We start from the raw sequence: 144179 nt of genomic DNA, 5'->3' as shown, positions 1-144179 counted from the left end.
AACAAAATTACAATTGATCACAATTTTTATAAAATAATTTTTGTAAATATAAACATTTACTTTCTAAATACGTAATTCTTTAGTTTTCACCAAAGACCTTACGTACAGCAGGACGATTAATCTTAATCCAGCAAGAGAAGACACGATGAGCGAAAGTGCATACATCAGATTCAGCTTCATTATGATCGATACACTTTTCCAAACCATGACGTACATTTGCCAAATAATTAGGATGTTCATGGGTAAATTGATAGACAATACTCTTTTCATCGAAGCCCTTCTTTTCATTGAATAATTCCATTTTTTCAACCCAACATTTAATATAACACTTTGTGCGCTTATGATCGGGAAATTCGTAATTCAAGAATTTTTCGTAAATCTCATCGGGTACATAATTGTCCTCGCGACATTCTTCGTGAGCCCTTAAGGCATCATCTCTATTGCGTAATTCGAATTTGGCCGAGACCTATAAAAAGAAAAGAAATTTTTAAATTTTACTTATCAATTTAAAATCAATATAAACTTACCAAAGCCAAAGTTACTAAAAGTATAACCACTTGTAATTTCATTTCGTTTTTTTTTATCACGGGACCAATTTGCTCTTAAGACCGTTGTAGTTTTCTCGAAGGTTTATTCAAGACTGTTTAGTGGTGATGCTAAAATATTACGATATAAAAGAGATTTCTTGTTTTTCCTAAAGTCATTAAACTGGTTTTTTGTATTTTGTGGCTCCAATGCAAATATAGTCATAAATAAAACCAAGTTGATGGTATTAACTGGTTAAGAAAAAAAAAAAACTTGCATAATATTTTATTTCATATCAAATTAAACAAATATGTTTGTACAATTTGTTTTTGTTTTCGTTTTTTGTACCCTACACCACTTTAGTGGGGAGGGTATATTGGATTTGTGCTGATGTTTGTAACATACAAAAATATTCGTCCTAGACCCACCTTAAAGTATACCAATCGGCTTAGAATCGTTTTCTGAGTCGATTGGATGAAAAGGGCTTCTGAGCTCATAATTATGTTAAATATACAGATATATCGATAAAATACGGCGCAACTAAGTTTTATAGAAGTCTTGATGACCCTGCCAATTTCATAAAGATCGGGCCCCATCTGACCCTAGCTCCCATACAAAGTCCCCTTCAGAAAATTACTTGAATGTCCCAAATTAACTTATAAACACAAACATCGCGATGAAATTCAGTACAATAAAATATTATGTAAATATAAATATATCCACAAAATTTTATCGGGCTTGGTCCATATTTGCCCCTAGCCCCCATATAAAGCCTCTTTCAGAAAATTAGTTTTTCATCCATAAATTGCTTAAATGTATCGGAACAAGGGAATATTGAAGATAAATGCTTTATTATGAAAAATAAATCACATTTAATATTCATAACTGGTGTAGGGTATCATATGGTCGGCCACGCCCGACTATACTTTCTTACTTGTTTTTTTTTTAATTTTTTATAAACGGTAGCATTATACGAGGGTTGTATAATAGTATAGTGTATTTTTGGAATTAGAAATTAAAATTACTTCCAACTTTAGAACTTAATTTATTTTGAAACCACTTCGAAATTTCATATCAATCTGTTCGAGAAATTTATTCAAAATGTTACCAATATATTCTCAAATACCTTAATAGATTCCGGTACTTTAAATTTCTTAAAACATCTCTCGTATACCAGGTGTTTGCATATACATAAGTTCACTTGACGCCACATTGTTATTATAAACATGTGATTCTTAATTGATTTAAGTTATTTCATTTTAAATGTCAGTAGATCAACATGCTGCAAGAAATCATATTATTAGAAACTACCAGACGTTTAATAAAAAAAAAAAAATTATCTTAAAAAAGTTTATGCATGAAAGCTTACATACTTAGCTATCATTGCATTGTGTAAGGATTCGATAATAACTTGTTTAAATACCCTAGTAGAAATGAATTAAAGTGAAAAGATTTATTTTAAAAAACTTCTAATTTAGGATCATCGCCTGAATATCAATTTTGTGATAAAAGTGTTTCGTTAAAATCAGCATTGGAACGAGAGAATCGCTAATGTTTTATGCTTTGGATTGTGAATGCTTTGGATTTTTACTATTACCTTGAAGACGAAACATTGTCCAAAAATGTTGCACTTTAATTTTGCAAAATTAAAATTTTCATTATTTATGACTGAAAAGAAGCTGAGATATTTTCTATTAAGAATTTTATTTAGTGTGATCTGTATCAAAATAGATGATGACTCAGACAAATTTTTAGCACTTGCACTATTTTGTATTTTTGGAAATTTGGCATAAGGAGTATTTCAGATTAAATTTAACAAGTGAGGTTGTTATATTCGGCTGTGCCGAATCTCATATATCCACCATCAAACCGTATGCCGTAAAAGGAATGCTTTCATTTAAACATATATATATATATGGAATACGGCTTAAGTCAATTATGGACCGAGCTCTTTTGAACTAACAAAATATTAATTTAAAAAAAAAAAAATATTTTTTCAATATTTAAACCATTGGCTTAAGACCTTATATGCGTCAATTATGAACCGAACTTGTTTATGTCAAATTTCGTCACAATACTCGTGATTTAAATAAGGAAAACTCGTATTTTAATAACCAAAACTCTTTCCATTATAGGTGCTAGGGGCAGTTATAGATGTTTCTAAGTTTAACATTTTTTATGTCGCTTTTCATCGCTGAACTAATAATTTTCTGAATACTCCTCAAGATTAACTTTCGTATAAAAGATTCTTATTATTATTATTATACCGAATTTCTTAGCTATACTCGAATTTTTAATAATGTAATGAGTGTTAAAGTCATTTGCTGAAGGGGACCAATTATGGACCGATCCTCAGGTCTAGATCGTCTTAGAAATTAATAAGGACCCAGAGTATATATACTTTTATGGGTCTATGACCAATATTTCGATGTGTTACAAAGAGAATGATATCTTTTTTGATGGTGGTTATAAAAATAGACTCCATAACGGATCCATGAGAAAGTTCTTAATTGATTTCGTTGAAAATTGTGCCAATGCTTATATCTTAAAGGACTTACATTGGTTCAAATTTAATCCTGAAAGATATCGGTTTCAAAAGTTATGTTAAGTCAAAGTTAGAGGAGGTCAAAGTTGGACATTTTGGCCATACAGGGTTTTTTCAAATGAGTGTAAATTTTCACCTATTGGTCCTATCATAAATTGTCTCAAGGAATTTGAAACCCAGTAAAAACTTTCATTACTGAGGACCTTTTCAAAAAAAATATATATTTTTTCGTATTAAGTATTCCTAGTAAAAGTGTTGAACGGGATACCTTTCCAGTAAAAACTTTCATTACCACGTAAGGGCTAAAATGCTAAACTTTACTTACACAATTATTATTTTAACACGTTGATATCATTGGAGGTAAGTACTTAACACAGACGATTACAAGTAAATAAAAAAATTATTCATTGTTTATCGCATGAAAAACGTATACAGCTTCTATATCTTTACTGCCAAGTTGACTAATGATTTTAAAAGTATTTATATAACGCATTATTAGTAAGCCCTTATTAGACTACTTCTATTTAATCCAGACGATATGTAGTAGTCATTGAAAAGTATGTTGTTAGGTAAGTAATTACAATTGAAAGCCATTACCCAGTTTTTGCAGGATAGATATTTCTTCACTGTTTCCACTTTTTTGCTCAGAAGCAAGGTTTAACTCAAGAATAAGGACCACAAAGCTCTTAAAGGAATGGTCTAACGTCTATTTTGAAAAATAGGAGAAAATTAAATGCCAAATCTTGAAAAAAATCTTATTCTTGAGTTAAAAAATAATTTTTTTCATAGATATCCTACTCGCATCTCATTGAACGACTACAAAGCCATTAAAAGAAGCTTTCTTTTGAGAAAAATGGTGAAAAGTTACACTCATTTGAAAGAAACCCTGAATGACAAAAATGTCCAACTTTGACCCCCTTTAACCCCAGCAGTTCTTGACCGATAGATCTAAACATTTGTGTCTGCCCTACTATCCAATAGTACTAACCTTGGTCAAAATTTCATCCCTTCCTTTTGTAATTATCAAAAATTCATCTGTACTATAATATATAAATATTACTTAAAACTTTTGATCAATTACTTAACAACATAATTGCGTTTTAATAAAGTATTTAGTTTGTAATTTTTTTTGGTAAACTTTATAATTAAATGATGCATGTTTGGAATTTTTTCGCAAGTGAAATTTTTCTATGCGTATCTGAATGTTTAAAAAATGCTCATAAATCTTTATTTAATCAAAATATTTAAACAAACAAATTTATTTTCAGAAGAAGCCAAAACAAAATTATGAAATAATATAAAGGCAGCAAAAACGAAATAAATGTGCGGTATATGAGATTTGCTAAATAAATTTTGTATAAAAATTAAAAATAACAAAATTGGTAATTTCTTAATATTGTTTTAGCAGGAACAAGATTTTTTAGTTTAATTAGGATCAAACAGTAAAAGTGATTGAGTGATGACTTAAAAATAGTCATTACCGAACTGCACATACATTTATCCAAGTATTTAGTAGTCTATGTCTACACCAAGTAGTATTATCTGCTGGAGGGTGTGCACAAAATAACAACGAAACATCAAAAGAAAAGCACAAAGAAAAAAACCAATGACGAGATGATGCATTAAAAATTCTCTAGGCAAATACTGTGAATTTAAAGCAAAAATTAATTCGAGTGGAAAATGAAAGTAAAATTTTGTTCAAAATTAGTTAACATGCAACACTTTAGATGAAATAAAACTAAAAACACAACAAATTTCATTAACATAAAAGAAAAAGAGAAACATGAAAACAAATTCAGATAAATGGATAATAAAGTTAATGTACATTAAAAATTATAACCACTTATTGAACTGTTTAAGATACATAACAGAGAAGACAGACAAAAAAACTGTTCCAAACATCTATCTAATCATCAAAAAGCCAATAAACTAAATAAATTCAGAAAATTGTTTAAATAATAAAATAAATACAAAATTAAACATTAAAGACACTTATACAATAGTGTCCCGAGGAACGGAGTTTTTAAAAATATCATGTATCAATACACAGAAAAAATTATCAGTAGTTTATTTTCTTTAGTTTTAATTTAAGCAATTTTTTATTTGTCTTAATTATCTCGTTGTTTAAAACCTAAGTTTACAAATTTGATTAAATTTTTAATTGATTCAATTAGTTTTTTAATTGATTGAAAAAAATTTTCTGGCCAACTTTTCTATTTTAGTTTTTTTTTTAATATTTTATTTTGATTTCTTATGCTAACAATGTTTATAATTCTTAAATAGTCAATACGATTTTAGGCATATAATATTCAAGTTGCCTGACAATTTATAAAACACTTTATATGTTCAAATTTGATAATAAAGTAATATTTTTTGTAAATGCTCAACGCATTGTTAAAGGTCAAGCATTCCTTTAACATTGTGAGTAATCAGTTAACAATTTGATTGTTTTAATCATCAACTTAATTGCTTTTTAATACATTTTCCTCCAAACAAACTTAATTCATTTGATTAATAAATTAATAAAAATTAGATTTTATTTTTATTAAATATTTAATTCATACAATTAATGAATTAATCAATTTTAAATTTTGTCTCAATTATTGATATTAATTGTTCTGATTAATGCGTTATTTGGAAAAAAAAGTATTTTTTTAATTTTTTTTTACAAATTTGATAATTGATATCATCATTTTGGTGATAGGTGCAAAACTTGCTTGATACAATTATTTTGATAATTGAAACATATTTTTAGTTTTTTCTGTGTACTTATCAACCGATGCGTATTCATTTGCTGAACAAGAGAAAAATAACAAATATTTTTTAATAGTTCCAGTTCCCTATAGGCGATTTAAAATCCTACTTTTCAATGACTACTACATACCGTCTGGATTACATAGAAGTAATAAGGTCTAATTAGGTCTTATTAATGATGTGTTATATAAATACCTTCTTATTCATTAGTCATATTGTCAGTGAATATATAGAAGCTGTATACGTTTCTTCATGCGATTTACATTGACTACCTTTTCTATATCTTCACTGGCAAGATGACTAATGAATTAGAAAGCATTTATATAACACATTATTAGTATGGCCTTATTAGACTACTTCTATATAATTGAAAAGTGTGTTGTTCGGTAAGTAATTACAATTGAAAGCCATTACATATTTATACCCTACACCACTTTAGTGGGAACATTGTATTCAAACTACAGGTCGCAATTTTGAAGATAATTAAATAAAATTTGGCACATGATCTCTTATGGTACCGAAGACGAAGCCTATTGAAAATGGTTAATATTGGTCCATTATTTCGCCTAGCCCCCATACAACTGAATCCCTGAATAGGGCTTGTAAAGCTTGTAATCAAACTACAGGTCGCACTTTTGAAGATAATTCAATGAAATTTTGTAAATGATCTTATATGGTAATGGAGACGAAGCCTATTGAAAATGCTTAACATCGGTCATTTATTTCACATAGCCCCCATATAACTGAACCCGACGAGTAGGGCTTTTAAGTTCATAATTATATTTAATATACTCGTATCTCGACAAAAAGCTACAAAAGCAAGTTCTATACTAGCCTTGACCACTCTCATGAATTTTATATTTATATGGTCTCATTTGACCCCCTTCAAAATTTGACTTAAATATCCACAATTTTATTCAACAATAAATGGCTTAAGTATATCTGAGGCAAGGTATAATTCAATTTAAATGAAAACTAAATAAGATTTTATTTTTGTAACAGGTGTAGGGTTTTATATGGTGGGCCACGCCCGATCTTGTTTTTGCTGGGTTTGATTACTTCTCATTTCAAAACAATATTTTTCCCTTAACTAAAAATTGATTTATTAGAAAAGTATAAACTTAAAAAAGCAACTTAACCATTTTGACATCAAAGTTGAAAAAAAATCCGTCATTTAAAAATCCTTGTCGATATAAAAACCTTGTAACTGCTTTATGACTCATCAATCAACTTAAAAATGTTTTATTTAAATTTCTTTCTTTTAAACAACAATAAGCTGACCAAAAAAATTAAATATCCAAATAAATTTCGTTAAGGTTTTAAAATCACAACAATCTCTTAACTTCCGTTTTTAGCATGCAGATTTTTTTCGTCTTTGTTTTTGGCCATTTACATTCATTTAATGTTATCGACGAAATAACAGAATAATTTGACTCTCTTTAAATTGCAAAAAATAAAAAAAAATACTCACAACCATAAAACCAACAAAAATATATAGTACAAAAGATTTTTAAAATCGTCAATACTTCGAAACACATACATAGAAGAGGAATAACCTAGCAAAAAATGTATTTTATAAAGAAAATTTTAAATAAACTGCATTATTAAGAGATAATTCCTTTTAAGACTTTATATTGTTTTTAAAATGCTTAACCGAAAGTTGTTATTATTCTCTTACAATCCCCAAAGATAGTGAAATTTTTATAAAATATTTTCACAATTTTGTTTCTTATAACCATATTTTCTTGCTGGGTTATTTATATACATATGTATGTATGTAGATGTATATGGATACGTGCATACATGTAAAAAATCATTTGCCATGTGATAGGGTTTTTATACTCACGTGTGTCGAATTGGTAAACAAATTAAATAAATTATTCAATTGAATTTATTTATTACCAACCACTCAGTCGCATCAGACTTTTGCATTTGTGTAATTATCGTGCAAATACAGCCGTTATTCATTTGATTGTATGTGTGTGCAGATGTGCAAGTCTTAAAACTATAATATAAACAAATAACGAACCAAATTAGACAGATCCTTAAAAATCATATGAAATATTTGAGGAAAAAAACACATTTTCCACAAACTTAAAAATTTCTTGCCTCTAATATATAAATATATATTTTAGAAATAAATATAATATTTAATAAAATTTAAACATTTGTTATGTAGCACCTTAATATTACATACTTGTGTTTGTGCTATGTAACGGCAGAAGTTTCTGCAACATTACCCAGTAAACATGTTTTAAGAATTTATTTTACATTTTACTTACTTTACGGAACTAGTAGGAAAGGTTCCAATAACAATAAATATTTTATTGGTATTTCTATAAAAGTATTATGACAATTTCAGTTACTTTGGGAGATAAGCAAATAAAATCTGGAGGCTAAATTTAATGTCGATGCCATTAATAACACCATATAGACCAACAAAAGTGTTTATATTCTGCATCATGGATCTGTATCCGTCTGTCTTTCTGTTTGTTGAGAGCACAAATGGAACTAGAAGACAAAAACTTTACACAATATTGATTGGTTTGAAATATTTATAATTTATACATAAATATTTATACCCTACACCACCATAGTGGGGAGGGTATTATACGTTTGTGCTGATGTTTGTAACGCACAAAAATATTGGTCTTACACCCACCTTAAAGTATACCGATCGACTCAGAATCACTTTCTGAGTCGATTAAGCCATATCCGTCCGTCCGTCTGTCCGGCTGGCTGTCCATGTAAACCTTGTGCGCAAGGTACAGGTCGCTATTTTCAAGATATTTTGCTGAAATTTGGACCATACGTGTTGAATCGGTCCATTATTTCACCTAGCCCCCATACAACCCTACCCCTCGGAAAGGGCTTTTAAGTTCATAATTATGTTAAATATTGTAGTATCTCTACAAAATTAGTTTACAATACCAAGAAATAGTATTGAGACCTATATCAGGCCACATAAGACCATAATTTATCCCTTTTTATACCCACCATCAAAAAAGAAGATTTTGTCATTACGCTTGTAACAGATAGAATTATTGGTCATAGACCCACAAAAGTATGTATATTCTGGATCCTTAAGTTTTATACGAGACAAAATCTCTCTACCAAATTTTATGAAGATCGGTTCATAAATGGCCATATAAGGTCCCCTTCAGAAAACTACTTTAACGCTCATTACTCGCTAAAAAAATACGAGTATAGCGCCGAAATTTGACATAAGGAAGTTTCTTACGAGCCAACAACTCTCTACTCACTTTTATGAGAATCGTCCCCTAATTGACCCTACAAACTAACAAAAAATCTCTCTACCTAAATTTATGTGCATCGATTTATAATTGACCCTATCGCCCATATAAGGTCCCCTTCAGAAAATGATTTTAACTCTCATTACTGACACAAAATAGCGAGTACGGCGATGAAATACGACATGAACAATATATGTATGAACAAAAATCGTTCTACAAAATTTTATGTGGATTGGTTCATAATTGACCCTACCCCCCTTCAGAAAATCACTTTAACGCTCCTTACTAGCATAAAAATACCAGTAGATCTATGAAATTCTACATAAACAAGTTTTATGGGAACTGAAATCTTCCTACCGACTTTCATGAAGATGGATCGATAACTGATCCTTCTCCCCATTAAAGGAAAATTACTTTAACTCCCATTAGTTGACTTTAACGCTCAATAATGGTTCAAAAGTTACGGTAGTTTTATAGGAACCGAATTTTTTCAACTGAATTTGATGAGGATCGGTCGATAACTGATCCACTGAATTAAAGATACTCCGATGAAATTCGAAACAAATAATTATTGGATAAACCGATGAGGATAGGTCCATATTTAACTCTACAAAAAAGTTTATGATTATAATTTTTTTTTTAAATTAATATTTTTAATTCGGAAGAGCACGGACTATACTTAAGCCCTCATTAAAGGCCCTCTTCCAAATGTTACCCTAATGTTCATATTAATATCGACATATGATGATAAAATTCAACCTAAGATCTAATAAATAAGAAAATTTTTTCGATAATAACAAAAACATCGGTTGGTACCTAAATATCAAAGTTTATTTATAAGCATTCCTTTTCGGCAACACTGAAAACTATTTATAACGCCAGGCAATTAAAAACTTAAATATTTTAAGTTTTTTGAAACTATATAATTTATATATCATTTGCTTACTGGGTAATCTAGTAAATGGAAGTATTATATTATATGGCTAATACATTTTACTGATTGAAACTATAAACCACTACCACATTGTGTTTGTTTGTGAAAATATATCTATATACACCCAGCATAAACATGGTAATGACTTGTACTTTTTCAAAAACTTACTTTTCAGTGACCACTACATACCATCTACATTACTTAGAATGAGCCTAGTAATGAATTTCAAATAATAAACTATATAAGTACTTACTTTTTAACCTTGAAACTTTGTTTTTAACTTTGTTTTATTTTTTTCAGCAACAAATCTACTTACTTAACTCCCTATCCGCAGGCGATTGTAGTAAGTGCTTACCTAACTCCCTATATGTAAGAGAGCGTGGTAAGTACTTGCCTCCAATGTCATTCCCGTGTTAAAATAATGACTTAAAATGCTATTGTGTAAATAAATTTTAGCATTTAAACCCCTTACTTTTTAATAAAAGTTTTTGCCTGGCATATGTGTGTGTTAATATTGAACCATAAAAATCGCGTGCAATACTTATTTGATTTTCTCAACGTGAAAATAAAAACCTTTTTACCAAAAAAAATACAAATAAATAAAAAACCTGAAAAACAAGACTAAAAATAAATCAAATAAATTTGAAATTATTGAATTTCGTCCTTAACATTACAAATACTACAGTGAGTAACATACATTTAGAACAAAGTAATTTAAAAGATAAATAAATAAAACATTACTTGACTGGGACTTTAAAGTTTAAATTATTGTATAAATTCTTTAAAAATAAATTCTTAAATATTCGATTTATGTACATATACATCTCACGCAAACTGTTAACACCCTCCAGGTGTATTTCGTGAGTAGGTGTTTGTTATTTAAAGGATTTTTGCACATTCTCTTGCAATTTGTGCATGTGAAACGTGATATTGTTGATGGTTAAAAATCATTATTAAATTGTGGGTTTTTTAAGGATTTCAAGGGGTAAAATGTGTGGAACTGTTGAAATTATGGTATATTATGAGTGTATAAGTAATAAAGTTGAGGTAATGATGGTTTATTATGATCTATTCGTGTTCATTTCACTTATTTATTTTATGATATATGTTTGATTATTTTTTTGCAAGCAATTTTCTGCTTTATTTATGAATTTAACAATGTCTAAAGATGGATAAAAATTTATTAAAAAATTTAATAGTTTAAGAAAGAATTAATTAGAAATTTTACTAAAATCTATAGGTTTATGTATATAAATATTAACAAGTGAGAGTATTATATTCGGCTGTGACGAATCTCTTTATTTTTAACCCATTAATGAGCGTTAAAGTCATTTTCTGAAGGGGACCTTATATGGGGAGTAGGTTAATTATGGACCGATCCACATACAATTTTGTAGAGAGGTTTCAGATCATAAGAGACTTATTTATATCAAATTTCATTGCTACACTAGTATTTTTAAGCCAGTAATGAGCGTTAAAGTAATTTTTGAATCGGACCTTATATGGGGGTAGGGTCAACTATGGACCGATGCACATAAAACTTCTGGCTCCATTGAAACTTATGTGTGTCGAATTTCTTTTATTTTTAAGCCAGTAATGAGCATTAAATTCATTTTCCGAAGGGGACCTTATGTGGGGAATAGGGTCAACTATGAACCGATCCACAGAAAACTGGAAAAAGAGATTTTGGCTAGCATGAAACTTATGTGTGTCGAACTGCATCGCTATACTCGTACTTTTAAGCCAGTAATGAGCGTTATAATCATTTTTTGAAGGGGACCTTATATCGGGGGTAGGGTCAATTATTGACCGATCCACATAAAATTTGGTAGAGAGGTTTCAAATCATAAGAGACTTATTTATATCAAATTTCATTGTTATACTAGTATTTTTAAGCCAGCAATTAGCGTTAAAGTCATTTTTTGAAGCGGACCTTACATGGGGGGGTAAGACCGATCCATTTAAACTTGATAGAGATTTTGGCTCCATTGAAACTTATGTGTGTCGAATTTTATCACTATACTCGTATTTTTAAGCCAGTAATGAGCGTTAAAGTCATTTTCTGAAGGGGACCTTATATGATCCTCATAAAATTTGGTGGGGAGGTTTTGGATCATATTTATACTTTTAAAACAGTTATCCCCGTTAAAGCTGTTTCCGGGGGTCCACTTGTATGGGTGCTATCCGGAAACGTGGACCGATATTTTCCATTTTCAATACCAAACAAACCTTACCTATAGAGAATATTTGTGGAAAATTTCAATCCTCTAACTCGTTCCGTTCGGACTCTATCGTGGTTTCAACAGACTGACAGACGGACAGACATAGCCAGATCATCTTAGAATTTAATAAGGACCCTATAACCAATATTTCGAAGTGTTGCAAACGGATTGACAAAATCAATCCGTCTTTTTTGATGGTGGGTATAAAAAGATAGGAGTGTCAAGTGCTGCTGGTGCGAAGATTAGATTCCAAAATTATCAATTAGAATGAATAATTATAAATAAGGTATTTAAGAAGCAGTTCTTGTTTTCAAGCTTACTATGCCAATTAACAACATATTTACATAAATATCAAATACATATGTATGTTAAACATTTTTCTTTTATAAACTTATTTCGCCAGATTATACACTTACTACTCTAATTTTCTTACTAAAGTAATACAAAAATCCTCTAAAAACAAAGAGTTTTTATAATTACAATAACTTAACTTTTAACTAACATAATGTAAGTCCTTTGAAGAGTCTTATCAGAGGATTTATTATTATTATTATTTTTTTTTTTTTTTTCATTATGTAAACATGACAGAATATTTACTTTTTTACTGCTAATTAAAAGCAACCTTATCAGTTTAATCTTGTATAATAATTTTACATAAATATGTATTAGCATTTATTTTTTACATAATTACACTGAAAATAATCCATGACTTACTTGTATAAACGAAAACTTTCGTACATTATATGAAATATTTTACACATCTTTTCTTTCTAAAGTTAAACATGGATTATTTTTCAAGTGTATATAAATGTATAACATTATAATAAATAATACGTTTGTTTAAAATCAAAACAATAATGAAGAAAACATACTCACTGTTATATGTACATAGATATAAGTAAGATAATCCCAACAAGAGTTTAGTAAATATTTATGAAATCTGTAAATATTTGAATTTCATCAAGCACAGAGTTTAATCATCTATAAAATGTTCATTTATGTTTTCGATTGAAAAAACGGGGCTTACATTTATTTGGAGACAAATTACACGTATAAATCTATAATGCATGTAAATCGAAGTATAATAAATGTATCGGTATATTTAAATACATGTAAGTAAATATAAATAAAGTTTTACAGAATCACTAAAGAATAAATTGTAAAATACCTCATAGTAAATTCTTTGACTAAATTATGGTTCGATCCTCTTAATATTTGGTAGAGAGATTTTGGCTCATATGAAACTTATTTATGCCTACTTGTGTTTTTAAACCAGTTATGACTGTTAAAGCTGTTTTTCGGGAGGCCACTTGTATGGGGGCTATGCAAAAATGTGGAGCATTATTGCCCATTTCAATACCAAACAAACCTTACCTATCGATAATATTTGTGAAAAATGTAAACTCTCTCCATTCGGGCCCTATCGTGCTTTCAACACACAGACGGACGGACATGGCTAGGTCTTATAATTTAATATATATTTCCCTTTGTGAGTCTATGACCAATATTTTTGATGGTGGGTAAAAAACTTATTTTTTAATAATTTAACTTAAATATTTTTTTTAAATAATTATTTTGTTTAAGTTTTTTTGTTAATAAAAATTTTATGTTTTAACGAGACATTATAAAAAATAATCCTTTAAAAGCCTGTATAAGATTTATGTACTTCGACTTTCAAGATTACATCAACTATGCAAATAACAACAACGATCAAAAAATATTAAAAACAACAATGAAATCAACACATTCATACCTATACTTTTAAAACATCCTCAAATTTTATTATTTATATAGCATATCATAAGGGGTGCAACAAATACAAAGTCATAGACAGACACACGTTTAGCTAAAATGTCACACGCACGTAAATGTCTAAAATGGTTGTATATACATGTGTAAGCGTATGTACTTATGAATCAATGTACGAATAAATAAATAGATAAATCACTGTATGGATGAATTTTTGCCACAAATACCAATACATTCAAAAAGATTTACATTGAAAATATTCAACGTAAGTGTGTATGTATCCCTACAACCCTTCAAACATTTAGAAGACAAAACTATTGCGCATCACCCCAGACGCCACGTCAGAAACACTTCTGGACGGTTGTCAGACGAGAACGCACATTTTACAAAAACAAAATACATTGATTTCGAATTTTCGTCTTCTAGAAATACACTTTTAAGTTTCTTCCGGATGATAGTTAGAAGAGTCCATCCATTTGCTTAAACAAAAAACATTGACTGTTGAATTTTTTTCATCTGGAAGTATACGTTTTAGTGACTTCTCTATGAGAGTTGGGTGAGAACACACATTTTACAATAACAAAATACATTGTTTCCTAATTTGTATCTTCTTGATTTGTATGTTTATGTCACTTCTGGAAGACAGTTTGAAGAGTGTTCACATTAATGTTGTATTTTATTCATCTGGAAGTGTGGATTGTAGTCACTTCTGGACGATTGTCAGACGAGAGCACACATTTTACAAAAACAAAATACATTGATTTCTAGTTTTCGCCGTCTGGAAGTATACTTTTAGGTTACTTCCGGATGATAGTAAAAAGAGTACAAAAACAAAAAAATATAAATACTCCATTTTTTTAGCGTGAACGCGAAAAAAATAAAAATAAATAATGCAGAAATTTTGCTAAGTTCAGTGATGTTTTGCGTTTTGTCCAGTCATGTTCAGTTTTAATTATTCATTGTAAAACTTAAATGAGTTATTGAGTTTAATGTTCATAGAAAAATAGTGTAATTAATATATTGTAAATCTTAAGAAAAAAAAAACAATATGACAGTGTTGTGTTAAAAGTAAACTGTTAATAAACATTTAAGAAGGTTTTGTTAATTGGTGAAGTTTATTAAATTAAATAAATAAAATTGAAAAGTAAGTTGTAATATTTTACATTAAAATAGTACTATATTTTAGGAATAAGTTAACAACTCTAAACGGCTTCCATTTCCATTATTTTTAAACGAAGTCTAATATGTTTAATTAAAAATGTTTTTATATAAAATTTCGTCTCTCTCTTAATTGGTTTAGGAGTTATAAGCATTTAAAGACTTTTTCAAGTTGTAAGTTTCGGCTTTCATTTGATGAATATTGCATTTTTAAACTATTTAGTTTTATTTGAGTTAAATCTTAACTTTCAATATTTTTTAAACTATTAGCGCGTTTAGGTCCTTTTTCTAGATTACGTATGATCACTTTGAGCTAAAATTTTATTTGTATTTCATTATCGTAACCAAATACATTAAAATTTTTACTTAAAGTATTCAAACGCTATCTCGAATCATTATATTGAAATTAATACTACTGTTTTATACATAAATTATTTTTTGACTTGGGTCACTCGACACGAAATTGCCCATATAAGATATTTAATATTGAAAACAGATATTTTTAAACCCACCTTTTTTTAAATAAATACAATTTTATTAATTTTCATATAGCTTTGGATTTAATTATTCTAATTATAGGTACTTTTTTAGTTATTAACACCAGGTCTTTTTCAATGACCTATCATATGATACTAATATTCTTAATATTGAGCATGCCGTTCCCAAGATATTACCTAAGTAGATAGTTTTTGAACGTGTATAACTCCTTAATTAGAAGAGAGCAAAATAGTATTGCAGTATTAGTGTCAAAAGCAATATCCCGTTTAGGGTCGTTAAGGTGTTTCTATCGTTAGTGACTGTAAATAATTTTAAAAATAATCCATGGCTTAGTAATTTCAGATCTTTATAGATGGTTTAATTCCAAGTTATTTAAAAAATGTTTATGAAAGGTAATGTTTTTATTGATTAAAAACAATAAATAAATAAATTAATTTTTAATTATTTTATTTTTTTAGAAAGTAGTAGCTAATATTGTACCCCCTATTAAAATACTTCTAACCGAATTAAAATATAAAAAAGGGATCTGGTAAGTTATATATGTCTTATTTCATCACGCGGTTCCATTAAAAATGTCGATTATTTGCAGAAAATGTAAAAAATGGATCTGAACGTTTAAATTTCGGTGGGAAATGTATTGATCATAAGAGAATCCTATTTTTATTGCTTCCTAAAGTATAACAGGTAATTTCAATAAATACAAAAGTATGTATGTATATTAAATATTAATTATAACATTATTTTTGTTTACTTCGTTGAAGGATTAATGCGTTCCAAAATATAACTCTTACAATTTGATGGATTGATCATAAAATTTATGAAGAACTACAAAAAGAGTCCAACGTTTTACAATTTTTGGAAGTATACCAGTCAACAGTTGGAATATTAATACAGATTTCCTGAAAATTATCTTATTATAAGGTAATAATTCTAAATTGTGGATACATATGTACATTAAACCGACTCACTCTGTATGGAAAGCAAAAACGTGCTTTTGTTACCTCTCTCAAAATTTACCTTGCTTTGTTTTATGATGATTCCGAAAATATTTAAAGTCTAGCGATGACCGTTCGTGAGCTGGACCAAATTAAAAAAGGTATTTTGGAATTATTTTTTTTAATTTTTGTTTGTTTTGAAACAAAATATCCAATACGGGGTATCGTTTAAAAGGTATTTTAAAGCCGCGTCCAATGATGTATTAATCATAAATAACCGTCTTTTTATAATTGTCATATTCCAAAATATTTAAAATTGTTAGGTTTTTCACTAAAAAAAAATAAAATGTATGCACAATTTTGCGCACCACTAGACTTGGCTTCAAAAAACCTTTCAAATGATACTACATACTATAATGGACAACACTTAACAGAAAATATTTTGGGTAACATCATATTACATAACAGCGAATATTATGAGGCACCATTTTTTGTGAGTCGGTCTAATGTACATACATATATTACTTTTTTTAAATTAGTTGTTAAATCAATTATTTTTCTACTATTTTAATTTCAATTATTTCAATAAAAACTATAAAATTTCATTTTATTTAGATTTATTTTTATAGATTTTATTTTGGTGAGTATACAAATAGAAGAAGAGAATACTCTTCTTCTAGAAGAAGAGAAAACTCATCTTCTAGAAGAAGAGAAAACTTATCTTCTAGAAGATAAGATAGGAACACTTCTAGATGATACTAAGTAGTCACTTCAAGAAGTGACTTCCTATTTACATCTAGAAGAGAGAGAGAAGTTTCTTCTGGGGGTCTTCCAGAAGTATCTTCCACGTTACTCTTAGACGTTCCCCAGCTCGGCATCAGTTCTTCCCGACTGGTGACAAGAATTCGTATACTTCCGCAACATCGCTGGCGAGCTTTTAGCACGTTTGGAAGTTTCATACGGGTAACTTCCGCAATAGAAAATGTTTGTAGGGAAGAAATGAATGACCGAAACTAACACATACAAAATTATTTTACTAACACACTTGCAGATTTTTTTTAGAGAATTCTATAAAAAAAATTATAATTCCATCAACAATGACAGCCAAATGACTGGTAAAATGACCGACACTGTACCAAACGTGTGGTATAAGGTTGCATTTGCATACGCAAGAGTGAAACAACTACATTTTGAATAATATTTTATTAAATTTTATATTACCATCAACAATGACAGTCAAATGACTGATCAAATGACTGTCACTGTGTTTCAGAGTTGTATTGTTCGTCGTTATAAATTCATTATTTCTGCGAAAGCCAAAGATCAAGAAGCGAAAAATTACAAAAATTTACAAAGTCTATAAATTATTAAAAATAAAGAGAATTATTATAAACTGAATTTAAAAAAAGTGCAGGAAGTGGAGTTGAAGATAAACACTTTGGAGTTTAATCAATCTATGGTAACATGAATACTTACTTTTGATTTTTATATTTCGATATTTATATGTATTTCTTTGCAGACTTACTTATTTCCACAAATTAAAAAGAGCATCAGAGGATTTAAGATTCTGCGAGGTATGTAAAATGGTGAAATGATTGTTAATTTATGTATATGCTTACTATATTAATAAAATTAAAAAAATTTATATCTTAAAATATTAATAAATTGTGTTTTATTATAAATTGATATAGCCGTCAGTTTTGACGGATATATTCATCAAGTATGATTAGTCAACAATGACCGATTAATACATCATTTTTTATTTGTTAACTGTGATGGATATATCCATCAAGCATGATCAGTCAATCGTGACTAATATTTATATCATCCTTGATTACTAAACATCAAAAGAGTGAGCAGCTCAAATATATGTGTTACAGTCGATATAATTCATAAGTGCGAGGGTGATGCAAGATCACATGGACACGAAAGTTTCCATCAAGTTTTTCATATTGCCCTTAAGAACTTGATAGAAACTTTGTTCTACGCAATGATCGATATTTCCTTCAGTAGTGTCAGTCAAATGACCGGTCAAATGACTGTCACTGTTCTTGTAGGGTATGTAATCGTATGCGTGTATTTTTTGATTGATTGAAGCGTGAGATAGAATCAAAATTATACTACTTTATGCAGTTCGTTCCGTATGTGAATGTGTGTGCCACATTAAGCTAATTTTAACATTTCATCAACTTACGTCAGTCAGTCTACCCTCTAAGAACGAGACTGTATGTTTGTGCTGATATACATACATATAAAAGTGCGTTTTTCAAAAGGAAATTTAATTGAATATCTGAAAACGTGTTGTATATTTATGCTTGATTTTTGGTTACTCTACTCTATGCATCCATATATTGGTTATATGCAGCATCCATAAAAGTGGTATTTTAGTCATCTGTTATGTGAATAAATATATAAATGAAAGATTTAGTATAAAGTACCTACTTGTTGTTTTGTGTTGTGTAGGTGGGTGGGTGGTTGGCTTATAATATTGTAGTCACTGTCATAATCGTCGTCTTTATTAAACAGTTACACCAGGTGGAAAAACCTTGTAACATGTGTCAAATTTGAATTTGATTTTACTGATAAAAAAAGATGAGAAGAAAAAGGAATAAATTTTGAATACAAAAATAAATATTAAAACACAGTACTCCCTCATTAGATTATAAGATTTTTCACAAATATTTTAATATAAGCAACTAGTGCTGAAAACAGCATTAGTTGCTTAAATATGCGTTCTATAGGGAATAATTTTTTTTAGTCGAAACTAAATTATATTTTACATAATCTTTTCGATTTTGTTGGGAACGAATTTATCGAGTACACCAAAGGATAGGTGTACGTATACCATTTGTAATGTAATAAAATGTGTTATGCCTGCTTTATCTTCATGTCACAAAAACAACCACAATATGTATGTGTGACATAAAATCGTAATTTTTCTAAGACAACAATGTAAAATAAAAGTGTAACAGAATATTGAAACGAAAGTTTATTAATGGTAATTGAATTATATGTAAATTTTATGATTAAAATTCTCACTCCTGTATTCATAAACGATTGATAAAATTATTGTTGATTTATTTTATCAATTTTGTACAGAAAAAATGTGTAATAAACCTTATATAAACCATTTATAACTAGAAAGTACCCTTCAGAAAATTACTCTAACGCTCATTGCCGACTTAAAAATATCATTATATCAACGGAATTCGACTTATGGTAACAAAAATCGTTTCACAAAATTTTAGGATAATCTTCACATAATTGACGTTCCCTTCAGAATATGGCTAAACATTCATTATTGACTTAAAAATACTTAGACTGATGTCAGATAGGAAAACTCAAGGAAAGGCACTCTGACATCATCATTAAACTGAGACAAAATTCAACATAAACAAGTTTTATAAGAACAAAAATCTTCTTAGCTGACCCTATCCCGCCTTATAAGGGCCCCTTCAGAAAATGACTTTTACGCTCATTACTGCCTTAAAGGTGAACTGTACTAAGACGAAATTCAACACAAACAAGTTTTATATAATTTCCTAAGGATCGGTCTATAACTAGTCTTCATATAAGGTCCCCTTCAGAAATAGACATTAACGATCAAACCGATGAAATGTAACATAAGCAAGTTTCATATTAATCGAAAACTCTCTACTTTATAGCGATGTTTTTATACCCCCTTCCAAAAGGAGGTGTATTGATTTTGTCATTCCGTTTGTAACACATAAGTATAACCCAAACTACTAGTACAACAATGAGATTCAATATAATCCAGTTATATAGGAACTTAAATCTCTTTAGATAATTTTATAAGAATCGGTCCATAATTGACTCTACAAGTTATACATGTATTGCAATAAAATTCGACCTTAACTAGTTTACAGAATACCAAACCTATCTGATAAAGTTAATAAGAGTCCATATGAATTAAAGGCACTATATAAGGGCCACTTCAGAAAATTATTTGAAGCAATTTATGAGATCTTGCTCAAAAATCATGTATAGTGATGAAATTCGACATTATCAATTTTTATAGAATCAAAACATCATCTTCAAAATTTTATGTGAATCGGTTCATAATTATCCCTATCCTCAATATAACACCACATTCATTTTAATAGAATAATAAAATTCGAAAAAGAGGATTTGATTAAACATTAATCTTCCTTTTAAATATTTAAACAATCGGTTCATAATCCGAACCGCTATTAAAGACCGTATTCCGAAAATCAATATCATATTACTATTGATACATTGTTATTATAAAATCAGCATAAATCTAATTAAGCGTGTTAGCATATTATGAATTATTTATTATGTTCTGATGGTTAGTATATAACATTCTTACTTTTTAGTATTCCAAAGAGTTTATTTTGAATGAATTTAAAAGTAGTTCAAGTGCATCATTCAAACTCAATTTCTGCTTTATCATGTACAAAACCAAATTTCACATGGAAGTTTTTAAATTTTTAACAATATTTATCACTTTTGATATTTTAAATATCTCTTCTTGAACTATCTTTCAATTCTAACATACATACATCACTTTCAAAACAAATAGTTCATTTAAAGACGAAATAAACATACAGTTCTACCAGTTTAATACAATCAAAGCAAAAAACTATAGCAACCAAAAAAAAAAAACAACAAAATTTAAGAATATTAAATACTCTTCCAAACCGACCATTCAATCCTAGCGCTTTATACCCTCTTCTTAAAATACAACAACAAAAAAAAATGAATTAAACCAAAAAATCGACGCCAGCGAAATGAAAAGAAACTTAGAGAAATAGTAGGAAACTATAAAATTCACGAATGAATTTTAAACAACTTTTGGCCAAGAGTTTTTGGTTAAAAGCAAATCTTCTAGTATTTGTATTTTAGATTGTTCAAATGCTGACTTTTTTTTGGGGTTCAACACTTTTTTGCTTCAATAAAACTTTATTCAATGTTTGTTTTTTATTTATGCCCCACTCTCAAATGCATCACATTGTATACAAATTGCATGACAACTAAGCAAAAACATATTTCTAAAAACAACAACAAAAATGTATGGAACAAAAAAAGCAATTGGGAAGAAAAACTACTAGAGCTGGTTAAAAAAATGGCGATGACCATTATTTGTTTCAGTATTTTGTAGACTTAAATCAAAAACACAAAACAAAAGAACATCTTGCTTAACTCAACACAAAAAATAAAATCTGAAAAAAAGAATTAACAAAAACTCAACTTGATTTTTGTTAGTACAAGGGCTATTTGGTTGCATATTAAAGCATCAAAAATACATGCAGTCTGCGAAATTTAAATAGGGTAGTAATTTTAAAAAAGTTTTCTAAAAGCCCAAATATATTAAATATGCAAATCCTTTGAATTTGAGTGGATCATTATAAGGTCAGCTAAACAGAGATTAAAGCAAAAATGTTAATATTTCTGAATGAATAGTGCAATGTGAGGATAACAAAAAACTATTGAGCTACTGTTCCTACAACTATTTCTACTGCTGCTATTGCAACTTGTACATACATATGTAGTACAGTTTATTCGTAGTACAATTATCTTTATCAAGGCTGCAAAGAATTAAAATTTGCTTTTGTCTGAGTGTGGCAAGTGTATCTATAGAAGTAGATGTCGGTCTACTAAATGTAAATGTATGTGTATATTCTGTGTACTTGAACAATTGTTAAGGCCAGTATCTGATGTTGAAGCGTAAATAAACATGGCAAAATGAACAGTTCAACGTCAGAAAAACAAGACACAAGTATCGCAACAATAAGAAAAAACTTGAAGTTGTCAATACTGGCAGTATAAAGATGTGTTGAATAAAGAAGTCTCTTAAATATGCACGTCTTTTTTAAAGAGATTAACAATTTTGCATTTTAATGAGTTTGATTAAATAGGGAGTGGTGTAACTAACTAACTAACTAACTAACTAACTAACTAACTGAAGATATATTTTTTTGTTTTTCCATTTTATTATTAAAAAAATGTAATTTTTGGACTTCTGTATTAAATTGTATTCTATAATGCTACAATTTTACTTCCAAATAACTTCCAAAAAAAAAAACATAAAAATTACATCTTGAGGATAACTTCAGAATTTGGAATCAAATAAAAAGAATATGCCTCCTATGACAAGCCTGTGTTAAAATAATCACTTCCGCAGGTCTTTTTCGGTACTTCCATAGAGTAAAATCTACTTTTTTCGCTTCGTTGGGAGTTATTATTTTTTTTTTTTTTGGTAGTTCATATTGACCAAAATAATCATACGATAAGTATATATTTCTACAAAATGCATATCATTTTCTTAACACATAGATAGCTACATACACAGGTCATCAATAGTTAAACATTTCAATTGATTCCCAATTTTTGAAAGTTTTTAAAAAAATCGAATGTACAAACTTAATACAGAAAATTAGCTTTCTCAAATCTGCTACTAAGAAGCAGTTTTGTTTATAAATTGTTGATTAATATTTAAGTTAAACACAGGCAAATGTATAATTTGCACTGATTTAATTTTAGTTAAAGCGAAAATCAAAATTAATTTAAACGTGTACAGTTTTTTAATAAAGTAAAACATATTTTTGCATCTGGAAAATAATACAATTTCAGTACTTTCGAAAAAACCCAAAAATTTATATAAGTGATTTCTTAAGTATTTTATAAACGGAGTTTATTTTTAAACAAATATGTATGTGTGTAGGTATGTAAGTCAGTACTATACTGAAACTATTAATAGTACATGTTTATTAAAATAATAAAAATAGAGCTGAAGAATTTTTTTCACATATACATCCCAGCAATGCAAAAATTTACTTACACAATAGCATTTTAAGTCATTATTTTAACACGGTGATGTCATTGGAGGCAAGTACTTACCACAAACGATTACAAGTAATTAGAAAAAGTAGTCATTGAAAATCGCATGAAAAAACGTATTCAGCTTCTATATCTTTACTGGCAAGATAACTAATGAATTAGAAAATATTTATATGACACATTATTAGTAAGACCTTATTAGACTACTTCTATGTAATCCAGACGATATGTATTAGTCATTGAAAAGTATATTGTTAGGTAAGTAATTACAATTGAAAGCCATTATCCAGTTTTTGTTGGGATATAATAGGACTTTTTTCTTTAGAAAAACATAACGTTTTGTATACAGCAGTTATGAAACCTTAATTTGTGTATTGAAACTCCATGATCTAAGTGAACAATACCTTCTCCTTAGTAAACAAGGCATTCCTAAATTACCTTTAAACATAATATTGACAATTTTATTTACGATATAGTTTATAATTTACATTTTATGCTGTAAGTAAGCCATAAAAATAATTTTTTTCTACAAGTCAACTACAAAACAAAATGGTCTCATCTAATTTATTACAAATTTAATTTTAGATTTGAAATTTATATTCCAGTCTTATAAACTATTACAGCAACATACTATACAGCAAAGATATGAATACAAAATTTATTTAAAAGTTCACCAAAAAAAAAAATTCTTGGCAATTATATAAAAATCAAATTCTCATTGAAACTAAAGTACAGCGAAAACACACACTAGAATTTATGTATGAATTTTGAATTGTCAACAACTGTTGTACACATTTGCCATTAAAACACCGTTAATTTTGAAAACCGAAAAAATTTTAACTCTTATAAAATCATCAGTGAGTGAGTTGTAGTCATCAAATAAATTTGAAAATAAACATTTTTGTTCTAATTTCTTTTACAGCACGTACGAATCGCTAAATGTGTAACCAATAATAAAATTAGAAACAAAAACTAATATCCATACATACACACACACACACGCGCAGAACATTAATTCAAAACATAAATGAAAATGTAGTTATTCTAAAATAACAATAAGTACTTTTGATAGTTTTTCGTTTTTTTTTTTTTTTGTATTTTGTACTCACATGTGCACGCTCATGTGGGAGTCTAGTGTGAATAATTTTGTATGCGTATGAATAGTTTTAAAGAAGATAAAATAGAAATTATTTTTGCTTTTTAAAATCAAAACTATTTAACAAACAATGTCACGTAATTACCACAAATAAAATAGAAGAGAAAAAAAAAACACATACTCACATATGAATAATAAAACCCATTGAAAAACAGAATAATTTTTAAAATTCACATGCAGCAACAGCTTTACTATTGGCACCACTATCACCCATACAGCAGCAACAGTCAAAAACTATTACTACTAACAATACCCAGTTAACTATTGTTATTCGTATTTGTACCGTCAATACAATTTGATAACAAAAATATATCTGAAGCATTGGTATGATCATAGTTTTTGAACAAATATTAGATCACATGACTTTTATGTAAAATTAAAATTATTACAAATACTGCAAATCGGTCCATGATTTCATCTAATTTCTTTATTAATACGCTTTCTATTAATATACTAATTATGTGGCCAGCGTAATCAAATCCAAAATATTATACAGTAAAATTGGTTGAAAGGAAAAGACAAAAGATGTGTTAGTTAGGATCAAATATGGGTCTATCCTCATAAAATTTGGAGGAGCGATATAAGATTTTATACATCGCATACCTAAAACAGAACATATCGGGAACTGTTAAACACTGATTCCAGATAGAATGTCATGGTCAAGCAGAACAGAGAAAATACTCATTGGAATCCATTGCTACACGGATGACTCTAAATTGGAGGACAAAATGGGCCTATGGTCATACATTGAACACCCTAATCACAACACTTTCCGGCAGAAGTCCGAGCAATAACGGAAGGCGTAAATTGGATTAGAATAAATATGACCTCAACAGGGGTTAACATATTTACCAACAGCCCGAAGGCAATTAGGGCGAGATAGGGTAATTAAGTTAATACTAATACCATACATTACAGTACGTAAGAAAGCTTTAACCGAATACTCTCCCAGGTCTTAAGTTTACATCATATGGGTACCAGGCCTCACGTGAGTAGTCGGCAACGAAAGAGCGAATGTATTAGCTTTAAAAGGAAATGAACTGGAGGTAGTTAACCTGAAGAGGTGTATAGGTGTATAACCCTAAAGATCCTATGGGGTGACCTTAACGGAAGCAGGACTAGAAGTCTTCTCAAAATGAACAAGTCCGAGGTTAGTATGATGGTAAGTTTTCATAGAGGACACACTAGATTACGGACACAGTTATAGAAAATTGGACGTGCAGATTCAGATGAATGTAGATCATATAAAAGGGATAGTGAAACTTTGGAGCACTTTCTTTGCTACTTTCAGGCATCTGTAGAAATTCCATCCAAATATCTTGGGAGTGATATTATTCCCGATATAACATCCCTCACGAACACTGATTGGAAAATTGTTAGGAATTACGTTCAAGAAACTGAGTTTTTGAACGTCGTACGATAATATATTCAGTGAATACTATATAAGGATTTGAGCAGCATACATTTTCCATGAAAATGAGCGCACAACAAGCCCGATAGCGGCCTAGGTGGGCTACTTCAGATTTGGTCTAGTATATATACATCCTCCTATCAATCTAACCTATAAGATCTTATAAAAATTACTAAAGTTTATCAGTCAATTATGCACGCTTAAAGTTATTTTCTTAAGAAGAGTTCGTATGGGTCTAGGGTTCAATAAGACTCGATCATAACGAAAATCGGCGTACACATGTTGTCGGCTTCAATGAATGTTGTTGGTTAGCTAAAAATATATGTATGTATATATTGTTTTTGGATATATAAATATTTAATATTCTAAACGTATAACGTCAAAGCGACAGTTACGCCATTTCCATTCAATTTGACATGTAAGTATGTATGAGTATTGGAAAAAAAGAGAAAAAAACAATAAAACTGAACATAACAACTTCATGCTGATGCGATAGATGGATGACTGACTGATGGTTTTTTTAGGTAAATTGTATGTAAAGTACCATAAAAGAAATTTGTTTATAAATTTATATATTTTTAGTTGAATTTATTGTTTGTATGGAATTTGTAAATAGTTGCTGTGTTTAAATATAAATATAAAGTTTATTTGCAGTTAAGTTTTACATATTGGATAGTTTACATTGCGTGATGATAAAGAAAACAAAATCTCAACATTTTCATTATTTATACAATATTATTTTATTCAAAGCTAACGTTTGCTGATATATTTTAAAAAATTATTTATAATGTATGTAAATGAAAGGGCAGGAATCAGACTTTTTTCGATGCATGATTCCTGTATTTTCTAATAATTTTTTATACCAAACATTATTTTATTCTCATAAAATTTTTGCATTGATGGACTTGTGTCCTTTCCGATGAAAATGATTCAAATAATCTACTACTATATTCCTCTTCAAAATTATCTTATGAAATATTTGAATGCACATTTGCTCAACTTCAACTGTATTGTTCAGAAATCTAAATGGGTACTAAGTACTTTGTACCTACACATACAATATGTATTACCCGCCTAGACATCCCAACAAATAAATGAACACTGAACTTAAAGGTAATGTAAGACACAATAAACTATTGTTCCTGGCCATTATTCAGTAAATTCTATAATCATGAACATTATTATGTCCAGGGTTTATTTGTGATAAGTGTTTTCAGTTAAGTGCATCGTTGGTATGTATGTATTCACATTAGTGAAGTTATGATTTCTGATGGATGTCCCGAGGAAACCCTATTTAAGAATCTCTCGATGTGTATTTATGTATTGAACACGAGAAAAATAAAAATATCAGTGATTGGAAATTTTGATATCGGTACAAATTGTCCGCAATCTTTTCGAAATTGGTGTCAAAAATTCCATAATTTTGATTCAATTAAGGGAAAGATAATTGATTTAGAGTATTTTTGGTCCGCAAAATGATTTTTAGTGAGTTGGAGAGGAATATTATTTTCACATTTTACACATTCGGTTCGTTTGAGGGGTATTCCTACTAAGAAGTGGTCTACGCAACACCCTAATGTACACACAAACATATATGTATATTAAATATAGAATTTATGTATATTTTAGACTAAACAATAGTGTAGACTAGAAACTTAACTGTATTCAGACTGTTGATTATGGTCTAAACTTTACGCTATATTAAAACCTAGACTGTAGGCTAAATTACAGACCAAACCAAAAAGGTTAGTTATAGTCGAAACCAGTGAAGTCATTTCAACAGCTGATATAAAAACTTTAATGAATTCGCCGCAAAATGAAATGACTTCACCTTATAATGTATTCGCCTTGGTCGAAACTATAGAATAAGCTATAATCTAACCAAAGGATAAAATATAGTCTAAACTGTGAACTAATCAACAGCTTAAACAATTGACTAAATTAAGGCTAAACGATAGTCTAGGCTAGGCTATAGTAAAAACTAAACTAGACTACAAACTAAACTACAGTATTGACTATAGACTAAACTGCAGCCTTAACTACATAGACTTAAATATACAAAACTATAGACTAAGATAGATCTACTATGGTATATGTATGTTGTGTGTTTTATAATCCTTATATACTTATTTACATATGTATATAAATATAAATTTATAAATATAATACACATAAGTATGAAGTCTATTTGGGTTTGTACAATAAACACAAATATTCACATCATGAATGCCATACAAGGTAAAATTTTCATTAAGTCCAATACAATGTTCTTAAATAACATTTGACGCAATGCTGACAATGACAAGAATTTAAACTCACATCATGACATCAGAGGTCTCCTAATAGCAGCAACAATTGCCAAAGATATGCGTGCAACGATATGAAATAACGACATCACCTTTTATGAGCAATTCATACAAGTAAATAAATCAATATTAGATTCACATAAGTTCATTAATAAACTAAAATATTTGTTTGAAGCTCAGTTTCAATAGGAATATTAAAATTTTATGCAGAGAAACTTGACATTCGCTGAAATATAATTACACAACAAGATATAACAATACAGTACATAGTCCATAGTTTTTTTGTCCACTTTCTAATGATATTTGGGATCTTATTTTCAAACATCTGGTCAAATTTCTTTCCATTATAAACATGACAAATTTTGTGTTTTTTATAGAAAAAAACTTAATTAACATTTTAATAAAAAAACAATTCTTTGGATGTGATTAAAATACATACAGCAAATCAGTTTCTTCGTCAGTCAGTTCATGTAGAGATATGTCGGACTGCCTGTCAGTTATTCATACATGTGTCATTACCACCATTAATTTTGAACCAACTCTATTGCAAGGTGTCTAGACATAAAACCTATTAATCACATACATTCAACAAACAGTGGAACATGCACACACATTCTTAAACACAACAAAAAATGTACACTTAACAGTTTAATTTTACTTTTTTTTACAACTCATTCATACATTCGTTCATTCATGCATGTATACGATTTGTATACCCTACACCCCTTTAAAAAGGTATTTGTTTGTAATATCAAAAAGCAATAGGTTTACATCTAAGTACCTTTTACCATTATACTTAGAATTACTTTAAGTTTAACTATGTCTATGTTAACTCTTGACTTCCTCATTCCTTTTATAGCTATTAGGTAAGTTTTAATTCTATAGAATTCTTGCCTTATATATATATATATCGAACTTTGTATCGATATTTGATACTACAAATCAGGATAAATGTGTGAAAATTACAAAAGGATCCCTATCGACCTCCGTGTATATTTAGGGCCGCTTTGCGATACTAACTTTATATATACGACAATCTTACATATTTATACCCTACACCACTTTAGTGGGGAGGGTATATTGGGTTTGTGCTGATGTATGTAACGCACAATAATATTGGTCCTATACCCACCTTAAAGTATACCAATCGGCTTAGAATCATTTTCTGAGTCGATTTAGCTATGTCCGTCCGTCCATGTAAACCTTGTAATCAAACTACAGGTCGCAATTTTGAAGATAATTCAATGAAATTAGGTACATGATCTTATATTTTCCCAGGGACGAAGTCTATTGAAAATGGTTACGATCGGTTCATTATTTCACCTAGCCCCCATACAACTGAACCCCCGAATAGGGCTTGTAAACCTTGTAATCAAACTACAGGTCGCAATTTTGAAGATAATTCTATGAAATTTGGCACTCGATCTTCTATGGTACGGAGACGAAGCCTGTTGAAAATGGTTAACACCGGTCCATTATTTCACCTAGCCCCCATACAACTGAACCGGACTAATAGGGCTTTTAAGTTCATAATTATGTTTAATATACTCGTATCTTGACAAAAAGCTGCAAAACCAAGTTCTATACTAGCCATGATGACCCTCATGAATTTTTTAATTATAGGGTCTCATTTGGCCATAGCCCCTATTCAAAGCCCCCTTAAATGTCCACAATTTTATTCAACAATAAATGGCTTAAGTATATCTGAGGCAAGGTACAATTCAACTTAAATGCTTTATTATGAAAACTAAATCACATTTTTTTGTAACAGGTGTAGGGTATTATATGGTCGGCCTCGCCCGACTATAATTTCTTACTTGTTTTTATTTGATTTTATTTTTATATACAATGCAACAAAAAACTCTTTTTACCCATTGATGTTCAACATTTATCCCCTTATTCATAAATGTTTAATAAAGTTGTTGACGGTTGTAGGAATTTTCTATGCAATATGAGCGTAATAAACCTAAAATAAACGATTAATATCTTTATGCATACGAAGGTTAATGTTTTATTTTGTTATTAATGTATTACTGTTATTTTATGTGTTTATTTTTCTTGCAGTTTTAAACTTTTTCTAGCGCCTTTTGTGTATTTTTTTCTGCATATAAATGTCAACGTTATGGTAATCGGTTTGAAAGTATTATCAATTCACTAGCATCTGCTGTAAACATTATTGCCAAGAGCATTTAGACCAAGTTGCAATGAAGATGCCCAAAAAAAGAAAAATAAATATTTAAAACAATTTATAGTGTTGTACTCTGAAGAGTTGTATCTTTAATATCATTATTTGATTGAAGATTTGTAGAAATAAGTCCGCTAACCTACACCCCTATAATGGGGAGGGCATTATGGGTTTGAGCTTATATTCGTAACGTACTAAAATATTGCTCCTATACTTAAAATTCTGCCGAAGAATCGTTTTCTGAGTCGATTTTGCATTGCCCCTATTGACAACAGTTTAATAGGCTGTCCATGTACTCTAGGGTGTCCCATGGACCACTTTTTATAGCGTAAATCACTTTAGTGGGGAGGGTATATTGGTTTTGTGCTGATGTTTGTAACGCATTGATTTAATGGTCCTATACCTACCTTTAATCAGAATCATTTTCTGAGTCGATTAAGCTATGTCCGTCCGTTCAATGAAATTTGGCATAATTAACTTCCTACCAAATTTCACTAAGTTCTGCTTCAGAAAATGACTTTGACGCTTTGAATAAAATTGTCTAAAATCGAAAAACGAACCAAAAACAACCCAGGAAAAACTTACATTGAAAAGTAATTAGTTAAAAAGCCAATAAAACCTCTATTCACTACTTCTTCATTAGCATTTTAAGTCATTATTTTAACACGGTGGTGTCATTGAAGGCAAGTACTTCCACGCTCGCTTACAAGTAGGGAGTTAAAGAAGTACTTACAATTTCTCTTACAAAAAAGTTGTTTCGTAGGTTATTTTATTTTTTAATCATAAAAAGAGTCAGCTAGAATACAAACCAGGGACTTTGGTTTGTTAGTCAAATGTTCTACTCACTGCACTACTGCTTAGCTATTTGATTACGCATCAAATAATGGTTTTCAAACACAAATCTAATTTTGTTTTCTTTTTTGTAAAACACAATTCTTAATACGCAATTAAATAAAATGTGCAAACAAAATGACAATGCCGAAAAAAGTACTTCTATATCAGATTGTAAGAAAATCATTCCTAGGGTACTTTTAAGTAATGCAGACGGTAAGTAGTGGTCATTGAAAAGTAAGTGGTTATGGAAGTTCAATTATTACCATTACCTAGATTTTGCTAGAAAGAACCTAGTTTATCACAGAATACAGTCACAGTATAATTTAAAACCACCAGCATTTAAACATTTTTAAAATTTCAAATTCTAGTTATAATTAAAATAAATTAATTTCTTCGAATTAAATCTCATTATTAACCAAAAAAAATTTAATTTTTTCTCAACATAGTACAAAGGTTTTCACTTAATATTTCCAACAATTAAATAAATAGATCTTACAACCAAAATACATATATGTACATACCAAAATACTCAACAGATTCATATAAATATACTTGGGTTTTAAATTTAATAAGCACTCAAATGAAAAATGGCTATAATTAAATGAAAATACAAAAAAAAAAAGCAATAAAAACAATCAACATATTGAAAATTCTAACATTTTAAATTAAAGGATAACTGCAAATAAAATTGAATGAACAGTACCTATCGACAGCAACAACAACACTACACAACCTAATAAATTGAAAATCAAATATTAATTTAAAATCAAACAATAATTACGATGATTATTCAAAATTTGCAACAAAAAAATATACCACAACCACAAAAACATTTGGTAGAAGTCGTATAGAGTGAGAGCCTGTGTATCTACTTATGTATGTTTGTTTATATCTAGAACGAATGGATTGGAATTGAATTGAAAGTGAGTGAGTGAGAGTTATTATGTTTGAGAGGGTGGTGGATATTATATACATATAATACCAAAAATTTATCTAACAAATATTGGTAACGGTGGTAATGGTGGCATATTGCTGATGCTGCTATTGGTGGTACCAGTGGTTGTGAGTCAACATTAAAAAATCATAAATCAGCAATATATATATAAATATTTGCCAAATTTGTATATTTTTTGGTTTACAAACAAAATTCTAATATAAATGCTAGAGACAAGTATGGATTTTGTATACATGGTGTATTAAGTGGATATTTTCATTTAACATTTTTTTTATAAATTTTCAATATATTTTACATTTTCAAAATTTTTTGTTCAACAGTTGTGGTAGACATACTTAGAGTTCCCTATACTTAAGTACCCTTTATTGATGTTTCAGACCAGCCTTCCATGCAAACCATAATTCTCATAGTATGTACTTTCATTTGGCATATATTTGTTAAATATGTATATTCTTTGTTTTCGTTAGCCGAATAAATTATAACTAATATCTATTTATTTATCTATACAGGTATAGAAATGAAAGTCTAAATTCACTGGGTCAATATTGTTTGAATAATATGCTGGTTGTATGTACATTCATATGAATATGTTTAGTTTTATATCCAGCAGTTCAACAAGGAGTAATGCATCCGTAAATGACTATGTAATTTACACTAATGTGCAATTACCTGGTGAATATAATTCTTCTAAAAGTAATGCAGAGAGGAAATCAATCCCTCAACCCACATTTCCCTCTATTTGGGTACGGGCAAATAGAAGGAAAAGATAAAACGCAAAGCTGTTAGTATATAATAAAAGATAGTTCTTCGAAGTTATTAAATCCCATCCGTTCAAACAATAGTGACCCATTGAAGTACTCCAGCTTATTGTAAGTAACCACTAAGCTCTAAAAGAAAATGGTCTAATTTTGAAAAAATAGGGGAAAATGCAGTGCCAAATATTGAAAAAAACTTATTTTTGAGTTTAAAAGTTATTCTTTTTTGAAAGATATCCCCCTCGCATCCCATTATGGTACTATAAAGCCCTTAAAGGAAATTGTATAAGCTTTCTTCTAAGCAAAAAAAATTAAGAAATAGCTATCTGAACTCCTTTGGACAATTTTTGCTAGGACCAATAGGTGAAAAATTACACTCATTTGAATAAAACTCTGTATGACCAAAATGTCCAACTTTGACCCCTTCTAAGTCCGGCAGTTCGTGAACTAACCGTGGTGCAAATTTCATCCAAATCGACTTTAAAAGTTGGGCTACTGGACACGTTATTCTAAAACCTAAAAAATAAAACAAAGCCGTAAAAGGAATGCTTCCCTATAGACATCAGGGTAATATTTGGAATATGGCTTAAGTCGATTATGGACCGAGATCTTTTGAACTAACAAAATATTAATCTTTAAAAACAAAATACTTTTGGTAAATTTTTAAACCATGAGCGTATGAGTAATTTTCTGAAGAGGACCTTATATGCGTCAATTATCAACCGATACTCATAACATTTTGTACATACATTTTGTTTTGTAAAGAACTTATTTATGTCAAATTTCATCGCTATATTTATATTTTTAAATAAGGATAACTCGTATTTTAATAACCAAATCCCATTCCTGAGGTTCCCCTTTTATAGGGGCTAGGGTCAGTTATAGATCAGTCCTCATTAAATTCGGAATGAAGAATTATGTTCCTAAGTATAAATATTTTTATGACGATTTTCATTGCTGTACTAGTAGTTTTCTGAATCCCCTAATCAATTTTTCTAACGAGGACCTTATATGAGGGCTACGGTCAATTATTGACCTATCATAACATACCCGATTCGGTCTACAAAAATCTTGCTACCGCATGAAATTCGGTAGCAAGATTAACGTTCGTATAAAAGTTTGATACGTCGAATTTCATAATCGTATTTTTTAACTCGTATTTTTAATGATCGTTTAAGTAATTTTCTGAAGGGGACCTTATATCGGGGGTAGGATCAATTATGGACACAATTTGGTAGATTTTGGTGTGGAACTTACTTATGTCAAATTGTATCGCTATACTCGTATTTTGTAACCAGTAATGAGCGTTAAAATAATTATCTGAAGGGGACCTTGTATGGGCGCTACGGTCAATTATAGACCAATCCTCACTAAAATTGGTAGAGAGACTTTGGCTCGCATAAAACTTATGTGTGTCGAATTTCATCACTATATTCATATTTTTAAGCCAGTAATGAGCGTTATAGTTATTTTCAGAAGGGGGCCTTATATGGCGGGTAGGATCATTTATGGTCCGATCCTAAAAAGATTGGTAGAGAATTTGTAATTTATTTCATAAACCTTTAAGTCTATCCCACTGTGCATTTATCATATTCATAATACTATCACTCATTCATCGTTATGAGTAAAGCAATTATAAATTCAAAACAACCTATATTATTATGGTTAACAATAAATAAACAATTAAAAATTAATTGCCATCAATAAACATAAAAAATAAAAAAACAAATAAAAAAGGTCACCAGGCCAATAACCATAAATAGATATTACACTTTCTTTAAAATAATATATATTTTTTTTTTTTTTTGCAATAAGACTTTTTGTGTAAAGATGAACATCAATAGATAATGGTTTAGAAAATTATTTTAAGAAGTATGTAAGGAAAAAAATTTTGCAAAAAAAAAAGTGAAGAAATTTTGCATTAAATCATAAATTTAAATTTTGTAATAACATAGAAGTACTTTAGAATATACACATTGAGCAAAAACGGTTTGTTCTGTTATTATGTCTAAAACTTGTAACGGAATTTGATATGTAATAATAAACTGCATTAAGATATGCATGTACATATGTTTAGGAATGCGTTAAATTATTAAAATTAAAGCAGATTTTTTATTAAAATTATTTAAATTTTTCTTTCTTAACATAACATAAGAACATGTTTGCGATTTTTTATTCCAAATTGTTGTTTAATTTTTCATAACAATTATTTTTCTTTTAGTAAACAATTGTCATTTGAGTAGATGTGTATGTTCATATGTATGTATGTGCCAACCAAGAACATTAAACCAATCCAAGTCAAACAATAGGAAGTCTCGTACAAAAATGTTGCTTATTTTTTCAATTTGTTGTTATTAATATTATGAGGTACTGCTTGTTAAGGCGGCTTTTATATACATTTTTAAAACCGTGTTTTATTTGCTGTTCTTTAGCCAACATGAATGAGGCCAAAAGAGTTCATTGTTGTCACGTTGCAACGGTAGCTAAGTTGGTGGTAGTAGGAACATACACATATTCTAGCAAAAGTAACAACAATTCTTAACTGTATCTTAAGTGATTTGTTTCTGTGTGCTTTTAATACATTTTTTTTTTGCTCGTTGTCTTGTCTTTTATCTAGAAAAACAGATACAAAGTATTTTAGTTAGAAACGAAGAAAGGCAAACAAAAACTCGAGGGAAGCAAATTCAAATACAATTCTTTACCTTGCCGCGCTCTACATGCAAATCTGTTGAAATAATGTTTTTAATTCTTCTAAATTGACTAAATGTCTGTTTGTTTTCATACTTTTTTTTGTTTCTTTACATTTTTCAAGCCATTTTTATACTTACCATCCAAAAATTTCAGGGGTATATTGATTCTGTCGTTTTGTTTGTAACATATCGAAATATTGCCAATAGATCCACAATGTAATAATAATTTCCTGGAACCTTATTAGACTCTAAGATGATTTAGCTATGTCCGTCCTTCTATCTGCCTGGCTGTTACAATCTAAACCAAATTTTATGAGACAGGAAATGAGTCTTTTCGTAGTGAAAAAAATAGCAAAAAAGCGGATTGATAAAGACATATGTAAGACCATATATAGGACAGCATTCCGAAGTTTACTAATCTATGAAAAATACTTTAACGCTGGGTATACAAAATTCAGTATAGCCGAATACATTATTCTTACTTGTTATCAGATCTTTTGTTTCTTATATAAAAAAATTTACATAAGTGTAAGTAGTATTTTTGTGTATTCATAATTTTGTTTTAACTTGTCTGTATATTTATAAATTCTTCAGAGACTTGAAGAATTACTTTTCATTGTGAGTTTCTAAAAGTAGAAAGATATATTTTTTTATTTTACTCGCTATAAGTGTTGAGTTATGGGGCGTTGTTATTATGAAGTATCAGTGAAACCATCAATGATGTTTCGTGTTCGGAAGAATAACACTTGACATTGCCAACGTGCTGATTTATATTTAAAGAAATATGATGTTGTCTTATTCTTTTATCCTCTATATGATTTCTGTTATATGTTTTTATAGTAAACCGTAGGATTAAGTGTACACCATGGGAATAGTGTCGATGTAATAATATTTGATTAATTTAAAACTGTTTTCATATGAAATCAGTTAAAATATGTGAACATCTATAAAGTAAATTTTCGATAAATTTTCTTTTTATAGAAACTTTTTGATAAACTTATGAAAAAATTTTTGATAAATTAAAATAAAATATTTGATTTTCTTGAACATGAAAGTAAATTTTCGGTAAATTTTGTACAAAATATTTTATTTTTGATATGTTTTATTTTTATAGAAAAATTTTGAAAAACTTTCTTTCATAAAAAATTAAAAAACAAATAACTTTTGATAAATTTTCCTCTTGAAATTTTTGAAAAATTTCCATTTTGAAATTTTTGAAAAATTTTCCTTTTGAAATATTTGAAAATTTTCATAAAAAAATTTTGGTTAAACTTTTTTATACAAAATTTTTAATAAATTTAATTTTTATACAAAATCTTTGATAAATTTTTATACCAACCATCAAAAAAGATAGGGGTATATTGTCATTCCGTTTGTAACACAACGAAATATTCATCTAAGACCCATAAAAGTATATATATATATATATATATATATATATATATATATATATATAGATATATATATATATATATATATATAGATATATATATATATCTATATATATATATCTATATATATATATATATATATATATATATATATATATATCTATATATATATATCTATATATATATATATATATATATATATATATATATATATATATATATATTATATTCATGCAGTTTTTTTCGTATTGAAAATGGGCAATATCGGTCCACGATTTCGTCTAGCCCCCATATAAGGTCCCCTTCATCTATAGCGATGAAAATCGACATGAAGATATTTTAAAGGAACCTAAATCGCTTTGTAAAATTTTACAACGAACGGTCCATGATTGACCCTACCCCCCATATAAGGCCCCCTTCAGAAAATTACTTTAACGCTCATAACTGTCTAAAAGAAGCATCTATAGCGATGAAATTCGACATGAACATATTCAATAGGAATATTCTATATAGAATTGTAAAATTTAATAAGGATCGGTCCATAATTGACCCTATCCCCCATAGAAGGTCCCCTTCAGAAAATTACTTTAACGCTCATAACTGTCTAAAATAAGCATCTACATCGATGAAATTCGACATGAACCTATTTTATAGGGACCTAAATCGCTTTGTAAAATTTTATAAGGATCGGTCCATAGTTGACCCTATCCCCCATATAAGGTCCCCTCCACAAAATTACTTTTACGCTCATAACTGTCTAAAAGAAGCATCTATAGCGATAATTCGACATGAATATATTTTATAGGAACCTTAATATCATTGTTTAATTATGTAAGGATCGATCAATAATTTTATAGCTTATTTTAGAAAATGTTTACTAAAAACTGTATTTTTGTTTTATGAAAATTACTTCCCTTGACATAGTTAGAAGGTAAATTTTTCAAAATCACTGTACAATCCTTACAGATAGTTAAATATAAGTGTATCCAACCATATGCCAACAAAATAACAGAATGATTCATGGCAATTTGGTTGGAAGAAAACGTTTTTTGTTTCCCTCTCGCTTTGTCTTTTCGTATATAAATTATGAAATCGCTTGGAAGTACAAATACATTGTTATCCAGTTAAAAGTACTTAAATTTGTATGAGGCTTTCGTTACTGTAAACAATTTGTAGTTTTTTTTTTTATTTTTCTTGTAACGTTGGCTTATTATCTTTTCAAAAGTTTGTGTTGATTCAAATAGGCTCCTTTAGGCGAAAATCTTTGTCCAGTTTGTTTTTTTTTTTTCTTGTTGCTGCTTTTCAAAAAGTTCAAGGTTTTTGTGCAAGTAGTCATAATTATTTTAAAACTTATGAAAGAATAAAAAAATATATTAAAATAAATTTAAATAAAAATTTGTTAGCTAATTTTATGACTAATGAAATTAAAATTATTTCCTTAGAAAAATTTAATATTTACATAAAATAATAATAAAACAATTCAGTTTAGTTTTTGTTAAAAAATGTTGGAAATTTGTTGTTAAGATTTCTTGCAGGAAAAAATGTTTGTTTTAGCTAAGATTTGATTATTTTGGGAGAAGCTATCCATTCGTTATAAGCACATACTTACATTTACATACGTATATGTATATATATTTAATGACTTTATAGTTTTAATGTTGTTCAAAACAAACTAAACAGAAAATTATAATTACAAGACAGCATAATTTTAAAACTCTTTTTCAATAATTTTTCAACAAAATCTTATAATTATCTTAAACTATAAGCAATTACCTTATATTTATGTTAAATTTAAATTGAAAATTTCACCTTTACATACATGTTTAGTTATTGCACATTAGACTGGCTCACTCTGTCTATGATGAGTTGGACTAATTTCAAACAAAAGTATAAAATTTTAAAAATGATCTAAAAGAGCCTTTTTTGAAACCGTTCAAGCTTACGAACGTTCATCGATGGACAGGAATCATCATAAAACAAAACAAAAGTTTTTTGTTAAACTGAATACAATTTTTATTCAAACATGTAAATTCTTGGATATTTTCTTGAAAACGGTCTACGAACGGATACCACTAAAGCAAAAGGTTTATTTTTTAAAGCACCACTTTTTTTGAGAGTCGGTCTAATATACATATATATGTACGTATAAAGATCATTTATTTAAAATTTTGTGTTACAATTATTACATAAATCCAATACAAGTCAAAGCAAACCAAATTCATAAATAAACAAAGACATAACTTTATAAATAGATACATATACATATGTATGTACGTTTGTGAATTTGTGAATATAACCCTTCAAACTTTTGACAAACAAAACTATAATTAATTAAAAGTCACGTCTCAGGTACTACTGTATACAAGCTGGACATAAACATTTAAGATACATAAATAAAATACTCGGTAGAAAGTTTTAAATTTACCAAAAAAATTGTTATAAAAGAAAAATACAATGTTACGTATAAAAACTACAACAACTATACCTAGAAGTGTCTTCAAGAAGTCACTTCTGCGTGTCTCAAAGAGGACTATTGCATGAATGCAAAATTACTAGTGCGAAATAAATGTTTGCAGGGTTGTGTATGTATAACACTTTTGATAACCACAATCGTGTACGTAACATATGCAACGATACAATACAAATGACTAAACAAACCACACATCATAATGATTTCTTATGTTATTAAAGTTCATTTGTTATATGCACAAAGTCACAAACATATAGACGTAAGTCTGTATGTATTTAATTATATATAACTATGTATTTATGAATGTATATATGTATATGGGCATAGGCTCATAAATCTGATTCAATTTTTAACACACAAACATACACATACCTATATACATATGTATATACAAATACAGCTTGATCTATAAATATTTTGTCATGTAATCATTTATTTTTAAGGATAAATGCTGAACCTCGACGAAATAACGCTATTTATATAATTTTATACAAATCATTATATAGGATCAACCTTTTTTACTATAGATTCGAGTGACATTCAATTTTCTCTAAAATATTTTAACGGCTGTAGGAACAATATGGCTGTTATATCTATCAACTATTATTTCTGATCAACAAATAATGTTTTCAGAATTTCTCATTACTCTAGATCCTCTCCAAAAAGGATAGATCAACCTAACCATTTTCTATTTTTTGCCTAAATAGTTTTTTTTTATATTTTGTTTAATATGGAAAGGACCATATTTATACCCAATACCACTATATTGACTCTATTGGCTCAGCATAATTTTCTAAATGGAATTAAGGATGTTCGCTTGTACGTCCATCTAAATTTTTAAACAAACTACAGGTCACAATATTTAAGATAATTTGGTGAAATTTGCACATACGTTTCTTTTGACCAAAGGACAATGGTTAAAATCGGCCTCTATATTATAAAATGATTTATATATATATGTATATAGTCATAAATCTATCGTGCTTATTTTATGAGGATCGATCCATATGTGACTAGCCCCCATATAAAGCCAAAAAAATCATCAATGAATTGTTAAAATATGTCGTCATTTAGGTAAAATTCAAAATACGTATTTTATTATAAAAGAAAACAACAAAAGGAAAATGGTTAAAATCGGCCTCTATATTATAAAATGATTTATATATATGTATATAGACATAAATCTATCGTGCTTATTTTATGAGGATCGATCCATGTGTGACTAGCCCCCATATAAAGCCAAAAAAAATCATCAATAAATTGTTAAAATATGTCGTCATTTAGGTAAAATTCAAAATACATATTTTACTATAAAAGAAAACAACAAAAAACATTTTAAATATAATGACAACTGGTGTAGGGTATCATATGGTCGACTTAGCTCCACTATAATTTCCTACTTGTTTTTATATAATTTATAGTTTTTACAACCAATATTTTGAATATTTTAAGGAGAATTGTCATAATACTTCTTGGACATACTATCAATCTAATACTACATATACATGTATACCTAGCACAAACTTCGTAATGACTAGTATCTATCTATGACTTACATACTAACTTACTTTTCAATGACTACAACATACCGACTGCATTACTTTTTATTACTCTAATAATAACTTACAGTTTTTACTCTCTATTTGCAATGACTTATTTAAGTACTTAGTTATAAGCGATCGAGGTAAGCAATTGCCTTCAATATTATCACCGTATAAAGACATGAGTAAATACCAATTACTTTTCAATATATGTAGTATGTTTTTGCTGGGTATACATATGAAAGTGTGAGTGGTAAGAAAGCACGCGCCATTGCAAAGTGTCAAGTTAAACATTTAAGATCTATAGCATTTACATTTACAAATCCGTTAGACAAACAAACATTTATGAACGAACAAAACAACAAACAATACAAAACAATTAAATTTAATTATAAACAATCTGTATAAGCAACAATAATAACAACAAGAATGCCAACATAATTGTGAATCACTTAAATATTCAATATTACGTAGAGTTTTTAAGTTTTTATTTAAGTGTTTTTAACAATTTGATACCACTAAAGTGTTCATTGAATTTAATTAAATATTTGAAGTGTACATATTTTGGTTTAATAATCTTAAACCAATTATTGTAGCAATTTTATATACATACATACTTACGTAGTTAAATGCAGATGTTATAAGTAAGTAAAGAAACAAATAAAATTGTTAAATTATTTTTTATCTTTAGATTTTGTACATATCTCCTCAATTGGTTTTATAAGTTGCTCATGCAAGTGTAACATATGAAATAATGTTCTTCAATAATTTAAACTAATTTAAAATATATTTTGAATTTATTATTTTGAAAATTAGCAGATCATTTTTTGCTAGTTAAATTAAATACTGTTATCATAATTTGAGAGAAATATAGTGGGGAGGGTATTATGTGTTTGTGCTGATGTTTGTAACACACAAAAATGTTAGTTCAACATCTTAAAGTATATCACCTTAACTAAATTAAAGTATACTTTCCATGTAAACCTTGTGCCGAAATCTTCAAGATGATTTGACACATATAGGGTTTTTGAGCTTTTAACTATTTAAAAAACCGTCTGAATGATACAGCCGATTTTCGTAATGATCGGGCAACATTTAATCTAGTCCCCATTCAAGGTCTTGTTTAGAAAATTTGTTAAGGTCAAAAATTCACTATAAACGCTAGTATCACAATAAAATTCTGCATAAATAACTTCAATGTAAGCGCAAATCCCTCCACCAAAATATATAAGGATAGGCTCATATTTACCCCTGTTCCCATATAAAGCCTCTTTAAGAAAATCACTTTTTTTGTCAACAAATTGTTAAAATATATCGGAAGTAAGGTAAAAAACATCTCTAAAACTGGTGTAGGCCACTCCCGTCTATACATTCTTACTTATTTCTTTTAAGTTTCCTTAAAGACGCAGTTGTTAACTCAAAGTACGTCATTACTAGACAACTTACAAATGATGCAGATGGTGGAAAGTAGACATTGAAAAGTAAGTTGTTGTTGTAATTTTTCTAGACATATTCCGAAAGTATCAATTTCTCTTACCACCACTGTAAAGACATAAAATTAAGCGCCATCTATTGTAAATTAATGTACATTTTAATAAAATTTTAAAACTAAAAGATTCTTTGATAAAAATAATACCACCAACGAATTCCATTATAATTATACTGACAACATGCCTAAAAATATGCCACAATATTTAATAATTACTCAATGACACTGTGGAAAATGTTTATTTAATGATTTTTATACAACTATGTACATAATTTCTTCAGCTTCATTTAATTTTATTTTTAATATAAAGACTGAAAGGTTTAATTATTAAAAAAAAAAAAATCACAGACACACAGATATTTAATTATAAAACAAAAATTCAAATTACCATTTAACTAATTTCTTCACCACTTAATCTCATTTTCCTTATGCTGATTACAATTTTCAAGTATTTACTTTATATCATTGATGAAGAAGATTGAAAGAATCAACCTCATTTAAAGAACCATTGTTCACTTAACTGCTGCAAATTGTTCTGATGATGTTCTTTAAAATGTTCATTTTTTTTTTTTTTTTTGTTTGAATGTGTTTCAAACATTCTACATATTTTTGCTATTTACCAGCTATTATTCTCACCTGATGACACAACCAATTATTTAAACAATGCAATAGGAACTTCCTATTGCAGTTATTTTCAGATCTTACATTGGCTCATTCTACCTTAATTAGACTTAGTCGAAATGTTTCGATGAGGAAGCATGCCACATACAGCACAGCAGCGCCAGCAAAATGTTAAAATCCATCCGAGACTCATTTATGTCTGTTTTATACGTTCAACTTTACTTTATTCATTATTTCTATCAATTGTAATTATACCCTATACCACTATAGTGGGGAAGGTATTATGCGTTTGTGCTGATGTTAGTAACACCCAAAAATATTAGTCCTACACCCACCTAAAAGTATACCTACCAATCAGCTCAGAATCACTTTTTGAGTAGATTGAGCTATGTAGATTTATATTTACCCCTACCACAATATAAACCCTCTTGTAGAAAATATCTTCTATGGTCAACAAATTGCAAAAATTTTTCGGAATTAAGTTATGAAACAAATTAAATGCTTTATTATTTAAAAATAGTTCACATTTTTAACATACTCACAGGTGTAGAGTATCATATGGTCGGCCACGCCCGACTATCTATTTATTCTTGTTTTTGCATTTTTTTGTTCCTCTTTCATTTTGGCACTATTTTAGTTCGACGCTTTATGGAAATTATAAAATTCGTACTAGAGTAGAGTATAACGAAATTTATGTAGTTTTCTATACAGGTAATACTGTTTTTGTTTTTAGTACAACAGACATACATACATATACACACATAAATATTTTGTCGTTGTTATCATTCTTCAGCTGTTTCCATAATGATTATTATTTGGCTCTGTGGCCAAAGTACTTTAACTAATTAGTTATTGGTATGCTAAAATTTTACTCAACATCAAAATATAAAAATGTTTATTATTTTTTGGCATCAAGTATATCTATTCATTAAGTAGGCTTGAGATAATTTCAATTTTTTGAATTTTTAAAATCATAGCTATAAAATCATTAGAATTAAAGTTTGAAATTCACAGTTTAGTTTTATATATTTTGAAATGCAATTCTGCCATTATTTCTGTTAAGGTGTGGAATTAATAATTCAGTCTCATTTTTCATATATGTACTCAATAGTAAATACTTCTCATCCATATAGAAATGTACATATGTACATGTGTTTACGTACATATGTGTAAAAATATATTCCCCTAAGTTCTAAAATTAGTTTTCAATATTTTAAGTACTTTTTGGGCACTACAACCATTCAAATTAATGAGGGGAAAAAGTTTACTTATATAAATTTGAAAATTTTTTATAAAAGGGACCTTATTTTGCTTTTGTTTCACTTCTATAAATTTGGTACTTTTTTGTTTCTTTAGAAATTAAATATTGGGAAAATTGAAAGTAAATAGCAAACAAGTAAGAGTGTTATATTCGGCCATGCCGAATCTTCTATACCTGCCTTAAAATGTTGTGCCGTAAAATTAAAATAAATTTATCTGATATATGTTGAATTTTACTATTCGAAATTAATATAGACATCAGAGCGATTTTCGGAATAGAGCCTTTAGAGAGATTTTTGTTGATATAAAACTTGTTTATGAAAAATTTCATCACTACACCGCTATTATTAAGCCAGTTGTGAGCGTTAAAATAATTTTCTGAAGGGGATAGGATCAATTATGAACCGATCTTCATAAGATTTGGTAGAGAAATTTTGTGTTGTAATAAACTTAATTATATCGAAGGGGACCTTATATGGGGAGGTAGGGTCAATTATGTACCAATCCTTATAAAATTTGACAAAGAGATTTAGGTTCCAATAAAATATGTTCAAGTCAAATATTACCGCTATAGATGCTTTTTAGACAGTTATGAGCTGTCATTTTCTAAAGGGCACTTTATATGGCGGGTAGGGTCAGTTATGGGCCGATCCTTATAAAATGTCACAAAGAGATTTAATTTCCTATAAAACATGTTTATGCTGAATTTCAGCGCTATATATGCTTCTTTTAGCCAGTTATGAGCGTTAAAGCCATTTTCTGAAGGGTACCTTATAAGGGGACTAGGCGAAATCATGGACCAATATTGCCTATTTTCAATACTAAACAACCTACATCAACTAAAAATATCTGTGCAAAATTTCTCTAGTTGTTCCTGTTTGGACTCTATCGTGTTTAACAGACAGATAGACGGACAGACCAATCGACAGACAGACGGACTGTCACATGGACGGACATGGCTAGTCTTATAAACTAATAAGGAATATACCTTTATGGGTATTAGACGAATATTTCGATGTGTTGCAAACGGAATGACAAAAACAAATCTCCTTTTTTAATGGTGGGTATAAAAAAGGAACTTTATTTTGTTTATTTCTCACCTTCTGGTTGATAACTCAAGTATTTCTTATATAATATTGTCAAAAAATATATTTCCACTTTACCTGAATGTATCTAGCTGTCACAATCACTTTATAACAAGAACTTTATTATAATGGTATTCTCTAATATAGTATGTACATAAATAAGATATTTAAAAGATCAACATCATTGTCAACCTTACTGTAGCTATGACAACGTGTTTTTCAAAACTACTAAGAAATATCATAAATATAATTAAATTTTAAGGATTTTCAAGTAAAAAACTTACAAATAAAAGTTACTTTCATTTATTTGTTTACAACGAAAACTACTTTACCTTTTATAAGAGAAATTAAAAAACAAAAAAACTATTTGAAAACTTCTAAACGATTTTTTTTTTTTGTGTTTGTTTACAACTTTAAAATTTTTACCATAAGTTTCAGTATGAATGTAATAAAACAACAACACTTCCAGCACCAAATATGTATAATATTTTGTGTCCATTTATCCTTTGTTTTTCCACATTCTCACTCGCATCTCTCTTTTCTGTTCTAAATTCAATTACAAAAGTGCAATCTTCATAAATCCACTTAAGTGAAATTTCAAAGCGAACATAAATGTCATTTACACAAGAAAAACAACAGCAACGATAGCAACAATAACAATAACTAAAATTGCAACAAAAATATTTGCAACATAAAAAGAAAGAGACATGAATAAGGTAGTGTAACAATATGAATAGAAAATTTTCACTAAAAAACATGGTAAAAGCAATATGACATCAACTGGGTGGGAGTAAAAATAATTTCATTTGATAGTAGGTACATATAAGACAAAAATTAAAAAAAATATTTTTCAAACTTATGTGTCATAAATTGGGTCTAATGATATGTTGCAACTACTGCTTTATAAAAATTATTAAAAAATTTTATTTTTTTATTTAAAGAATTAAAAAAATTCTATTAAATTTTCGATTGGTGAAGAAAATTTTTGAATTTTCCTATAGCTTCATGAATTTTGAAATTACAGGTCCTTTAACCCAATGCAAATGTATACTACTTTGATAGTATACACGAGCAGAAAGGACAACAACTAAAAAAAAAAACAATCGGCAACTATAAGATGAGTCTAAAACAATGTTTCCATACCTTCTTCATCTTTTGGTTTTATGTCTTCGCGAACGAAGTACACAACAACATCAACGATGTCGGGGACAATTCAAGCGTTTAAAAGGCGATAACACCAAATGCGCTTTAACAAAAACTTTTTACTTTTTATTCTTTTTAAACTATAAACAATGTTGGCAACTGAAAAAAAAACAAAAACAGCAGCAGCAAAATATAATAAATACAGAAATAATGACAACAACACTTTTGTATTGCTGGAGCGAAACACAAAAACAACTAAAAACTACAACTGCAACAACTAACACTAAAACTATTGTTGATGTCTTCTATTCGTTTCAAGACACTTAAGTCGGGATAAACAACATTTTCAACTTTTACTTAAATAGAAACAAAACAAATAGAAAAATAGAGAAAATAAGAAAAAGGTGTCAAAACTTTCAAGTTGTAATAACAAAGTATCAAACATGTTTTCAAAGAAATCTTACAAAAAATTATATGAGAAATGGCAGCAAACAAAACAAAACAAAATTTGACTTAAAAGCCAAGACTTATATAACTAGCTTAGAAAAGGGTTTCCTTAGACACTAAGCCTACTAGACCTATTTGTTTATTTTATTCAAACTTGATTCCTGGTAAAAAAAAAATCTATGAAGGCAAATTTTCCAATTTTCTAAAAAACATGTCTATTAACGATGTTATTCATCAATCGTGCTTTTTTAGTGGAATAAAACGAACTTCTACAACTTGATATCAATTTTATTAAATTAAAAGAATTTACAAGTTTTGTTTCTATTTTTTATTATTTTTATCAACCATTCACTTAAACCAGCAGAAGAGTAAACAATAAAATTAAATAACAAGTAAGAGTGTTATATTCGGCTATGCCGAATCTTATATACCCACCATCAAACCTCGTTTGACTTGAATGAAACTTACTTATGTCGAATTTCATCTATATATTCATATTTTTAGGCCAGTTATAAGCGTTAAAGTAATTTTCTGAAGGGGACATTATATAGGGGGGTAGGGTCAATTATGGGTCGATCCTCATAAAATTTGGTAGACAGAATTTGGTTCGTATTAAATTTATTTGTGTCGAATTTCATCACTACACTCGTATTTTTAAGTCATTAATGAGCATTGCAGTCATTTTCTGAAGGGGACCTTATATGGGGGACCGATCAACATCAAATTTTTTAGATAGATTTTGACTCGTATGAAACTTACTTATGTCTAATTTCATCTATATACTAGAATTTTTAAGCCAGTAATGAGCGTTAAAGTCATTTTCTGAAGGGGACCTTATATGGGGGGTAGGGTCAATTATGGACCGATCCTCATAAAATTTTGCACAGTGATTTTGGATCACAAGAAACTTACTTATGTCGAATTTCATTTCTATATTCATATTTTTAAACAAGTTATGGCTGTTAGAGCTGCTTTTCGAGGGGCCACTTGTATGGGGGCTATCCGAAAACGTGGACCGATATTGCCCATTTTCAATACCAAACAAACCTTACCTATAAGAAATATTTATGTGAAATTTCAACCCTCTAGCTCTTTCCATTCGGACTCTATCGTGCTTTCAACAGACAGACAGACAGACAGACAGACAGACGGACGGACGGACAGACGGACAGACATGGCTAGATCGTCTTAGAATTTAATGAGGACCCAGAATATATATACTTTTGTGGGTCTATGACCAATATTTCGATGTGTTACAAACGGAATGACAAAATCAATATACCCCCCATCTTTTTTGATGGTGGGTATAAAAAAATAAAACAAAAAAACTTTAAACATTTTCTTATACTCTTTAGCACTGAAAGTTTTGTGCATTTTTGAAACTTTATGACAACAAGTAAACAATTCAGTTAAACGCTATTTGCTCTTGTTTTTTAACACAATTTACCATAACTAAAGCTGGGGAGAATTTGTCGTGTGTATGTATGTGTTTAAAAAAAAAAAAATTTTTTCTCAAAATTCTTAAATTTATGAAAATTTTCAAAAATTCTTCTTCAAAAAATTTTATTATAGAAATAAAAAGTATCGAAATTTTTCATAAAGAGAAAATTAATCGAAAATTTTGTGTAAAGAGAAAATTTAAAGAACATTTAACAAAAAATTTTTATAAAGTAATAATTAATCGAAAATTTTCTATAAAGAAAACTTTAATCGAACATTTTGTATAAAGTGATAATTAATCGAAAATTGTCTATAAAGAGAAATTAATCGAACATTTTTTATAAAGAAAAAAAATAATCAAAATTTTTCTATAAAGGGAAAATTAATCAAAAATTTTTTATAAATAGAAAATTTTTCAAAAAGTCTCTATGAAAAGAAAATTTATCAAAAATTCTCTATAAAGGAAAAATTTATCAAAAATATTCTATAAAGAGAAAATTAATCTAAAATTTTATATATATAGAAAATTATTGTAAAATATTAATCAAAGAGAAAAATTAAGCAAACATTTTTTTAAAGAGAAAAATTTTCAAACAATTTATCTCTTCATATTCTCATGAAGAGAAAATTAATCAAAAATTTTCAATAAAGTGATAATTTTTGGAAAATTTTCTATTTAGAGAAAATTTGTCAAAAATTCTCTGTAAAGGAAAAAATAGCCGAATGTTTTATTTTGGTAACGACCAAAATAATTAAATCCACACCCACATTAAAGTTTACCAATCCACTCGGATTGAACCATGTCAGTCCCTCCTCCCGTCTGGCTTTTGTGCTCAAGACATAGGTCACAATCTTCTACATAGTTCGATTAAATTTGATACATCGGCCTTTTTTGGACTTTTTGAAAATGGTTGAAATCGGTCCACTATTTCACCTAGTCCCTTATGAATGGGCCTCATTTGATCCTAGCCCCCATAAATAATAACCCTGAGAAAATGGCTAGAATGTTCTTAAGTGGAAAAATTCCTCAATAAAAATTTCTAGGAAAGGCCCATATTTGACCCTATTGCCTTTTTCAGAAAAATCGAATTTCCTAAATGTAAAATACGAATATAGAATTAATTGTACATTTCTGAAAACACTTTAGATTATTTGGATTAATTTAATATTAAGATACACTTATATATATAAAACTATTTACTACCGTGCAAAAATTGAAACTACTCCCTACACGAGTGTAAGGAGTAGTCCTCAAAGAGACCTAGTTCTTTCCAAAACTAATCCAAATATTTAACATTGTAATGTCCTAGGTGAAGATCACGTAATCCCTGTAAGCATTACATCAGAGTAATCCCAAAACTACTCCCTTGCTAAAATTTTGGGAATACATGATCCGCAACATGGTCCATGTAATGCTGACTATGAACCATGTTGTTCTCAAAAAAAAAAAAAAAATAAAATAATCATGATCCATGCCTGCATTACATAAGACTACTAAACGGATCATGTACTCCAATAATGATTATATAGAGTCAATGCAGTCGAAAAATACAGTGATTTCTCCACTAATGTCTAATCACTTGGTTTGCTCTGATTTGTCTTTCATCACGGATGTACTCTTTGTAAACGAGGGGGAAGATAATCGTCACTTTAGTGTACCTCTTGTAATCGAGAGAGTGGACACTTAAAAAACAAACTTAAGCTCTTTGTCTGTCTCTTCGTAATCTATGGGGCGACGATTGACTTCTTCGTAGGACAAGTATATGTTAAAATAGCTAGTCAACTGGACAGTCGGTGGCTAGTGGTAAGCCAAAATAGGTAGTTCGGGACTGTCCGATCGAACTACTGGGGTATTACCATATACATATGTATGTTTACACAATTATAATTACATATACATACATGTGTATTAATATGTCCAGCATTTTCTATTGCAAAATATGTATATAACTGAAACTACTGTGAAGACATATACAAATAGAAGAGAAAATGTTAAAGAAATTCTACTTTAATCAACAAAACCTTGTAATTTCAAAAGTTAATTAAATGATCTGATCTCTATTATCCCCAAATTGCTAGTCTCAATTACAAAATTGAAGTAAGCAATAGAGCTAAAAACATACAAATGCATACATGATTCAAAATACACTCATACGCTGATACATATTAAAAACACTCCCACATAAGTACATATGTATGAATTGATATATCAGGCTAACGACCATAACAAAAAAAAACACACCCTGAAGAAGGTGTTAAACATATTATCAATGACTGCACCAAATTTTACTCCAAAAATTTTGGACAAAAATGGCAAACGATAGTTGATAGATAATAGAATGTCAACATAGTACATTCTATTTTGTTTTCTCTATTCTTATATTTTTCAAACCATTCATCTCGAAGTAAGTCACACATTTTGGTCACATGCAATGAAATTGAAACTTGTACATAGAAAACACTTAAATGTTTGGAAAAACAATGAAAGAGAAAAAGACCAGGCAAATATTTTCTATTTTGCTATGTCGTACAAAAATTTTCCCCAAATGTATTGTAAATGTCAAAGAAAATTATTTTTCAGTACATAAACGTACGCGAAATGTGTATGAAGTAAAATGTTTTGTACTTATTAGTCATAGAATCAATCTAGAATGATAGCAGTATTTGTCACATAGACATATTCCTAACTACAAATGAGTACATTTTCGAACAAATGAAGGCATTGAAGATGAAAATGCTTAGCTGTCAAACTTGATTTGTGGGAGTTTGGGAAATATGTGCAATAGAAATATGTATAATTATTAGAAATTTGCCGTAGTGTTTGGGTATGAATAGTTTAAAAATTGAGAAATGAAAATAAATCAAATAAAAGGATTACAAAATTGAGTATTGTTAGACGTTGACATAGAATTATGGTAGTCTATCTTGAAATTTTAATTTACCATTTTGAACTTAAAAACAAGTAAGAAAGTATAGTCGGACTTGGCCGACCATATGATACCCTACACCAGTTATGAATATTAAATGTGATTTATTTTTCATAATAAAGCATTTATCTTCTATATTCCCTTGTTCCGATACATTTAGGCAATTTATGGATGAAAAACTAATTTTCTGAAAGAGGCTTTACATGGGGGCTAGGGGCAAATATGGACCAAGCCCGATAAAATTTTGTGAATATATTTATATTTACATAATATTTTATTGTGCTGAATTTCATCGCGATATTTGTGTTTATAAGTTAATTTGGGACATTCAAGTAATTTTCTGAAGGGGACTTTGTATGGGAGCTAGGGTCAAATGGGGCCCGATCTTTATGAAATTTGGCAGGGTCATCAAGACTTCTATAAAACTTAGTTGTGCCGTATTTTATCGATATATCTGTATATTTAACATAATTATGAACTCAGAAGCCCTTATCGGGGGGTTCTGTTCTATAGGGGCTAGGTGAAATAATGGACCGATTTTAACCATTTTCAATAGGCTTTATCCTTGGGTCAAATAAAACGTGCGTACCAAATTTCATCCAAAAAAATTGCGACCTGTACCTTGCGCACAAGGTTTATATGGACGGACGGACGGACATAGCTTAATCGACTCAGAAAACGATTCTAAGCCGATTGGTATACTTTAAGGTGGGTCTAGGACGAATATTTTTGTATGTTACAAACATCAGCACAAATCCAATATACCCTCCCCACTAAAGTGGTGTAGAGTATAAAAAATAATTTTTAAAATTTGATAAAGAAAATCTTTTAGTAACAATTTCTTAACTAGGACCCAAAGATGTTTCTGTGTTTTTATATAGTTACAATTTCACAAAAATAGTTTCGCATTATTTTCATATTTGCGGCAACCATGTATGGTCACCCACTCTAACATGAATACATCGGTAAAAAAAGCCTCAAACACATAACACTATCAACGCCTTAAAATTACAAACGAGTATATCATATTTAAATCAAATGTAAATTGAAATAATTTGGTTATCTAGTCAATGTACCATCGAAATGTACATATATTGTTCTACTTATCGGGAAAACTAAAACATCTGTAAATGTGTCAGTTTTAAGCAGACACAACATAGTACATGCTTACTTGGTCATATGTATTAGACTTAAACTTCCACACATTATTCTATTTACATAACCGAATTATAAGGTTTCATCTACAATATACATTTGTATGTACGTATATATGTCGCCAATATTGGTTAACAATGAGTGTATTTGTGTACTTGAGCTGTGTGTGTGCACAAATATCAAATCATTACACATGATAGTTAGTTGTTACCTTTCTCTCTCTAATGTAAATAAACAAATACAAGGTCCAAGTAAACTTACATACAAACAAACATATAAATATGTATGTATATGTGTATGTATGTATAAACGAAAACGAAACATTCATTTGCATTTTCTCGTTTATATTGTAAGTTTAATATATATGTATGTATGTACGTACTTACAATTGCTCTACATACATATGCATGTACATATGTATGTATGTCTTTCTAATTGTACTTAAATTTCCCTTTAAAATAACTTATCGAGTTCTTGAAATCTTTACGCCTCTCCATCTATGCCAGTTCAAAGCAACAAAGATGTACTATTATATACAAAACCTAGATACCTACAAAGCTAATTAATTAAATTGTACATATTTGAATTAACTCAAACAGTTCTAACCCTGTCGGACTTTAAATGTAACTCAAAAAAAAAAAACAAAATAATAACATTTATAATTTATAACAAATCAAGTCAGATTTGTCTATACCTAATCTTATATATTTACCATCAAATCCTTATCGTATATAGATATTAATATGAACAACATAATTTTTTGGAGACATAAGGCAATTTTGAGGTAAAATCAATTCTAAACCGATGTCACTCTACTTGAAATTATAATCCAGTTATTAACTTTAAAGTCTATTTCAGAACGGATCCTAGGGTCAAATGTAGACGGATTTTTCCCATTTTCAATATCAAACAAATTAATAGAGAATAAAAAGTCGTCTAATAAACAATCTAATGATGACCACAGATGCATTAAAAATGTTCCGAAGCTTAGGTGGAGAGATTGAGTACTGACTCGCTTCTAAACATTTTATTGGAAAACATAATATAATTTCGCATTATTAACTATTGATTCATCTGTATTTACATACATATTTCAGCTTAAAAATTTCGACTGGGCACATTACACCAAGAACGAGTAGTAGCTTCTCATACAACTACTTGGGGTTCTGGATATTCTAATCTAGAAAACTAAAAAGTGGTGTTAATATCTATTATATCCTTTTCCTATTAACAAATTTAGAGTGTGGTCTGCTTTCAATATTATAACATATGTATGTGTATATCTGTACATACACATACATACGTACAAACGCTAAAAATAGATTACTTCCCAGCAGCTCTACTAACAGTTAATGTAACCCTTTTTTCCTAAACATTTAACAATGTACTTGGCTTACTAAAATGTTTATACATTTAGTCATTATTTACGTATATCTTATTAATATACTCACTATCTCTAAGAAATGTAGAGGTGATGTTAAAAGTCTGCCTGTTACATTTTTATGTACTATACCTTAGAAAGAAGTTATTTGATCCACATTGAATATGGTTGATTAAATAACATCAATTATTAATATGTGTAGGGTTATCGATTGATTTCCACATAGAAACGACTTATGTACTAAACGATGGGAAATATGTAGAATATGTATTTTACCTATCATAGAACTACAGGGTTCTGAATGTATTACATACATACATATGTATATGTATAAGTGCGTATATAAGTGTGTAAATGTTACAATCTGGGTTATCAATTGCAATTACTTGATTATAGTCGAGTGTGTTGTTCATTTAGCTTGTTTTCTATACGTCTTGAAATACTTAAACATAATGTAAAAGTATAAGTATGTTACACAAACGTGTAGATATGTAAAATTTGAACTATGTTTGTATTTACTGCAAATACATTCATATGTTAGATTTCCTTCATAATAAAATTAAGTAAAATATTATAAAAAGTTTGAAAACAATTAATTGCAATAGAAATGTATTTGTATTTATATCTTTATTTGATCAAGTGTATTATTTTTAGAAGTAATGATTTCCCACATTTTAATTAAATATAACATGGAATGGATAATTTAAGTTTTAACATTTTCTGTAATTTTGTTTAGCTATAAAGAATCTATTAAACATATCAACAAAAGATTTATTGTGTTAAAATTCTAACTATTAAAGTTAATTAATCTTTAATTTACTTTCAAAGCCGCCCAGTGGTATAGGTTCACACATTTTTTTGAAAAAAAGTAAATAACACTTGGTAAATATCAAAAGTGGTTGAAATCGGATAGTCCTTAGGAGTATCTCCCATACAAGGGTCCTTCCAAAATAATGTTGGATCACTCATAAATTATTTAATAATGCAGCGATCTTAATCAAATTTTGCACAAGTCAGTTTTCATACTGCAAAGTAAGACGAAAATCGGACCATATATCACCGTAGTCCACATGTAGGGACCCTTTCTGAAAATAGTTTTATCGTTCAAAACTCGGCTATAAATACTAGTAAAAATACTAGTGATGAAATTCAATATAAACAAGTTTTATATGAACCTAAATTTATCTGCTAAAATTTGAGCGATATGTACCCAACAAAAACATGGTAATGAATTGTATTTACTCAAGAACTTACTTATCAATGTCTACTACATACCATCTGAGTTACTAAGAAGGATTCTAGTAATGACTTACAAACAGCATTCTTTTCGAATGTTGTTTTTCAAAACTAATATTAGATGCTGTAAACGGATCCTCGTAGGATAGTTTTTCTCAAAAACAAAACTTCTTACTTAACTACTTATTTGCAAGCGGTTGTAGTAAGTACTTATCTAACTGCCTATTTGTAAGCGAGCGTAGTAAGTACTAGTAATAAAATAATGACTTATAATGCTACTGTGTAAGTAAATTTTTTGTTCTACTTCATATGTATATTTCATCATGTTTATATGATCATATCTGTACGAAATATTGGTAGACCGTGGGAACATCTTATTCTGTAGTCGAAAATAACCCCTTAAGTTTACATTGTACAGATTTTAATTTAATAACACCAGGTTATTGAATTTATGAAGCTTTCAAAATATTTGCAAAAAATCAAATATATAAAATTAATATTAAATCATATTTTTCTAGATGATTTCATTTTTGAACAATACAAATTTACCGCATTTGAAAACAACGACAATGTCATCGACAATAAAATTACAAAAGATTTCTGTTTTTTTTATTTCATCTTTCAACTACAATGCATTTGATATTGTTAACTAACACAGACTCAAGCACATAAATTGATCATTTGCGTTAATAACGTAATAAGTCAGATAATTTAACATTCAAACAAAAAAACATTATATAAAATTTTAATTTTAAAATCTAGCTAAGTTCTTTAAGTTTCATGCCATTTGTTGTGAAATATTGTTTCTAAAATATAATTATGTTCAGAATATATACATACTTCTGGATAATTTTTCAAATATTGAATTATAACGGTTTTCCTGCAAAAATGGTTTATATCTTCATTTGTACGTACATAGGATGTAATGACATAAATACCATTTCAAAAATAATGTATAGATGTTCATATGTATATGTGTGCACTGTATACTCTCACTCTCATTATACCCTACAGTACTATAATGGGGAGGGTATTATGCGTTTGTGGTGATGTTTGTAACGCTCTAAAATATAAATCATAAACCTTACATACCTTAAAGTATACGGAAAGATTCAGAATTACTTTTTTTAGTCCAGGAACTAAGCCTATTGAAAGTAGTTACCTTATCTAAGTTGCCCCCATACAAAGTCCTCCTTCAGAGAATGACTTGAAAATCCATAAATCATTTATAAATATTAGTATCATAGTAAAATTTGGCACAAATAAATTTTATATAAAAGTTAATCACGACACTAAAGATTACTATAAGTATACTAATGACTAGTGTAGGATATCATATAATAGACCATGCTTGACTATACTCTCTTACTTGTTTATTTTCGCAAAAGTGATTGATTGAACAGCATTAAAAATTGTGTAAGTGACAGACAATGCGAGTATATTTGTGATGTTTTACATACACCCACATTCATAAAAACGTACATACTTATACATGAATAAAACATATACATATACACATAAATATGTATTTATGTGCGTACATACTAATAACTACATTTATATGAATGTACTCGTATGCGAAAAAAATTATAACAATATAGAAAATCGGTTGATTGACAAAGTTGTTCGAGTATAAAATGTCTATATTAAAAAAAAGAACAATTGAACATTTAATTTATTAAATTTAAATGCTATTGTCACATACCCTTACAAAATATTCCAACAGTGTGATAAGTCTGTTATAAAACAATTTAATTTTTGTTGCAAATTGTTTTGCTGAAGCAAAACAAATTTTGCTCATAAGCAGGAAAATACATTAAATTTATATGCAATAATTTGTACTTATAGAGTGATTTTTATTCTGGCAAATAAATGTAATTTTATAAAATTTAAAACTTTAAATTTTAAAAGTATAACATCAAGCCTTCGACTTAAACTTACTACCTACCTCATCTTGTGAGTTCATACTGATTGTTTTTCTTGCAACGGATTTATTTTATTATTTCAATTTGTTACAAAAACAACAATAAATTTTTAATGTGGTAAACATATACAAGCCAACATACATTTGTGTATATGTATGTATACACATATTTTCACTAAATAAGATTAAATATAAATTTAAAGATGTATGGCGGCAAGCGAATTTTTACGAGTGTGAGAAAAAAAAACAAAACACTTCAGGGAAATCTCAATCGCATTCTTGTTTTTCAGAAAACGCACATGATTGCAATTACAGTATAATTTTACACTGTATTGTTGTAATTACACACCAACACGTAGCAACAACGTTCATGACAGATAAACGTACATACATACATACATATTTTCAGTTGTTTGTAAAACTCTGACATTATATTGACTATATTTAAATTGGCGGTTAAATCCGATTTTTTGTATAAAAATAAAACACAATAACATTTTGTGTTGTGTATATGTATGTTTCCCATACATTATAATGCAACACTGTGGCATAACATTTTATGGAAATCTTAAAAAAAGCAGGATATATAAATTTAATTTTAAAAAATTCTGAAAACTATTTTCATATAGAAGAATTTCCCAAGAATAGAAATTTTGTTTCTAAGAGATAATAAAAATATTTAAAAAAATATTAAAAATATTAAATAATAGAGAATTATCCTTATAAGAATTTATAAAAGGTTTATAGAACAAATTTCGTACGAACATTTTGTATAAATCTTTGATAGATTGTTATTGTATATATTCTATGAAAATTTTTAACATATAAACAAGTCGGAGTCTTATTTGATGATTCCGAATCCTATATACCCACCATCAAATGATATACCATAGAAGGAGCTATTCTAAATTAAAAAAAAAACAAGTAAGAAGTTATAGTCAGGCGAGGGCGACAATATAATACCCTACACCAGTTATAAAAATGAAGTGTGATTTAGTGTTCATAATAAAGCATTTAAGTTGAATTGCACCTTGTCTCTGATATACATACTTTAGCCATTTTTTGTTGAATGAAATTGTGTACATTTAAGTCATATTTCGAAGGGGTCTTTGTATAGGAGCTAGGGTCAAATAAGGCCCTATCATCAAAAAATTCATCAGGGTCATGAAGGCTAGTATATAACTTGGTTTTGCAGCTTTTTTTCGAGATATGAGTACATTGATCATAATTATGAACTTAAAAGCCCTATTCATGGGGTTCAGTTGTATGGGGGCTAGGACAAATATTGGACCGATGTTACCCATTTTGAATGGGCTTCGTCACTGAAACAATAGAAGATTATGTACCAAATTTCATTGAATTATCTTCAGAAATGCGACCTGTAGTTTGATTACAAGGACAGACAGGGGCACATAGCTAAATCGATTCAGAAAATGATTCTAAGCCGATTGGTATACTTTAGGGTGGGTATAGGACGAATATTATTGTGCGTTATAAATATCAGCACAAACCCAATATACCCTCCCCACTAAAGTATTGTAGGGTATAATGAAAGAAAAAAATGTTTGCAATTTTTATAACCATATAAGAGTAGTTATATTGGGGTAGGCTCCTTTATATCGAATTTCAAGGCTTTAATCGTATTTTGAAGCCATTAATGATCGTTAGAGTCATTTTCTAAACGGTGGCTTATATGGGGGGTAAGGTCAATTATGGACCGATCCTCATAAAATATGTATGTATGAGAGATTTTGGTGCATATAAAAATTTGTTGTAGTCAAATTTGATTGCAGTACTTGAATTTTTAAAATAGTTATGACTTTTAATACTGTTTTTCGGGGCCACTTGTATAGAGGCTATGCGGAAACGTGAACCAATATTGCCCATTTTCAATACCAAATACACCCTGCCTATAAGAATTATTTGTGGAAAATTGTACCCTTAAAAATGCTTTCAACAGACAGATAGATGTACATAACTAGATCGTCTTAGAATTTTATGACGACCCGGAATATATATACTTGGATCTGAGATAAAGAAGTTTTAATTTTGCATTATCCTTCAGTAGTGCTGGTAAAATATTTGAAAATTAATATTGTTTTTAGTTGCTTGCGTCCTTTTTAACACTTAACAATCAACATATAAAAAATCAATAATATAAATACTATTTAGGACATCCTTAATACCCAAAAATATAGGTGCTACACCCACCTTATCGGCTCAGAATCACTAAAAACCCTTTAAATCTCAAAAAGGTATATATAAGTTTGCCATTCCGTTTGTAATTTCCACAATATAATTTTCCGATCCTATAAAGTATATATAATCTGGATCCTTATAGGAAGCAGAGTCGATTAAGCGAAGTCCGTCTGTCTGTCTGTCTGTCTATGTACCCATGTAAACTTCGTTACAGGTCAAAATTTTCAAGATAATTTGATGACATTTGACACATACTCTCCTTTTGACCCATGGACGAAATCATAATTTCGCCTAGCCCCCATACAACCGTAAACCCCGAATTGTAAATTATTGTATTATAGTTTTCTTTTAATTTAAAAAAAATTGATTTTTAGAAAATTTTCTAGAAAATGTTTAAAAAGTTTCAAAAAAAAGTAAAAATGTTATTAATATTCGACTATACATGAGCATCAGAATGATTTTTGGTTACGGTATTCAAAAGAGTGATTAATTTCTAATAACACATCATTTCTGTCGAATTTAATCTTAATTCCATAACATATGGACAATTTATTGACCAAAAACTGATTATCTGTAAGAGGGGGCATTATATTGAAAGTAGGGTTATGTATACTTGAATCCTATAAAACTGGTTTATGTCTAATTATCTGAAAATACACATGTGTAGTAGGGAAAACGCTATACATAGCAACTTCCGTTCAAGCATTTTCATATGTTATGAAATTTTTAACATCTTTTTCCAAACATATCCCATAGTGTAATTGTAGTTGTATATTATTTTTGCTTTTACTTACATACATACATAAGTACGTGTGTGTGTATATTTAAAAAAATGGCAATCAATGCATTGAGGCATTAATTTGTAAACTCATTTTAAACGTATTTTTTATATTTGTTTCTCTTTTTTAATGGAATTCGATTTATTTTTTTATTATTATTTTTGAAAATGTCAATACATGTGCGTTCAGGTATTGATCGCTTATATTCTTTTTGTAATAAAATGCAATTTTTTCTTTTTTGTTGGACTTTCAGGATTTTCTTTTCACTGAGGTGACATGTCTGGTTGATGATGCGGTTAAATTAAAGTTAATTTCACTCAATATATATTTTATTATGAGATATTGTTCATTCAAAAAATTAAATGTTTCGTAATTTACCTTGGAGGTATAAAGTGTATGTGTAAGTGTTTTCAAAATGTGGACATGTATTCATTTATATTATGACACACACACACACATAGTTGAATATGTATGTTAAAGCTTTTTAGCTTCAAACTTTAATCTGACTATAAGTTGGATAATTTGTAGATTTCCCTTAAGATCTGAAAATTGTTTGCATTTCATGTATGATATTTCCTTTTTGTCTTTGTATGTATATGTAATAAAAAAACTCTCTTCAAGAAAGTAATGAAACCTCAAAAAGTATGCAATTCCTTAAGGCATTGATTCACTCATAACACTTGCAACAACATATAGTATACATATACACTTAAACAGGAAACGGGATCAAGTTAAAGATTCAAGACAATTTTCTATAACGAAATAATTTGAACATTTTTTAACAAATTTTTAATAAATTTCTTTAAATAAGGTTTTTTTTGAAAATTGTCTACAAGTTGAGTTTTCAATGAAAAATTTTCTTAAATTGGACAAATTTTTACAAATAGAGAATTCCATATATAGAAAATTTAATGAAAATTTTCTAAAAATTTAAATACAGAAATCCAAAATATTAGGTTTGTGCTGATGTTTGTGTCGCACAATGATATTGGTCCTATACCCATCTTACTATTTCTTAAAAATTTTCTAAAAATATAATTTATGGAAATTTTTAAATCGGGATTGTCCTTATTTTTTATAAATCTGGAATTTTTGTACAAATCCAGAATTAATGGAAAATGTTCCATTAATAGAAAATGTATAAAAATTCATTAAAAATAAAAAAATTGTCAAAGACCCGACTTAAAGAAAATATCTTTAGCTAATAGTTTAAGGCAGAAATATATAAAACATATAATTTTGCTTTGAAATTTCTCTAAGTGCATAATCATCTACTAAGTCTAAACAACAATATCATTATCATGGCGTTTGTTGTGTGAATATGATACTGCTGGTCATACAAATAGATGTTGTTGTTTCTGACGTTGATGATGAAGATAATGATAATCATCATTAACAATGTTACCATATGCAATTGAGCATTTTAAAGCTACAAAAACAAACACACAAAAAACCAAAATGTAACCACATAAAGAACGGAGAATTTTGAGGCCAACATACTACAGGAATTGTTTTGGGTTCTTGTATTTCTACCATATAGTGTAACTACAAACGAGATTTATGCTACAAATTAGCGGATATTTTGAGTTTTTGGAAAGATTTGACAAACTTAAATATTGAAATTATGATAAAATACTTTAAAAATGCTTAAAATATATAAGATTTGAAATCATCCATCATGTCCAAATCTGTTTTAAATTTTTAATAAAAAAGTGTCCAGCCAAAATATCGACCCATTCGGAACTATTTCGATTCCATATTTAAGGCACTCATTCTAATGCATTGAGATCCTTATATGAATGATCATATTTAAGTAAAACTTATGCATATATAGCCTATCCAATAATTGTGCATTATCGTCTACTTTCTAACTTATATGCCTGCAAAAACCAAAATACAGGAACCAAATAAAATTGTTTTTTGGTCAGTCCAGAAATGAAAAATAACAACAAGAGTAAAGTAAAAATACTACAACTAAAAGCTCAAAGGACTTCTATGAAAATAAAACCGACATTGTAATAAAACAACAATAACAAAATATAAACTAAAATAAAAATACAATGTGCAACAAAACAGCACACATTGTATGTATGTATCTACTTACTATCTTCTTGTGTATGGTAGAAAATTTTGTTTGTTTGTTTTCTAGTGGCCAACCATAAGGCCTGTTATATGCCACTATATCTCTACAAGTACATACATATTGTTGTAGTAAATACATCTACCATGTAAGTGCAAATATGTGTAATTGTCTATAGTCCATATTTCTTTCATCATACTGGTAACATGTAGCAGTGCACTATAAAGTACACTCATATGCAACATATTGAAAACGTTATAAAAATAGGTTGGTTAAGTGTTGCTTATTTTTCAATTTTTTTTTTGTTCATATTTTTCAAATACAAAAATACATAATGTAATACTAACAATTTCCTTAAGTGTGTTGTGGTAAAGCAATAACGATGATGTATCACAGTAATCATTATCAAAACTGAATTAATGAAATTAGTTTTGAAATTTGCTGGAAAATATTATTTAACTTCATGTATTTGGCTTCAATGCAATTTTGTGAGAGAGAATATTATTGATTATTTATGAGATTTGGTTGAAATATAAGTGAAGATGTATAACGTTTATTAATGTGGTAGTGAAGAATATGTATACATCACATTTAGAAATATTCAGCTGCAATCCTTAAAAATTTTTATGAGTAACATTACTACCAATATGAAAATGGGCGGAACGTAAAGGGTAGGCGTCACATTTTATATAGAAGAAAATATACATATCTATATATAGAAGAAAATATACATATCATAAAACTATAACAGCTAGAAATCTTATATTATGCGTATGATAATCTAAATGTTTATAAATCAAATAAATGTATAAAGTTCAATGCACTTATACACGCGTTACACATCTTAAATGAAATTTAAATTTAACTAAAAATGTCCATTAGGAACGTCCTCAATCAACTACATAAAATTTAACGTTTCGCAATAATTGTCACATAAAACAACCACATTGTTAAAACGACATTGCAAGTCTCATTAAATTTTGTCGCAAAAAATTTATAATGATTTCGCATCCTCTTTTGATGGAAATTAATTGTAGCATATATAGCTTAATTAAAATGTAAGCATTTTACATTAGCGCTCTTAAATTTTCATTTTCCCACGTTTATAATTGTAAATTAATTTAATTAACGAAGACAAACGCACTGGAAGTACTTACTACGGTGTCAAGCAGCAGCCAAGGTATACATTTAACTGAGCACAGAACTGTGACTAGATACAAAAATATTATACGCCTGAAAACACACATAGACACAAACTCACAACCAGTAAAATAATGTATAGATGTAGCGGAAAAAAGTTTTTAAGTTATTTAAAAAAAAGGAAATCTATTAAAAGGGGCATAATGCAACATTAACAGACACTTTGCGCAAAAAAACCAACCACTAGTTGGAGAGAAATTATATTTATTTAAAGGCAATGCCAAATATAAATGTACTTACCTTAACATCCATATTTATAAATATTTTTTATAACCACAGGAAATTATATAAGTAGAATTTTTATATAGAAAACATTCATAAATCACACTACTACCCCGTCATACGCTACGAAAATCTAAAATGAAAATTTCAACAAATTGAAAATTTGTTCAAAATTTTCCATAAAATATTTATTGAAAATTTTCCATAAAAGAAAATTTATTGAAAATTTTCCATAAAAGAAAATTTATTGAAAATTTTCCATAAGAGAAAATTTATTGAAAATTTTCCATAAAAGAAAATTTATTGAAAATTTTCCATAAAAGAAAATTTATTGAAAATTGTCCATAAAAGAAAATTTATTGAAAATTTTCCATAAAAGAAAATTTATTAAAAATTTTCCATAAAAGAAAATTTTTTGAAAATCTTCTATAAAAGAAAATTTATTGAAAATCTTCTATAAAAGAAAATTTATTGAATATTTTCAATAAAACAAAATTTATTGAAAATTTTCCATAAAACAAAATTTATTGAAAATTTTCTCTAAAAGGAAAATTTATCGAAAATCTGTCTTCTGTATATAAAAATTAATTTGTTTTTATTAGGTATAGACGCCAATTTTAATGATCGAAATTCTTTATGTATGTCTGGAAGGAACTATAGGCCACTTTTTAGTTAGATATTTTAAGTAGGCAAAGTGCCACGCCCACATATTAAGTAAGTTCTAGAGTTCTCAAATGGACAACATTGACATCCATATAAACAATTGCTGGCAAAATGGGTGGATATATAGGGCCAGGCACTTCCCATATAAAGAAAATATTAAACTAGTATTTCTTAGCCACTTTAATATCAATATGAATATTTAAAACAAAAATGGGCAGACTAACAATAGAAGGCGTGGCAAATTCCATATGAATTAAATACAAAAACTCGTATAGAGAAACTGTTTCAGCCAGAATTCTTAATTTTGCAAAATGAACTTTGAAATTCATGTGAAATTTTCTTTAATAAATTTCCTATATATAACAAGGAAGTTTATCGAAAATTTCTTATAAAAATTTATCAACAATTTATCAAAAATTTTTTAAAAACATAGAAAGTATCAAAAATTTCTAAATTTATCAAAAAATTGTATACCCTTCACCTTTGTGAGAAGGGTATATATAAGTTTGTCATTCCGTTTGTAAATTCCAGAATATAATTTTCCGAACCAAAAACCCTATATATATATACCGGATCCTTATAGATAGCTGAGTCCATTAATCCATGTTCCTCTGTCTGTCCCACCGTCCGTCTGTCTGTCTATCTGTCTTTCTTTCCGTCTGTCTGTGTGTCAGTTGAAATAAATTTTCGGAAGACCCCAGATATCTTTGGGATCCAAATATTCAATAATTCTGTCAGACATACATGCGAGAATTTTTAATTTTTTGCATGCTTTAACAGAAAAGCAACAACAACATTACTTATTGGAAAAAAACGTATGGTTAGATGTGTGTTGGTTTTATTGCTTTGCGTATTTTGTTTTTTTTTTTTTTGTGTATTTTGTTTCGTTTGGCTTTAATTGTTGTTGTTTTTTGTTTTTGCTAAATTATTGGTAGAGTTGGGAAAAATTAAATAACTTGAAATTTTGTAGAGTTAATCTAAACACACTATTGTGAAGGCTACATAAGATACGGCAAAGGCGAATATAGACTCCTTACTTGGTTTTAATAAATAATGTATTATTTTAAATGTTGTTTATATTTTGAAATTTTGTTAAATGAGGTATGAGTTTATATACTTTTTCATTAAAATTTCTACCAAAATATACAAATTATTTACATTACTTATTGTTGCTGCTAATTATAAGATTGCCAGCTTTTTATTTACCATTACAATCTTAAAATCTTATCTCAATTAAAAATTACAAATAAAATTTCTTAACAGAAAATTCTGGAAAAATATATCAGACAATATATTTTATTTACATAATTATTATATTTTTCATCCCCCAAATCTTTAAAAAATCTGGTAACTTCTTTTATATTTTTGGAGTATTATTTGTGCCAGTTTTTGGTAAATTATTTCCGTTTGAGTTTTATCAAAGTGCATTCTTCATATTTCGCCACTTGTGGTTTTCCTTCACTATGGTCTGAGAATCAGCATTCTTTTTTTTTTTTTTTTTTGCTCTGTTAGTTGTAAGTAGTAAAATGATGAGGTTATTGTGGCCGGAAGGTTGAAGGTAATTGCAAATATTCCCATTGCAAACATTTTACGTGTACAAAAAGAAAAATAAAATGACGAAATGTTTCAAGTGTTAGTGGTGTTGCTATAATATGATTAAAACTATATTTATACTGTAAAAGCTTATTTATTACACTTTTGGAGAAGTGGGTAAGAAAAGACAGACGCCACCTCATTGTTTTGTATAATGAAAATATGTAAATGTATTTTAAATAGTTTTCAACAAATTATATTTAAATTTATATGTAATTTTTTTTAACGTATTTATGTATTTATTATTTAAATTTGTTATAAACTTGTATTCTATCATCTAAATCTTGCCAATTTTAAGTTACACTAACTGATGTGACTTGTTTAAAACTAATATTTTCCACTTAAAAAAAATGTCATATTCACTTTTATGATTCCTTACTATAAATTTAACTTCAATCATATTTTCTACATATTCCACTACAGTCGATAATAAGTAAGTAAATCAAATTACTGCCATATAAAGTTATAGTTTAAGTCCACCTGAATATCAAACCAACCATGAAATTAAATATCAAAATAAATTGTGTCTTTAAATACAAACGAAGAATCTGCTAAGTATGTTATATAAATTGGAGCTATTTGCGAATAAAAAAAGTAAAATTGAATTGAGAAAATGATAAAATAGTAAATAAAAAGAATGATTTGTATGGCAAAAAAAAAAATATTAACAACGAACCACTTATGCCCAGTTGTGAGTATTAACTCTACTTAAGTCACAAATAGTGCACATACGTAAACTAAGTATGAGTCTCAAAGGACCTTAAAGATATAAGTAGAAATAAAATGAACAGAAAGCTGATGCATATCAAACATGAAGATTTTTCAATGTAATTTATACATTTATAGCAAATTTAAAGTCAAAGTAAAAAGTAGCTCTTATTATTATATTATAGGACCAAATTTGGGTGATTGGTACATTTTTTAAACGCCCTTTTTGTACAAACAAAAGTACTTTTCACAAAAGCAGAATTTGTCAGAATTTATAGTTTTAAAATTTTAGGTAATATTGAACCTAGAAACATAATATTAAACACATATCGTTTTGGTTGCATTAGAACCTGTAAAAGGGAATAAATACTCTGTTACTTTTTCGTCTATCAAATGGTACCACTTTTTTGAACAAAAACACAAATTATATATACTTTATTGGTTACTTTTTTATTCTTCAAATGAGAATCTAAAAGAAGGAGCATTCTCGTTTTTCATTGGTACACAAAAACAGAAGCATAGAGAGCTTTTATAGAGACGAAAATATACTTCATTATAATAAATGTATGAGAGTGTTCAATAATATCCTTGTATACTCATAATGTAGGGTGTTTTTACATTTTTATAAAACTGTATATGATTATGTGGTAATAAATACAGGGAGGATTGGTCCAAAATTATTTATTTTTAATGTAATTTTATTTAGTAAACTGAATGACTTGAGGCCTTAGGAACGAAACGAAACATTAATTGAGTATTAAGCTTACATTTCTTGGTATAATAAAATGTGTCTAGTGAGCTTTGAGGGATGAACCGAACATAATGTTATGGTGCCCAAACTTGATGGTACTTAAAGAAGATTCCGCAAAGCCGAACAATTTTAACATACACTATATAAAAAAAGTTTTCTATAAGCCTTTCCAACTATAACCAACATAATTTTGCAGCACAGGTGGAAAAAATTCAAATATTCGCTCAATCCTCGTATAACAAAACAAACAATGTAAATAAATTGTATACATCTGTATGGATTTGATAGATGTGTTTATTACGGAAGTGCAATTTATTTGATATCCAACTATACACATGCAATATGAAAATTAATACTGACCTTCGTTTCCTTCCATAGGTGAATACAAACAAGTTTAGTTTATTGTATATTTTTAACGAAAAAAAGCAAACAAAAATATATATAATAAACTTCAGCAATGCAATGTTGCAATATTTGTATAATAATTTTCAATTTTCTCACAATTCTCCACAACATCAGTAGCACTTATGTGCTGTATATATTTATATAATAATACATATACGTAAAATGTATTCATTTTCTTACTTGTATGTGTATGCGAATGTCGATATTCATTATATAAAATAAAGTTTACCTTTTACCTAATTTTCTTTTGAAAAGTCTCTGCAATATTCAAAAAAAAAAAAACCCAAAAAATAAAAAAAACAAACTTCCGTTTCCGTATAGTCTATGCAGACAGAGTTTGCTACACTACTTTTGTGAATGTTAATTCACACTCACACACATTTACGGCTACCTATGCATACATATATGCATGTATATGTTTGCTGAGTAAATACTATGAAAATAAAATAAGTGTTTGTCGAGAGTTTGTATATTTAAAGAAAATTTCTATAGAAGCGGCCAACCATATAAATTTATTTCTCAATTCCCACTTCAATTTCGTAAATTGAATGAAAATCCAAAATGAAAATCCATAAAACTGTAATTTTCCCCAACAATGGAGCAACAAAGAAGAAATGAAGAAAAAGAAGTAGTTGGGAAGCAAAAAAAAACAACACTATTATTTAACCATTCATTTGCACATACAACTGCAAAGTGAACAACTTTTATTTACAACTCATACAATTACATACATATGTATGTATACATATACGACCAAATAATTGTTTGGTAGACCTTTCTTACAAAAAATATAAATATTTGAAATAAGAAAAAGAGTAAAAGAAATTCAAAGGGAAGTTAATTTACTTGCTAACCCTTTCCTTTTTTATCAAACCAGAAACAATATAATAAGGTAAAAAGTGTAGAAATGTTTTTTTGGTAAGGTAATAATGAGTTTGAGTATCACTATAAACTATTGTATATAAATTTTAAGTTGAGCTATTTGTCAATTATTTATGAACATTTTTACAAAGCATAAAGTTGGATGGAATACACTAATTGTCAAGTAGTGAATAAATAAATAAATTTCACACAAACGATCTAATTACTATTCATATAAATTTCTAAGCTTGATGACCATTTTCTTAACTTTTTAATGTTACCTAATAATACCTTTATATAAATTATAAACTTAATTATGAAGAAATGGCCAAACCTTGGCTACTTTTGGAATTTTGAAGCTTTGTGATTTAAATGCTCTGCTTAGCCAGTGTAAATTTTTATTGAATGAATATTTTTGGTGACGTATACTTACTATTTAAATCCCGGCGTAATTAAATAGTACTCATACGCTAAGGAAGTGAATGTACAAGCGGATATTAATGACATAATCTATGTTATGAAATAGCAAAAATAAAAGGATTTTTTTAATATTTCGTTAACTGAAGTAAATAAAAAGTAAATTGAAATTCCATTTAGACAAACTTTTAATGTCTAAAAGTTGTTAACTGACAATAACAACACAAATCGAAATAACTATTAATCATGCATTCACAATGCTGATTTCCCAAAATGTCATTTAGATAGAACCATAAATCATTGCCAACTAATGCAACAATATTGTATAGGACATAAATTGAACACAATTGAATTACTTTTACTTCAATATATAGTTTATTATACTCGAATATAAGTTTGCCATTTCGTTTGTAATTTTTACAAATTAATTTTACGACCTTGTAATTTTATAGGAATTTGTACCGATTTATCGGTACAAAAAAAAACGAAGATTTTTGTTATTTAAAAATTATTGAAACTTGAAAAAAAAAAATGTATGTGCAATTTCGTGTCAAGGGACCCAATATTTTTATATAGTAGTTTAGGTTTGGGTTTAGGGAAGACCACACAATTAAGTGTGTAATTCACAAGACCAACAGCTGATCAATAGTGAGTTCTCAGAGGTTTGCAATTGTCCGGTGCGATTGCCTCCAATTCAACTTTAAATGTATACCTTATATTTCTAAAAATGGAGTCAAGACCAGGATAGACATCCTTACAAGTTGTGTTCAAATCCATATCTGCTGCGGCTCGTGCTAGTGCGTCTGCAATTTCATTGCCATGTATATTATTTACCCCTTCAATATATAAAATGCGTGGCTACGTGTATTCATTATAGGCCATCAAACAATAGATTCATGTGCCAGAATCGGTCTGATTATGGCTTTGTATAACCAATATAGTCCCCATGTTTTGCCGTTAAGGTTTTGACTTGAGTACATAGCAGCGTAGGCCTTTTTTACCCTCTCATTTTAAAAAGCGGTAATCTTTACTTTGTGGAGATTACCATCTCAGTTTTCTGAGGGTTAATATAAAGTCAGCGTTTAGTAGCCCATTTGTTTAGTAACTTAAGAGCAGATTCTATCAACTCAGACAATATGTTTGGAAATTTCCCCCTTATTACTAAAACTGCATCGTCAGTGCAAGCGACTGCCCCAACACCAACTCACTTGAGTTCTATTAATATCTCATTTAGAACGAGAATCCACAACGTAGGTGAAAGAACTCCACCTTGAGGGGAACCTCTGTTAGGTACAGCTTTCATGACGTCACCGCCTAATTCAGCTTGAATATGGCATTGTGTTAGTATGTTCATGATCCAAGCATTTACAACTTTATTACTACCAGCTCTCAGAATTGCTTCTGACTTATAATATTCTTAAAAGCGCCAGATATATCAAGGAAACATGACAGGGCATATTCTCCTTGATCAAGAGATTTCTCTATTATCGATGTCAGGCTATGTAGTGCTGCTTCAACTGATTTTACTTAAATATAGACATGTTGATCTACGGAAAACAACATGTTGAACATATTCGATTTTATATGATCGTCTAAAATCCTCTCTAGAGTCTTCAATAAGAAAGATGGCAGACTGATCGGCCTGTAATCTTTTGCCTCACTGTGTTGAATATAGTAGTAACATTGATGTAAATTTCAATTCGGAGGGCATCGATTTTAAAAAATGGATCACTTGGCATGAAATTTATAATAATATTAAATTAATTTTCCTTTAAATTCTTTTTTTTTTAAGTATTAATTTCTGTAACAAATATATGGTGGTATATAAAATTCGTTAGAGCCGAATATAGAATTCTTACTTGTTCTTACTTACATTGAAATAGATGTGTATAAAAGTTCTTTTTACTTCAACTCTATAAATAATTGAATATTACGGAGAATAAAAAACCTTTTTTTGCAATAATTGTGGTTTTTTATTTCATTAAACAAGTAAATTAATAATAAAGATATTAAATACGAATAAACTTATGAACTACATTTCATTAAAAGTATTTTTTTTTCTCTCGGATATTTAATAATAAAAAAGTGTTTCTTATGAATTCTAAATTTAAAATTTGTTTTAAAAATATATATTTATTAAAAAAACACTTAAATCAAACAATTTTTGCAATCCGGTATTATAATAATAATTCACTCATACCTACTTTTGAAACTATTGTGCTTTTTGTAAATAATAAAAAAAATATTTAAAACAAACCCACAAACAAAACTATTGGTAAAAGAATATAAAAAATGTGCAACAAAAATGTATCTAGTGAAAGGAAGGAAACTGCGCTAGAAAATCGGAAATAAACCGCGAGCAAAGTATTTGTTATGCGGTAAAAATGCATAAAAATCCCAAGACCGGCATTTATTCAAATTTATACCGTAACCTAACGTTACTAATGTAATGTTACAGCAATAATAAAATATAAAAAAATAGTTACAAAAGCTACAATAACAGCAACTAAAATAACAAAAGAAAAATAAACAAAAACAACTACTTACTATTATTTCTTTTTTATTTTCAAACCACAACCACCACTCTACATGTTTTGGTATGAAGGTAATTCTTTTTTTTAGTACAAGTATTTAACCAAATAAACAAACTACTAAACCAAGCGAAATAGTCAAACTAGACCAAATAACAAACAAATATTTTAGAAATAAAATAAATGTTACTTATACAAAGAGGTTTAAAATGAAAATCATTCCACCCACTGTAATATTCACACACACATACATACTCTAATAAAATGCACTTTATTCTCAGATTTGCTGGTACATAGTGTAATAAAAGAGGACATTTTGTAGTCGATTCTATTTGCTATGAGTGTGTCGGCATTTATTTGTTGTTGCGTTTGAGACAAGGCGTCCTTGTCCGTTCTAGTTGTATGCAGTGAGCAGCAAAGGCTTAGCATTGCAATTCATTTTCCAAATGCATTTACTTTGGTATTTAATTTAACATTTTTTCGCTTAGATGAAGTGCTGTGTAAGGCGGAGCTCTGAAAGAGTGTTACTGCATTAGGCGATTAAAAAACGTTTAAAATTTGTTGTTAGTTAAAAGATATGTAAATTTTCCACTAATTGAAAAATACTAATTTTGGGTACTTAATTTATTTTTTGTACATCTAAACATGTTCGTCCGTCTGTTAAAAGCACAATAAGCCAATGATAAGGTTTATTCGATATTGAAAATAGTTTATAGTTTAAAAGCTATTAATTTTATAAAATTTCAATTTATTTCATTTTTCCCGACTCTACCATTACTTGCCATAACAAAACAAAATACGCAAAGCAATATAATCAACACATATCGTTTTTTCCCAATAAGCTATGTTGCTGTTGCTTCTTTTTCAAAGCCTCCAAAAAATTGTATTTGATCCCGCATCTGATCTGATAGCGATGTCTTGGGTCTTCAAAAAATTCATTTCAACAGACAGACAGACAGACTGACAGACTGACAGACTGACAGACTGACAGACAGACAGACAGACAGACAGACAGACAGACAGACAGACAGACAGACAGACAGACAGACAGACGGACGGACAGACAGATGGACATTGCTTAATCGACTCCCTTATCTATAAGGATCCGGAATATATAAGTTGTTGTTGCTTCATTGTCAAAGCATGCAAAAAATTGTCTTGGATCCCGAAGATATTTGGAGTGTTCAGAAAATTTATTTCAACAGACACACAGAGGGACATGGCTTAATCAACTCCACTATCTATAAGGATCCAAAATAATAGTTTATAGGCTAATTATATTGTGGAAATTCCAAAAGAAATGACTAACTTATGTATATATCTTTCTCACGAAGGTGAAGGGTATAAAAATTGTTTATGAATAAGGTAGTTATTATAATAATAATATAATATGTATATTCCCAATTCAAAAATTTTCTTAATAATTTCATTCAGTTAAGTACACATATGTCCAATTAAATCAAAAATTTTATTAAGATTAAATTACCGCAAATATGTTTAATTGTTAATGACATTAATAAACGCTAAAATTTCTTGCAAAAAAGTAGCTAAATTATTAACATGGATGCTCAATTCGGCGAATATGTTGACTCAAATGGATGTTTTTGGCCTAGAATTTTCAATGCAACTTTATATTGTTCAAATGTGTGTTTGTGTGTTTTTTTGTTAGTGAAGCACAAAAATGCCACAAAATACAATGGAAATTATTTATTATTGTTGTCGGTATATTTTTGCTTATGTAAACCCACACACATACAAATATGTGTGTTTAGAGATTCTTTTCATTATTATTTTTTATTTATTTCTACTTCCCATTTAAAATTTCAAGAGTTTTGCTATTGTTATGCAAACATTTTCATTTGCATTATGTCAGTTAGTTGTAGTTATTTTTATTTCATTTTTGGTTTTTTTTTTTTGTTTTCTTTGAACAAATGCAATAATAGCAAGTACAATCGCTAAAAGTAGAGAATTATTAGAATAATAGTTTGTAAATGTTGAGTTATAAAATATTTCATGAGCTTTAATTTTGATTAGCAAGATGTACTATATGAATACCATAGCGTGTACAAAAACAAATTCACAAAAAAAGAAATCAATTGCAAATCGTACTGTAAAGTTTTATAGTGATTTATATCCGTATTTATAAAGACAAACCAATAAACCTACAATAAACCATTAACAACTTTATTAAGCATTTATGATTATGGGAATTATTCTTTATATCTGTAGTTTAAAGAAAAGTTTACGTACATATTAGTATATATGGAAGGAGGGAAACACGCAAATTTTGCAAATTTTCAGGACCCATGTTCGTGGAAACATTGACATTTCCATAATATAATTTTCCGACCCTATAAAGTACATATGTAAGTATATGCTAAATCCGTATAGTCTGTCTGTCCGTATGTATGTGTGGGATAGTTGAAAACCGTTTTCTGAATCTTTTTGTGATCACCGAATTTGCTATTAAAAATCAGCACAAAGATAATTAAAAAGAAATGTAATATTTTCCAATTTGGCTTCGAAATTTAATATGTATGGAAAAATATTTGAACAGAAAAGAATATATTCAAGGTGTCCAGTGCTAACAGCATGATCAATGTTAACAACATACATATTTATTAAATAGCACCTGTAGAAAAAAGTAATTGAAACCATTATAGCAACTTTAAACAAAGCTATTTTATGTATATTTTCAAGAAATAGTAAACGTAAAAAAGTTTATGGTTTCAATAGTATGATTGTATTTCTGTTTCAGTAAAAAGAGAGAGAATGGTTCATATTAAAAATTTCACAACCATGCATTTAATTAAAAAATTCTATTTAAAATTGCATACAACAATACATACATACATTCATACATATATACATATGTATGTATATTCGCATCAAAAATGAACTCCTACCGATTTCAGAAACTATTATTTTTACCTTTAGTCAGTCTAGTGAAGCAGATAACAAGCATCGACATTCTGATACTTTTTCACGCAAACAAAACAAAAAAAAAATACTCATAGCAACAATATTAAATGAAAGACTGAATTACTGAAGCAACAATAATAACAGCATCGAGCAACAACAGTGACAGTAGAATTTAACCGCTTTAACCGCTTTTATTGAAGTGAGTCATTTTAATAAAGACTTTTAATTGAAAATTTTCAATTGTTGCTTTTTATCATTGTTGCAAATAGTCAGAGCACGTTCTATGAACAGACACAGACAAACAGGCATGCCATGCCGTCTATAGGTCTGCTAGGCTGACATACAGACAAACAATCAAATATGTATGTATATAGAAAATTTTTCGCTATTTGCCGCTTATATTGGTTAAATAGTTCAATATAAACAACACAGTCTCGTAATTGTTCATACATACATGCAATTTGGACATAAGTATGAACATTAGGAGGGCTTATAACAAAAATTGTTCTTGAGTACAAATTTTCAAAACATGCGTTAATTTTGAGGATAAAGAATTTTTAGAAAAACTTTTTACTAAATTAATACATTTATTTCCTTTTTATACCCACCATTAACAACTTTTGTCATTATGTTTGCAACGAGTGGAAAAAATCCCATTACATTCTTTCGGAAATCACTCTGATGTTTTTATTAAAAAATATAAAAACTAATGAAAATGTCCAATGAAGTACTTTCTATCCTTTATTTAAACAAGGACAGCAACAATATTGAATAAAACACTAATTTTATTTGGGATGTCACCCTAACATACAATGTACATACATGCATAAAGTACTTTCAATGTAAATACATACATAAGTTTGTATATACTTATGTACATAGTTACATATATAGGGGTGTATGTGTAAATGTGGTTAATCAATTACAGTAGTTACTAACATAAATCTGCAACACAATAACAATCTTATAAACATGCAGCACATAAAAGTTACACTGGCCAACAAAGTATGCATATAATATACAGTGTGGTCTACAAAGATAAGCAGATTAAACAAAAAAAGATAAGATAAGTAGATTATTATAAAAGAACACAAAAGATTTGTAGATTTTGTAGATCGCCTAGTTAAAGAACTTCTATTATCATCTATTTTAACAATGTCCTTTAACTCTTTGGACGTTTAGTACATTCTCATTACTACAGCCAACTTGGCCATCATGATATCTAGATCTTAACAACTTTTATGTATTTAATTCTAAATATTGTTTAATTTATTTCTAATCTTAAATTAAATACAACAACATACATATAATATTTGCATGTTGTTGCTGTTTACATTGAGTTTGCGTGCCATGAAAAAAATCCTCATTGTTTATGGGTTGTTCCAGAATTTAGCTTAAATCTTCGTTAATTATAAACCAATTCATGATTTCGATCCCGGAGACATTAGGAGTCTTTCGGAAATTGATTTTAACTAACGTATAGGTAGTCAGACAGATGAACATCACTAACTCGGCTTCGTTATTTTTTCGGTTTCAAAGTAAATACAATAACCCATCAGAGTACATGAAATACCGTTGATTAGTGTTTTTATTTATTTTTCTGCACAACGTTACTCTTTTATTAAGTAAAATATTTAAAAAATAATTTGCGAAATCAAAGAACATCAAGCAAATAGTTTAACGACTATAAAATTGATAAATGTTCTCGATCAATCATATGGAAATATGATTGAAATGAAATTTTTTATCACAATACCTGAACAAATCCAAAACGCATAACATCACAAAGCTGATTCCTTTAAAATAATCCTAATTTATAATAAAAGTGTATAAGTAAATAAATCCAATCAAAAAAAATCCAAAAATAAAAAATACTGGTTGTAAAACGCAAAAGTACCAAAAGGTCCCCTTTTATAGATTTTCATTTGATCGGGTGATGTGGGTGTGCATAAAACCAAAAAGTACCAGTTATAGAACGAAAAAGTACCAAAAAAGTACAAACTTTCATTAAGTTAGAACTCTTACAAACTTATACATTAGGGTGTCCCGTGAACCACTTTTTAGCAGGAATACCTCTAAAACGATGCGGTTCAATGCACTAAATACGAGAAAACTAAAAAACAGTTTCTTTAAAAAGATCCTCAGCTCCCTACCTGCGATCGAAAATCTTAATCTCAGTACAATATATACAAAAAAATTTTCTGCAATCTTGCCAAACTATTTTTTAAATATTTTTCTGTATGACCTAAAATTATGACAATTTTGAAAACCTTTCGATAAAATGCGAAAACAATATGCCTCTCCAATCCACTAAAACCATTTTGTGGACCAAAAATATTCTACAGAAATTTGAACATTTTTTTCCCATAATCTGCTCAAAACTATGGAATTTTTGTGACCCATTTCGAAAATATTTTATTTTTCAAAAATTAAACTGAGGTCATTCCAAATTTGTTTTTATTTTTCTCTTGTTCAGTACATGAAATTCTTTAAAAGGCTGTATTAAACATACCCTTCTTAAAAAAAATATTAAAAATAAATTTTACAATTTTTTTTTGAAACAACATGAAATTGCCCATATGTATGTATATGTAACAACTAGAGTTTGGGAATTCCCGGACTTTTAAATTTCCGGGAAAAGGGAATTAAAAAATTAATTTCCCGGGATTCCCGGGAATTTATATAAAACTTAATTTTTAACTTGATATCTCCAACACCGTTTCAGTTTCAGGTTTCTTCTTTGGAATGGCATTGTGGACTTTTTTCAATGAGAAACGCACAAGACACATTATAACCCGAAATACGGTATTTATAGCAGTAATAACAAGGCTACCAAGGTTGTCTATGAAGTAACAGTTTCTCTTATCGGCTAGAGCAGGACATTCACAGAGAAGATGGAAGACAGTTTAGTACTTTGCATACCATAGAACTACTAAACAGATCATATACTCCATAGGCAGAGGAATAGTTAAGTACTAAATTAATAAGATTCATTCATACTTCTTAGAATTAATTAAATATGAGAAAAGATCAACTATTCCGTTACTTTGTGGAAAAATGTCCAGCTACTCAAACGCTTTCCACAGACGTTGGCTTTAGAAATTCATTCATGTCAAAATGTTTGGTTCTATTTGCATTTGCGTCAAGGTAAGATTTTACTTAGATTGATAGTTTTTAATTTGGAATTTTTTCATTTCCTTCTGCACCATTAATGATGTTTTGTAATTTGTCGAAAAAAATCGAAGATAAATTTTACCATCCCAAATTTTTCCAAAATATGTTACAAATACGTTAACATAAAATTTCCCGTTTTCCCGGGAATGATTAAAAAAATTTCCCGGGAAATCCCTACAAACCTTTCCCGATTTGGAATTTCCCGAATCCCAAACTCCTAACAATAACGCAATTTTTATTTAGTTCAAGGAAATGGGAGTAAGACTTCTATCATGTATTCGTGCACATGGTTAAATATAAATGAACATTTTGTTAGTGTATATATATGCTTACAATAGTGCTACTTCCGTTTCCGTTTTTTTATTCAATATGTCGCCACAGTCACTTTCAATTGTAATATACTGCAAAACAACATACGATTTCGTTAATGCCAAAAAAAACAAATCATTATAACTTTCCATAAAAAGATGTAAAGTATATTGATTTCATCATTCATAATATTGGCCATATACTTTTATATGTTGGATTTTTATTGGATTCTAAGACAATATAGATCAATAAAATCATTATAGACCCCCACCCATGAGAAGCTAAAATTCCACTATTAACCTCCATACAAATTCGCAAAAATCATTTGTATAAAAAATTAATAACTTTTTAAATGAAGCTCGGTTCTTAATTATTCCAAAATTTCATTGAAAGGCATTTTCTGAAAATCAGTCTGATTTTCACATAAATATATCGATATTTATAACTAATATTTATTAATAGTTTTCAATTCAGTAAAATTTTCGATTCATATAATCCATATAAAGAACCACCTTCTAAAATTCATATTAAATATAATAAATAATATAAAAATTAAGTTTACCTACTCTTCGGGCGAAAATTAATATAAAAGTTATTATCAAAAAACAAACCAACCTAATGGACGTATAAGTAATTTTTAATTCCCCAATTATAAATATTACGTATACACCCAGTAGAATTAATAAGTAGAAACTTAGCTTCTATTTAAAAATGATTTAAAAGTAACCTCCTATTATCTTTTTAAATTAATTTAGGTTTATACCACAATTGTACTCATACCAAAGAACACCCGTTGTCCTTGTACAAATTGAACTGATTTTGTGTTGATTAATAACCGTTAAGTGATTTTCATTGTTAGTGGTTATCTATTGTTGTGCTGTATTTAAATTTTACTATATTACACACATATATAAGTACTTACACACCCATAAGACATACATACATAAGAATACATATGTATGTATACAACACATGTACATTTAATTATGCATGCTTTCATTTTGTATTGTATTTCACTATTTATTATTGTCTAAATAAACTTTTTTGTTGAATATTAGTGTTAATTGTTTTATAAATTGCTTAATTACAGAAAATTACAGTTTTGTGGCGATGAGAATTTAAATAAACAATTGAATAAATTGATATTGTAAACAGATTTTTTTCCAGTCAGCATACAATTTGAATTATTGACCACATTTTTAATATAACTCTAACCATTATTTAGCACATTCCAATAAAAAAAAAGGCAGCAAGAAAACATATAACTCATACTCGTAGAAAAAATCTCAACTAAAATCCGGCAAAACATTATTAAAAAGTAAGAAAATCACAACAAGAGCTAGAAAGTAAACGGGAAAAAAATTTTATAAAAGTAAACATTAAAATATGGACGTGTCTAAAATACCTTAAGCTAAGGGCAGTTTCTCATCTGACTAATCCTTAATAAATCAACAAGAATCCCTAAAAAAACAAAATATGGAAAAAATTTAACTTGTTCGACATTAAATGCCAAAGAATTTTTTATGTTTCTTTATATGCATTAGAGTGGTTCATTATGATTTGAAGAAAATTACCAGGAGATTTTTGTGATTTATAGTTCTGGGTTGTTTTGTAATTAATTTGGCTTATCAATTTATCGACGAATCTGTAGTCATACTGCTTCGTAGTAATTCATGAATGACCTTTCCCTCATCAAGAGAAGTGCAAACATAGCCATCTGATGAACTTTAGTGGGACTCTATCAAACTTTTTAGAGTCGAATTCTAACACGAACATCTAAATGTTTAAATTCTTAACTTGAACCAGACTTTTGAATATATATTTACTCTACTACTTGCGCAACACAAAGTTTTTGTGCAGAATGAAAAAAGAAATAAAAAAAATTTAGATGAAATAAAAAACAATGAAAAAAGCAGCAACAACAAAAATTTCATGAATAACATAAAATCCTCATCTAAGACTTTGTTGTTGTACAATAAGATAAATGAGCCAAGTTAAGGTGCAACAAACAAACACTCTAACCTAATGCCAATAAATACATAGATACTTTATATGTGCAGTGTCTATAAAAAAATTTTTAACATTTTTATTTCTTAAAAATCTACAAACAAACCAAAATTCAAAAATTCTTTAATCATCCCAAATTTCAGCTTTTTATAACATGGTTTCAGAAATCTGGGGTAAAATAAATTATATATTGATTTGTATTTATTACTAATTAATACATCATAATTTTATGAATCTGTGTAATACTAAGATTTTTATACTATATTTTTGATAACCACTGTAAGTACTTATATCCAATGACACACAATACAATGTAGTATGAGTTTACCATGGACAGTAATTGTTACTTTTAGCTTTAAACCTGAAGGCGAACATTGGAAGTGTGACAACAGACCAAAAGTATTATTGGTCCAGAGCTGATATTAAAACACTAATTTGCCACTAACAAAGCATTATTTGGTTAGTAACATATTAATTTAAAACAAATAAAAATCAATATTTATTAACTTTTTAAATAAAAAGTTAATAAATAAAAATACAAACCAAAATAATAAAATCTTTACATAACTTTTAATATAAAAATATTGTAGGGTACAATTTTTGTCTCCTTTAGTTATTAAAAGCCAATTTTTTACTTACCAACTTTCTTTCTGCATGCTGCACACAAATATATAGAAAAAAGAAAAACAAGCATATAAAATCCAAGGGTCTGCTTTAGGAGTTGTTGAAAAGCAATGTAGCAGCAACATTGAAAGGAGACCAAAATCTGAGATTATCAGCAAAAACAAACAACAACTTGCTGCAAGCATAAGTCAAAGGCAAAGAACATAAAGACAGGTGGAAGGATGTATAGAGAAACAGTGTTACATATACATAAGTAAGTAGATGGAAATGTAAGAAGCTGGTGGTGAAGATTGTTTCTTACGTATATAAGTATGTTTACTGTGGATAGCATAGGAGTGGCATGAGAAAAGAGCACCTACTAAATACACATTAGATGATTTTACAACAATAAAAACGTACACACAGTTACAAGCACATTAATGTTGTTTACACTCTTGCCATTCGAAGGACATTATCCGGTTTAAGGATACACGAATGACCGAACAATGACAATCATCGTCATCATCATCCAACTCCATGCCCTTATACCTAGCTTGCTTTGCCAATGGAAGAGTACGACATTGTGTTTTAAAATAAGTATATAGTAAGTAGTTTAACTATGCTGGTTGGAGTAGCAAGAGAAACAGCAAGAGACAAAGTACATAACAGGAAAAGTTTATCCGAAAGCTGGTTATCGTATTTTTACGCTTGCCGTGTTATTCTGAGACGTAAACAACTACATCTTCTTATTATTTTTGTTTCCCTTTAGTAAGTATTATTTTTAAGCATGTTTTTGTTTTTCACTTTCAATTGTATTTTATTAATTCTCTGTTCAGTTGACTTTAGTTACAAAACTTACTTTTTTAATTCTTTTGTTACACCACTTGGCTTATAGTCATAAGCGATAGCTGGATGAGTCGACTTAAAACGTAATTGTGTTATGTATGCCACCATATTCTATTGACAAACAAAACATATTCGTAGAATTGAATGAAAATGCTAACTAACTAACTAACTAACTAACTAACTAACTAACTAACTAACTAACTAACTAACTAACTAACTAACTAACTAACTAACTAACTAACTAACTAACTAACTAACTAACTAACTAACTAACTAACTAACTAACTAACTAACTAACTAACTAACTAACTAACTAACTAACTAACTAACTAACTAACTAACTAACTAACTAACTAACTAACTAACTAACTAACTAACTAACTAACTAACTAACTAACTAACTAACTAACTAACTAACTAACTAACTAACTAACTAACTAACTAACTAACTAACTAACTAACTAACTAACTAACTAACTAACTAACTAACTAACTAACTAACTAACTAACTAACTAACTACTAACTAACTAACTAACTAACTAACTAACTAACTAACTATTGACCACATTTTTAATATAACTCTAACCATTATTTAGCACATTCCAATAAAAAAAAAGGCAGCAAGAAAACATATAACTCATACTCGTAGAAAAAATCTCAACTAAAATCCGGCAAAACATTATTAAAAAGTAAGAAAATCACAACAAGAGCTAGAAAGTAAACGGGAAAAAAATTTTATAAAAGTAAACATTAAAATATGGACGTGTCTAAAATACCTTAAGCTAAGGGCAGTTTCTCATCTGACTAATCCTTAATAAATCAACAAGAATCCCTAAAAAAACAAAATATGGAAAAAATTTAACTTGTTCGACATTAAATGCCAAAGAATTTTTTATGTTTCTTTATATGCATTAGAGTGGTTCATTATGATTTGAAGAAAATTACCAGGAGATTTTTGTGATTTATAGTTCTGGGTTGTTTTGTAATTAATTTGGCTTATCAATTTATCGACGAATCTGTAGTCATACTGCTTCGTAGTAATTCATGAATGACCTTTCCCTCATCAAGAGAAGTGCAAACATAGCCATCTGATGAACTTTTAGTGGGACTCTATCAAACTTTTTAGAGTCGAATTCTAACACGAACATCTAAATGTTTAAATTCTTAACTTGAACCAGACTTTTGAATATATATTTACTCTACTACTTGCGCAACACAAAGTTTTTGTGCAGAATGAAAAAAGAAATAAAAAAAATTTAGATGAAATAAAAAACAATGAAAAAAGCAGCAACAACAAAAATTTCATGAATAACATAAAATCCTCATCTAAGACTTTGTTGTTGTACAATAAGATAAATGAGCCAAGTTAAGGTGCAACAAACAAACACTCTAACCTAATGCCAATAAATACATAGATACTTTATATGTGCAGTGTCTATAAAAAAATTTTTAACATTTTTATTTCTTAAAAATCTACAAACAAACCAAAATTCAAAAATTCTTTAATCATCCCAAATTTCAGCTTTTTATAACATGGTTTCAGAAATCTGGGGTAAAATAAATTATATATTGATTTGTATTTATTACTAATTAATACATCATAATTTTATGAATCTGTGTAATACTAAGATTTTTATACTATATTTTTGATAACCACTGTAAGTACTTATATCCAATGACACACAATACAATGTAGTATGAGTTTACCATGGACAGTAATTGTTACTTTTAGCTTTAAACCTGAAGGCGAACATTGGAAGTGTGACAACAGACCAAAAGTATTATTGGTCCAGAGCTGATATTAAAACACTAATTTGCCACTAACAAAGCATTATTTGGTTAGTAACATATTAATTTAAAACAAAATAAAAATCAATATTTATTAACTTTTTAAATAAAAAGTTAATAAATAAAAATACAAACCAAAATAATAAAATCTTTACATAACTTTTAATATAAAAATATTGTAGGGTACAATTTTTGTCTCCTTTAGTTATTAAAAGCCAATTTTTTACTTACCAACTTTCTTTCTGCATGCTGCACACAAATATATAGAAAAAAGAAAAACAAGCATATAAAATCCAAGGGTCTGCTTTAGGAGTTGTTGAAAAGCAATGTAGCAGCAACATTGAAAGGAGACCAAAATCTGAGATTATCAGCAAAAACAAACAACAACTTGCTGCAAGCATAAGTCAAAGGCAAAGAACATAAAGACAGGTGGAAGGATGTATAGAGAAACAGTGTTACATATACATAAGTAAGTAGATGGAAATGTAAGAAGCTGGTGGTGAAGATTGTTTCTTACGTATATAAGTATGTTTACTGTGGATAGCATAGGAGTGGCATGAGAAAAGAGCACCTACTAAATACACATTAGATGATTTTACAACAATAAAAACGTACACACAGTTACAAGCACATTAATGTTGTTTACACTCTTGCCATTCGAAGGACATTATCCGGTTTAAGGATACACGAATGACCGAACAATGACAATCATCGTCATCATCATCCAACTCCATGCCCTTATACCTAGCTTGCTTTGCCAATGGAAGAGTACGACATTGTGTTTTAAAATAAGTATATAGTAAGTAGTTTAACTATGCTGGTTGGAGTAGCAAGAGAAACAGCAAGAGACAAAGTACATAACAGGAAAAGTTTATCCGAAAGCTGGTTATCGTATTTTTACGCTTGCCGTGTTATTCTGAGACGTAAACAACTACATCTTCTTATTATTTTTGTTTCCCTTTAGTAAGTATTATTTTTAAGCATGTTTTTGTTTTCACTTTCAATTGTATTTTATTAATTCTCTGTTCAGTTGACTTTAGTTACAAAACTTACTTTTTTAATTCTTTTGTTACACCACTTGGCTTATAGTCATAAGCGATAGCTGGATGAGTCGACTTAAAACGTAATTGTGTTATGTATGCCACCATATTCTATTGACAAACAAAACATATTCGTAGATTGAATGAAAATGCTAACTAACTAACTAACTACTAACTAACTACTAACTAACTAACTAACTAACTACTAACTAACTAACTAACTACTAACTAACTAACTACTAACTAACTACTAACTAACTACTAACTAACTAACTAACTAACTAACTAACTACTAACTAACTAACTAACTAACACTAACTAACTAACTACTAACTAACTAACTACTAACTAACTAACTAACTAACTAACTAACACTAACTAACTAACTAACTAACTAACTAACTAACTACTAACTAACTAACTAACTAACTAACTAACTAACTAACTAAACTAACTAACTAACTAACTAACTAACTAACTAACTAACTACTAACTACTAACTACTACTAACTAACTAACTAACTAACTAACTAACTACTAACTAACTAACTAACTAACTAACTAACTAACTAACTAACTAACTAACTAACTAACTAACTACTAACTAAACTAACTAACTACTAACTACTAACTAACTAACTAACTACTACTAACTAACTAACTAACTAACTAACTAACTAACTAACTAACTAACTAACTACTAACTACTAACTAACTAACTAACTAACTAACTAACTAACTAACTAACTAACTAACTAACTACTAACTAACTAACTAACTACTAACTAACTAACTAACTAACTAACTACTAACTACTAACTAACTAACTAACTACTAACTAACTAACTAACTAACTAACTAACTACTAACTAACTAACTAACTAACTAACTAACTAACTAACTAACTAACTAACTAACTAACTAACTACTACGAACTAACTAACTAACTAACACTAACTAACTAACTAACTAACTAACTAACTAACTAACTAACTAACTAACTAACTACTAACTAACTAACTAACTAACTAACTACTAACTACTAACTACTAACTAACTAACTAACTACTAACTAACTAACTAACTAACTAACTAACTACTAACTAACTAACTAACTAACTAACTAACTAACTACTAACTAACTAACTAACTAACTAACTAACTAACTAACTAACTAACTAACTACTAACTAACTAACTAACTAACTAACTAACTAACTAACTAACTAACTAACTAACTAACTAACTAACTAACTACTAACTACTAACTAACTAACTAACTAACTAACTAACTAACTAACTAACTAACTAACTAACTAACTAACTAACTACTAACTAACTAACTAACTAACTAACTAACTAACTAACTAACTAACTACTAACTAACTAACTAACTACCTAACTAACTAACTAACTAACTAACTACCTAACTAACTAACTAACTAACTAACTAACTAACTAACTAACTAACTAACTAACCAACTAACTAACTAATACATTAATACGCATCGTTTGAGATTAGGAGCACCCTAATGTAATTATGTATATATATAGTAGTTATAAACTATATAAACAAAATGCACCACTTTCTTCATATAAATACAAGTACTGAAATAAAAATTAAAACATAAAATCTTAGAATAATATTTAAAAACTCTGCACCATGCCACTACTACAATGTCTTAGTGTAGTTGATATTGTACGAATGTATGTAAATTGTATTCCCCTCTTTCTATTTTGCACTTCTCATTTTAAGAAGGTGTATAAATATTTAGACCGAATGAAGAAACCTTTGTGTTTATAGTCCTTTGTTTTTACTATTTTATTATTTCTTTTTTTTTTTTTTGTGCATAAATGTAAAACAACATTTTACTCTATATAAGATGGAAGGCATATTTTTCTAGAGAAAATTGTCTACGAGTCTTAATACAATGTTTTTGTTGAAAGAACAACAAACTGTAAGTACAAGGTTTGTTTTGAAAAACATTTTAAAATTATAGGGAGTTAGAGTTTTCTTTTTTTCACTCTCTTTTAAGATTATACATTTTTCTTGCTTTTTATTTCAGTTTTATTATTCAAACTTTGCTAGCGGCGGCTAGTACTTATATAGTAGTAGGAAAATGAAAAATATTGTATGTTCACATGTGGAAAAGGTTCATTTTTATTTTAAGCCCTTTAGTTATACATACATATTATATAGTATTTTCTTCACATTTTATTTTTTCTATTTTCTTTACATTTTTTATTTATTTTTTTTTTTCAAGTATTTATGGCTTAATATGTCTCACACGTTCCAATTACAAGTAAAATAATGGCGTGCAAAAGAGCCACTTAAGCGTACAACGGAAGTGATTGAAGTAATGTACGTGTATTTGTATATGTGTGCCTAAGTTTGAGTGTATTTTATGTGAATATGTATGTATTTAGTAGTAGTTGTAGTGTTTGTTTGGGTTCATACAATATAAGCATAATATTTCTATCAAATTCTACACAAACATATGCACAAACAACTAACTTACACTCACATATTCTGAAGCATTTGCTCTCAACTCTCAAGAGTCCTTTTTTCAACAATTTCCCTAGGTTGCTTGATAAATATAAGGAAGAAATGTCTTAAAAAATTTGTGACAGTTTATGATGGTTTTGGCACATTTCAAGTGAAAGCGAACAAGGATTTGCTATCTCCGACTTTATATATCACTTGTTCTTTATGTTAATAACTTTTTGAATAAAAACTCATTACAGGCCTAAAAATATCGCTGTTTGAAACTAGAAAATATAATTTCCCATTAACTTAGAGATACTCAATATCTATTCCTATTGTTTAAATATTATACTATCAAACCACACAAAAAATTGTATAAATAAAAATGTCTTCGCTCGTCTGAAATATGGTGAGATATAGGTTTTTTGGTCATATTTTTGGTGTTGTAGTAGAAGTTTCATTAAACAAGTCTACGATGGTATTTACTTATTTCTATACTGTTGCTTCAGTTTTACAATCTCTGAATTTTTGAAGCCACCCTTGTATCTCTGAAGTGGTTAATATTTAGTTGTACCTTTAAAATGAAAAAGGTGCTTGCAGGAAACATATGTTTAGTAGGATGACACAAAAATTGTTATGACTTTGTTTAATACAATTAATATTCAAACATTTAATAGTTGCACAATCCAAACTTTTTATAATTTTAAACAAATATTTAGTTGGTAAAATGAAAAACAAAAATATTTAATTTAATGATTTTGTTAAAGCTTTAAATTAAAAAAAATGTTTTACATAAATTAAGCTATTAAACTATATTTTAACTTTTAAAGTTTAATAAGTCGAACCCCAATAATATTTTACCTACCCTAATATTATATACATACATATGTGTTTTTCTTATGTATGTATATATGTAAGTCTATTTTAATTATATATATTTACATCTATATCATATAATGTTCTCAAATATTAGAGAAGGGGTTACCTTATTGTATTTGTTGTTTTGTAAACTAAAGTGCTAAACTATGTTGATGGACTATGCTCGGACTTAAGGGTTCATAGAACTAAACAAATATTCAAACAAAACCATCAACATACAAATCACCTTATTCCTGCTATTTTTATTTCTTTCTTTCCTTCGTCCTTCTTTCCACTTTATTTTTGTTAGTAGTTTTGTTGATTCTGATGCATTTTATATAATGGGTTACTAGGTTCACAAAATGTCTACTAAACTGGTACTTGTTCATATTGAAGCATATTTCAAAATGTTTCCATACATGTCTACTACATACATACGTACATATATATTTTTATTTTTTCAGGTTTTTTTTTTTTTTTGTTGCTTAAAATTTTCAAGTTGTTTAATGGTCCTTTGGGTGTGTGCGTGTAATGGTCGACAAATGTTTTCAATTAGCAAACTCATGAATTTTTTATAAAAAATTCACTTCAATAAATATTGTATAGGACATGGGCGGCTGAATACATTGATTTGGTAAAATGATCGTTGAAAATTTCATTTTGTTGTTTTCAATACAAATGAACAATACAAAAGCCCAGGTGCTTGGATGTTTGATTGAGTTCCATTAAATAGTTTCTTTAGAAATAACAGGGGTTGTTGGGTATAACTGGGAGATGTTTCTGTAAATCTATCATATCACATGAACTTTTGCCGGTTGTAATAAGATTTTTTTTTCCACTTTTTTGATTATTTTGTATTGAAAGTTTTAGATTATTAAAGGGACCACCACCTGTTTTAGTATTTTAGCATGTGTGTTTGTCTACTAACTACATGTATTTTAAAATTTTAAATAACAGCAACATGTTTACAAATTGATTTTAATTTAAGTAAAATAGTTTACAAATTTGTGTTGTAAATTGTGAAGAGGTTAAAAACTACATTGTTATTTATAAACCATTAAATTAATGTTTAAAATAAATTGATTTTTATATAAAACAAGAAAAGAACAAACATTTTGTTAGAATTTTTAAGAGAAAAATACACAAAGCATTTTAATTGTTCTAAGGTATAACAGTTTAGAAAATTTTATTTAAAATTAATATCATCTAGTAGTTGAATTTTAAAGTAATTAAATTTTAAAAAATATTTTTAATATATAATAAAATTTGTTGTAAGTTTTTAGATATATGTATATTAAGTGTACTAGCATCCCTGGGTGCATCGCTACCATAACAAAAATTAAATACATACAAAATTTTGTTTACTTTTATAGAAAATTAAAATTGATTAAAAATTTGTTTAATGTTTCAGTTTTTTATGTTCAATGTCACGTAAATAAATTCGCATTCAGTAAGAAGCTTGTAGTTTTAGTATCAATCGTTTAGCTTCCACATTATAGAAAATTTCGATGTTACTATTTGAAAAAAAAAGTACTAAAAAATACCTCTAATAAATTCTAATTTAATGAAAAATTTTATATTTCTATGTTCAATATTATATGCAATTCAAAATATATAATTTTATAACTGAAAAAGTACCAAAAGTCCCTTTCAGTAGATTCTCATTCATTAAGGTCCCTACGTTTTAAATTTTATATTTCAAAAAGTACCATCGGAAAAACGAAAAAGTACAGAAATCTCTCTTAATAAATTGTCATTTAATAAGGACTGTGTGTCATGTGTTCCGGTTAACCATTATAGAGAATCCAATAAGTACCATTGTACAGAATATTATTCAGTCAAGACCATGCATGTTAAAATTTATATTCCTAGATTGAGTATTTTAGAAAATTCAAAAAGTACCATTTATGAGATAAAAAGTACTAAAAAGTTCTGTCTTAAAGAATCTTATTCAATGAGAAGCGTGTATGTTTAATAATAATGTGTTTTGAATTTATATTATAGAACATACAAAGAGTATCATTTAAAGAAAAAAAAAAGTACCAAAAGTGGAATAGATTCTATCTTAGTGGAAAGTAATAATTAAAAATAGTAAAATTTTTACCCTTTTCGCTTAGAAATATACTTTTTTGAGAATTAAGTTTCCAAAATGTTCCGTATTTAAATCTATATATCACAAATAAAACTCAAACGATTCAAATCTACATTCATTTGTTCCAGAAAAATTGTGCTTTCAAAAAGTACCAAACAATTTACTCGAATTTGGTCCTATATAGCACTTAGTACTCGAATTCGAAAATAATATACCAATAGCTTATTTTGTGTAAGTAAGTAAACTAGTTTTTAAAATTGTATAAAAATTGGCTCATGAGTTTTAATAAAATTAAATTTCCCGTTTTTCCCCTTTTTGGTACATTTTTCTCCAGTGAAATAGCAAAAATTTTGTTTAAATTAATATTACAGAGTTAGTCCATAATTTAATAGGAATACTTCAATAAATCGTAAAAGTTTTCTTAATGTGCTAAAAAAAAAGGACCAAAAATACAGTTTTCTCCCTTTTACACCTAAAAAGGATCGAATTTTAAAAAAAGTACGAAACAGGTGTCTCATAATTTTGAAAGATATATTCAAAATATTTACAAAAATGTTATTTTGTTTATTAGTTAAAAAATTATAAAGGGCCAAAAAAGGTACCAAAATCACCTTTGTTACACATTTTCACCCCTTAAAAGTACAAATTTCAAAAAAGTACCAGGCACCTATCTGATCATTTTAAGAGTAAATACAGGTGCATTTAAAATTGTTCTTGTATCACTAATATTAGGTAAGATTATTAAAAAATCCTGTTTTACCCGTATTTTTCCTTTTTTACCCCTATATAAGAAGATTAATTAAGTTCTTCACAAATTATTTGCGGCAAAATTATATTTTAATTTAATACTAAAAATTTAATAAACAGTAAAATATGTAATTATTCAATCATAATTTTATATTACAAACTCAAGTATATTTGAAAATGATATAAATAAATATAATTTGAATTCTTTGATGTATAAAATATCTTCTAAACCGCTATAAATAACGAGCTTATCTAAACAAAGACCAAAACTAACTATTATACAAAACCAAAACGTTTTTCCTCTTTTAACAAATTGCCCCCAAATAAGTGAATCGAAAATATATTATTAAAAGGAAAAAATCAAATTACCAACTATCTACTAACCCACATTTCAAAAGTCATAACAAAATGTTTTACACCTTGTAGAAACATAAATATTTTTTCTGAATTGAAGTACAAAAAAAACCCTATAAAGTAAAGAGAGAAAAAAGCAAAAAACTATGTATATGACAAATGACACAAATAGAAACTTACACATCGTTACTAATGCTAATGCATTTTATGATTGTCACTTAACATATTTTCAAAAGGTATTCGACACAAACGATTTACACACAAATTTTAAGTTGTTGAAATAGTTTTTTTTTATTTTTGTTCGCTTTCATTCGTTTTTATACGTATAACATTTTTGCTTGTTGCAACTTGCAACCTCAAATGGTAACGTTATGTGTTTTCACAACGAAGAAAAAAAAAGAACAAACAAAAATCCAACAACATTTCCTTAAGAGTTTATGAGGAAAATAAGCAAAGTTTTTATGTGACTTTTTGTTCCTTAACATTTTTGTTATATTTTTTTATTCTTGTCACTTGTTCCAAACTCGTATTAAATGGATGTGTATGTAGAAACGAATGTTGTATGTACATGACTGTCAAAAGAACTTTGAACTTTTTGTGGCAAACATACATAAATGACCAGTCAACTTTAACAAGAGGGGAAAAACTAAAATGTTCAAATGAACAAAAACTGAAGTAAAATAAAAATAACAACAAGCACTAACGGCTACAAAACAGCAACATTAACAATAAAAGCAACAACAACCGAATAGCACACCATTTTAACAGCTTAATGTTTAAAGCAACAATAAAAGGACACTAGAGACACAAAAAATTGTTTGAACATTTATAACTGCAGCAGTATTAGATTGTAGTAGACAAAAAAAAAAAATAAAACCAACATTAGAAGCAAAAACTCAAAAAAAGAAATGGACACAAACAAATGCAACTCTATACACAGACACACATGCCTATATATCCCAGCTATACATACAAGTTATAAGAAATATTTTGAATCGAAAACAAACACTTAGGATTTATTTTGTTATTTGTCTGTATGAGAGCGTATGTCTTTTTTTAAGTGTTAGAATGAGCATGTCTGTATGTATTAGTTTACATATATGCAAGCATATGTACCTACATATGTGTGTGTTTATATAAGTGTACAAGTAAATGTGGCATATGTTCTTTTAAACACCTGCAGCAATTTCAAAATTGCACCAATAGACAAACTACAAAGTGAAATGAAGCAAATATTTTGTAGTGAACGTGTGATTGTATGTAAATATAAATACACATACATAAATACATACGAAAATTATCAAATAACTGTTATTAAGGTTTGTTGTCCAATATTATTGAAGTAGGGTGCATTATAAATTTAGATTTGATTTTAATTATAACTTTTCATTTTCAACACGACGTATACTTCATATCTGATCGAACTTTATAATAATATATTACTCATACGCCCCATACAAATTTCTGAGGAAAATTTTTTAGCAAATTAATAATAAAACTATATAATAAGAAAATTATTTCAAAAAGATTCGACTTAATTTAAACTGAATTTGAAATTAAAATTCGTTATTTAAATAAATTTTTCAGACTTTTAGTGAAAGAATGTGATTTTTATACCCTCCACCACCATCAGTGGTGATAGAGGGTATATATAACTTTGTCATTCCGTGTGTAACACCAAGAAATATTCATCTGAGACCCAACAAAGTATATATATTCTGGGTCCTTATCAAATTCTGAGTCGATTTAGCTATGTCCGTCTGTCCGTCTGTCCGTCTGTCCGTCTGTCTGTGTAAAACACGCTCACGATAAAACGAAGCAATAGAGCTTAACCAAATTCACCCAAAATGTTCTTCATTTTCCTAAGTTGTTTGGTATTGCAAATGGGCAAAATCGGTTCACACCGGGAAAAGTTATGAATCAAAATTTAAAACAACCTCGGAAAAAAATAAGCATTTTTTAAACATTCTGATGTAATTTTCTCGAAAACTATGCAAGATAATTCCATGGAATTCACCATACATTCGTTTCTGCACAAGATCTTGAACCATGCTGAAAATTGCCAGAATCGGTCCACAATTTCATATACCTCCCATACAAAAGTACATATTCCCGGAAAATGGGTTTTTTGTTAATAACTTCCGCCACAATGTCGATATCTTCACAAAATTTTACAAATTAAAATCTTATGTCAATAGAATTCCTTCAGAGGAAAAATTTTATGGATCGGTCCATAATTGGACATAGCTCCCATACAAGGTCCCCTCCCGAAAAGCACTTAAACGCGCATAACTCATTACTAAATTAAGATATCCATATAAAATTTGGTATAAGTATTGCCCATATGCATAGAAATATTACTGAGAAAGTTTTTTCCGATCGGTCCATAATTGGTCATAGCTCCCATACAAGGTCCCCTCCCGAAAATCACTTAAACGCGCATAACTAAGTACTAAATTAAGATATCCATATAAAATTTGGTATAAGTATTGCCCATATGCATAAAAATATTACTAAGAAATTTTTTTCCGATCGGTCCATAATTGGTCATAGCTCCCATACAAGGTCCCCTACCGAAAATCACTTAAACGCGCTTAACTCATAACTAAATTAAGATATCCATATAAAATTTGGTACAAATATTACTCATATGCACAGAAATATTATTGTGAAATTGTTTTCCGATCGGTCCATAATTGGTCATAGCTCCCATACAAGGTCCCCTCCCGAAAATCACTTAAACGCGCATAACTCAGTACTAAATTAAGATATACATATAAAATTTGGTATAAGTATTGCCCATATGCATAGAAATATTACTGTGAAATTTTTTTCCGATCGGTCCATAATTGGTCATAGCTCCCATACAAGGTCCCCTCTCGAAAATCACTTAAACGCGCATAACACATTACTAAATTAAGATATCCATATAAGGTTTGGTACAAGTATTACTCATATGCACAAAAATAATACTGTGAAATTTTTTTCCGATCGGTCCATAATTGGACATAGCTCCCATACAAGGTCCCCTCCCGAAAATCACTTAAACGCGCATAACTCATTACTTAATTAAGATATCCATATGAAATTTGGTATAAGTATTGCCCATATGCATAGAAATGTTACTGTGAAATTTTTTTCCGATCGGTCCATAATTGGTCATAGTTCCCATACAAGGTCCCCTCCCGAAAATCACCTAAACGCGTATAACTCATTACTAAATTAAGATATCCATATAAAATTTGGTATAAGTATTGCCCATATGCATAGAAATATTACTGAAAATTTTTTTCCGATCGGTCCATAATTGGTCATAGCTCCCATATAAGGTCCCCTCCCGAAAATCACTCAAACGCGCATAACTCATTACTTAATTAAGATATCAATATAAAATTTGGCACAAGTATTACTCATATGCACAGAAATATTACTGTGAAAATTTTTTTTCGATCGCTCCATAATTGGCCATAGCTCCCATACAAGGTCCCCTCCCGAAAATCACTTAAACGCGCATAACTCATTACTTAATTAAGATACCCATATGGTACAAATATTATTCATATGCACAGAAATATTACAGATAATTTTTTTTCCGATCGGTCCATAATTGGTCATAGCTCCCATATAAGGTCCCCTCCCGAAAATCACTTAAACGCACAGAACTCATTACTAAATTAAGATAACCATATAAAGTTTGGCAGAAATATTGCTCATATACAGAGAAATATTACTGTTAAATTGTTTTCCTATCGATCCATAATTGATCATAGCTCCCACACAAGGTTCCTTTCAGAAAAACACTTAAAGGCACATAACTCATTACCAAATAATGATATAAATAAATACTATTTTTGTTCATAAATACTATTTTGTAATGCAAAAAGCACTTAATGCTATTTAAAAAATTTTTCACGATCGGTCTATATTTGGTCATATCTCTCATACTAGGTCCTGCCCCTAAAAGCGCTTTAACCGTATTTAACTATTTGCATTATCAATTTGTGTAGAACAAAATTATATATATGTATGTATTTTGAAAATCCTTAAATCTTTCACACACATGCATACATGCAAGCAAATACGAGATATCGCTAAAGCATATCTTAGGGCGCTATAAAAATTTAAATGAAAGTGGCGTTTCTAATGTTCAATAAATCTTGGAATTGTAGTAGATTTAAGCTGTTTAAATCTTGGGATTTTTCTATTTAAGACATGAGAAAACTTTTTTCTACAAATATTTTATTAATTAGAAATGTATTAAAACAAAAGTTGCTGGTGGAGGGTATTTAAGATTCGGCTCAGCCGAATATAGCACTCTAACTTGTTTTGTTCAATTTTTGTTTTTACTAAAAAACTGGAATTTAATGAGAAATTAGATTTTTAATCAAAATTTGTTTTCTGTAATAAACTTTTACTGAAAAATAAGTTTTTTAGTGTAAAATCTACTTTTGTGAAAAGTTTAATTTATTGTAAGGTGTGACCACCTCAAACATAACAACATTGTCCAACTCAGTTCTCAAATACTAAAAAGTAACACGATTTGAAATAGCAGTAACAACAAGAAAAAACATTTCTCTAAACAACTACAAATACAAGTAAAAGTTATTTGGAATTGTACTTGTAAATAGTTTGGTGCAATTGCAACAAAAACTGCAATAAAGAAAACTACGGGCAAAACAAAAAACAACTAGACGTGCAAACAACAAACAATGTACCGGAAATTCATTCGAATGTTTGCTGTTTCCGTTTTCCATCTAATGACCGGAAACTATTTTTACAACCTCTGATCTCTTTGGTTTTATTTTCTGTTTTTGCCTGTTCTGCCTTTCATTCTAAGCCAACCAACTTTAAACACAAAAAACCTTGATTCTTGAAAGCGTAAGGAAAAGGGGAATTTAGACTACTACACCAAGTGTCAATATACTATAAACATGAAATGTACAATGTCTATTATTTTTTTCATTGTTTTGTTAGTGTTTTATTCTATTGCTAAATTCGACCCATATTCTTAACATGTTGTAAGTACAAAACTCGTCGTCTAATGTTGATGTATTTGTTACAAATACTAGTAATTTATTGATACAGTGATTGTAATAAAAGTTCACTTTACATGCAGTTTTCTATTTACAATTATTATTATTTTTGTAACTATTAAGGGGTGTCAGATAACAATGAATGGCAGTAACAAAAATGGAAAAGAATACATCTGAAAATTAAGTTTGTTTACCTTAAAACATGATTTAGTTTTTCTTTTGCCAAATTTGTGATGTGCACGTTCATATCTTAACACAGCTAAAGTAATATTGATAAAGACACGTACTCTTTGAACCACAATTTCACCTAAACAGACATTGGTGGAAAATCATTTCATGATAATATTAAAATAAATTGAATTGTTTATTAGGAGAAATAAAGTAATATTTAGAAAGATTAAATTTCATTATTGCTTGTGATGAAAAATTATAATAGATATTAAATTTCATATTTAAAAACTAACTAAAAATAAACTTACAGAATAAAGTGCTTAAGTTACAAATTTCAAAATATACCTTGGTTTGTCATAGAGCAGATTTGAAAAAGTCGGTGCATAGAGACCGAAGTATACTTTTTCCAGATTTTCCAGATATTGTGTCATAAAGTTTGAAAAAAATCGACAGAATGTATTTTCAAATGACATAACAAATTTTATAACAAAAGGTTTCTTAGCCCAAAAACTGGATTTTTTTCAAACTTTATGATTCATATCTGGAAAACCTGATGTAAGGCATAATTTTTAAGAATTAGCTTCAGAGCTGCTTAATCCTATCGAAAAGTATACTTTGGTCTCTGGGTTAAAACTTTTATTATGCTGTATTTGGTTTCATTAATTCGCCAGTGCCACTATAGTTACTTAAAGTTAAATATATGCCCCAAATTAAATATTACTCATACGTCTATATAATCAAAATTCGCCTTTTTGTAATGTAAATAAAAGTAATTAAAAATAAAGTGTTATATTCGGTAATTCCGAATTTTATATTCCTACCTTAAAATATGTGTACCAAATTTCATTTCGAAAAGAATTATCTATCGATTCCTTAGTAATTCATTACCATTATTTGATAATAATTTGATTTATGCAAAATATTGTTTTCATAAATTTTCGATATTAGTAAATGGACAGATTGAATTAGAAATAGAGCGTAGAAGTGATTTCTGCCAGATTTATCTTAATAACATAATTTGTAAACGATTTATTGATACGAAAAATATTTTTAGTTTTAGAGGTTATATGTGTGGAATGGTCAATTTAGAATCGACTATAATTAAATTTGATAACAAAATTTGATCTCTCAAAAACTTGTTTTGTTGCTCTTTATTTTTATACTGGTATTTTTAAGACGAACTTATATGGGGGTTAGAGTCAAATTGTGTGCCACGATGTTTGCTTTTAAGCTGTATTCCGAGAGGCTAATTGTATTTGTAGGTGCTTAGTAAAATCGTGCTCCGATAAAAAATAATCCCTCTTCACAAAGTATATTTATGAAAAAGCTATAGGAATCTTCTTCCTTTTTAGATCTAATGTGTTTTCAATAGACTGACTGCCAGGCAGAACAACGGACATGGGTAGATCATCTTTATATCTAAAACCAATATTTCGTTGTGCTACAAACGAACTCTCAAAACATTTATATCCATCTCTTTTATTAAAGTGAGTTTCAGTGTTGCCAGGTTAGCCTTTTTTAGGCTAAATTTAGCCTTTTTATTTATCATTTAGCCTCGAAATTAATCTTTTAGCTTCTGGCTTTTTCTAGCCTTTTTTTCCTTATTTAGATTTAATATAAAAAAAAAAATTTGAAAAATTTTCAGATTTGAAACCTTAAAAGTTAAGTTAAGACCCATCCAATGAAAATCGATCATTTTGGGCATCTCTACTGTTCATGGACACTTTATGGAAAAAGTATTGATTGGAATATATATGAATATTTTTGTCGGTAGCCAAGCGGCTCTACTTTCATAATTGATCTGCCAAAGCTAGCCAGAACGGGATCTCCTCTGCACATCTCTGACGCTGTTTCAGTAATAACTCCGTAAGGTTTTATCGAAATTAGTATCCTTTTCTTCAAAAGGCTGAAAATAGATGGAATAATCTAGACACATGTAGAGGGATCAAATTAATATCAAAATAATTATAACTCGAAATATGCGGGATGTATCGAGGTTGCTCACAGTAACACTGGAAGGACATTGGAAGCTAAACTGACATGCTTGGTCTCACCCTCAATGATTACTGTTGCAATTGCAAATATAGGGAAAGAGGTAGAAACGGTTTTCTATCTCCTTTATGAATGCCCTATTCTAACCACCGAAACAGAGTTCTTATCAATAACTACATAGCAAACCTTGTTCAAAATCTTTTCGACTCTACTTAACTGTTTACGCTTTGTAAAATACCACAATAGCCAACAAAACACAAAGAGCGATTTTTATGATAAAACTAATAAGTTTAATAAACAGAAAAAAAGAAAAAGAAAGAAAAAGTTAGCCTTTTAGCTTTATCTGGCCTTTTTCAAAGTACCCATTTTAGCCTTTTTTTCCTAAAGCTCCTGGCAACACTGGTGAGTTTATAAAATTATGATTTTCAATAGATTTTTATTTATTACGCTAATACCGTAACGTGTTGCATCAGTAGTTTATAAATTTCGGCAGCAATTTAATTCAATTCTCTTCTTAAATATGTATGTTTCTTATGTATAGTTTCCAAAATAAAACGACTTTTATGTTTTCACCCAAAAAAATCAATTTTTGATGGGGAAATAAAAGTGATCACAGATTATCGTTGTTTTGGCTCTATCTCTTATAGTTTCCAAAATAAATGGGCTTTTATGTTTTCACCCAAAAAACCACTTTTTGACGGGAAATAAAAGTGATCACAGATTATCGTTGTTTTGGCTCTATCTCTTGTACTTTCCAAAATAAAACTACTTTTAATTTAATTCAATTCTCTTTTTAAATATGTATGTTTCTTATGTATAGTTTCCAAAATAAAACGACTTTCATGTTTTCACCCAAAAAAATCAATTTTTAATGGGGAAATAAAAGTGATCACAGATTATCGTTGTTTTGGCTCTATCTCTTATAGTTTCCAAAATAAATGGGCTTTTATGTTTTCACCCAAAAAATCACTTTTTGATGGGAAATAAAAGTGATCACAGATTATCGTTGTTTTGGCTCTAACTCTTGTACTTTCCAAAATAAAACTACTTTTAATTTAATTCAATTCTCTTCCTAAATATGTATGTTTCCTATGTATAGTTTCCGAAATAAAACTCTTATAGTTTCCAAAATAAAACAACTTTCATGTTTTCACCCAAAAAATCACTTTTTAATGGGAAATAAAAGTGATCACAGATTATCGTTGTTTTGACTCTATCTCTTATAGTTTCCAAAATAAAACGACTTTCATGTTTTCACCCAAAAAAATCTATTTTTGATGGGGAAATAAAAGTGATCACAGATTATCGTTGTTTTGGCTCTATCTCTTATAGTTTCCAAAATAAAACGACTTTTATGTTTTCACCCAAAAAAAAAAGATTTTTGATGGAAAATAAAAGTGATCACAGATTATCGTTGTTTTGGCTCTATCTCTTATAGTTTCCAAAATAAATGGACTTTTATATTTTCACCCAAAAAATCAATTTTGAAGTGATCACAGATTATCGTTGTTTTGGCTCTATCTCTTATAGTTTCCAAAATAAAACGACTTTCATGTTTTCACCCAAAAAAAATCAAGTTTTGATGGAAAATAAAAGTGATCACAGATTATCGTTGTTTTGGCTCTATCTCTTATAGTTTCCAATATAAATGGACTTTTATGTTTTCACCCAAAAAATCACTTTTTGATGGGAAATAAAAGTGATCACAGATTATCGTTGTTTTGGCTCTATCTCTTATAGTTTCCAAAATAAATGGACTTTTATGTTTTCACCCAAAAAAAAACGATTTTTGATGGAAAATAAAAGTGATCACAGATTATCGTTGTTTTGGCTCTATCTCCTATAGTTTCCAAAATAAATGGACTTTTATATTTACACCCAAAAAAATCACTTTTTGAAGAGATCACAGATTATCGTTGTTTTGGCTCTATCTCTTTTAGTTTCCAAAATAAATGGACTTTTATATTTACACCCAAAAAAATCACTTTTTGAAGTGATCACAGATTATCGTCGTTTTGGCTCTATCTCTTATAGTTTCCAAAATAAATATGTTTCCACCCAAAAAAAATCGTTTTTTGATGGAAAATAAAAGTGATCACAGATTATCGTTGTTTTGGCTCTATCTCTTATAGTTTCCAAAATAAATGGACTTTCATGTTTTCACCCAAAAAATCGCTTTTTGATGGGAAATAAAAGTGATCACAGATTATCGTTGTTTTGGCTCTATCTCTTATAGTTTCCAAAATAAATGGACTTTTATGTTTTCACCCAAAAAAAAAAAACGATTTTTGATGGAAAATAAAAGTGATCACAGATTATCGTTGTTTTGGCTCTATCTCTTATAGTTTCCAAAATAAATGGACTTTTATGTTTTCACCAAAAAAAAATCGATTTTTGATGGAAAATAAAAGTGATCACAGATTATCGTTGTTTTGGCTCTATCTCTTATAGTTTCCAAAATAAATGGACTTTTATGTTTTCACCCAAAAAAATCGATTTTTGATGGAAAATAAAAGTGATCACAGATTATCGTTGTTTTGGCTCTATCTCTTATAATTTCCAAAATAAAACGACTTTTATGTTTTCACCTAAAAAAAACGATTTTTGATGGAAAATAAAAGTGATCACAGATTATCGTTGATTTGGCTCTATCTCTTATAGTTTTCAAAATAAATGGACTTTTATATTTTCACCCAAAAAATCACTTTTTGAAGTGATCACAGATTATCGTTGTTTTGGCTCTATCTCTTATAGTTTCCAAAATAAATGGACTTTTATGTTTTCACCCAAAAAAAAAAACGATTTTTGATGGAAAATAAAAGTGATCACAGATTATCGTTGTTTTGGCTCTATCTCTTATAGTTTCCAAAATAAATGGACTTTTATGTTTTCACCCAAAAAAATCACTTTCTGAAGTGATCACAGATTATCGTCGTTTTGGCTCTATCTCTTTTAGTTTCCAAAATAAATGGACTTTTATATTTACACCCAAAAAAATCACTTTTTGAAGTGATCACAGATTATCGTTGTTTTGGCTCTATCTCTTATAGTTTCCAAAATAAATATGTTTTCACCCAAAAAAATCGTTTTTTGATGGAAAATAAAAGTGATCACAGATTATCGTTGTTTTGGCTCTATCTCTTATAGTTTCCAAAATAAATGGACTTTTATGTTTTCACCCAAAAAAAAACGATTTTTGATGGAAAATAAAAGTGATCACAGATTATCGTTGTTTTGGCTCTATCTCTTATAGTTTCCAAAATAAATGGACTTTCATGTTTTCACCCAAAAAATCACTTGTTGAAGTGATCACAGATTGTCGTTGTTTTGGCTCTATCTCTTATAGTTTCCGAAATAAATGGACTTTTATGTTTTCACTTTTTGATGGGAAAGAAAAGTGATCACAGATTATCGTTGTTTTGGCTCTATCTCTTATAGTTTCCAAAATAAATGAACTTTTATGTTTTCACCCAAAAAAATCGATTTTTGATGGAAAATAAAAGTGATCACAGATTATCGTTGTTTTGGCTCTATCTCTTATAGTTTCCAAAATAAATGGACTTTTATGTTTTCACCCAATTTTGATGGTCACAGATTATCGTTGTTTTGGCTCTATCTCTTATAGTTTCCAAAATAAATGGACTTTCATGTTTTCACCCAAAAAATCGCTTTTTGATGGGAAATAAAAGTGATCACAGATTATCGTTGTTTTGGCTCTATCCCTTATAGTTTCCAAAATAAATGGACTTTTATATTTTCACCCAAAAAATCGACTTTTGATGGAAAATAAAAGTTATCACAGATTTTCGTTGTTTTGGCTCTATCTCTTATAGTTTCCAAAATAAATGGACTTTTATATTTTCACCCAAAAAATCACTTTTTGAAGTGATCACAGATTATCGTTGTTTTGGCTCTATCTCTTATAGTTTCCAAAATAAATGGACTTTTACGTTTTCACCCAAAAAATCACTTTTTGATGGGAAATAAAAGTGATCACAGATTATCGTTGTATTGGCTTTATCTCTTATAGTTTCCAAAATAAACGGACTTTTATGTTTTCACCCAAAAAATCGATTTTTGATGGAAAATAATCGATTTTTGATGATCACAGATTATCGTTGTTTTGTCTCTATCTCTTATAGTTTCCAAAATAAATGGACTTTTATGTTTTCACCCAAAAAAATGTTTGATGGGGAAATAAAAGTGATCACAGATTACCGTTGTTTTGGCTCTATCTGTTATAGTTTCCAAAATAAATGTACTTTTATGTTTTACCCAGAAAAATCGATTTTTGATGGAAAATAAAAGTGATCACATATTATCGTTGTTTTGGCTCTATCTCTTATAGTTTCCAAAATAAATGGACTTTTATGTTTTCACCCAAAAAAATCGATTTTTGATGGAAAATAAAAGTGATCACAGATTATCGTTGTTTTGGTTCTATGTCTTATAGTTTCCAAAATAAATGAACTTTTATGTTTTCACCCTCGGGGGAGTTTTCCAGATTTTTCCTACCGAGCGCGTCCCCGGGTGGCGGATAGGGGGTGGTGATGGACCATCTGTCCTCTCCCAGCTTTAATTTCACTTAAGCTGAGGGAGGGCAGATTGTCCACCACCTGGGAATATTATATTCCCCGCGGACCAAAAAACTGGAAAAAAAAAAAAACAAATATGGAAAATAAAAATAAAAAGATAAAAGTTACGGTGCAGGGCCTAAATAACCCAGTACCGGCGGCAAGTGTTGATCTACTCGCGAGTCACGTGTCGTCGTCATCCTGCAATCGTGAGCAGAATACTACTACGGAGGTGGGTACCTTGGCCTCCGTGGCGGACAATGCGTCAAGTGTACAGCATGCCGCTGGCAAAAATATAGGGGTGAAAGAGAAGGATGTACTCGGAGAGAGCTCTAAGCTACCTCAGCCTTTAAATATAGGTGAGGGTTCCGACTCTGAATCCTCAGATGATAATAATAATAATACCATTATAGCAAATCCCAAAAAGGATGAAGTAGAGCAAATGGTGAAAGAGGTGAGTGATAGCATAGCTAAACTACCTATTACTAAGAAAAGACTTTCTGGAGCACAGAGGAGGAAGTTGAAAAAGATGCTTCAGGAAATCATAGTTAGTCAATCCCACGACACTCCAAAGGAAAAATCGGACTCTCTCACAAGATCTGAGGCAAAAAGGATCAGGTCTCCCGAGGAGTTGACAACTGAGAATAAGCCTAAGAAGAAAAAGAGCTCCCCGTCTTCTAATACACAGTCGAAGCCAAGCCATACTTCACTCAAAGGAATCTCAAGTGAGAATCCTGCGAGTAAGGGTGACAACGCCAAGCCAGATATTCCGAAGACGAACACGTCGGCGAAATCAACCTCGAAGGTAAGGGAATCTCAAAAGAAGCCCCGAAAAACGAGGAAGGAGAAGCTAGACGGAGGAAAAGGTAAAGAGCCGCCATCTTACGCCAAAGTTGCCAGAAGTAGGCACCGGGACGATCTCTGCTATGCAGTTTACGATGCCGGTAATCCGACAGGCAAAATTCCAATAGACCAACAGAGTAAAATAGAAGACCTGGTCAACAATAAGATAGTGGACCATGCAATAGCTTCAAAGGGCAAACAACCAATAGAGAGCGAGAGCTGCGAGTTCAGCATGGGCGTGATGTTGATGAGGTTGGCATCTCACCAATGTGTTAGCACCCTAAAGAACTTGGTGGAAAGTATCCCTCCTCCCTGGGACGGCGCTAGGCTGGGACTGGCAAAGAAGAGCGAGCTTCCGGTGCTCCTAAAGTCCACTGTCTACATAAAAGGATGGGGCAGTAAACTGGCTAATGAACGTATACTGGAAATTCTTGGAGGTCAAAATGCTGAGCTGGCCGTGGAAAAATGGGATGTCTTTTACAGGAAAGAAGAACCTGAGGGAACTTTATTTGTAATAGGTATCGACCAGAAATCCATGGCTAGTCTTGCCAAGAATAAAGGTAGGGCTTACTTCGCCTCTAAATCTGTCATATTCAAAATTGGGAAGGTGCCGATTGGAAGGGCTGTTACAACAAGCCTCGAAAAGGACACTAAAAAACCTAAGACCACAGTATCCACTACTGATAACGTTGAGGAGTCAAATCCTAAAATCGAGGAATTTACCATTAACTCGCCAGAAGAAAGTGTAGTTGCCCTTTCCAAAATTGGGAAGGCGCCGATTGAAAGGGCTGTCAAAACCGGCCCCGACAAGGACACTAAAACACCTAAGACAGTACCCAAAGCATCATTAGCAAGTACTAGCAATGTTGAGGAGTCAAATCCTAAAAGCGAGGAGGAAATCACTCACCCGCCAGAAGACAGAACAGCAATGCTCTCCAGAATTGGGAATGTGTCTATTAAAAATACTGCTATTCCTATGCCTGATAAGGACACCGCAGTGCCATCAACAGTACTCACTGCATTAATAGCCACTTCAGGCTATCCGGAGGAGTCAAATCCAAAGAGCGAGGAGGTGACCACCAACTCGCTGGAAGACAGTTTAATGGATGACCATGATTGATGTTATCCAAATAAACCTCCATCGGAGCGAGACAGCTACCAACGCTCTGATGGCTAAAATCAACACAGGTAAAATACATATAGCTTTAATCCAGGAACCTTGGACGATTCGCAACAAGGTTTCTGGATTAAATCACGTAAATTTCCAACTTTTCTACGCTGATACAGGATCTCGCCCGAGAACATGTATCTTATGTCACAAGAACTTATGTTTTCTCCTCTCAACAGGATTATCAACATCGGATGCAACGGTGCTGAAGCAAGGTCGAGGCAACATATTCCTTGCATCTATTTACCTGCCTTTCGATTCTCCGACCCTACCACCAACGTCGGATCTGATGAAACTGGTTGAAGAGGCACAAAGGAAAAATAAGAAAATTGTAATAGGTTGTGATGCCAACTCGCATCATGTAGCTTGGGGTAGTACAAACACCAATCGCAGGGGACAAGCCCTCATGGATTTCTTTAATACTAAAGACTTGATAACATTGAACTTAGGTAATAAAGCTACCTTCGTCAATAGAATCAGAGAAGAAGTATTAGATATAACTATATGTTCAGAAGAGCTTATAAACGAAATTCAGGATTGGAGAGTTTCGGACGAGCACTCCTTTTCTGATCATCGGTACATAAGATTCAAAATACTAAGGCCACCACCAAAGCCGATAAAGTTTCGGAATAAGTCTAAAACTAATTGGACAATGTTCGGGGCCTTACTAAAGAACCGTTTAGGTCAGGATACTTTTCAATGTCGAAATAAAGAGGATATAGATGCCAAAGTGGAAACGTTCACAAGTGCCCTGGTTGAATCGTTCGAGGACAGCTGCCCTCTGCGAGAGCGGAGATCTGCCCAGGAAAAACCCTGGGTAACTGGGGAGATCCGGAACCTTGGGAAGACTCTTCGCAAACTATTTAACCGGGCACGGCGTAAAAAGACCGCAGTATACTGGGATGAGTATCGTAATAAACTTGGTGAATATAAGAAAATCGTTCGAAAAGCCAAACGAGACTCCTGGAAACTTTTCTGTGAACAGGTAGATAGCGTAAATGACGTATCGAAGATAAAAAAATTCCTATCCAAAACTCATGTCCAACCGGAATCTATGATCGATGACACGGGCAGGAGGCTTGAGGATATGGAGGAGACAATGAAACTCCTAATGGATTCTCATTTCCCACCCGGTATATCGAATAACATAGATGAACCGATATTGGAGGAAGGGGAGGGTAACACGGAAATAGTTATTACAACTGACATGGTTAAAGGGGCAATCAAGAGCTTTGCTCCCTATAAAGCTGCAGGGCCGGATGGAATTTTCCCGGCACTTTTGCAGATGGAGGCGGGACTGGTTTCCGTACATCTGTCACAGATATTCACTGCATGCTTAAAATTGGCATATACCCCAGTTAAATGGCAGGATGCAAAGGTAATATTTATACCCAAACCAGGGAAACCTAGCTATGCGACACCTAAGTCCTATCGACCGATAAGTCTTACGTCCTTCCTACTTAAAACCTTGGAACGGATAGTCGATAGCATGGTTAAAAGCAGCATACCATACAATGACCTTAAATATAAGCAGCATGCTTATGTAAAGGGACGATCGGTGGAAACCGCTTTAAATGAAGTTGTCCACTACATAAGTGAATCTTTCGATAGCAAACTGTATACACTGGCAGTATGCATTGACATCGAAGGCGCTTTCAATAACGTGCACACTGATACCCTTATCCAATCCCTAGACCAGTTTTATGTTGACCGGGTGCTCCGTAACTGGATCAACTACATGCTAAGGAACAGATGGATAAGCTGCGAGATGTACGATATAACTATCAGGAAAAAGGTATTTCGCGGTATACCACAGGGTGGCATTTTGTCACCTTTACTCTGGGTCACCACGATTAATAGCCTCCTAAGGACCCTAACCGAGAAAGGACTTAGACCTGTCTGCTATGCAGACGATGTCGTAATACTTTTAAAGGGAAAGGATCCAAATTACTTGTGTAGAAGAGCTGAGGAGGCTCTGAATACGGCCTTGAGCTGGGCTCAACCGAGAGGCCTCAATGTTAACCCGGCGAAGACGGAAATCTGTCTTTTCACAAGAAAGACAAAAATTTCTACATATACTGAACCTTGCTTCTTGGGCAAGAAGATACCGGTGACAGACAAAGTTAAGTACTTAGGTGTAATACTTGACCGGAAATTAAAATGGAGACACCACATAGAGGATAGGATCAACAAGGCACATCGGTGCTGGGCGATATGTAGGAGATCCATAGGCATGAAATGGGGTCTTAGTCCTACTATGACAAATTGGCTTTATAAAAGTGTAATTAGACCAATTCTAGCTTATGCTTCAATAATTTGGTGGAGTGCTTTGGACAAAAAGTGTAATATCAAACTACTGCAGGGAGTTCAGCGTACATGCTGCTTGGGTATAAGTGGTGCCATGTGTACTACTTCAACCAAGGCTCTGGAAACGTTGCTAGATATTCCACCCATTGAAACATATATAAGATATGAGGCGGCGCTTACAGCCGAACGGCTCTTTACTTTAGGCGAACTGGCCAAAAACGGTTATAGGACACGTCATCAATGTATACTGGACACATTGGAAGGTTATACACATTCATCGGACGTGCCTGATCGCATACCAGACACTGAATATGTCGGAAACTTTGAAACGCTAATCCCAGATAGAATGTCTTGGTCAAGCGGAACATTAGAGCAAATACCAGTAGGAATCCGTTGCTACACGGATGGCTCTAAATTAGGGGACAAAGTGGGTCTGGGGTTCTATATTGAAGACCCAGAAACAGAAATATACCACCGTTTACCTAATCATAACACAAGCTTCCAGGCAGAAGTACGAGCAATAACGGAATGTGTAAATTGGATTAGAATAAATATGGCGCCCACAGGGCTTAATATATTTACCGACAGCCAGAAGGCAATTTGTGCGATATCAGGTGATAGAATTAAATCTAAGACTGTATTGGATTGTAAGAAAGCTTTAACTGAATACTCTCCCAGAGGTAAGGTTCACATCATATGGGTACCAGGCCACTCGGGAGTAGTCGGCAACGAAAGGGCGAATGTAATAGCTTTAAAGGGAAGGGAGCTCGATGTAGTTAACCTGACAAACGCAAAACCATTCGACGCAACAAAAGCTGAATTAAAAATATGGATGAGAGAATCCCATAAGGCCTCTTGGAATAATGAAACGGTGGGTAGAACCACAAAGATTCTATGGGGTGACCCTGATGAGAGCAAGACGAGAAATCTTCTCAAAATGAGCAAGTCTGAGGTTAGTATGATGGTACGTATTCTCAGTGGACACACAGGATTACGAGCACATCTATACAAAATTGGACGTGCGAATTCAGACGAATGTAGAGCATGTGGAGAGGACAGTGAAACTCTGGAGCACTTTCTTTGCCATTGTCAGGCATTCGTCGAAGTTAGATCCAAGTATCTTGGAAGTGATGTTATTCCAGAAATAACATTCTTAACCAACACCGATTGGAAGATTCTTAGGAATTACGTCCAGGAAACTGAGTTTCTGAACATGGAAAAATAATACATTCAGTGAACAATTTTTTTTTTTTTTTTTTTTTTTTTTTTTTTTTTTTTTTTTTTTTTTTTCTTGAATTGGAGCGCACAACAGGCCCGATAGTGGCCTAGGTGTATTTCTTCGGATTTGATGTAGTATACATCCTCCTATCAACCTACCTACCTACCTACCTATGTTTTCACCCAAAATAATCAATTTTTGATGGGATATAAAAGTGATCACAGATTATCGTTGTTTTGGCTCTATCTCTTATAGTTTCCAAAATAAATGAACTTTTATGTTTTCACCCAAAAAAATCGATTTTTGATGGAAAATAAAAGTGATCACAGATTATCGTTGTTTTGGCTCTATCTCTTATAGTTTCCAAAATAAATGGACTTTTATGTTTTCACCCAATTTTGATGGTCACAGATTATCGTTGTTTTGGCTCTATGTCTTATAGTTTCCAAAATAAATGGACTTTCATGTTTTCACCCAAAAAATCGCTTTTTGATGGGAAATAAAAGTGATCACAGATTATCGTTGTTTTGGCTCTATCCCTTATAGTTTCCAAAATAAATGGACTTTTATATTTTCACCCAAAAAATCGACTTTTGATGGAAAATAAAAGTTATCACAGATTTTCGTTGTTTTGGCTCTATCTCTTATAGTTTCCAAAATAAATGGACTTTTATATTTTCACCCAAAAAATCACTTTTTGAAGTGATCACAGATTATCGTTGTTTTGGCTCTATCTCTTATAGTTTCCAAAATAAATGGACTTTTACGTTTTCACCCAAAAAATCACTTTTTGATGGGAAATAAAAGTGATCACAGATTATCGTTGTATTGGCTTTATCTCTTATAGTTTCCAAAATAAACGGACTTTTATGTTTTCACCCAAAAAATCGATTTTTGATGGAAAATAATCGATTTTTGATGATCACAGATTATCGTTGTTTTGTCTCTATCTCTTATAGTTTCCAAAATAAATTGACTTTTATATTTTCACCCAAAAAATCGATTTTTGATGGGAAATAAAAGTGATCACAGATTATCGTTGTTTTGGCTCTATCTCTTATAGTTTCCAAAAAAAATGGACTTTTATGTTTTCACCCAAAAAAATCGACTTTTGATGGAAAATAAAAGTGATCACAGATTATCGTTGTTTTGGCTCTATCTCTTATAGTTTCCAAAATAAATGGACTTTTATATTTTCACCCAAAAAATCGATTTTTGATGGAAAATAAAAGTGATCACAGATTATGGTTGTTTTGGCTTTATCTCTTATAGTTTCCAAAATAAATGGACTTTTATATTTTCACCCAAAAAAATCACTTTTTGAAGTGATCACAGATTATCGTTTTTTTTTTTTATGAGATATACTCTCACGACATTGATAGCCCCGGGAGCAAGGGCTTTGACATATAATTTTTTAATATACAATTTAAACTATTATTGTTAAGTTTGGTACTGTATTTTTACGATATTAATATTTGTTTAAGACATTACATTATAATCTTAAATATTAGTTATTTAATATATGTTGTTCTTATAAAATTGGTTTCAAAAAAGTCTCAATAAATATAACTATAACTATAACTATCGTTTTTTTGGCTCTATCTCTTATAGTTTCCAAAATAAATGGACTTTTATGTTTTCACCCAAAAAATCACTTTTTGATGGGAAATAAAAGTGATCACAGATTATCGTTGTTTTGGCTCTATCTCTTATAGTTTCCAAAATAAATGGACTTTTATTTTTTCACCCAAAAAAATCGATTTTTGATGGAAAATAAAAGTGATCACAGATTATCGTTGTTTTGACTCTATCTCTTATAGTTTCCAAAATAAATGGACTTTTATATTTTCACCCAAAAAAATCACTTTTTGGAGTGATCACAGATTATCGTTGTTTTGGCTCTATCTCTTATAGTTTCCAAAATAAATCGACTTTTATGTTTTCATCCAAAAAATCACTTTTTGATGGGAAATAAAAGTGATCACAGATTATCGTTGTTTTGGCTCTATCTCTTATAGTTTCCAAAATGAATGGACTTTTATGTTTTCACCCAAAAAATCACTTTTTGATGGGAAATAAAAGTGATCACAGATTATTGTTGCACGTATACTTAATATTGAATTTATGTCTTCAATTAAATATTACTCATACTTACGTTAATAAGACATTAAAAAAACAAGGACCTAAATTTGCCTATAGAAAATAGACCACATTTATAATTTAAAATTGTTTGTAAAATAAGTTTAAATCGCCTATAATTCCCCATCGATTTTATGATTTGTCACATAGTATTTAAAAAATAAAAATATTTGTTTAGAATCAAAAGTTTACAATATAAAACAACAAAAATGAAGTGAAACTGTGATCAAGTACATAAATGGTAATATTCCATAAAAAGATCCATTGCAGAAAAATTGGCCAAAAGCAATGAGAAGCTTATTAAATACATACTTATATACTTCGTTACCATCAATATAGTTCTTTAAAGATCACCTCATCAAATAATCCATGATATTTCTGACCTTTTCTGATTCATTTAAATATATAAGAAAAATTTAAATCTAAGATATGTATATATTATATTAAATTTTATGATAGTTTTTGCCATTAATTTTATAAATAATATATAATGGCTTATCTAATTTAATAATTGACTTAAAAGTAACTTCTTCAAGCTTTTACAAGTCCTTAAAAAAACTACCAAAAAAACATTATAAATAATATTCATAAATTTATTTTCATATGAATAAATTATAGTTAACAAACATGTAAACAAAACTGTATAATAATATTCATATTTTCATTTTTGGATTTTGAATAAAAATTATGAAAAGCATTTAATTCACAATTATTATATCATATGCATACAAATAAAATGTGAAATTTTTCGAATGCATGTGTAAAAAACAGAAGAATCATATATTTATGTAAAAAAAAAAAAAAACTACAAACAAACTGCTGCTGCTACTGCATGAAGAATCCTTAAAATTTATTTTGTGGTTTTGTCTTTTTTTAATATTTTCTTATACACATATGAAAGTTCTCGTTTTTTTTCTATTTTATATTTGAAAAAGTACTCTTAGTAATTTTCACACAAAGACTCAGATAAACTAATTTGCTTTTGATTACAAAAATTAATGCTGGAATGTATAAATGAGTGTACATTAGGTGGGCATCAAAATAAACTTATTCAATCTTATAGCAAAAATGTTTAAAACTTATAGAAAATCAGTTTTAAAAGTTACACTGATAGTGAGTAGATATCAATAACATCCTTACATGATTTATTCCCTAATGAAGTTACTCTATAATGTAAACAGAATATGCATCAATATCTCTTATTAGTTACATAATTTCAACCTTTTGCTGTCATGCTAATTTTTAACAGTGCTCCATACAAACAGAGCCCTCTTAATGAACGTACATTAAGCATTATCCTTATATAACAAGCATTTCTGTCTATGAGTGAGTGTGTTACTTTTAAGTTTACAAGTATGTTTTTTCTCATGAAACACACAACATAAATATAAGAATATGAATATGATTTTTAGAAATGTCTGAATGTTTTTTTTTCTTCTGCAATTTTTTTTTATCTATTACGAACATTTTTACCTACTCACTCCTACAAAAATGCAACAAATATTTATTAAAACCTCAAAAAAGAAGATGAAGGGAAAAAAGCAACAAAACTCCAGCCACATGTGTGGTCTTGTCATACTGCAAAACATACAAAACTATATACACAGACCGAGAGTAATAATAATAACAGAAGAAGAATAAAAAAGATTTGAAAACAAAAATTATAACATACTAAGTGGAAACCATATTGCTGTAATCCTTTCGTTTGTCATCTTTGTTTGTTGTTTGTGTTTTTGTTATTTTTTTTTAGAAAAGGAGATTGTAATATTGAGGCCTCGAAAGGCGGCTATTAAAACTTGTTTCGTATCTCAGTAGTAGGAAAAGTTCTCTGTTTCATTGTAGTAAAGTTTCAGTAGAGTCATTATGTCTAATAATGATCTGATGAAAAAATGGACTCATTGACTCATATGAAAGAAAGAAGAGTTTATCAAAATGTTATTGTTTGTCCAAAAGTAAAAAATATTTCGATATAAAAACTTGTGACATGTTCCCTCAAAAAAAGTTCATTAACTAAATAGAATATTCATAAAAAAATATCTGCAAAATACATTAATGCATCGGATCAAATATCGGATAAGTGTTAAAAATTTCCATTTCTTTCTTTTTTGCATAACCGACACTTGTGTATACAGTGTACAAAAGTCATAGTTGTGTGCTAAAAAATACTAACAAAAAATACATATTTGCAAAAAGCATCAACAACAATAACAAAAAGTGAAAAGTAATTTTAAAAATATTTCACTAGATATGTTATAAAATGTATGTATATACATTAGGGTGGCCCCAAAAATGGAAGTTGCTGATGTTCCCACCGAAATTGAAAATTTAGTTCATTCTAAGATACCATTTCTCAAAATTTTTGTGCTGATGTCAATATTTGGCCAGCTGGATCAAAGGATAAAAAGGTCCTTTTTTAAGGTTTTTATGACTTTTTTCCATATTTCTGACAAATAAACCAAATGCAAATTTAGTATCATATGAAAGGTGTTTGAGAGACAATTTCAATGACGTAACACAATTTTGAATATGACTTCAAATTTATTACAAATGTTGTAATTTTTCACAAAATTTTTAGATTTTTCAAATTTTTACATAGAATTATTTAATGTAATTAATTGAAATTATTACATTACAAACCTCATAGTATTTCACCGAAATGGTTTTTTTCAGTTTTTCGAAATTCAATATGTTTTGTGTTTTATTTAAATATTTTAAAATCTATATTCTCTAGGTATTCTGTTATATCACTTATTTATCTAACGTACTTAATATGTACATCAGTGTACGCCCAATTTCCCAATTTGATTGTATTATAATTCTAAATTTTCAGTTTAACTAAAATATTCACACAATTTACCCTAAACATCTAATTATTTGTTATGCTTGCTTTGTAAATTTACATTATTTTGCAATTTTTTAGTCGCGTTCGATAAATTCAAATAAAATTCGATGTAGATTGAATTTTGAAAAACGGAAAAAAACCCTTTCGGTAAATTTTATTGAAGAATTTCAACAAATTATATTAAATTCATCTGTTATAATGTAAAAAAATATACAAATTTACCGACAAATTAGAAAATGTCGATTACTTTTACTATTACACAAAAATGCCATTGAAAGCTCCTTTGAAGGACCTTTCTTATGATACCAACAATTCATATTATTTCTTTGGAAAAAATATGAAAAAAATCATAAAAACCTCAAAAAAGGACCGTTGATCCAGCTCACAAAATATTGACGCCAGGACAAAAATGTTGATAGACGGTATCTTAGAATCAATTAAACTTTAATTTTAGTTGGGAACATTGACAACTTCATTTTCCTTCATACAAACGGGGCCACCCTAATATACATAAGTATACTGTATAAGTACTTATATGTATGTAATTTTCTTTCTCTAAGCATTTAATACCAGAGACGTTTACTGCTTCAATAATTGTAGAAAATATGAATAATATTTTATTAAGGTATTTCGAGAGCATTACACAGGCCAACGAAATAAAGACTTTTTAAAAATTTTAAAACTAATGTGACTGATTTGAAAGTATTTTTAGCTGCTTAAAACAAATCTGATATCTGTTTTTCTCTATCATTCAAAATTTTCTCGCAAAATGTCTTAGAATATTTATTTCATATATTACGCACATTTTATATAATTATAAAAATATATTTACGTTTAAGGGTTAACTTCTAGTTTTTCGATGTCATCATAAAAGCGAATCTTCATATTCCTAAGTTTCATTTAAATCGGTTGATAATACTTCTCTATGATTTCAAGAAAATTTCACAATATTGTACAGCTTGAGTCTGACCTTCACAGTTTATGGGTTAATATTTTTCGATTTTACTAAAACTTCCGATATGTGTTAGTTAGTTAGTTAGTTAGTTCGTTAGTAGTAGTTAGTTAGTTAGTAGTAGTTAGTTAGTTCGTTAGTTAGTTAGTTAGTTAGTTAGTTAGTTAGTTAGTTAGTTAGTTAGTTAGTTAGTTAGTTAGTTAGTTAGTTAGTTAGTTAGTTAGTAGTTAGTTAGTTAGTTAGTTAGTTAGTTAGTTAGTAGTTAGTTAGTTAGTTAGTTAGTTAGTTAGTTAGTTAGTTAGTTAGTTAGTTAGTTAGTTAGTTAGTTAGTTAGTAGTCTTAGTTAGTTAGTTAGTTAGTTAGTTAGTTCGTTAGTAGTTAGTTAGTTAGTAGTTAGTTAGTAGTTAGTTAGTAGTTAGTTAGTTAGTAGTTAGTTAGTTAGTAGTTAGTTAGTTAGTTAGTTAGTTAGTTAGTTAGTTAGTTAGTTAGTTAGTTAGTTAGTTAGTAGTTAGTTAGTTAGTTAGTTCGTTAGTTAGTTAGTTAGTTAGTTAGTTAGTTAGTTAGTTAGTAGTTAGTTAGTTAGTTAGTTAGTTAGTTAGTTAGTTAAGTCTCTAGTTAGTTAGTTAGTTAGTTAGTTAGGTTAGTTAGTTAGTTAGTTAGTTCGTTAGTTAGTTCGTTAGTAGTTAGTTAGTTAGTTAGTTAGTTAGTTAGTTAGTTAGTTAGTTAGTTAGTTAGTTAGTTAGTTAGTTAGTTAGTTAGTTAGTTAGTTAGTTAGTTAGTTAGTTAGTTAGTTAGTTAGTTAGTTAGTTAGTTAGTTAGTTAGTTAGTTAGTTAGTTAGTTAGTTAGTTAGTTAGTTAGTTAGTTAGTTAGTTAGTTAGTTAGTTAGTAGTTAGTTAGTTAGTTAGTAGTTAGTTAGTTAGTTAGTTAGTTAGTAGTAGTTAGTTTAGTAGTTAGTTAGTAGTTAGTTAGTTAGTTAGTTAGTTAGTTAGTTAGTTAGTTAGTTAGTTAGTTAGTTAGTTAGTTAGTTAGTTAGTAGTTAGTTAGTTAGTTAGTAGTTAGTTAGTTAGTTAGTTAGTTAGTTAGTTAGTTAGTTGTTAGTTAGGTTAGTTAGTTAGTTAGTTTGAAAGGAGGATGTATATACATCAAATCCGAAGAAATACACCTAGGCCTCTATCGGGCCTGTTGTGCGCTCCTTAACCAGTGCCTCAGTTGGGAATCGAACCCACCACCTCCGGTCTACCAAACTAGAACACTAACCACTAACCTACCGGAGGCCACAGTTATGTGTTTCCTATTATCTGGAATTTTATATTCTGAAAAGGTTTTATATAAAATGTATAACAGTAAAGAATTAAGGATAAAATTCAAATATGTATTATCTAAAAATCATTTTCTCCGAAATCGTCCAAACTCCAAACGCAGTTACCGCTAATCTGTATGAGATATCGACCCAATTTCTTTGCTAATTTATGCCCTTCTTTATTACCCTTAAGTCACTTGGAGATTTTCTCAAAATTTTAAAATTTGATTAACAAAATTGTAAAAGTTTGAAACTGGACTTTTGAAACTGCCGCCTGAAGGGTATTCCATTCATGACTATAGCCCAAATACAAATATTACACTATCTAATGAAAATAATAACGATTTATATTAAGGCAATAACTATAAAATAATGACACCATATTTTCCATTTTCTGTAAACAAATAACGAAATTCCTGCAAAGCATTCGTTTTTAGTATTTTTGATCAAACTTAAATGTCTAAAATTTAGTTCCTCACAGACAACTTTTTGAGAGATTTTAATTCTTTTATTAATTCACTTAAAACACTGTTTTCATTTAATACGCCTCTGCTAATGTTAACATCTGCAACTTTTTTTTATTTCATAAACACATACATATATAGTTTATTATTGTATTTTATTTTTCATCTTCATAGCTGATTGTTTTTTATTGTATTTGTCACCCTTTTTACTGTTGCAAATAACTTCTTGCCACAACAGTTACTAAACAAGAACAAGTGGAGCTGTTGCTTAAGAACAATTTTAAACACATATACATGTATGTATGAGTATTTGTGTATAGTATGAGAGCATATATATATTTTTATAGCAAATTTCTTTCATTTTATTTTTGTTTTTTTTTTATATAATTCACAAGTTAAGGTAGAACAAATTAGAGTGATGTATTCGGTAGTGACGAATCTTAAATACTATGCTATCTGTATGCTAATTTTACATTGAAATCAATTTATATTATATAATATATGTGGATATAAGTTTTCTAACAAAGTATTATTGATAAAATAACAAAAGAAATTCTTTTAAGAAACAAACAGAACTATGGACATAGCAAAATCGATTTATAAATGTTAAACAATGTTACACATGGAATGACAAACTAATATACCTTCTATCACCACTGATAGTAGCGAAGGGTATAAAAAGAAAAGTAGTTTCTCGTACAAGTACAATAACTGCCTTTGTATACATGTATATTTGACTTAAGTGCTACTTGAGTATAAGTTTGTATACAATCATAAGTAAAGGATTCATAGACAGACACAACAACAAATAAATGAATGCAAGCACTTGTTCGCTAGTATGAGTATGAAGTATACCTGTAGTTTAGGGCGATTATTTCGTAAGAGTGAATTCATATATAAAATTAGGGTAACTACGAGTAAAAGCAATATTAAAGTGAAGATTTAATTAAACATGTGTTTGTGTTGGGAGGAAGTCAGTTAAACTAAACATAAATAATTTTAACACTTTACTTTTAATTACAAATTAATAATAACTTACTTAGTCTATACGTATAACAATAATATAAAATTTCTAGTCAAACAAGTTAGATGAATACTTTAAAAAAGTATACATTGACTTCTAAGAGAACTGCTGGGAACTACAAACCTTTAGTCATTCATATGTATATATTTACATTGAAATAAAACTTACTCACACGTACTTAAAGTCATACTAAAATCTCATAGACATTTGCTGTATGTTACTTGTTACTTACAAATAAATATAAATACTAAAAATTCGTTCTAATTTACAGTGATGGGCAATTAATTAAAGACAATAACTTGGATGCAAAATTCCCACAATCTGTGAACACAGCTCGAGCCATGAGGATTACATTTGATGGCAAACAGTTTGGGAAATTAGGATAAAAGATCTTTATAAGGCACTCCAGCCTAAAGGCTTCACTCCTAAAACCTCTTTATCTTAGAAATTTGAGGTATAAGAAAAAAATGCTTTATTAACTGTTAGAAATTATTTTTTTTTATAATTAAAAAAAACCTAACATAAAAATTACCAAAAAAAACTGGTAAAAATAATAAGAACTGGTGAAAAGTGGATTTAGAAAGTCTTAAATTTTATATTACACAGGCCGACAAATTTGTAGCCCAGAGACCAAAGTATACTTTTCTAAAGGATTGAGCTGCGATGAATCCGAATCTGACTTTGCCATCACATCTAGGTTCTGAGATATCATGTCCTGAAATTTAATAGAAAACGCCAAGACAACAACAAGACAAATTTATTTATAAAATGTTCTGTGAACTTTAAAATAAAGGCTTAACATCTGACATATGTTCTATCTTCTTCTAATCTTCACGTAAAGCTTGATATAACAATAAATTGATGAAAACTGTATTTTTTCCTACATTTTGCCTTTATTTTACAAAAAGAAACTTATATTTTTTATGAAAATACTTTTTGAATTGTTCAAAAATATGCAATAGTTGCTGAGATATCACCAGTTACAGTTGACGGACGGACAGACATCGTTACGTCGAATCAGAAAGTAATTTTGAGCCGATTGGAACATCCTCAGATAGATATGGATTCAGTTTTTTTTTTTGTTATAAACAATACAAAACATAATACCCTCCGAACTATAGTAGTGTAGGATATGAATACCATGAATACACCGCAAATCATGTGTTTTCAAGGTGTAGGTGAATATATCTCGAAAAAGTAAGAAGATATGTCATAGGTTAAGCAGTTATTTTAAAGTTAACAGAATGGAAATTTAGATGGAATAAAATATTTTACAAATAAATGTATCTTGGTGGTATTATAACGTCTCAAAAAAGGCGAAAAACTGCGTTTTTTACAAATTTCTGGACACGATATCTCAAATACCAGATGAGATGGAGGAAATCCTTTAGAAAACATGGTCAGCCTGTGATATTAAATTATTTTTCAGAGTTGAATGTTAGGTTCCCAAAATTGCGCAAGCACCCCAAAACCGATACCCATTTTCAAATATTTAACCATCACTAAATAATGAAGAATGATGCAAAATAAAAACCTCATTATCTCAAAATTTTGACGTATTGAAAAAAAACAAAAAATTGTAAATTAACTATCGAATACATCCTATTCCAAACATAAATGTTTCAAATAAACCTACTAATTTCCCTGATTCGGGATAGCAACCAACAACTGCTGGGTGTCATTTGAAATTTTGTTCATAGAAGAGTAAACAGTTTTTGTTTCAACGTAAATTGCAACTACTAGCATCACTAACATCAGCAACAGACGGACATAAGAAAAAAAATAAATAAATTCAAAATTCACTAATGAGCTATGTGTTGCATACAAAAGTTGCAATATAAAAACAAAAGCAAAAATTGAATAACAAGAATATAAAAAGGATTGGAATTAGTTTTTCTATTTTATTTAAATTAAAATAGCATTTTTCTTATTATAAACGTAATACCGAACGCATATGTATATTTATACACACCATATGTTTGTGTAAAAATACATATGTATGTAGTATATACATACTTGTAGGTAAATGCATATATGTATGTGTACTTACACACTATGTATATTACAAACTAATTGTACAATTATTTCAACATAAAGTGGCATAAACATGACAGAAGTGGCATTATGAGTGGCTTGACTTCTGCAGTAACATCAAGATTTTGCATTACTTCAACTAACACACATACACTATATCTTAATTATACCTGCTCTTGAAATAAAAATCAATTATATAATGTAATGTAGATCGTTTTGCTAAGTTATAGACTGTAGATATTCGCTGCCTAAATATATAAATATTTAAAAAGAACTAAAGATAATGTAACTCATAGTGATATTGTTTAAATTCGCAACATTATTTTAAAATCAACTAAAATGACATAGAGCGATAACAAAGTTAAAAATCTGTTATTTTAACCAGGACATATCTAATGTATTTACATACATTTCAACTTTACTTACACAACCTTAACGTCAAAAACACACACGCACAGTCTTTCCTCCTTTTTGGAGCATACATTCATACAAAAAACTATATTTTCATTTTCAGTGAGTGAAATAGAATCATTTGACACTTTTCTACATAATGTAGTTTTAATGTAAAATTTAATTATACTTATATTTTGTTACTTTCATTACAATAAAATGCATTTTGTTCGCCCTTGGTTTTTGGGGCTAGTGGAATAAACCCTAAATTTAATTAAAAAGTAGGGATACTTTAATGAGAAAAAAAAACTGCACACAAAATATTTAACATTTAATCAGTTGTATCAAATGCAGGTGTGACGTGATATACTTTATGAATGCATCAAATACAGGAAGTGCTAAAATGTTTGATGAAGTAAAATAATTGCTTTATTTTCATATTTAAGTAGAAATTAATGACTTTAAGAGAAACATTCATCTTTTCTTAATTTTTTAGGAAATGTTTATTGTTTTTCGAAATTGTAATGATGTAATTGTAAATGAACATCATTTTTCCTTACACATAAATATTCTATACTTTTTCTATTCTATTCTTTTATATAAAATTTTCTTATAAAAAATGTTAATAATTTTTCTTTTTATAAATGTTTTAAATAATTTTTATCTATATACAAAATTTTTCTTTACAAAAAATGTTCGATACTCTTTTTCCAAATAGATATTTTTTTATAACATTTTTCTTTATAGAAAATTTCGATAAAATTTCTCTTTAATGAAAATTTTTAATAAAATTTCTCTTTAAAGAAAATATTCTATAAAATTTCTTTTTAAAGAAAATATTCTATAAAATAGAAAATTGTTGATACAATTTCTCTATGTATACAATTTTCGATAAAATTTTTCTTTATAGAAAATTTTATATACAATTTTTCTTTAAAGATTTTCTTTCGTTAAAATTTAAAAATAAAATTCTTTAATGAAAAATGTTGATAAAATTTCTCCTTATAGAAAATTTTATTTAAATTTTTTTAAAGAAAATTTTGCAATAATTTGAGTTCTCTTTACAGAATAATTTGTACAAAAATTTTCTTTAATGAAATTTTTCCAAAAAAATTCTCTTTATGGAAAATTTTGTATTTAATTTTTCTTTAAAGAACATTTTTAAAAGAATTTCTTTTTAAAAAAATATTCTATACATTTTTTCTTTAAAAAAATATTTAAAGAAAATTGTTGATAAGATTTTCTATAAAATTTTTCTTTGTAGATAATTTCGTAAAAAAATTTTCTTTAAAGATTTTCTTTCGATAAAATGTATCTTTATAAAAAATTTTGTATAAAATTGTTTATAAAAAATTTTAAATAAAACTTTTCTTTAATGAAAAATTTTGATTAAATATCTTTAATAATAATTTTTGATACAATTTTTTAATTTTATTATATAACCAAACTAGCTATACCACGTGTGCTTTGCTACTCAAATATCAATTTATTGTATTTAATTCATATGGGAGTTACCCGCCTTTAAAATCAAGTTCGCTAATTTATTACACAAACTAGCATACCCTGGGTGCTTCGCTACCCTAAGTAGCGAAAGTACTAATTGAAAAAAAGTACTCTAATAGATTATCATTTAATCAAAAATTTTATGTTTATGTGTTCAATATTATATGTATATAATTCAAAAAATATAATTTGATGAATGAAAAATTACAAAAAATCCCTTTCAGTCGATTCTCATTCACTAAGGTCCCTACATTTTAAATTTTATTTTCAATATCTATGTTCAATATCGTAAAAATATTAAAAAGTACCATCGGAAAAACAAAAAAGTACAAAAATTTCTCTCAATAAATTCTCATTTAATAAGGACCGTGTGTCATGTGTTCCGGTTAACCACTATACAGAATCTCAAAAAGGTACCATTTGAAGAATAGAAAAGTACCAAAGAGTTCCCACAGGATATTATTCAGTCAAGACCATGTATGTTAAAATTTATGTTCTTAGGTTGAATAATTTACAAAATTCAAAAAATACCATTTATGAGATAAAAAGTACTAAAAAGTTCTCTCTTAAATAATCTTTTTCAATGAGGACCGTGTATGTTTAATAATAATGTGTTTTGAATTCATATTATAGAACATAAAAAGATTATCATTTGAAGAGAGAAAAAGTACCAAAAGTGGAATAAATTCTACCTTAGTGGAAAGTGCTAATAAAAAGAGTACAACTTTTCCCCTTTTCGCTTAGAAATATACTTTTTCGAGAATTAAGTTTACAAAATGTTCCGTATTTAAATCTATATATCACAGATAAAACTCAAACGATTCAAATCTTCATTTATTTGTTCCAGAAAAATTGTGCTTTCAAAAAGTACCAAACAATTTACTCGAATTTGGTCAAATATATGCATTAGTACTCGATTTCCAAAATAATATATCAATAGCTTATTTTGTGTGAGTAAATATACTACTTTTTCAAATTTTATAAAAATTGGCTCAATGGGCATGAATAAAACTAAATTTCCCGTTTTCCCCCTTTTTGGTACTTTTTTCCCCCAGTGAAATAGCTAAAATGTTGTTTCAATAAATATTACATAGTTAGTCCGTAATTTAATAGGAATACTTCAATTAATCGAAAAAGTTTTCATAATGTTCTAAAAAAAGTACCAAAAATACAGTTTTCTCCCTTTTACACCGAAAAAGGACTGAATTTTAAAAAAGTTCGAAACAGGTGTCTCCTAATTTTGGGAGATATATTCAAAATATTTACCAAAATTTTATTTTGTTTATTAGTTAAAATATTATAAAGAGCCAAAAAAGGTACCAAAATTACTTTTGTTACACATTTTTACACCTTAAAAGTACGAATTTCAAAAAATTACTAGACTCCCATCTGCTTATTTTAAGAGTAGGCACAGGTGCATTTTTCTTGTATCACTTATATTAGGTAAGATAATTATGGAACCCTGTTTTACCCGTTTTTTATCCGTAAATATTAGGGTGATCGATTATTCGACATTTTCCAAAAACCGGTTTTCGAATAGTTGACATTTAAAAAAAACCGGTTGATGTTTTTCAAATTCAGAAAAAACCGGTTAACCGGTCGTCTGATTTACACAAAAAGTGGGACACTTCTGTTAAACATAAGGTACTATGTAATCCTAGCTTATTTTAAAAGCCCTGTTTAGGAAATTTGCATAGGCATTCCAACACTTCCATAAAATTTCTGCCGTAAATGAATTATGGTAATTGGAATATAATCTTAAGATTGATAAAATTTTATCAAACAGTTATCAATTTTACAAATACATTTTTTTAATTAATTAGGAAAATCAAAAAAGTATAACCAAAGGAGCTGTAGAAAAATATACGCTAGTTCCTCGACTCGAATATTTTTAAAATTTAGACGGGCTGTATTATTATTTACTTAAAAATTTAATTTAAATAATCTTTGAATACAAAGCAAATAAATGTATTCGAAACCGGGTTTAAAAAGTAAAAAAACCGGGTTATTCGATATTCGAAAAATCAACATTAAGAAAAAACCGACACTGGTAAAGCAGAAAAAACCGGTTTTAAAACCGGTTGAAAAATCGAGTCGATCACCCTAGTAAATATACAAATTTCCAAAAATCCCTCCTTAGTGGATCTACATAACCAAAAACACATCGACTGTCAAAATATCATGATTCTGGGTTTAGCCGTTTGGGCTGTGCGATGATGAATCAGTCCGTTAGTAACGCTACTCTTTTATATATATAGAAGATGTTAACATGGATGTCAATGTTGTTTGTGCAAAATTTGGGAATTTTAGCTCTTATACTTTTTGAGCTAAACGAATTTTTGTAATTAATTCATATGGGAGGTGCTAAGCCCCCTTATAAAAATCCGCACATTTCTATTTGAAATATTCACATGGATGTTAAAGGTCTTCGTGCGAAATTTTAAGATTCTAACTCCAATAGTTTCTCAGATAAATGAATTTTAGTATGTAATTCCTATGGGAGGTGCCACGGACCTTATTGCTAGTCCGCCAATTTTTTGTCCTAAATATTCATGTCGATACTAAAGAGGCTCCGAATTTGAGAACTCTAGCTGTTATACATTTTCAGATATACTTAATTAAGTTTTGTTTATATGGGATGTGCCACGCCCACTGTAGCTTGGCTGCATGTCAACATGTGTTTATATGGATGTAAAAGTTGTTCATACAACTCTAGTTGTTGTAGTTTCTGAGGTATGCGACTTAAAAAAACTCACAATTAAAAATGCATTCGTTTGTAGCAAATATGTAAAACTTTGAACAAGTTTGTCAGTTACGTGTGGTTGTAAAATATTTGACTTTCCTTTTTGTTCTAACTTCAACCTTCATTATTTTAATAATTCTTTATTTATGTTTAAGCTGAAAATTAGCGAAAATACGTGATTGAAGCAAAATCTAGGAGATTAGTAAATAAAGTTATTCATATCAATACCAACAAATAAATAAAGAAAAGTAAAACTATTTATATTGATATTTTGTTACCTTAAATTATTTGTAGGATTGAATAAATTAAGTTATTACAATAGTTAGCAAAAATGTGCCATAATACTTATAACTTTAATTTAAATCACTATCATTTTTGAAATTTTTAATAACTTTTTTCATTATGTTTGGAACTTATGTAAAAGCGCTTTAACAATTTTCCATATTTTGTTTCTTTTTGTTTCTAACTAAAACCAAATCTGCAAGTAATAATTGCATTTCACTCTGTAGTTATGAATAGTTAAGAATTATTAAAATAGGATTTTTATGTAACTATTATAAAACGACAAGCAGTTCAACTTGTTAAAATCATAAACAGTTTCTGAATACAAGTTTTTACAACAAAATGCTTTTAAATACCTTTTATCAGTATCATATTCTTCTTTTATGCTTTTCTGTTTACAATAAATCCTTTTTCCAATAAAAATCAAATTTCTATGAAAATCATTGCCAAAATGATAGAAATACTTTTTGCTGGTTGAAAGACCATCATACCATTTAAACATATACAACGAGTATCCTGTAAACAAACATATACTACATAGAGAGACAAGAGTATATGTATAACAAATTTGAAAAGTGGCCAATATATGTTTGTAACTATTTTGAACATAATACATACATAAATATGTATGTGTATCTAGGTACACCTTTCAAATCTCTTAAATCATATTTTTCATTTTTTTCTTTTTAATAACAAGGCTGGGCAAAAGCGATCTCAACTGCTTCCTGTAAAATTCCAAAAAAAAAAAAACAATTAACGACTTTTCTATTTGTATTAAATTCATAGAGACTTTTCAAATAATTTTCTATATTAATTTTCTATCAATTAAAAATTTTCTATTGTAGAAAAAAAACTCAATGTTCTCTTACTATTTATAGAAAATTTTTTAAAAGAATTTAAATTTATTAAAAAATCCCTAAGTTTCTTCAAGTTTTATTCAGCTCCTTTTATTAACAGACCACAGTGGGGCAGAATGGACATTTTTTGGAAATAAATCTGGCATTTCTAAACGGCTGATCCGATCGGGATAAAATTTGGCGTGAGCGTAGCCAAGGAGTATTCGAGTTTAAGTTTTGAAGATGAACCCTGCAGATGCCCCAGGCGCTGTGGCGGCTCAAAGTAGGGTACCTACGACATGTAAAATTTTTAAACTCGTGCCATTTTTTTGTTTTTCACCCAAATACAAAGATTTTTATATTTTGTGAAAGCCAATTCTTGTCATTTCCGATACAGGTATTCCAAAGTAAAAAATTACGAATTGTCTACCTATTAACATTTAGGACTATATTACTTCTTATTAGTGAATGAATCGAAATTAACATTAGATGCCCCGTCCCTGGGGCATCTGCAGGGTTCATCTTCAAAACTTAAACTCGAATACTCCTTGGCTACGCTCACGCCAAATTTTATCCCGATCGGATCAGCCATTTAGAAATGCCAGATTTATTTCCAAAAAATTTCCATTCTGCCCCACTGTGCAGACCCTGATAAATATGCATGAAAATCTATATTGTGTCTTCTTTATATTTTGTTATATGTTTTTTTCTATTGTTTTGGTTTTACTTGTTATTATTTATTTTCTTTAGCTTGTGGCCTCCGGTAGGTTAGTGGTTAGTGTTCTAGTCTGGTAGACCGGAGGTGGTGGGTTCGATTCCTACCTGAGGCACTGGTTAAGGAGCGCACAACAGGCCCGATAGAGGCCTAAGTGTATTTCTTCGGATTTGATGTATATTCATCCTCCTTTCAAACTAACTAACTAACTAACTAACTATTTTCTTTAGCTTAAGGGTCAACATTGAACCGGAAAATGGCAACTTGTCCGTAACGTTTAAGGTATAAAACGTTCTAATAGTGTATACAAATATAAGCACAACTATAATAAACAATAAAACATCAAACAAACATTCTCATTTTTGTCTGTCTACCATAAACCTCGAAAAATTTAGTACATATACAAAAAACATACATATATTTTTCCATTGCAACAATATTTAACATCTTTTGGTAAATTTTTTTGGTATACTATATGTATGTATAACCTAAAAGTATTATGGTCCACATATTGAGTGAAATGTATCGTGTTTATAGTAACAGGAAGTTAAAGAATGCATGCTTCTCTGATTTGATTTTATTTAATATTGTCGTCTTTTTTATCAGACATATATTGCACAAATTTTTAAATTATAAATGTACACATATTTATATACAAATAAATATCTAATGGATATCTATTTTCAGGTTTTTATTTTAGAAAATTTTCAATAACTATTTGAAAGAGTTAAATACTGTTGTAAGAGCATTAAATTGTATTTCGTTTTTCATGTACTTTTCTAATTCTTTAGTTTAGTTATTTATACTTTTTTGTTCAATTGTACTTATATGTGAATGCTTCACTTGCCAAATCGATTAACTCCATCTTCTTGTTTTTATACTTACGTATACATTTACATACATACTTATATGCAGGGATATAATGAATGCGAATTATTCGATTACTTTTTACATTCTCCTTTGCATTTGCTAAATCTTAGCCAATTTTTTGGCAAATACTATTTCTAAGAAAACAAAACGAAAAATTAAAAATCCTGAGCTGTATTTGTACTTCAGTTATGCATTATTTTAACTAGCGCCTCTAGTTTGGCCAGAAAATGGACTTTAATGTTTTTAATCAAAATATGGATTTTTGGTGGAAAACTAAAGTGATTACAGATTTTCTTTCCTTTTGCCCTAGCGCCTCTAGTTTGGCTAGAAAATAGAGTTTTATGTTATCACTCAAAGACTCGGTTTTTGGTGGTTTTTGCCCTAGTGCCTCTAGTTTAGCCAGAAAATGGACTTTTATATTTTAACTCAAAAATCAATATTTAGTGTAAAATCAAAATGATAACAGATTTTCGTCCTTTTTGCCCTAGCGCATTTAGTTTACCCAGAAAATGAACTTTAATGTTTTCACTCAAAAAATCAATTTTTGGTGGGAAATTATAATGATCATAGATTTTCTTTCTTTTTGCCATAGCGCCTCTAGTTTAGCCAGAAAATGGACTTTTATGTTTCAATTAAAAAAATCGATTTTTAGTGGGATATTAAAATGATCACAGATTTCCTTTTTTTGCCATAGCGGCTATAGTTTAGCCAGAAAATGGACTTTTATGTTTTCACTCAAATATTCGGTTTTTGGTGGTTTTTAAACTGATCACGGATTTTATTTCTTTTTGCCATAGAGCCTCTAGTTCTGCCAGAAAATGGACTTTTATATTTTCACTCAAAAATTCGGTTTTGGTGGATAATTAAAGTGATCACAGATTTTCTTTCTTTTTGCCCTAGTACCTTTAGTTTAGCCAGAAAATGTACTTTTATGTTTTCGCTCAAAAATTCGGTTTTTCGTTGGGAAATTAAAGTGATCACAAATATTCGGTCTCTTTGCTCTAGTGCCTCTAGACTTTTATATTTTCACTCAAAGATTCGGTTTTGCTGGTTTTAAAAGTGATCTCAGATTTTCTTTCTTTTTGACCTAGCACCTCAGGTTAGCCAGAAAATATACTTTATTTTTTCACTAAAAAATTCGGTTTTTGTAGAAAAATGTAAGTGATCACAGATTTTCTTTTTTTTGACCTAGCGCATCTAGTTTATCCAGAAAATGAATGTTAAATTAATTTCAATTATACTATTTGTATTCGCATTCGCTTTTGCATTCGCAAAAAATTAAATTTATTCTTCGCTTTCGCTAAACTGTCATTCGCAACAATCCTATTTATATGTTTTCTATATAATGTTATATACGTAAATATATTTATATGTATGTAAATATACATTATATTGCAATATATTTCCTGTATACCGTATATTTCTTTACTTTTTCTAAAGGGAGTTAATCATTTTAGCAACTAATGTATCTATATATGCATATTGATTATACGTATTGAGATCTATGTAGAGACATATGTTTGTAGTGTAAAAATAACCTGTTCAACCTTACCCTAAGTTTTAAAGGTAATAATACTATGGTCTGAATCTTTGTGGTTTAAACTCTTGGTCTAGTTATTTTGTTGTAGGTTAAACAATCATTTGAATGTTAGGTGAGAGAATATTATTTTCATTGAGCAAGACATTTCGTATTTCCAAATAAACGTCGGAGTATAATATTAATATACATACCACTATAACTGAACTGAAACTAGAACTGAACTAAAACTGAACTAGAACTGAACTAGAACTACGGAACTAGAACTGAACTAGAACTGAACTAGAACTGAACTAGAACTGAACTAGAACTGAACTAGAACTGAACTAGAACTGAACTAGAACTGAAACTAAACTGAACTTAGAACTGAAACTAGAACTAAACTTAACTAGAACTGAACTAGAACTGAACTAGAACTGAACTAGAACTAACTAGAACTGAACTAGAACTGAACTAGAACTGAACTAGAACTGAACTAGAACTGAACTAGAACTGAACTAGAACTGAACTAGAACTGAACTAGAACTGAACTAGAACTGAACTAGAACTGAACTAGAACTGAACTAGAACTGAACTAGAACTGAACTAGAACTGAACTAGAACTGAACTAGAACTGAACTAGAACTGAACTAGAACTGAACTAGAACTGAACTAGAACTGAACTAGAACTGAACTAGAACTGAACTAGAACTGAACTAGAACTGAACTAGAACTGAACTAGAACTGAACTAGAACTGAACTAGAACTGAACTAGAACGAACTAGAACTGAACTAGAACTGAACTAGAACTGAACTAGAACTGAACTAGAACTGAACTAGAACTGACTAGAACTGAACTAGAACTGAACTAGAACTGAACTAGAACTGAACTAGACTGAACTAGAACTGAACTAGAACTGAACTAGAACTGAACTAGAACTGAACTAGAACTGAACTAGAACTGAACTAGAACTGAACTAGAACTGAACTAGAACTGAACTAGAACTGAACTAGAACTGAACTAGAACTGAACTAGAACTGAACTAGAACTGAACTAGAACTGAACTAGAACTGAACTAGAACTGAACTAGAACTGAACTAGAACTGAACTAGAACTGAACTAGAACTGAACTAGAACTGAACTAGAACTGAACTAGAACTGAACTAGAACTGAACTAGAACTGAACTAGAACTGAACTAGAACTGAACTAGAACTGAACTAGAACTGAACTAGAACTGAACTAGAACTGAACTAGAACTGAACTAGAACTGAACTAGAACTGAACTAGAACTGAACTAGAACTGAACTAGAACTGAACTAGAACTGAACTAGAACTGAACTAGAACTGAACTAGAACTGAACTAGAACTGAACTAGAACTGAACTAGAACTGAACTAGAACTGAACTAGAACTGAACTAGAACTGAACTAGAACTGAACTAGAACTGAACTAGAACTGAACTAGAACTGAACTAGAACTGAACTAGAACTAGAACTGAACTAGAACTGAACTAGAACTGAACTAGAACTGAACTAGAACTGAACTAGAAACTGAACTAGAACTGAACTAGAACTGATCTAGAACTGAACTAGAACTGAACTAGAACTGAACTAGAACTGAACTAGAACTGAACTAGAACTGAACTAGAACTGAACTAGAACTGAACTAGAACTGAACTAGAACTGAACTAGAACTGAACTAGAACTGAACTAGAACTGAACTAGAACTGAACTAGAACTGAACTAGAACTGAACTAGAACTGAACTAGAACTGAACTAGAACTGAACTAGAACTGAACTAGAACTGAACTAGAACTGAACTAGAACTGAACTAGAACTGAACTAGAACTGAACTAGAACTGAACTAGAACTGAACTAGAACTGAACTAGAACTGAACTAGAACTGAACTAGAACTGAACTAGAACTGAACTAGAACTGAACTAGAACTGAACTAGAACTGAACTAGAACTGAACTAGAACTGAACTAGAACTGAACTAGAACTGAACTAGAACTGAACTAGAACTGAACTAGAACTAACCTAGAACTGAACTAAGACATAACTACATAAGCACAAAAACTAAATTTTTTCACCTATCCAATACAAACATAAATAGTTTACACATACATATACTTACAAGTATTTCCAATTTCATAACAGATTTTGTTGTAATTGTTTTTAGCAATTTATTAAATGGACCTGGAAACCATTTTCAGACAAACCACAAAACAAAATGAACTTTTTTCTCCAAAAAGATTATTGATAAGAAAAGTTTACAAATATTGAATACAAAATACATATTGGCAACATAAATAAACATGGATGTGCATATTAAAATTTTTAATACATTGAAAAGTAATTTAAACCATCAAAACTGTTTAAATACATATATCTAATGAAAAATATTTGATAATAATGTTATATAATATCAATTCTAATTACATATAACCTGTATTTATCTAAACAAATCAGATAAATTATCATTATTTACATGTATCTATAAATAGTTTTAATAAAAAAATTAACACTATTTTGAATTAAGCATAATTGTATTAATATTATTTTAATAAAGTTTTATGGAAATTAATGAAACTTTGTATATTGTTTTTGAAAACCACAATACCATTAAAAATTAATACCTAAGTACATGCTTGCACATTCATATACAAATATTATACGTTATAAATACTATGGAAATTGTAAACCACAAATTGAATTTAACTTGGTTTAACAAAAATATTTAATTAATTTAATATTTGTTTTTAAGATGAAAAAATAACTAAATAGTAATAACGAATTGTTTCAAAACTAAATCGATTTTTAAATTATCCCAATAAACCAAAGAACGATATCAAACAAATATGGTATTACTTTTCGTAGGGCGATTATGATATCACATTTTATTATTGAAAACGATATTAGCTGTGAAATATTTGGCAACTTGATTTTTCATTTTAAATCCAAAAACCTACGTGATGTTAATCTTAATCATACTTATTAATTCATACTTAATTTTTTGGTTTATGGGGACAATTTGTTTTAGAAGTAAAGTATGTGTAATATAAAATTCATATACTTAACACATAAGAAAAGTGAGAAATAGAAATTAACAGAAAAATAAATTAATTTAAGTTTAAATTATTTCAAAATTCAAGTTAAAACAAGTAAGAAATTATAGTCGGGCGTGGCCGACCATATGATACACTACACCAATTGCGAATATTAAAAGTGATTCATTTCAATAATGAAGCATTTCTGTTGAATCTTATATAGGTTCCAAATAATGTCTGTTCATGTACGGTTGTATGCTAACTAGGAGAAATAAAAGACCGATTTCAATCATTTTCAACAGCCTTCGTCATTGGATCCAGAGAATAGTATGTGACCCATTTTAACAAATAATATTCAAAATTGCGATCTTTTGCGTGCACACAAGGTTTACACGGTCACAAAAACGGACATAGCTTAATCGAAGCAGAAAGTGATTCTGAACCGACTGGTATACTTAAGGACAAATATTTTTGAGTGTTACAAACATCAGCACATTGTGCTGACTTTTGGATAGATAGTAGTTTATTAGACGTAGTTAAAAGATAAACGGCCGAAATCGGAAGGTCAGGATGTATGGGGGCTAGGGCAGAAATTGAGCCGATCCTTATAAAATGTATTATTGGGAATTATCTATATACATATATAAAAATGAATGTGTGTTTGTTTGAATGTTTACATGTTTGTATGTTTGTGCGTTTATATGTTTTTATGTTTGAACGTTATATTAACGTACTAAACGGCTAAACCGATTTTCTTCAAATTTTCACAGCATATTCCTGTATGTCTGGCAATAAACTACTTCTTATTTCAGATCATGTCGAAAATTGACAGTGTTATTTATAATTATATCAAACTTAGTTGTGCCTATTTTTGGGAAGATAATAGTATATTTGTCGTAGTTATGAGCTAAAAGCCCCAAATCGGTAGGTCCGGTTGTTTGGGGGCTAGGGCAAAATCCTTATAAAATTGAATGTCGACCTTTTTGTTTATATAAAATCTATTTGTGCCAAATTTCATCGTGATAATATTGTTTATAAGTGAATTGGGGATATTCAAGTCATTTTCTGAGAGGACTTTGAATGGGGGCTAGGGTCAAATAATGCCCGATCTTTACAAAAATCACTAGAATTATTATATATATTAAAATTAAAACTAAATTTTTCCAATTTTTGTAGAGATAGTAGATCATTTAACATAATTATGAGGACAAAAGCCCTATTCGGGGGGTTCGGTTGTATGGGGGCTAGGTGAAATAATGGACCGATTTCAACCATTCATCCTTGGACCAAGAGAAGCGCCTGTTCCAAATTTCATCAAATCATCTCAAAAATTGCGACCTGTAGAGTACGCACAAGGTTTACATGGACACACAGACAGACGAACGGACGAACGGACATAGCTAAATCGACTCAGGAAATGATACTGAGCCGATTGGTATACTTTAAGGTCGGTGTAGGACCAATATTTTTGGGTGTTACAAACCTCCCCACTATAATTAAACTGAAATATAATAAAAATAATACAATTCTGCTTATATAAACGTTCAAACGAGACAAACTAAAAACAGTGTTAACATACTAAATGCCTCTATTTATTTAATAAATATAAATTATCGACCAAGAAGCATGTAATGTAAAGAAACTTCAAATAAAATTAAGTAAATTAAAAGCTCTTAAATAAATATATCTTGAAATTAATAATAATAAGTATTTTCTAAATGCACATAAATATAAGTGCTTACATACATACTCATATTTATGTCAATTTACATGCAGTCATATTAACAAGGAAAAAGTTGTTAAAGCTTTAATTTGTTTGTAACAGCCGACAGAGAACCGAAACAATTATCTAAACAGATCTAATCAGAACTGACTACTGAACTAGAACTGAACTAGAACTGAACTAGAACTGACTAACTGAACTGATGAACTAGAACTGAACTAGAACTGAACTAGAACTGAACTAGAACTGAACTAGAACTGAACTAGAACTGAACTAGAACTGAACTAGAACTGAACTAGAACTGAACTAGAACTGAACTAGAACTGAACTAGAACTGAACTAGAACTGAACTAGAACTGAACTAGAACTGAACTAGAAACTGAACTAGAACTGAACTAGAACTGAACTAGAACTGAACTAGAACTGAACTAGAACTGAACTAGAACTGAACTAGAACTGAACTAGAACTGAACTAGAACTGAACTAGAACTGAACTAGAACTGAACTAGAACTGAACTAGAACTGAACTAGAACTGAACTAGAACTGAACTAGAACTGAACTAGAACTGAACTAGAACTGAACTAGAACTGAACTAGAACTGAACTAGAACTGAACTAGAACTGAACTAGAACTGAACTAGAACTGAACTAGAACTGAACTAGAACTGAACTAGAACTGAAACTAGAACTGAACTAGAACTGAATAGAACTGAACTAGAACTGAACTAGAACTGAACTAGAACTGAACTAGAACTGAACTAGAACTGAACTAGAACTGAACTAGAACTGAACTAGAACTGAACTAGAACTGAACTAGAACTAAACTAGAACTGAACTAGAACTAAACTAGAACTGAACTACTAGAACTGAACTAGAACTGAACTAGAACTGAACTAGAACTGAACTAGAACTGAACTAGAACTGAACTAGAACTGAACTAGAACTGAACTAGAACTGAACTAGAACTGAACTAGAACTGAACTAGAACTGAACTAGAACTGAACTAGAACTGAACTAGAACTGAACTAGAACTGAACTAGAACTGAACTAGAACTGAACTAGAACTGAACTAGAACTGAACTAGAACTGAACTAGAACTGAACTAGAACTGAACTAGAACTGAACTAGAACTGAACTAGAACTGAACTAGAACTGAACTAGAACTGAACTAGAACTGAACTAGAACTGAACTAGAACTTTTTTTTTTTAAGGCTTAGACCATTTCTTTAAGAGCTTTGTGGATACTTAGTGGGATGCGAGTAAAATATCTATAAAAAAAATATTGAAAACAATGAAAAAATAGCTATCTGAACTCCTTTGGGCAGTATTTGCTAGGACCAATAGGTGAAAATTTACACTTATTTGAATAAAACCCTGTATGACTAATTGTGACCCCTCCAGTCCGGCAGTTGTTGTCCTATTGCGCTGAAAATTTGTGTCTGGCCTTCTATCCAATAGTACTAACCTTGTGCGAATTTTATCAAAATCAGAGGACATCGATTTCTAAAGTTGGGTCACTTGACACGAAATGACCCATATTTGTTAGTCTATATGCTTACTCACTGCTTTATAAATAAATTATTTTATCCAGCTATTGCTTATTTTAATTTAGATTTAAATTTTTAAAATTCAACCTAATTTACTCGCCATTATTTCCCGCTTATTTATAACCTCAACAAACATCCTATAAGTACTAATAACTTTTTAAGAATTTACCTTTCAAATCAAGTTAAACATATGTGTTCGTGCGTAACTTATTTAATGTCCTTCCAAATCATTTGCAGCATTTTACTCTCACTTAGTATGACTGATGACAGTAAATTACAAACATCAAGAGAAAATTATTTACTTCTAGTCGTTTATCAATCCTGCAGGGGGTTTTCCACTATAAACCTGTAGTTTTTATATATAAATAGTTTATAAGTTTATAGTTAACATACATAGAAAAACAAAAAAAATACCTAAATATGATTTATATTTACTCTTTCCACATACTACAAGGAGCAAAGTTTTGTCACTGGCTCTTAGGGCAAGTCAGTGGATAAATGTTTTAGACTACAATAGTTGAAATCTAAAAGAAGTTTTGCCCAGAGTTATTGGTAGTATTAAAGTTAAATTAATTTACTAAAAATAAATCTTGTGTAAAAAGTTCTTTGTCGAAAATGTTTGTGGTTATTATACATTAAATCTGTAAATGAAGAATATATAATTAACAAGCGATTATTAAAGATGTGTTAAGAAATACATACATATTGTAGAATTTTAAATAAATTAATTGTAATGAAGAATTCAAACATAAAAATTTTGTAATTAAAGACTTTTTAATAAATTCTACAATTTATTTTAAATTACTATGTATATTTATTCCATTTTCAAATGAATCACATTTTTCCACAATTACAATTACAAATGTATAATTAGCCAAACAAGAATTTATGAAGTATTCCGTTCGGTATATAATTTGACTTAAAAACAATTTTGTACAAAAACAATTATATAAAATAAAAATAAATAAAAAGATTGCATGTAAGTAACCATTAAACTAACACTCTTTAGAGTTGTTAACATAATACCATAATTAGTTTTAATGCACACAAAACACTAATTAATTACAAAGACATGAAATATTTTTATGAAAATAAACTAATAACACACTGTCACATATTCGTTTGCATATGTATATGTACATAGAAACATATGATGTTGCATTTATATGTGTCTACACATATACATATGCAAACATAGACATATACAAATACAAACTGGCAAAACTGCCTAATATGCATGCTTAACTATTTACAAAAATAAAGAGAAAGAAATAAACCTGTGCACACTAAGAGGGCTCCAATTTTAAAGAACTATACTTTGTTCTAAAACTTATAGGATCGTGAACATTACAAGGGGTATGAGAAATTTACTATATAGTCTTCTTATGAAGATGAAGGGTAGGTTTGAAAGAATTGATATTTTAAAAGACCATTTTTTTAAGGGTTGTATACCAGTTAAACGCTAATCGGAGGTTTAGATAATGGGTCTTAGAGGTAATTTGTAATATTGAAATTCTTTTCTGAATATCAAAAACTTAATTTAAAAGAAAGCGAGAGTTTGAATAAAAAAATTTACTCTTTATTAATGGAGCCATCTTATTGCATAGAAATACCCTCTTTTCAAAATACTCTGGAATGGTAGGTTGTATGTGAGCTTGAATGTGTTCATTATTTTGCAAAACCATACGAACGTATAGCGACATAAGCGACATTTTAAAGTGGAGAACAAAATATCATAGTAAAAATTTATTCACGTGCCTAGATCCTTAGTACATATGCACATTTACGATCTTTTGTACTAAAATATCCATAAAAATCAATAATAACTATATTTATATCGTTCTAAGCTCGACAATATTTATGAAAATAATCTAAAACCATTCACATTTAAAAAAAATTTAAAATTTATAAATAAATACACTTCACTGTACTTTTATGTATAAAACGCGAAACAATGCATTAGGAAACTTAACACCGGAAATGCTTTATGGTGGGATTTTGTGTTAACGTTATTTCGAACAACACGACCTATCCTCATATATAGAACACACAAACACACATAATTACCTAGTTGATACATATTATGTAAGTGTTTCTATAAATATACATATTTTACATTTATAAGTATATTTAACTGTATAATCTAAAGCTCAGGTGTTATTTGGTAAATGTTGGGGAATTTAAACTAAATATTATATAATGCTATTTTTGTGGTTTTAGGTCGATTTTATTATTCTCTATAAGCAGAAATTAAAATGTAAATGAAAATTAAAAAAAAAAATTTCAATCTTGATACTGAATTGTTTAATTCTTTGTTTAGTTAAGAATTTTTGATGAAAGTCCTATAACTATTTATTGAATTTTATATCTCTAACTTCCCATTAAAATAATTTAAGATTTTGGTAATGAGTAATGTAGTTATTTCACACATGACTTAGTAATGAGAGGTCGTTATTAAATTTAATTAATTTTGTTGAATAGGATTTGTAGCCAATTGTCTAAAGATAATATCTAATAAACAAGAAGTTGGTGATTCGAATCCTAGTTGATATCAGTATATTTTTGAAAGACATTGATTTATATTTTATATACAAAAATATTTCAAATAGCACGATAAAATAACTTGTAAGTGGGGTAATGAGTAGAATAAATCGGTTTTAATATGGGAAGGCCAGGAAAACACATTTGTAACGAGTTATTTGTTTGTCATCTTTGAACAATAATAAGGTGTTATTCACCTAAGAAGTAAGTACTGCCAGTTATAAGTATGTATAGAAAATTTTATGGAATATTGAAGTGGCTACAGAATTGCTGAAGGTAACTTCTTCTGATCGATTTTATTTTAGAAACGAAATACGAAAATAATTCCATTTTCAATCGGTAGGGAATTACATATATAACAAACTAGATAATATAATTTCTAATAATTTGTTCAACATTCTTTATATAACTAAGTAGATTACTAAAATATGTACATAGCAATGTTCTGTTAAATAAATGCACAAATTGCATTAATATTGGATTTTATGCAGGGATATTGTAGATGTATAAATACGATCGCACTACACATACATATAAATAAGTATTTATACTATAAGTATACAAGCAACATTGCATGCATCTCTTTATATATGTATGAAAAAATTATGTCATGGTGACATTTTGCAACTAACTAATATTTGTTTACAAAATAATAAGCATCATTTCCATCCACTATCAAAATACGAAACAACAACAAAAAAATGCAAAAACTTCTATGAAAAAAATAACAATATCACCAAAACTACAACAACAAAGGGTAACACAAAAGCTTTTTACTATAATTGCTTCTTTGAATTTTTATAGAAAACAACAACAACAAATACGCATACACTAACAAATACATAAATACATAAAAGCCATATCTATATATTGTTCATGGCAACAACATTTATACTATAAAAACAACAAAAAAAAAGAAATCACTTGACCCACTCAGTTTTTCATTTAAGGTGAGAATATTGTCATACATTTTCCGTTTCTGTTTTTTATATTTTTCAAATGCAGTTGGATTAATAAGTGAAAATTATGGTACTCTATGGAACCATAAAACATTTACTTTTTTTTAGTTTTTCATTTGCCTTTTATATTTATTTCAGTTTTCAGTTCTCTTTTTTTATTATTTGCCAGCAGATGGATATTTTTATGGGTTTGTCACTTTGCCAAGTTAAATAAAGTTGTTGGTACTTTATCTAAAGCAGGTCTGGCGTCATTGGATTGGCGGTTAAAGGGTATAAATATTTTTATGTTAGGAAAAATTTGGCAACGTTTAGTGGATAGCAATGTTAAGTTAGAAAAAAATTGTTGACCATAAGAAGTAATTTTATTTATAGTTAGATACTAGTAATTGTGGGTTTTAATTTGGCTTGTTAAGTACATATATGATTAAAAAATAGCTTCAGTGACAAAATTACAATTTAAAATAAAAATTAATTAATTCAGAAATAAATTACTAAACAAGTTTTAAGCTAGACTATAGACTATAGACTAGACTATAGACTAGACTATAGACTAGACTATAGACTAGACTATAGACTAGACTATAGACTAGACTATAGACTAGACTATAGACTAGACTATAGACTAGACTATAGACTAGACTATAGACTAGACTATAGACTAGACTATAGACTAGACTATAGACTAGACTATAGACTAGACTATAGACTAGACTATAGACTAGACTATAGACTAGACTATAGACTAGACTATAGACTAGACTATAGACTAGACTATAGACTAGACTATAGACTAGACTATAGACTAGACTATAGACTAGACTATAGACTAGACTATAGACTAGACTATAGACTAGACTATAGACTAGACTATAGACTAGACTATAGACTAGACTATAGACTAGACTATAGACTAGACTATAGACTAGACATAGACTAGACTAGACTATAGACTAGACTATAGACTAGACTATAGACTAGACTATAGACTAGACTATAGACTAGACTAGACTATAGACTAGACTATAGACTAGACTATAGACTAGACTATAGACTAGACTATAGACTAGACTATAGACTATAGACTAGACTATAGACTAGACTATAGACTAGACTATAGACTAGACTATAGACTAGACTATAGACTAGACTATAGACTAGACTATAGACTAGACTATAGACTAGACTATAGACTAGACTATAGACTAGACTATAGACTAGACTATAGACTAGACTATAGACTAGACTATAGACTAGACTATAGACTAGACTATAGACTAGACTATAGACTAGACTATAGACAAGACTATAGACTAGACTATAGACTAGACTATAGACTAGACTATAGACTAGACTATAGACTAGACTATAGACTAGACTATAGACTAGACTATAGACTAGACTATAGACTAGACTATAGACTAGACTATAGACTAGACTATAGACTAGACTATAGACTAGACTATAGACTAGACTATAGACTAGACTATAGACTAGACTATAGACTAGACTATAGACTAGACTATAGACTAGACTATAGACTAGACTATAGACTAGACTATAGACTAGACTATAGACTAGACTATAGACTAGACTATAGACTAGACTATAGACTAGACTATAGACTAGACTATAGACTAGACTATAGACTAGACTATAGACTAGACTATAGACTAGACTATAGACTAGACTATAGACTAGACTATAGACTAGACTATAGACTAGACTATAGACTAGACTATAGACTAGACTATAGACTAGACTATAGACTATACTATAGACTAGACTAGACTATAGACTAGACTATAGACTAAGACTATAGACTAGACTATAGACTAGACTATAGACTAGACTATAGACTAGACTATAGACTAGACTATAGACTAGACTATAGACTAGACTATAGACTAGACTATAGACTAGACTATAGACTAGACTATAGACTAGACTATAGACTAGACTATAGACTAGACTATAGATCTAGACTATAGACTAGACTATAGACTAGACTATAGACTAGACTATAGACTAGACTATAGACTAGACTATAGACTAGACTATAGACTAGACTATAGACTAGACTATAGACTAGACTATAGACTAGACTATAGACTAGACTATAGACCTAGACTATAGACTAGACTATAGACTAGACTATAGACTAGACTATAGACTAGACTATAGACTAGACTATAGACTAGACTATAGACTAGACTATAGACTAGACTATAGACTAGACTATAGACTAGACTAGACTAGACTAGACTAGACTATAGACTAGACTATAGACTAGACTATAGACTAGACTATAGACTAGACTATAGACTAGACTATAGACTAGACTATAGACTAGACTATAGACTAGACTATAGACTAGACTATAGACTAGACTATAGACTAGACTATAGACTAGACTATAGACTAGACTATAGACTAGACTATAGACTAGACTATAGACTAGACTATAGACTAGACTATAGACTAGACTATAGACTAGACTATAGACTAGACTATAGATTAGACTATGTCAAAAAAATACAAAAGTGCTGAATTTTCCATGCCTGGTATAAATACAAAAATTGCACTTTGTAATTGGTGGCGAATACATAATATGCAAAATATTCAATATTTCACATACGCCTATTGGCACATTTAATATATTTGCTAACCCCTAAAATATGCTATATATTTTAATAAGTAATAATTGAATGTTATATTTGTCGTACACTTAACACTAAAAGATATGTATTGATCATACATAAACAAGGTTGTCAAAGAATCTAATCATTGTCGGTTTTTTTAAGACGAAAATAACACAAAAATCCCTTAAAATGCAATATTAGCTGTTTTTGTTCGAGCTGTGTCTTTAGTATTTAGTTGGATCAAATTTAACCAACACCCTCCATAAACATCACCAATTGACTTTTGATAAAAGAAACACTTAATACATTTTGACGCAGATAAATGGACCCTCTCAAAATAATAAACCTTCTACGTAACTGTCTTCATAAAGTGATCTAGTGCTATATTTTTGTTTTCATTTCTGTTTTTTTTTTTCAGCTAAAGTTTTTGGTCTCATTTATATCTATGAGTATGTATATGAATGTATGTAGGTATGTGTGCTTATAGACATGTATGGTTTGTAACAAAGTTACCACCACTTACCAAACAAACATACATTTGTTAGCGGTTGAAATTTTTTTGTTTGTTTATTTGTACTTTTCTTCTTTGAGATGTTTTAACGCATTAAAACTATTTTTTTTTTTTTCATTTGTTTATTTTTCGTTACATATTTTTTTCGGTACATTATTTAGGGACACGACGCGTTAAGTGTAAAACCCCATTTAGTAGCTGCTATTTTATTTTTTGTAAAATAAATTTTAATATGAGAACACAAATGTACGCTGAGAATTTTTGTAACACCACCAGCCACCCATTTGTATAGATTAATATTTATGTATTTTAAGCTTTTAGTAAAAACTTTATTTCTGTTGATGTTTCGTTATTTTATTTGTATGTACTAGGTTTTGTTGCTGTGTTTTGTATTTGTATATGTATGTATTTGGTTTACTGTGGCTTTCAATTGAACTAATGATCCTTGTTGTGTTAACGGATACAAACTACAGAAGTTCAGCATTATTTTACTCACTAATAGTGAAAGTGTTTTATAGTTTTTTTATTTTGTTGTCATTTTAACGTTGATAGTCTATTAAAGTCTTATTATAACATTAAAACTTTTGGGTTCAACATTAATTTTAGTTTGCATCTTTTTTGTTTTGGGTGGAGAATGTATTTGTCCATTATTCAATATAATTTGTTGTTATATGCGTACACTCACACTTGTTATTATGAAAACATTTTTATATGAATTTATTAACATTTTGGGAATTGAGGGTTTGAATGTAAATACTATTTATTTGCTAGCAAATAGCTAGAAAAAAATGTACAAAAGTTTATAACATAAAAAAATTTATATTTCTATGTAAAAGTTACAGTTGTCAGTTAAATACTTTTATATTTGGCGAACTATAATATGTTAAAATGGTGGTTGAGATCTAAATAAAAAGGAAAATGTTAAAAAATATTATAATAATAGTTTTATATAAAAAGTTTGTATCTGAAATTATAAAGTGAACTGTTTAAATTTAGGGATATAAAATTTTACAAACTATGTATAAGATTTTTTTTGGATCCATTCAACTTGTTTTATATCTATTGTACAAATATGACTTAAGAGATGTAAAAAAGTGAACTGATCAAAAACAAAAAATGCCACGCGTTTATAACATTCACATGTTAAAGGTGCCCTACTTTGAGCCCCTATAGCGCCGCTTCTTTAGCAATTGTGGGGACTTATTTCAAAATTTGTACTCGAAATGTTTTCAAAATTTAATTCCAAAAATATTTCATTGTATATTCATGTAGTGGTAAACCATATACATATGTAACTATATATGTACTTAACGATTAAATATGTATATTTAATAAATAACTGTATTTAAAAATAATGTAAATAAAACTAAAATTTTCATTTAACAACTAATCATACTCTCAAAAATATTGCACATTTCAAATTAATTTAAATTTATATTATTTTTAACATTATTTTATACTATTTACACATGTTAAATAATACGAAAAAAAAAATTTAAATTAAATAATACAATTTAAATCTTCAAGCAAAAAGCTTATTTAGTTTTCAATTCATTAGCAATTCAAATAATAATAATTTGATATTTTCTTTTGGGGCATTTGTTGGTCAATTGTAAATAAAATGTTAAAGGAATAAACATCAAGTGAATAAATACAAAATTAATCAAAGTAAATTAAAGATTCAAATCGTCTTAGATGTTTAAATGTTAACAATACGTTCGTATATGTATGTAGTTTATTTACTTTAGAAAATAAAAATGTAATTTTCTCTTAACAGACGAAAAATCTGAAGAACATTAGAAGAAATTACATTAATTCAAATGCCTATACACACACACACACACACACAAAGCCAATATTAACAGTATACAAACAAATGTATAAGCAGTTTAATATACATTTACTCATGTATATACATATTTACTTGTATTCGACCTATTAAAGATTCTATGTATGTATATGACAAGTCGTTTTTTTTTTTTCTATATTCTTACAAATTTATAGAGCAAATTCTGAAATCTCTAAATAGTCCATACAAACACATACACTTTCTTTTAATAATGTTTTGGATATGTATGTAGTGTGTTCAGGTCTTTAGGTCATTAAGTTTAACCCTTAAAATCAATACGAATAAATTCACACAATTTCTTGTTTGTGCCCTTCAGCTATAGACATTTATTTATTTAGTTCAAAAACACTTTTATATTAAAGAAGAAAACTAAATATTTTCTTAAAGGATAAGACGTTTCTCATACCAGATTTACTCTTTTCTTAACTTAAACTTTTAATTAATTTGTAGGAAATTATTTTCCGAAATTAAATTTTATATTTTCTAAGATCAACAAATTTATTATGAAATTTATTGGTAAGCAAAAAAAAAAGCATCCGCTTTTTTAGTGCAGACGGACAAACGGATGAATATGGCAAGATCATCTTAGAATCTATTAATGATCAAGAAATTGTCCCATAATGGGATGCGAGTGGGATAGGGCCAATAAGTGAAAAGTTACAATAATTTGAATAAAACCCTCTATGACCAAAATATCCAACAACCCTCTAAGTTCGGCAGTTCTTGACCGATAGAGCTGAAAATTTGTGTCTGGCATCTAACTTTGGTGCAAATTTAATCCAAATCAATTTTTTAAATTGGGTCACTTGAAAGTGTCCATATTGCAATTTGATAATACTATTAAAAAGACTTTAGTATGAAGCATCTCAGCTAGCATTTGGAAGATTGTTGGACTCATTTTTGACTCCTTTTCAAGACCTAAACGTGATTATTAAGTTGAGCGCTTAAAAAATGATTCGAAAATGATCCCGATATATGATTGAAAACTGATTATTTGAAAAACAATAACAAAATGTATAGCAATCATAAATTGATCATTTTGGTGTTTAAAATATGATGGTTTTAAAAACTTATTTTGTGATATAAGACATATTTCGAGCAGTTGGAAGATCAAAAATTGTTTCTTGTGAAATTGTTTTTGTTTGCAATGGAATAGCAACCCTTACACTTAAAAATTACTCAAAAACGATTCAAAAATGATTCGAAACTGATTAGAAAAATGGGCTCAGAAAAGACTCTTTTAGAAGAGTTGGCAAAAAAATTTGTGTGGCCTAAAATAAGTTGATACAATTTTCATTTCGTTTATAAAATTAAATGTATAAGTATTTCAATTTGTGTAATATTTATAAAGTCGATTTTCAGTCAAGGAAATTTAAATTATATTATGCTTTAATTATAATAATTCTATATGTTTAATGATCTTCTACGGAAGATAGTTGGGTGACTAAATCACTAAACTAAGTCTTAATAATTCCAATTAATGTTTAAAATCTGATTTATTTGAAAAAAAAAATAACAAAATGTACAGCAATCACAAATAGGTCTTCCAGGTGTTCGAAATTTGATTGTTTATAAATTTATCAAAAAGTACTTTCTGTTGTATTGTATTT

General features: G+C 29.1%; 1 protein-coding gene across 1 annotated transcript in view; it reads right to left on the bottom strand.

The window, feature by feature from the left end:
- Positions 1–659, bottom strand: part of LOC119605724 (general odorant-binding protein 99a) — a 717-nt gene extending 58 nt beyond the window's left edge. Inside the window, exons 1-2 of the mRNA XM_037959002.1 lie at positions 528–659; positions 1–466 (exon numbers count right to left, since the gene is read on the bottom strand). The exon at positions 1–466 is cut by the window's left edge and continues 58 nt beyond it. Of these exons, the coding sequence (XP_037814930.1) occupies positions 80–466; positions 528–569 (429 nt within the window). The 5' untranslated portion in view covers positions 570–659 and the 3' untranslated portion in view covers positions 1–79. The remainder of the gene's footprint in view (positions 467–527) is intronic.
- Positions 660–144179: the final 143520 nt, after the last annotated feature.

This window comes from Lucilia sericata, unplaced genomic scaffold (assembly GCF_015586225.1).
Source record: "Lucilia sericata isolate MDLA Ls3-8-SP2 unplaced genomic scaffold, ASM1558622v1 Contig000512F_arrow, whole genome shotgun sequence".
Classification (NCBI taxonomy): domain Eukaryota; kingdom Metazoa; phylum Arthropoda; class Insecta; order Diptera; family Calliphoridae; genus Lucilia; species Lucilia sericata.
This window is presented reverse-complemented; position numbering and strand designations above follow the sequence as displayed.